General features: G+C 45.4%; 1 protein-coding gene across 1 annotated transcript; it reads right to left on the bottom strand.

Annotated features, from left to right (window-relative positions):
• Positions 1–14,720: 14,720 nt before the first annotated feature.
• Positions 14,721–115,759, bottom strand: sntb1 (syntrophin, basic 1). The gene is made up of 8 exons (XM_080193939.1): positions 115,299–115,759; positions 109,193–109,412; positions 48,022–48,247; positions 42,239–42,446; positions 34,219–34,361; positions 25,782–25,978; positions 17,908–18,098; positions 14,721–16,076 (listed from the first exon to the last, which is right to left on the bottom strand). Exons 1-8 carry the CDS (start codon positions 115,587–115,589, stop codon positions 15,984–15,986), a joined length of 1,569 nt encoding a protein of 522 aa, XP_080050065.1. The 5' UTR covers positions 115,590–115,759; the 3' UTR covers positions 14,721–15,983.
• Positions 115,760–131,123: the final 15,364 nt, after the last annotated feature.

Below are 131,123 nucleotides of genomic sequence, written 5' to 3'. Positions count from 1 at the left end.
AACTTTACTTATAATCAAATTATCCCATAGCCCATATGTCTTTTCGGATGTGGAGATGCCAGCATTGGATGGGTGGCACAATAAGAAGTCTCAACAGCAGTTTAAAGTCCAGCAGGTTTTTTTGGTATCACGAGCTTTCAGAGCGCTGCCCCTTCATCAGGTGAGTGGAGAGTTGGGTTCACAAACAGGACATATATAGACGCAGACTCAATTACAAGATAATGGTTGGAATGCAAGTCTTTATAGGTACAGACAATGTGAGTGGAGAGAGGGGTAAACACAGGTTAAAGAGGTGTGAATTGTCTCAAGCCAGGCCAACTCATAGGATTTTGCAAGCCCAAGCCAAATAGTGGGGGTTACATGTAGTATGACATGAACCCAAGATCCTGGCTGAGGCTATCTTCAGGTGTGCAGAACTTGGCTATCAGTTTCTGCACAGTGATTCTGCGTTGTGTGTCTTGAAGCCTGCCTTGCAGAATGCTTACCCAAAGGTCAGAAGCTGAATGCCCTTGACTGCTGAAGTGTTCCCCAACAGGAAGGGAACTCCTGCCTGGCAATTGTCAAGCTAAAAAACAGGTTTTTTTTATCATTGTACTTGATAGGCAAGAGTATTACCTGTGGATTATTTGTTTAAACTTTATAAATAGATATTTTTAACGTGTTAATTCATTGGAGAAAATGCTGGAAAATCTCAGCAGGTTGGGCAACATCTGTATGGAGAGAAAAGAGCTGACGTTTCAAGTCCAGATGACCCTAACACAAGTGGAAGCTCAGACCCATAGAAATGAGTCATGTAACTTAATGTTGTGTTCGCTTATATATATTTTAAATTAAATTCTTGGTATCAGTGCACAATTGATGTGCTGCAGAGAAGGGATTCCATGTATACAGTTAGTAAAATAATTCTAAATCTCTTCATTGCTGTTGGACATTTCCTGCAACCTATGGTATTAACATCCTTACTTTGATTACAGAGCTTGTACTAGACTTCATTCCACCTTAACCTTGTAGTAATACCTATAGTTTATGCCAATGCTGCTTTCCTATTGGCTTTTAGTGGGATTGCCGCGTGTGGATTTTGTGAAGCTTTCCAGTGTGCATGATTGTCTACATTCAGTAGCTAGGAAAACTAAGAATTACTGGTCTACTGATTTTTGTGAATTGAGTGAATATATTAGAGTTAATATTGACTGCGTGACCTTGCTCCTCTGTAAGTACGCTGTAAAAGTGCCTTTTGTTGTATTGTGAAATCGTAACAGGGAAGGAGGAGAAAGAAAGGGAATTTATACACTGAACAGGGATCAGAATAGTTAGGGAGGTTCTGAGTTTTTTATCATGGTGCTTATTATGTAAATGAGATCTGAAGGCACTTGTGGAAATCACCTGTGGATTATTGCTCAAACTTTATAAATAAATTTTTTTTACAGGTCTAACAGGTTATGGAAAGCTTTTTGAGACATGGGAGATTGTTGACCAGTTTTTAAGGGGAGTTTACTTGAGCAAGCCCATGATGTCTGAAGGCTCTGAAACCCTGGTAGATGGAAAGAAGGAGGAGTAACCAATGGAGACAGAGTGGAATTTACAGGGAGCGATGTCAGTCTTGGAATCCTAGAGTGATTACAGAATTAGTAGAAGCAGTTTGGCCTTTTGAGGTGAATTGGCTCTCTGCAAGAGCAATTTAGCTATTCCCGGTGGGACTAGTTCTGGAGGAGGTGGTTCTGGGGTTAAGACCGTGTAGAGATGTGTGGGTGAGGGTTTTTGAAGTTAATGCATGTGAGGTGGGAAACTGGTCAAAGAGCTATAATGGGGTGAAGGAAAATTAGAAAGGGATATGGTATCAGAGTTGAAGTTCTAGATGTATTGAAGAGAACATAAGAAATAGGAGCAGGAGTAGGCCATCTAGCCCTTCGAGCCTGCCCCGCCATTCAATAAGATCATGGCTGATCTGAAGTGGCTCAGTTCCACTTTCCCGCTTTCTCCCCATAACCCTTAATCCCCTTGCCTACCAAAAACCTATCCACCCGCGTCTTAAATATATTTAGCGAGGTAGCCTCCACCACTTCAACGGGCAGAGATTCACCACCCTTTGAGTGAAGAAGTTCCTCCTCAACTCTGTTCTAAACTGCAACCCCCCCCCCCCCACTTATCTTGAGGCTGTGCCCTCTAGTCCTGCTGTCCTTTCTGAGCGGGAAGAACCTCTCTACCTCTACCCTATCCATCACTTTCATCATCTTATACATCTCAATGAGACCCCCCTCATCCTTCTAAACTCTAATGAGTACAAGCCCAGTCTATTCAGCCTCTCCTCATAGCTCAACCCCCTCAACTCCAGTATCAGCCTAGTGAACCTCCTCTGCACTCCCTCCAAGGCCAAAATATCCTTGCGCAAGTGCGGCGACCAAAACTGCACACAGTACTCCAGCTGCAGCCTCACCAGTGCCCTGTACAGTTGCAGCAAGTCCTCCCTACTTTTATATTCAATCCCTCTCGCTGTGAAGGCCAGCATCCCATTTGCCTTCCTGACCACCTGCTGCACCTGTAGGCTGGGTTTTTGCGACTCATGCACAAGGACCCCGAGGTCCCTCTGCACCATAGCATGCTGCAGCTTTTTGCCCTGTAAGTAGTAGTCCTTCCTACTATTATTCCTACCAAAGTGGATAACCTCACACTTGCCAACATTGTATTCCATCTGCCAGGTCCTCGCCCACTCGCTCAGCCTATCTAGATCCCTCTGCAGACTTTCCACACCCTCCGCACAATTTGCTGTTCCACTTTGTGTCATCGGCAAATTTCGACACCTTACACTCGGCTCCCTCCTCCAGATCATCTATATAAATGGTAAATAGCTGAGGCCCCAGCGCCGATCCCTGGGGCACTCCACTAGTCACCAACCGCCAATCCGAATAGCACCCATTGACACCCACTCTCTGCCTCCTATTTGACAGCCAATCCCCTATCCACGCTAACACCTTACCCCCAACTCCTTGCCCCCTAACCTTCTGTAACAACCTTTTGTGCGGCACCTTATCAAACGCCTTCTGAAAATCGAGAAACACCACATCCACTGGTTCCCCTCTGTCCACCGCACTAGATACATCCTCATAGAATTCCAATAAATTCGTCAGACACGACTTCCCCTTAGCGAATCCGTGCTGCGTCTGCTCTATCAAACAATTCTTCTCAAGATGCCTCACTATTTTCTCTTTGATTACAGATTCAAGCATTACGGATTCAAGAGTATGAATGATGCAAGGCTATGGAAAAAGTGTTGGTGGGATCAACCCATGGCAGCAACTAAGGTATGCACCCACAAAGGAGTAGCTTTCATTTTGGCCTTTCATTGTTCTGTTGTTGCAGCATTCTGAGTAAAAAGAACATTTTTAATTTTTTTTAATAATTGAGTGCTCACATCACTGTTATCCAATGAAAGAACAAAGTCATACTTAGCTTGAGAAAGTTAAAATTAGCAGAATGGCTTATCAAGATTTAAGTAATCTAGGAATCCTTATGTAAAAAATTAGACCCAAAATAAGAACAGTCAATACAGAGTTCCCAGATATTCCTTTCATGAGCAATCATTTTATTCACCAAAGTGCTGCAAATTAAATAGTTTTCCCATTTGATGTTTATTGCCAGTATTCACACAGGCAATTGCAGCATAGATTTCCCTCGACACTGTGTCACCAATGTGTCTTCACCCACCAGCTCATGAAAGATTCCTAATTATACATCTGTATCTCAATCTTCCTACACCAGACATCATTATAGGCTCTGTTAAGTGAGGCTACTAGTTTACTACAGGATTAGTAAGCAGGACCCTTCTGATTTCAGCGTCTGGTCCCTGTTTCACTCAGAACCTTTATGGTTTGTTCAGATGGGAGATTTACTTCTGATCAGTGTAGACTGTGCTGCAACACAGGCCTGGAAATGAAAGCACGCTTTAATATATAGTATCACCCAACTCCCTCGTTTGATTGTAGCTTTAGTTAAACAGCACTAAAGAAAAAAATGTACCCCACAAACAGGAAATACTGGGTAGACAGACATGAGGAGGAACTTCTTCAGCCAGAGAATGGTGAATCATGGAACTTTTTGCCACACAAGGCTATGGAGGCCAGGTCATTGAGTGTCTTTAAGACAGAGATAGATAGGTTTTTGATCAATAAGGGGACCAGGGGTTATGGGGAAAAGGCAGGAGAATGGGAATGAGTAAAATATCAACCATGATTGAATGGCAGAGCAGACTCGATGGGCCAAGTGGCCTAATTCTGCTCCTATGTCTTATTTCCCAATCAGAATTAAAGCAAGGCCCCAGGTTGGATTTATTTTAAGATATTTTTCATTATATTCATTGTTCCACCTGCCTCTGTGTCCCTCGCTCGTTTTGCTTCAGCTTTGTAACTGTGCAGCTTAATGCATGTCCAGCTAACACAGCACAGAAACTGAAGAGCTTTGAATACTCTAACAGGCCCCAGGAAAGTGGGTGGTACAGTGATTAGCTAATCTAATCTGGCCCTGGGTGACTGTGTGGAGTTTGCACATTCTCCCTGTGTCTGCGTGGGTTTCCTCCGGGTGCTCTGGTTTCCTCCCACATTCCAAGCGTGTGGGTTAGGTGGATTGGCCATGCTAAATTGCCCCTTATTGTCAGGGGAACTAGCTAGGGTAAATGCATGGGGTTATGGGGATAGGACCTGGGTGGGATTGTGGGTGGTGCAGGCTCAACGGGCCAAATGGCCACCTTCTGTACTATAGGGATTCTATGATTCTCTGAAAGCTGACAGCTGAAAATATTGTCCAGCTGAAATCAGCCCTAAATAAAGACATTGCTTTAAGGTCTAACAGGTTATGAAAAGCTTTTTGAGACATGGGAGGTTGTTGACCAGTTTTTAAGGGGAGTTTACTTCCATCAGGAAAAAAAATACCCCCTGGCCTCACCTCACATCCTATCCCCAGCTGAACTTTGGATCTTTGTGTGGCTACGTGAGTCCCACAGAGTACTGTCCAGATAGACAGCACCGAAAGGGAGGCGCCTGTACTCCCTGTCCCCAGACTGCTGATTTGACTCAGTGACACAGGAGAGTCCATTTGTCCCACAGGACAGTGCTGTCCACAAGGACCAGTAAAAAGTCTGACAACACCAGGTTTTAGTCCAACCTATTTATTTGATAATATTCTCACAAGCTTTCGAGGGGACAGCCTCTTCGTCAGGTGAATGGAGAGTTTCACCTGACGAAGAGGCTGTCCCCTCGAAAGCTTGTGAGAATATTATCAAATAAATAGGTTGGACTAAAACCTGGTGTTGTCAGACTTTTTACTGTGTTTACGCCAGCCCAACGCCGGCATACCCACATCACAAGGACCAGCTCAGAATGGGGATGGAGGCAGACACCCAACTTTCCCCCAGCAGTGGTGATCAGCACATCAGGACCAGCACAGCACTACGGCAGGATGCTGATACACTCGCTCTGAAGCATCTGGCGATCTAAGAACTGCTTCATACATATCACTCATTAGCAATCAAGTTTGACACCAACATAACTGCCTGTTGGCGTGATGCAAGATTGAAAGGCCTGACTGGGCACCGGTGGACACGTTTGTGCCACCTGTCAGTGGCAGAGTGACCCACCACTAGGAGAATTGAAACTGGATTTATACTGGCAGGTTTCTGACTTTCTGCCTCTTACCAGATTCTCCACACTCGCCCACTACCAAGGACGGGTTAGGAGAATTCTATCGATAGAGTGGGAGGGAGCTATTGTGGAGTACAAACATTGCACAGACCAAATGGGCCAAGTGGCCTGTTTCTGTGCTGGGAATTCAATTCCTGTGAGATGACAACCATGGATGTCACATTGTACAAATTCCATCTCATGGCCATGAGAAACATGATTTATAGACTCACTGTGGCACAGAAGTAGGCCACTCGGCCCATTGAGCCTATGCCCACACTGGGCAATCCAATCAGTTCCAATGTTCCCATGCTGTGTCCCTGCATGTTTATTTTGCTCAGCTGTCCATTTAATTTCCTTTTGAAATCATTCATTGTCTTGGATTCTGCTGCCCACACAGGTTTAATTGATGAACCTGTCACTCAGGCTCACTTGGGCTGATGTACTGTCACTTTGGGCCTATATTGTCCAACAGATATTGTTTAAAAGAAGTCTCAGGACTTTGTGAACATGGAAATGGCATGTACCCTAATACCTGCTCAGAAAGAGGATTGATGACAATTAATTGGCTCATTAATTTCCTCTGGGCATCTTCTTAATTACTTTCTTAATTATTTTCATCATCTTAATTATTTTCTCTGACTCCAAAATCTGACCCGTTGTGTGTGTGCTATATGTAGTATTCTGTCTGCCTTATTCCTGTTCCCCCACTCTCACTGATCCCCTACTCTGCCTATCTGCTGCCTCTTTGATCACTTACAACATTGCCAATGCTGTTCCAGCAGGTTGCAATGGGACAAAGATTGACTTCTTGTTATTGCAAAACCAATAGCATTGGCCTTGTATCACTGCAAACTTTCACTCTGGGAGTTTGCCTTTAACTGACCTGCATCTTAGGAAAGAGTAACTGGCCTCTGTTGTGTTGCCAAAGGCAATGTTTGAAAAATAAATAGATCAAACAGTGATTAAGGTTTGGAAAGATTGCTGATTTTATTGGCTTGCGATGATGTTTAATGTCTTTCCTTTACATTGCCGACTGCCCCCAAACCACAAGCCCATTCCCAAAGTTTAGTGAAATCTTAAAGCAATGTTAACCTTCAACAAGTTACTGAGGAACTTGCAGTTTCACCTTGAATCATTAGAATTCAAACTAAGCAAAAATCCTGTTTCTATACTGGACTCTTTTTATTTAAAGTGATTCTTTCAAAGGAATTGGGCAACGTATCCTTCCCTCTGGTTAGGTGTATTGGCCATGCTAAATTATCCCTCCGTGTACCATTTGATTTATTATTGTCACATGTATTAACGTACAGTTAAAAAAATTGTTTCTTGTGTGCTATACATACAAAGCATACCATTCATAGAGAAGGAAATGAATGAATGCAGAATGTAGTACAAAGAACAAAGAACAACACAGCACGGGAAACAGGCCCTTCGGCCCAACGAGCCCGCGCCGCCGTCCTACTATCTCAGTGACCTATTCATGATTTTAGTCTACGTCTAACGTGCGAGGATCAGGGAGGTCCAATTTAGGGACAATTTTAGTACCCAATCAATCAGCCTAAAAGCACATCTTTGGGGGATGTGGGAGGAAACCGGAGCACCCGGAGGAAACCCACGCAACCACGGGGAGAACGTGCAAACTCCCACAGACACAGGCCCAAATCCATGTGTCCGCACAGCAACAGAGATAGTCTCTGAGCTGTCATGTTGCCCTCGAGATGGTCCAGTTTAAGCACACTAACGACATGAAGCAATAGGCAACTCCCGAAGCAACATCCAAGAGCAGCCCACTACAACCTGCCGCCTGCATGCCCCTTGCTGGACTTAAATGCCTGTGGAGACAAAAAAATTCATTATTAAACAGGCAAAGACTAACATTCCTGAGGCAAAATGTATTCCCAAGCCTACAATGTTCAGTAAGGCCTACTATATCCCCCTATATGTAGCCCGCTCATATGGCTGTCTAAGTGACTCTTAAACAACCCTAGTGTGCCTGCTTCCACCACCTTACTTGGCAGTGCATTCCACACCCCCACTACCCTTTGCGTGAAAAACTGCCCTCTAATATTTGTCTTATACCTAGCCCCCCTCACCCTAAGCCCGTGACCCCTCGTTCTATCCATTTCTTGTAGCGGAAAAAGCTTACCACCATTTACTCTATCTATCCCCTTCATAATCTTATAAACCTCTATTAGATCCCCCCTCAGCCGACGTCTCTCAAGGGAAAACAGCCCAAGTTCATCCAATCTTTCCTCGTAAGACAGCCCTTCCATACCAGGCAACATCCTGGTAAATCTCCTCTGCACTCTCTCCAGGATCTCTACATCCTTCCGGTAGTACGGCGACCAGTGTTACAGTCATAGCTAGGATGTAGAGAAAGACCAACTTAATGCTAGGTAGGTCCGTTCAAAAATCTGATGGCAGCAGGGAAGAAGTTGTTCTTGAGTCGGTTGGTATGTGACCTCAGATTTTTGTATCTTTTTCCCCACAGAAGAAGGCAGAAGAGAGCAAGTCCAGGGTGCGTGGGGTCCTTAATTATGTTGGCTGCTTTTCTGAGGCAATGGGAAGTGTAGACAGAATCAATGGATGGGAGGCTGATTTGAGTGATGGACTGGGCTTTGTTCAAAACCCTTTGTAGTTTCTTGTGGTCTTGGACAGAGTGGGAGCCATACCAAACTGTGATATATCCAGAAAGTATGCTTTCTATGGTGCATCTGTAAAAGTTGGAGAGAGTCATAACAGACACGCCAAATTTCCTCAGTCTCCTGAGAGAGTAGAGGCGTTGGTGAACTTTCCTAACTATAGTGTCAGCATGGAGGGACCAGGAAAGGTTGTTGGTGTTCTGGACATCTAAAAACCTGAAGCGTTGGACCATTTCTACTTCATCCTCATTGATGTAAACTGAGGAATGTTTTCTACTATACTTCCTGAAGTCGATGAGTATCTCCTTTGAGACCTGAACAGGTGCGGAGTATGGCGACTAGGGGATTTTCACAGTAACTTCATTGCAGTGTTAACATAAGCCTACTTGTGTCACTAATAAATAAACTTTAAAACTCTTTATCATTGCTGACAAGATGATTCAATCTTTCCCAACTATCCACAAACACTGAAATCTAATATTTATACATCCAGATTCATTGGCACAAATAACCAGATACGGTCCCTGCGCATGTTTTTAAAATATATTACATATAACCTACAACACAGATGCAAACTTAAAAATCTGACCTAGGGTCAAGAGTCTTATCACAGGCTGAGAGAACGATAGAAATGATTTGCGGTATAGATTTGTGTGAAGAGTCAAAGGTAAAAGACATATTCTGATCTCTGATGAAGGGTCATCCAGATTCAAAATGTTGGCTCTGTTCTCTCCCCACAAATGCTGTCAGACCTGCTGCATTTCTTCAGCATTTTCTGTTTTTATTTGATTTCTGCATCCGCAGTATTTTGCCTTCATCTGGGTAAAAAAACATGTTTATAGTCTGCTAATAATTATTTGATTTATTGTCACATGTATTGGCATACAGTGAAAAGTATTGCCTCTTGCGCGCTACACAGACAAAACATACCATTCATATAGAGAAGGAGAGAGTGCAGAATGTAGTGTTACAGTCATAGCTAGGGTGTAGAGAAGATCAACTTAATGCAAGGTAAGTCCATTCAAAAGTCTGACAGCAGCAGGGGTGGAGCTGTTCTTGAGTCAGTTGATATGTGACCTCAGGCTTTTGTATCTTTTCCCAAAGGAAGAAGGTGGAAGAGAGAATGTTTGGGGTGCATGGGGTCCTTAATTATGCTGGTTGCTTTGTCGAGATAGCAGGAAGTGTAGACAGAGACACTGAATGGGACACTGGGCTGCGTGATGGACTGGGCTAAAATATAAAATTAAATTTAGCACTCGCACAGTCAAAACAAACTATATAAATTTTGCAGAATAATTGATGCTGTTTCAGTAATGTTACTGGTGTCCATTGTGCTGCAGATGGAATACTGTGCTTGAGCTTGACTTAGAGAGTTGCAGACAAAGTTCTGACAGAGGAGTTAGCTCATTAATAAAGTTATTTAAAAATAGTTGAAATCTTCAAGATCACAATCTTCACTCAGCAGTACGTAAATGAATGCAAAGTTAGTTTCCAGCTCTTTGAATACTTGAAAATTTGCCAATACTTTTTTTTAACTCATCTGATTGTACACAACTTGAATGTAGCTAAAGAATGCCTTTTGTCAAAACTTCTCATCTTTCACTCATCAGGACAATGGCAAGAATACTAGTGTTTGACGGGTTGGGGTGGCACATACTCATGATTGTCCTGATGAGATGCAAGAGAAAAACCTTCAACTAAATGGGCCTGATTTTACCCTTGCGTTGTGCCGGTTTTCAGGCGCAAAAACTTGGAAAAGTCATGCCGGGGGGGCGAGTAGCGTGAGCTGTGCCTGCTTCCATGCCAGTTCCCACTTTAGCAAGGCTCAAAAATGGCTGCGATTGAGACCACGCCCTAAAAGGGCATAACAACCATTTAAATGTATTTGTCTGTCTTTAAATTGACTTAATGAGCTGCACATCCAACCTTACTAGTACTTCCCCCTTTACCACCACATTCTCCCATCCAGATTTGACACAATACACACATACTCCATATAAGTCCAATTTGGGCGCCCCAGTTAGTGAGGAGGTAAGTATGTAGCATCCGATGGCTCTCTGCTTGAGATTTGGGGTGAAATGGGGGGGGAAGGGCCCATGATCAGTCTGGCTGGTAGGGCTGTGGAGGGATAAGGGGATCAGTAATGTTATGTGGGATGAGGCAATGTCTGTGGAGGCCAAGGAGAGGCAATAGCTGGCTTGGGAACTGATCGTTGTGCAGGCAGAGCGTGTATGAGGGTGCCTGAGAACGGGTCTAAAAGTTGGATCCGAAACACTCCCAGATTCAAGTCCGCCCAGCACTTAGAATCCAAATGGTAAACTAGGACCCACTGTCTTCAGCATAACCACCCTTTGTTAGTTATCAAGATAACATTGAAACATAGAAGATCGGAGCAGGAGGAGGCCATTTAGCCCTCTGAGCCTGCTCCCCCATTCATCACAATCATGGCTGATCATCCAACTCAATAGCCTAGTCCTGCTTTCTCCCCATAACCTTTGACCCTATTCACCCCAAGTGCTATATCCAGCCACCTTGCGAATACATTTGATGTTTTGGCATCAACTACTTCCTGTGGTAATGAATTCCACAGGCTCACTACTCTTTGGGTGAAGAAATGTCTCCTCATCTCTGTCCTAAATGCTCTACCCTGAATCCTCAGACTGTGACCGCTGGTTCTGGACTCCCCAGCCATCGGGAATATCCTCCCTGCATCTGTCCTGTTAGAATTTTATAAATCTCTGAGATCCCTCCTCATTTGTCTGAAACAAATACTAACCTAGTTAATCTCTCCTCATACATCAGTCCCACCATCCCTAGTAATATTGATGGACAGAATATTCCAGTTGCCTTGTCCAGCGTACAGAATGCTCTCACTGCCTTTAAACAGCTAAAATCTGTGGTTCCATAGCTATGGACAAAGGTGAAAAAGATGATTGTGCACAAGTTTAAAAATGTAATTCAGGGTGGAGGGGAGTTGTGGGGGGAGCTATACATTAAACAGTCTTTCTTCAGGAGCTTTTAATCCTCTTGGGCTTGTGTCTTACTGCACTGTTTCAAGTGAAGGTTACAGTTGAAAATGATGGCTGGCATTCTCTGTCCTCTCACGCCCTACTATTGCTGCCAGTGAGAACTTGGCACTCAGCCAAATCTGCACTCACTGCAGCAGGACTGGAGAATCTCAGCCGTGGGCGAGGCTGGAGAATCCAGTTTGTCATGAGTGCAGTACTTCATGCTGGGGCCGACAGGGTGGCACAGTGGTTAGCACTGCTGCCTTCCAGTGCCAGAGACCTGGGTTCGGTTTCCCGGCTTTGTAACTGTGGAGTTTGCACGTTCTCCTCGAGTCTGCATGGGTTTCCTCCAGGTGTGCTGGTTTCCCCCCAGTCTGAAAGACATGCTGGTTAGATGCATTAGCCATGCTAAATTCTCCCTCAGTGTACCCAACCAAGTTCCGGAGTGCACCGACTGTGGGATTTTCAGACTAACTTCTTTGCAGTGTTAATGTAAACCTACTTGTGATACTAATAAACAAACTTTAGGCGGCACGGTGGCAGAATGGTTAGCTCTGCTGCCTCATAGTGCCAGGGACCCACGTTCGATTCCCGTCTTGGTTGTCTGTCCTTGTGGACAGACACCCATTGGCCGGAATCTACATGTCTGTGTGGGTTCCCTCTGGGTGCTCCAGTTTCCCCTCTCAGTCCAAAGATGTGTGGGTTACGCCATGCTAAATTGCCCCGTAGTTTGAGGTACTAGCTGGGTAATGGAGTTATGGGGATGGGGCCTGGGTGGGATTGTGGTCGGTGCCTCTCGATGGACAGAATGGCCTCCTTCTGCACTGTAGGATTCTATGAGAGAGAAATGCCCCTTTGAGGGGAAAAAAAAACACATCTTTGGTTACCTATCATATATCCTTTAGTGGTTCAGCATCAAGTCGTGTTTTATAATGTTCCTGTGAAACATCTTCAGATGTTTTGCTCTGTTAAAGGTGCTTGCATTTTGTTATCTGTGCCTCTCATTGCATGAGTGAAGGAAGATGGGCTGAATGGACTTGCTGTTTTGTGCTTATCTTGTGATCTTCTGCTATTTAAAGAGACAGAGGGCAGAATTTTACTGTCACATCCACTGAGGTTCATACGATTCCTTCTGAGGCCAATGGAGAATGCCATTCTCTGAGCCTCGTGCTCCCCTGGAATCAGGGCAGGTGTGCCTGTAAAATTCTGGCCAGAGGCTCAATGTGAGTGCAGCGCAGAATATCTGAGGAAGTAAATGCATTGTTTATGATGGTGGTAGAACATCACTCCAGTTGCAAGACACTTTAACATTAAAATAACTCAATAATATGCAATACCTTTGATCATCCAACTTTTTAATATCTTGTCTATATATTTCATGTGTTAATATACAGTAGTGGACAGTTAACAACTTAAAATGTGTTAAATTATATTTAATCCATTGGACTGTACTATATTCTCTTTAGTAACAATATTGTCCATCTTGTCCTGGAAATACATCTGAAATATTGTACTCATTATTCTGTAGTTGATACATTTTGAAGACAGTTAGATCCAAGGCCTGCTATAAACCATGTTGATTCCACTATTCGGTACATTGGCCGGAATCTACCACCTTGCCCGCCATGGAATCTGAGCGGGCGAGGGTCGGACGGTGGAAATCGCTGTTAGCCTCAGATGGGAATTTCCGGGCTTGCTCGAGCGAGGTAGTAAAATCCCGCCCATTTTCAACCAGGGTCTTTTCCTTCACACCCACCTTTCCTGTATCCAGAATGTCGTGAGAAGGCTTAACATGGAACAGTTAGTTTGCTAATGCATAAGCTTCTATGCAACACATTATAGATTTTTGTAAAGAGATAGCTGACCCCTGCTAACATATCAGGAATTTATTCTATCTGTGACTGTTAAAACTAACCTGGGTTTAAGGGGCGGCACAGTGGTTAGCACTACTGCCTCACACTGCAATGGACCCGGGTTTGCTTCATGGCTTGGGTCACTACCTGCGTGGAGTTTGCACGTTGTCCCCATGTTTGCATGGGTTTCCTCTGAGTGCTCTGATTTCCTCCCACTGTCTGAAAGCCATGCTGATTAGGTTGATTGGCCATGTTACATTGCCCTGTAGAGTTAGGGAGTTAGCTATGGTAAATACGTGGATTTATGGGGATGGGGCCTGGGTGGGATTGTTGTTGGTGCAGATTAATGGGCCGAATGGCCTCCTCCTTCACTGCAGGGATTCTATGAATTCACTAGGCTAATCTTCATTCAGCTGAATAAGTTCACACACTACCAAGTCCAGACCGACGTTTAGAACTTGTGGCTGCTGGGAAGATATTTGTCTCAATATTTTGGAGTCTGGGTGGATGGGTGGGTGGGAGAAAGGAAGGGGGGGGGGGAAAAAGAAAAGGAAGGGGGGGGGGGAAAAAAAGAAAGGAGGGGGGGAAACAGGGGGAAGGGGAACCACACAAGAATTCTAAATGATGGGTTGCCCTGCAAAGGCAGTGACAGTCCTGCTTTCTTAAAAATAAAATCAGATCAGTTGGCAGAAAGTAAGTGTGGGCATCATTGATGGCAGGTCTCCTGTGAAACTACAGGGATGATGAACCCACCACTTGGAGTCACATTCTCTCCCCCTTCCCAATCCTCGCAGGGAAAGGCAGCCACATTTTGAACTTGTATGCCATCAGAAAATGTCTCATTCATACAAAAAAATGTTTTGTACAGACATTGTGGAGTAAACACAGGACAGCAGCATTTTTGTAAAAACTGCACCAGCTTTTTGGACACTGTGCGCGTCTCCTCACAAATAAAACTTCAATTGGGAAGAGACAGAGAGAGCAGCAAGTCTCTGCCTCTTGATAATGACGCTGCAAAGCTGCACCCTCTCATTACCTCTTGTTTCCTTTCTTCTGTGTGAATGCACAGGGACAATCTTTATTCTGTTTCAACCTCAGTAACTAAACGTACCAAATTATCCAAACTCCTCCATCATAACCAGGGGACGGTGGGGCACCCATTCTGAGCACTCAGGTGGCTTTTGAAATGACAAGTGCCTGCAAATCCTAATGGCTTCCTATCTAAATAAGGGATCCTTTTCTTTTGGTTAGAACAGTTCCTGGCCAGGTACAGCACTGGAAACAGGCCCTTCGGCGCATCACCCCTGACAGTAGATTGGCTAAGGGAAACAAAATCAAGCATGGACAAGGAAGGGACCCCTTTCCCACCCAAAGTAATACCAAATAAACCTGCTCGGCTTTAACCTGACATTGTGAGATTTCTTACTGTGCCCACCCCAGTCCAACGCTGACATCTCCACATCATGGCCACCCAGTGCAGATAGTTGGAATTGATAACTCATGCTTCAGCTACCTCCCCTTCCCCTCCCCCTATCCCTTGCCCCCTACCATCCTCTACCCCCAGCCGCTGCCCTGTATTCTTTGCTTAGCATTACAGATATCAGGTTGACCTGGTCTGGTCATTGGCCAACCCATTTTACCAGCAAGAATCCAGCAAATGTGATGGATGATTGGAGCTAAGGTTTAGGGTAAGATTTCAAATTACTAAAAGGAAAGGCTCACATTCACTTTGCTTTGCTTCCAGGACCTCAAGACTTCATAAAGTGGTTTGCAACCAATGAGGCACTTCCTGAAGTGTGGTCACTGCTGCGAAGTAGGAATGTGGAAGCCCTCATGCGCAGAAAGGGAGGGAGCTCCCACACATAGCAACATCAGCAGATAATCTAGGTATTTTTTAGTGATGTTGGTTAAAGGATAGAAATTGGCCTGTTTCTAATGAAAAAGCCAAACTGTTCCAAACGGAATTAGCTTCGCATGAGATGGCCCATTAACACAAACCAAGATTCAGCCAATACAAGACAAATGTCAAAACTTCCCAACAGCAATGTTGCATTATTAACCCAACTGCTTCCCTTTTTACCATCTGTAGAATGATGATGAAGCTTCAATATGTTTTTTTTTGTTGTTGTTTAAACGTACTTATAATGTGATTTAAAGTGAGCTTTCATTCATTTATACATATTTATAAAAATTAATTGACTGCATTGTGCAACGATCTGGAAAATTCTCAGAGGGCTTCCTTGTATTATACAACAGGCAAGCAGGAATCACCAACAGTATTGCTGTAAAATTTTTTTTAAGTCTTTGAATTTTGTGGAAAAGATATTAAGATTTTCCATACAGACGATGATTGTAAAAATTATTAGACATCTCACAGCATCACAAAGGAAAGTTTCTTGGTAGAAACAGATCGAGTCTTCCTGAAAAAAAGGCAAAGGTAATTGAAGTTTTTCATCTTGCACTCACCAGGACATGTGCAAAGGACATTCTTTGAAATTTGGCATTCTTGCACTTGTCCTGATGAGTGCAAGATGAAAAGCTTCCATAGCACATGCCTTTTTTCCACCAATACTCAAAGCAAACGTTATAAAAGCAGTGAGGTGTCAAGTTTGCTTCGAAATGTTACAATTTTTTTCTCTATTCCATTAAATAAACTATTTGTCTGATTCTATTGAAGATTAAATATTCCCTTCCATATGGCGACATTCCCACCTTCCCTCCTCTTCCCTGGCAGGTTGATTGTGCAGCAGTTCTGTACAACGACGCCCTCACCAAGAAGAGTTTCTTCACTGTGCAAGTCTCTCCAGCTCAGGCGAGCAAACCAAGTCGTGCAATCTTGGCTGAGAGGAAGGAATGGATGATGAAAACAATCGGTTTTGGACACGAGTGAAGATCCAGTTGCTGGATGAAAGGGAACAAGAGATCAGGCTTTAGAACAGAACAACCCTCAAAAGTTTTTTTTCTTATGCATTTGTGTTTTGAAATTAAACCTCTTGAGCTTTTGCACCAATAGTTAATCATGCTCAATAATACCAGATACAGATTGCATGACTGCTTTGCGGACACCTCTACTCGGGCCATTAGCATGACCCCCGAGCTTCTGGCTGTTTGCAATTTTATATTGCCTGATAGAGGTTTACAAGATTGTGAGTGGCATGGACAGAATGGATAGGGCAGAAAAGTCAAGTACAAGGGGACATAGGCATGTGGGGAAAAGTTCAGAGGAAATGTGTGAGGCAAGTTTTTTTTTACACAGAGGGTGGTAAATGTCTGGAACATGCTGCTCAGGGATGTGGTGGGGGTAGATACGATAGTGGCATTTATGGGGCATCTAGACAAATACATGAATAGGATGGGAATGGAAGGATATGGACTCCGTAAGTGCATATGATTTTAGTTTAGGCAGGCAGCATGAACATCACGATCTTGGAGGGCCAAAGGGCCTGTTCGTGTGCTGTACTTTTCTTTGTTCTCGCCACCTTTCTCTCACACTCGCATCTCTAATCTTCGCCTGCTACAGTGTTCCAGTGAAACTCAACGCAAACTCAAGGAACTGCACCTCATCTTTCAATTAGATATTTTGCAGCCTTCTCGACTCGACTCAACACTGAGTTCAATCATTTTAGACTATGCACTCTGTCTCCATTTTTATTCTTTTTTGCCATTCTTCATCTGGTTTTTCATGCTTTTGCTTTTGGACAGAGCTGGTGATTATCCTCCCGGACAGTTTAAGGACGGCACGGTGGCATGCACACTTTTGGACGCTAACAGGCAATATAGCATGGCCAACTCACCTACTCACGCATCTTTAGACATTAAGGGGCAATTTAGCATGGCCAATCCATCTAACCTACACACCTTTGGACACTCAGGAACAATTTCCCGTGGCCAATCCACCTAACCTACACATGTCTGGACACTAAGATGCAATTTAGCATGACCAATCCACCTAACCTGCACATCTTTGGACAATAAGGGGCAATTTAGCATGGCCAATCCATCCAATCTGCACACTTTTGGACTGGTTTCATTTGCGAATGCTTATTTTCTAAGCAGCATTTTGTTCATTTGAACTCAAGTCAAAATGAGATTACTTTGGAACATCAATAAGAAAAAAAACAGGAATTACCCTTGAAATCCATGGATATGCATGTCATCTAGAGTTAAGCACCTTAGAGCAGGGTCTAGAGTTTATGGTAACTTCGGACTGATATTCATCATTGCCGTCCAGTCCAGGGGGCATAGATCAGCTAGATAGTCAACATCTTTTCCCAAAGATAGGGGAGTCTAAAACTAGAGGGCATAGGTTTATGGTGAGAGGGGAGAGATACAAAAGGATCCAGAAGGGCAATTTTTTTTTTACACAGAGTATCGTGAATGTCTGGAACAAGCTGCCAGGAATAGTAGTAAAGGCGGGTACAATTTTGTCTTTTAAAAAGCATTTAGACAATTATATGGGTAAGATGGGTATAGAGGAATATGGGCCAAATACGGGCAATTGGGACTAGTTTAGTCGTTAAAATAAAGGCGACATGGACAAGCTGAGCCAAAGGGCCTGTTTCCAAGCTGTAAATCTCTATTAGCCTATAATAGTTGGAAATGATGTGTGTGCAACGTGAGAGAGCCTGGATGTAGATTGGCATTCTCTGTAATGACCATGCACTTTTTGCTGCAATGCCTCAATCTCACTATATTCTTAAATATTAATCCAGAAACAAACATGTATACTTACAATTTCGCCATCTCTTCCACCAAAGTCTAGAAAGAGCATTCTCACCCCGTCATCCGAGGAGTTTTTTAATTTCTCAAAGGGATATTGCCAGATTAGCTTTGGCAAACTTCCTTCCTGCCCATCTTTCAAGATAGAAAATCCATTTGTATAGTGAATGGTCAGAAGACACTCCTGGGTCCTGTACGTACATGCTGGGAGAAGAAAAACAGAACAAGCTTTCAATCATTACATCCAAAAAAATCTTTGCCTGACAGTCCCTCGCAAACCAACAACCATTCAGTTCAGTTCTGGACTCAATACTTTAACTTGGTTTCTCTTCCCACAGATGCTGCCAGACCTGCAGAGACTTCCCAACAAGTTTTTATTTCAGCTCTCCGGTATCCGCAGTACTTTACTTCCATTTCAGAAAATGTGAGTGTCTGTCTGAGCATCAAGCTGCGGATGCGAACACCTTTGACTGTGATGCCACTGTAGTCAAATTGCCCAGCGACTGCACCCCAGTAGGGAGTCAACACAATCAGGATAGAAGGGTGGAGACAGGGGGAGGGGGTCAAAACCTCAGAAGGTTCATTGATCCCAGACATAAAAATGTAGACCTGAGTAACAGGGCAAATTCCTCACCTTCACCCGAGACTCATTTGGAATTCACAAAGAAAGGAACACTGCTTTGAAATTCCCTCATTTGGTATAATAATTAACACCAGAGATCTAACTGACAGTTTCATTATTGAGCAATTGGTTAATGTACTAACAGCGAGTGACAACATTTTGGAGGTTCAGGCTTCGAGAAGTTTCAGAATGGTTTTAATCCACACTCTCTCCCTCAGCACCGTGAATGCACAGGCCTCTGTAGGAACCTCTGTGACTTCTTTGCGACCTCAAGCATGTTTGATTACAGATTGACCAAGACACTTAGATTTCCAAAAGCACCAATTGCTTCACCTGATCCCACTTTCTGTCCCCAGTGGTGTTTTTAACCCAGTCTATCCTGTAGTCTCAGATCTCACCAACACACTCCAAAGTTTTAAACTTTATTTATTAGTGTCACAAGTAGGCTTACTTTAACACTGCAATGAAGTTACTGTGAAAATCCCCTAGCCGCCACAGTCCAGCACTTGTTTGGGTACACTGAGGGAGAATTTAGCATGGCCAATACACCTAACCAACAAATCTTTGGATTGTGGGAGGAAACTGGAGCACCTGGAGGAAACCCACACAGACACAGGCAGAACATATGGACTCCACACAGACAGTGACCCGAGGCTAAAATTGAGCCCGGGTCACTGGTGCCGTGAAGCAGCAGTGCTAACCCACTGTGTGACCGTGCCGCCCATCTTATCATGTGGTATATATACAATCACTTGAATCTATTTCACCGTTCCATTCAACCACATTGAATGATTAAATGCTGTCCTTACCCAGTCTGACATACATGTGACTCTCAATCCACAGCAATGTGGTTGACTATTAAAAACTCTCAGGGATGGAAGATAAATGCTGGCCCAGCCAGCGACATCCACATCCCATGAACAAATAAAAAAAAGTGTTTATAAGTGTCAGTAAAAAGATTTGGAACAGCATGCAGACACGGTGGCACAGTGGTTAGCACTGCTGCCTCACAGCGCCAGGGGCCTGAGTTCAATTCCGGCCTCGGGTATTTGTCTGTGTGGAATCTGCACATTCTCCCTGTGTCTGTGTGGGCTTTATAAAATGATACAATCCCTATGGTGCAGAAGGGGGCCATTCAGCCCATCAAGTCTGCACCGACAACAATCCCACCCAGGCGCTATTCCTGTAACCTCACATATTTATCCTGCTAATCCCCCTGACACTAAGGGGCAATTTAGCACAGCCAACCAACCTAACCCAGGCATCTTTGGCCTGTGGGAGGAAACCAGAACACCTAGAGGAAACCCACGCAGACATGGGGAGAATGTGCAGCCTCCACACAGACTGTAACCCGGGGCCAGAATTGAACTCGGGTCCCTGGTGCTCTGAGGCAGCAGTGCTAACCACTGAGCCACCATGCCGCCTTTGTGTTCCGGTTTCCTCCTACACCCCAAAGATATGCAGGTTAGGTGGATTGGTCACAGTAAACTGCCCCTTAGTGCCCCTAGGTTAGGGAGCTAGTGGGGTAAATACATGAAATTACAGGGATAGAGCCTCTGTGGGATGCTCGGTCTGACAGTCAGTGCAGACTTGATGGGCCAAATGGCCTCCTTCTGTACCGTAGGGATTCTAGGATTCTGTATCTAATCTGTATCTTAACTCCTTTCATATCCTTACTGAAAAATCTATCAATCTCAGTTTCTGTACTCTCACTGAGATTGGCAAGCTGCCATCCATTCTACCCAGATATCTTTAGAAATGAAATGTAACCATGTCTATGAACATTAACAGGACACGCATGCCCATTTCACACCCCATAGATTGGCTCCTGTCGTATTCCTTTATTCTTTTTACAGACAAGTATCTATTTGACTGATCTTAAATATTGGCTCCTGCACTGGTCCAAGCTCTGCATTCAATATCACTCATACAACCTACACTCCTGCTGATCTGTTCCAGGAGGTTTTTAAACAGTGCAGTTATATTCCAGCTACGTATCTGGGCTGTGCAATAATGCAGCAAGGAGATTGAATTTTGCTACCATCCAAAGCCCAAATCTAACTTACTGACTAAGCAGCGCTCTGTGCGTGTTTGAGTGCACCTGCACACTTCCAGACTCCCGTGCGCTTAATTATTAATCTTTCAGTAGATCGATCAGAATCTGCCCCGACTCTTGACATTAAGAATGTTTGAAAGTTCCCTAGTTGTTCAATGGGCTTTTTTCCAGATAGAATTTACAACACAGGAGCAGGCCATTTGGCCCAACTGGTCTATGCTGGTGTTCATGTTCCACCCGAGGCTCCTCCGGTCCCCCTTTTCATTTCTCTATCCACACATCCTTGTATTCCTTCCTCCCTTGTCTTTATCCAACTTCCTCTTAAATTTATTGATACTATTCACTCCCTATGATAGTGAGTTCCGCATTCTGAGCACTCTCTGGGCAAATAAATTTCTCCCAAATTCCCTCTGAAATTATGACTGACTGTCTTACATTTCTTGTCCCTAGTCCTGGTCTCCCCAATTAGTAGAAACATCATCTTTAAATCTACCCTATTAAACCCTTCCAGAATTTTAAAGACCTCTACCAGGTCACCCCCTCACATTTCCCTTTTCCTGGAGGGAAGAAATCAATCTTTTTAGTTTTTCCTTATAGTTATAAACTCCCTTCAGCGTTTACAACTTCACCAGAGCCTCTTTAACCATTCTGTGAAACGTAGCCTTCCGTTGAGCTCCGTGCTCAGGGGAGGGGATGGCCTAGTGGCATTTTTGCTGGGCTATTAATCCAGAAACTCAGCTAATGTCCCAGGGTTCGAATTCCGCCATGGCAGAATTTGAATTCAATATAAAAAAATCTGGAATTAAGAATCTACTGATGACCATGAAACCATTGTCGAATGTTGGAAAAACCCATCTGGTTCACTAATTTCCTTTAGGGAAGGAAGTCTGCCGTCCTTACCCAGTCTGACCTACATGTGACTCCAGAACCACAGGAATGTGGTTGATTCTTAAAAATGCCCTCTGAAATGAGCTAGTGAACCACTCAGTTAGGGCTGGGAAATAAGTGCTGACCTACCCATTGACACCCACATCTCATGAACGAATAAAGAAAAAATTCTACAGTTAACTTTTTTTAAATTATACTTTCATGCACGCAGATATCACTGGTGAGGCCAGCATTTATTGCCTATCAGTAATTGCCATTGAGAAGGCATTATATGTAGTAAATGATCTGAAATTATTACACAGCAGAGTTAATTGGGCATTTATTTTTAATTTACACATTCTCAGGGTGAGGGTGACTCCGCGTATCCCTGGTGTTAAACAAGAATCACTGACAGGTGAAGACTGGGTTAGGGTGACAGGGCTCCTTCCCTCAGACACCTGAACACACAAATCTAGGTGGACACTCAGCTCAGCTCTGAGGGAGCACTGCACTGTTGCGGGGGAGCGGGGGTGCCATCCTCCAGATGAGACCTTAAATTAAAGCCCCCACCCTGGTATCTCAGGTGGATGTACAAGATCGCAGGGTACCATTTTGAGAGACAGCAGGGTGGCGCTCTCTTTCGTGTCCTAATCAATACTTATCCCTCAATCCACATACATAGAAACATAGAAGATAGGAGCAGGAGGAAGCCATTTGGCCCTTCAAGCTGGCTCCACCATTCATCACATTCATGGCTGATAATCCAACTCAATAGCCTAATCCTGCTTTCTCCCCATAACCTTTGATCCCATTCACCCCAAGTGCTATATCCAGCCGCCTCTTGAATACATTCAATGTTTTGGCATCAACTACTTCCTGTGATAATGAATTCCACAGGCTCACCACTCTATGGGTGAAGAAATGTCTCCTCATCTCCATCCTAAATGCTCTACCCTGAATCCTCAGACTGTGACCCCTGGTTCTGGACTCCCCCACCATCGGGAATATTCTCCCTGCATCTACCCTGTCTCGTCCTGTTAGAATTTTATAAGTGTCTGTGAGATCCCCCCTCATTCGCCTGAACTCCAGTAAAAACAATCCAAACCTAGTCAATCTCTCCTCATACACCAATTCCACCATCCCCAGAATCAGCTTGGTAAATCTTCGCTGCATTCCCTTGAGAGCAAGAACATCCTTCCTCAGAATAGGAGACTAAAACTGTACACAATACTCTAGCTGTGATGTAAATAAGCAGATCATGTTGTTGTTAACACGTTGCTGAATTTGGACTTTGCTGCGTATAATTTGGATGCTTTGTTCCCTATATTACAGCAGTGATTACACCATCAAAAATACTTTACTGGAGGTGAATGCTTTGCGACATGAATAATTAAGGACCCCAAGTATCCTGGACATTCTCTCTTCCAGCTTCTTCCTTTGGGAAAAAGATACAAAAGTCTCAGGTCATGTACCAACCGATTCAAGAACAGCTTCTTCCCTGCTGCTGTCAGGCTTTTGAATGGACCTATCTTGCACTAAGTTGATCTTTCTCTACACCCTAGCTACGACGGTAACATAACACTCTGCACTCTCTCCTTTCCTTCTCTATGAAAGGTATATTTTGTCTTATAGTGCGCAAGAAACAATACTTTTTACTGTATACTAATACATGTGACAATAATAAATCAAATCAAATTCTGATTTTGTGAAAGGCACTATATAAATGAAAGTCATTCTTTACTGAAAGGGCCATTAATTACCCTGTTGGGATTTATACAACATTCTGACAACTTTATGGTCACTTTTGCTGATTCCAACTCTTCACTTCCAGGTATTTTTATAAAAAAGTAAATTAGAAAACTCTCAAACGGTTATGGTAGTATCTGAACTTGTGCTGCCTGAATTATTAATCCAATGATCTAACTAGTTGGTTTGTGGTGAAAGAAGCATTATTTCAGCTAGAGGCACTTTCACTGTTGTTTTCGAACAAATATTGGGAGATTTAGCAAAATCACTCCTCCTGGTTCACAATGGTTACATTACTTTATTTTAAATGGATAAATCTTGTGGCATTAATACCAGAGGTGGTTGTGCTCAAGAAAGGATTTTCTTCCTTTGTTTTTTGGTCTCCCTTTCCCAGGTCTGAAAATTAAATCATTCCCTCGGATTTCCCCAACCATGAAGCTTAACCCCGAGTGTCAGAGCATGCTTGACTGCCCCATGTTAAATATTCACAATGTCTGAGTCAGAAGACTTGCTAATTCATGGGTAATTTGTATGACTATGACTCTACCACACTCATGCTGAAAAGAGACACACTGTCAAAGCTGTTTACCTTGAACTCATCAGGACAGATGTGAGAAAACCAAATTTCAAAGGGAACAATTATTTGCATGAGGAAAAGGATGCTGATTGATTGGTAGGTCAGCTCTGATTGGTCAAGACATTGCTATGGCAAATGCACCAGGAAGCTTTAGGTAGACAGGTTCTTGATTACTAAGGAGGTCAAGAGTTATGGGGAAAAGGCAGGAGAATGGGGATGAGAAAAATATCAGCTATGATTGAATGGCGGAGCAGACTTGATGGGCCGACTGGCCTAATTCTGCCCCTATGTCTTATGGTTTTATTGCCCCCATGCTTTTGTTTAAAGATGCAATGTCTGGATATGTTCCTTTTGCCTGCAGAATGCAGATCATTGCAAACGACTATATATAGCTTCTAGTGAGCAAAAATGAGCGACAATGGGAGTCACAGTGGTTAGCACTGCTGCCTCACAGCACCAGGATCCAGGTTTGATTCCTGTCTTGGGTGACTGTCTGTGCAGAGTTTGCACCTTGTCTCCTTGTCTGCGTGGGTTTCCTCTGGGTGCTCCAGTTTCCTCCCACAGTCTGAAAGATATGCTGGTTAGGTGCATTGGCCATGCTAAATTCTCCCTCAGTGTACCCGAACGGGAGCTGATCTTCACAGTAACTCAGTTGCAGTGTTAACGTAAGCCCACATGTGACACTAAGTGAAAAATTCAAGAAAAACCTTAGTGTGATTCTTTGCATAGTCAGGATTGTGCAGCAAGTGCTTCCCAATCACACAATCACATCTAACCTTTGACAGCAAGTTCTGCAAGTACGGGTTGGTTGGACATGATCAGCACTCTACCTATTATAGACAGACATGTGGATCAATATGATTTGCCAGTATGGCTAACTTCCTGGCATCACATTGGCATTAAAATTCATACACCACGTTACTCATTTGTGCGGCAGACACAATGGCTGGAATTTTTTTTAACTGTTCACACCAGTGGGATTTACCCGTCCCACTGCAGTGAACAGAGATTTATCTGGCTGCCAAATTCTCCATCTTCGCTACAGCGGGAGTGGGGAGTGAATGGGCAGTAAGGTTGTGCCCAAAGTCTTTTTAGCTTGATGGCAGCATCCTGTTAGTGGTGAGTACCACCCGTGTGGCTACTGCACTGTCGCAGCGTGATACCACTAGCTTCACCTGGTGCTCAAATGTTTGAGGTGTTTTTGCCCTTCCATCTTTTCTGAACAAACAGAAACATGGGACCACAGCACCCCGGTGCATTCACCATGGCAACATCTCAGCCAATTAGAGCCAATATACTAGCCATTCTCTGATGATTCGATGGTTAAACAAACATCCCCTTTTCTCACACAGTATTAACTGTTGTTCCCTTAGAAATTTGGCATTCTTATATCTTTCCTGATGAATATCTTTATCTCAGTCTGTGTGAATCACTAGGAAATGGCTTAGTGGTATTATCGCTAGACTGTTAACCCAGACACTCAACTAATGTTCTGGGGACCCGGGTTCGAATCCCGTCATAGGAGACAGTAGAATGTGAATTCAATAAAAAATATCTGGCATTAAGAATCTACTGATAACCCTGAAAGCATTGTCAATCATTGGAAAAACCCATCTGGTTCACTAATGTTCTTTTAGAGAAGGAAATCTGCCGTCCTTACCCTGTCTGGCCTACATGTGACTCCAGAGCCACAACAATGTGTTTGATTCTCAACTGTCCTCCAAGGGCAACTAGGGATGGACAATAAATGCTGGCCAGCCAATACTGCCCATGTCCTACGAATGAATAACAAAATGGGAATGGGATGAGTGAGGGGTGGCAGGCCGGGGGATGGGGGGGGGCGGAACAGGAGGAAGGAAATCGATTGGTTTAAATGCAGAATTCCATTGCTGACTCCCTTTGCAATTGTGTAATGAATTCATGAAAGTTTTCTTTACAGATATCGTGACGATTTAAGTGCACAGGACAGACAATGGAAGGCTTCTCCTTCCTATAATGCATATGATGTCGGTTACTCACTTGTTGTGATCTCTTTAGTTAGCTCGGTTGTTTTGTGGCAGCCCTGTACAATTTGCCTGGTCCAGTTGGACAGACTGGAGCTTGTCTCGACACGGAAGAGGTGCGTCTCGATGCCTTGGCGTGTTCCCGTGCGAGTAGCAAAAGACAATTCCATGCCTGGCTGCGGCGATTCTCTCCCCACACCAGAGTGAACCAATCTGCAGAATCAAACACACACACATCTAATAAGATCAGAATAGAAAAACATCTGAGAGTGAAGGAACTAACATCCATACATTCAATTCACAAGGAGTCTGACTTTTAACCTGCTTCACAGGGTTGGCTGTGGTCTTTTTTTTAATTACAAAAGAACAGAAGGAGGCCATTCAGCCTCTTGTGCCAGCTCCTATCCTTCTAGATGGGGGAGGTATGGGATAGGAAGATGCTGTTAAAGAAGTGAATTGCTGAAGCATCCAGTGAATAACTACAAAGTGATCATGGGCAGCACAGTGGTTAGCACTGCTGCCTCACAGCATCAGGGACCCAGGTTCGATTCCTGGCTTGGGTGACTGTCTGTGTGGAGTCTAAACATTCAAGTCTTTGAATCCCTACAGTGCAAAAGGAGGCCATTAGGCCCATCAAGTCTGCATCATCGATAAACTCAGCCAGGCCCTACTCTCGTAACCGCACATATTTACCCTATTAATCCCTTGACACTAAGGTCAATTTAGCTTCAGGTGCTCCAGTTTCCTCCCACACTCCAAAGATGTGTGGGTTAGGTTCATTAGCCATTGTAAATTGCCCTTTAGTGTCCTGGGAAGTGTAGGTTAGAAGGATTAGCAGGGTAAATTTGTGGGGTTACAGAAATAGGGCCTGGGTGGAATTCTTGTCAGTGCAGAGTCGATGGGCTGAATGGTCTCCTTCTGCACTGTAGGGATTCTATGAGAGAGAGAGCAGAATGTAGTGTTACAGTCATAGCTATGGTGCAGAGAATTCAAGCACTGTTAGAGAGTTCATAACAGAGTTTTAAAAGCATAGAATGAGGGCAAGAGATAGAATTAGGGGGTATGCTGGGGACAGCTCGCTAGGAGTGGCCAGACGCTACAGTATTTAATTAGCTGGAAAGCACTTCGAGCCATCCTGAGGTTGCGAAAGGCGCTATGTTGATGCAGTGTTGAAATTAAGATATTGTTGGAGCAGGAGCCAATGCAGATCAGCACATGGGGTTGGTGGGTGAAGGGGATTTGGGTTGTGGTTTTCTGGCCACGCTCCACCCAAGACTGGAAATTCCCAACCGAAGTCAACGGACCTCTGCATGGTCCACCAAATTTTCTGTCCCGTCTACCACGATTCCCATAGTGGACAGGTCAGGAAAATCATGGGCGGCACAGTGGCACAATGGTTAGCACTACTGCTTTACAGGTCTGGGTTCTATTCCCTGCTCAGGTCACTGTCTGTGTGAAGTTTGCATGTTCTCCCCATGTCTGTGTGGGTTTCCTCCAGGTGCTCCTGTTTCCTCCCACAGTCCAAATATGTACAGGTTAGGTTGATTGGCCGTGCTAAAATTGCCTCTTGGTGTCCCAGGATGTGTAGGTTAGAGGGATAGGGCTTGGGTGGAATTGCTGTCGATGCAGACTCAATGGGCTGAATGGCCTCTTTCTGCACTGTAGGGTTTCTATACATCAATGCATCTATATATCCCGCCCTTGGTGCAAGGCAGAGTTTGGAATGAGTTTACAGAGCGTGCAAGGTGGGTGAGATGGTCAGGCGAGTATTGGATTGCAGACAGCACATTTACAGATGAGGGTTTCAGCTGAAGATGGGCTTGAGACTGGGCGGGAGATGGTGATGTTACAGAGGTGTGATAAATAAAGCAGCTCTGTGCTTTGCAGTGTTACAGTTACATAAATCACAGACACAGGACTCATTCAGGACATTTTAATTGCATTTCAGGCCTCTGCCATGTAGATTAATTGGATGCTTGTAGACGTTTTGAACAGTGGGCAGTGAGCAAAGGAGTTGCTTATTGACTGTAGGGGGATAACAAGCTCGGGAAGCTCTGTTCTGGGATGAGTTTCACTGTTATCTCCACTGCTATTGCCGGTTGCAGATAAATGAACGACTTTCGAGTGTTTTTAACAGAATTTACTGGGAATCAGAACAGCCTGTGGTATTTACAGAACTTTCTCAATGTATCATAATGAGCAGATGTGAAGTTCATGACATTCAAAGGCTCGAGGCTGATTGCCGTTTATTTAAAGAGCAGCCAGTTTCATTTGCGGAAATACAAGAACCTCACACTGATGGAATGAAAAGTGGGACCTCTCACTCCCATAATCGATTTAACTTGGCAAATTCACAACACACCATATCCAACAGCATCCCAGAGACTAGGGAGAAAGTGAAATCTAAATCCACCAATCCACGGATTCTGGGATTCGGCAATGGAGTCTTTTTTCCATTCGGACAAATCCTGCTAATTTCACAGTCTGAACCATGTTTAGAAACTAAACGCACTCGCTGGTGCTTTGACCCATTACACATCTTATGGGAGCAATTAAGACATGAACCGTTTCCAAACCTCATCTCTTGGCAATTAGTATCTGGATATAAACATCAGAGGACAGTAGTTTAACAGTGCACGGATTTATTTGCTCAAGGCTGAGATCTATTTCTTAAGCTTTGCCCATTATTCATTGTCTTTTTTATCTGACTGATGTTGGGCGGGCGATACCATGCCAGACCCCTGCCCAATCCAGCCATGGCTCAGTAACACCTTGGGCTCCGAGTCAGAGAGTTCTGGATTTGAATTGCCCTCCAGAGAATTGAGTAGAAAAACAAAATATAGTGCTGAGCAGCTGGAGTCTCTAGGAGTTGAAAGTCTGGGTTACTCCAGCACACTGCTGTGTTTATGTGTGTGTGGCCCTGAAGAAAAAGTTTATTTTTTGGGGAGAAATTTGCTGTTTGGCTGACAGTCCAGCATCATCTGAATGGGCAATGTGTCTTTTTGCTTTCTGATTAGTGTAGGAAGGCAATGTGTCACAAGCTTGGATGTGTTGATCAATTACTGGCTGGAGCATGGGGGCAGGTTAGTGATCAGGTCTCCAGGAATGCACTTAATCACACTCAAAATGGATAGGACATTTCCAAAGTTTGGGATGGTGCATCATGGATATAATTTGATTTATCATTGTCACACATACAGTGAAAATTATTGTTCCTTCCCCTCAAAGCATACCATTCATAGAGTACATAGGAGGAGAGGAAAGGCGAGAATGCAGAATGTTATCAGATGTATTAGTGTACATTAGAGAAAAGTATGTTCTTGCACTACATAGACAAAGCATACCGTTTATAGAGAAGGAAAGGAGAGGGTGCAGAAAGTAGTATTATAGTCATAGCTAGGGTGTAGAGAAAGATCAACTTAACATGACGTATGTCCGTTCAAAAGTCTGATAGCAGCAGGGAAGAAGCTGTTCTTGAGTTGGTTGGTACGTGACCTCAGACTTTTGTATCTTTTTCCCGATGGAAGAAGGTGGAAGGGAGAACGTCCAGGATGTGTGGGGTCCTTAATTATGCTGGCTGCTTTGCCGAGACAGCGGGAAGTGTAGACAGAATCAATGGATGGGAGGCTGCGTTGCGTGATGGATTGGGCTACATTCACGACTTTTTGTAGATTCTTGCGGTCTTGGATGGAGCAGGAGCCATACCAAGCTGTGATACAACCAGAAAGAATGCTTTCTATGGTGCATCTGTAAAAGTTGGTGAGAGTTGTAGCTGACATGCCAAATTTCCTTAGTCTTCTGAGAAAGTTGAGGCATTGATGGGCTTCCTTAACTATAGCATCAGTATGGAGTGACTGGGACAGATTGTTGGTGATCTGAACACCCAGAAACTTGAAGCTCTCGATCTTCTCCATTTCAGCACCGTCAATGTAAAGGATGTATCGGTAATATCCGGCCTCCCAGGAACAGCATGAGACAAATAGCTGTTCCATTTGGGGCCTCCCACATGTTATGCTCCAAAGAGTGGGACTTGAACCCACAGCCGCCTGACTGACTCATGGGTGATGATGTTGGCGATGAGTTGAACCCAAAATCACAGACACAGCAGCATTCCTGCGAGGTTGCACTGAACAGGTCCAAACATTTTCAGCCCCTTTAAATCATCCACACTCCTTAATCCTCAAATCTCTGACTCAGGGCTGAAACCTTGTCTTACCATTTACCCAGCGCACCACAAGGTGGCGGTAGGCGCATCCCCCTGCTTCAAATATTAACCCACGAACAAATCAAGGCAGCTACTGAAGCTAATACAGATTCAGCTCACCTTTAGGAGAAGCAGCCTGAACAAGATAAAAATGCTTTCACAGTGATGTAACTACTGAAAAAGGAAGATATATTATCTAGTTGGGATTGTGTGTGGCTCAGAGGAGAACTTGCACTGACACCAGAGTGGGTTCTAAGTAAGGTCTGAAAAGGGGAAGGGAGTGACGTGGTTAAAGGGAGGAATTCCTGCGCTTAGGGCCCAGGCAGCTAATGACAGAACCTGGCAGGCGCTAAACCATCATCACCAGGCTGGAGTGTGGTTCTCAGCCTTTTGGCTGACATCAAGCATCAGATGAAGCCCAAGACTGGATTTGATTTGATTTGATTTATTATTGTCACATGTATTAACATACAGTGAAAAGTATTGTTTCTTGCGCACTATACAGACAAAGCGTACTGTTCATAGAGTAGGAAATGAGAGGGTGCAGAATGTAGTGTTACAGTCATAGCTAGGGTGTAGAGAAAGATCAACTCAATGCAAGGTAAGTCCATTCAAAAGTCTGATGACAGTGGGGAAGAAGCTGTTCTTGAGTCAGTTGATATGTGATCTCAGACTTTTCTATCTTTTGGGTGAGGTAAATGCTTTATCTCGTCAGCCTGGATTTTGTTTGTCTCTCTTGTGGGGACGATGAATTGGATTCAGTTTGAATTTGGTTTTTGGAGGAGGCAAGGGGATGGATTCGGGTTTTCCTGGTCTACTCTGAGCATTGGCTTTATAACTTAAAGCATTCTTTATCCTCTCCATTCTTAAAAAAGGAAGAAGGAGTGATGCACACAGGGCCAGATTCACAAGATTGGAGAGTTTGGAGGGCTGTTGCAGGGTTGGGAAGGTTATGGAGTAAGGAGAGGTGAGGCCACAGAGAGAATTAAATAAGAGGATTGGAATTTTCAAATGTGACTCCTGAAATATCATCTGTGGGTAGTGTACATTGCAACCTTTGTCTGAGTGTCACCACCACCTAGCGGTTCCTGCCCGAGTCACTCATCATCCTGACCTGGACATATATTGGCTGTTCATTCACTGTCGCGGAGTCAAAATCCTGGAACCGCCTCCCTAACAGCAGTGTGGGTGTACCTACCCCACATGGAGTGCAGCAGCTTCAAGAAGGCAGCTCACCACCACCTTCTCAAGGGCTGGCCTAGCCAGTGACACCCACATCACACAAAAAGAATAAAAAGAACTCTGGGCAAGGCAATCCCATTTCAGCAATGATTTATGGTTTGTAACCAGTGTCTCTGGGAGAGGGTCAGGACTATATTAACAAGAACACAATGTATTCACAGCAGTTCCATATGTCAGAGTGATGAACTACAGTGAACAATACAAACCTCAGATTCACTTTGATTCCAGATTGAATTCAACTGCTCCACACCCTTCCCTAAAGGGATGCAAATATTCAATCCAAGTCTGCACCCTTTCTATCTCAAGCAATAGGATATAAGGGGGTAGACATCATGTTTCAGCTAGACAAAGCCCCAGTTAGCCATAGGGAATCACCATGAGCAGTTCTGGGCAGCGCACCTTAGGAAGGATATGGATTTATTGGGAGTGCAGTGCTGATTTACCAGGATTCAATCAGGACTCCAAGGGTTATATTGTGAGGAGATTAAACAAACCAAGCTGCATTCTCTGCAGCTTAGAAAGGATAAGTGGCGAGTTAAGTAAAGTTTAAGGAAGTTTTTTTTAGGGGAGGCAGTGGTATAATGGTATTACTAATGCAGAGATTCAGGGTAATGCTCTGGGGACCTGGGTTCAAATCCCATCATAGCAGATATGAAGTTTGAATTCAATAAAAAGTCTGGAATTAATGACCATGAAACCATTGCCGATTGTTGGAAAAACGCATCTGGTTCACTAATGCCCTTTAGGGAAGGAAATCTGCCATCCTTATCGGGTCTGGCCTACATGTGACTCCATCTGACCTCTGAAATGGCCCAAGTAAGTGTGTTAGCTCAAGGGCAATTAGGGATGGGCAATAAATGCTGCATAAATCGCTTTCCCAATCTACCCTTTTTCCATTGGTTGGGAGGGGGGGTGGGGGGTACAGCCCAAAAATGAGAATGACACCTTTCAGAAGTGAAATTAGGAAACATGTAGGGTGGTAAAAGTTTCAAATTCTCTTCTGTCAAATGGCAATTGATAAATTGGTCCGTTGTTAATATCAAATCTGAGTGTGATAGATTTTTGTTAGCCAGAGATATCGAGGAATATGGAGTAAATGTGGATAAATGGGATTAGGTAACAGACCATCACCCAGCCATGATCTCACTTGATGGCGGAACAGGTTTGTGGGGTTAAATGGTCTCCTCTTCTTCCTAAATTCCTTGGTTTGTTGTTGAGATGGATAATCCTGCTTCAGATGCAGAGAAGAAGGTACAGATGACTGATGTAAAGAACGTAAGAAATATTTGTCAAACTCTCTGATTAATTGACTCCCCTAAAAAAAAACTTCCTTAAACTTTAATTAAATTGCCACTTATCCTTTCTAAGCTGCAGAGAATGCAGCTTGGTTTGTTTAATCTCCTCACAATATAACCCTTGGAGTCCTGATTGAATCCTGGTAAATCAGCACTGCACTCCCAATAAATCCATATCCTTCCTAAAGTTGCTGATTAATTATCATATAGTGATTTTTAAAATTGTTCTTGGGATTTGGGCAGTGTCGCTCAGACCAACATTTACTGCCTTTCTTTAACTGCCCTTGAGAAAGTGGTCATGGGCCACTTCAGTCCATAAGGTGTAGGTACTCCCACAGGGCTGTTAGGGAAGGTGTTCGGACAGTGAAGGAAGTGATATATTTTCAAATCACAGAATCACAGAATTCCTACAGTGCAGAGGCGGCCATTCGGCCCATCGAGTCCACACCAATCACAATCCCACCCAGGCCCTATCACCATAATCCCAGGTATTTACCCTTGCTAGTCCCCCTGACACTAAGAGGCAATTTAGCATGGCCAATCCGCCTAACCCATATTTCAGACTGTGGGAGGAAACCCACGCAGACATGGGAGGACATGCAGACACGGAGAGAACATGCAGACTCCACACAGACAGCGACTCAAGCCGGGAATCGAATCCGGGTCCCGGCGCTATGAGGCAGCAACGCTAACCAATGTGCCACCATGCCACAAGTTAGGATGGTGAATGACTTGGAAAGGAACCTCCAAGCAGTGGTATTCCCATCCAAGTACTCTCCTGATTTTTCCTTAGTTGGGTGAGTTGCTGCAGTGCATCTTGTAGATGGTAGATTGAAGTTTAAGAAGTTTTGTTTTAGGAGACATAGTGGTATAGTCACTGGACTAGCAATCACAAGACCCAGGGTAATGCTCTGGGGACTCGGGTTCGAATCCCACCACGGCAGATGGTGAAATATGAATTCAGAAAAAAAAATTATGATGACCATCTACAAGGCACAAGTCAGGAGTGTGATGAAATACTCTCAACTTGCCTGGATGGGTGTAGCTCCAACAACACTCAAGAAGCTTGCCTGCTACTGTGGTGGAGGGAATGAACATTTAAGGTGGCGGATGTGATGCCAATCAAGTGGGCTGCTTTGCCCTGGATGGTATTGAGCTTCTTGAGGGTTTAGGAGCTGCACTCATCCAGGGAAGTGGGGAGTATTCCATCACACTCCTGACTTGTGCCTTCTAGAGGGTCATCATTACACTTCTACCGAATTCATATTTCACCATCTACCATGGTGGGATTCGAACCCGGGTCCCCATAACATTACCCTGGGCCTCTGGATTAATAGTCCAGTGACAACATCATTATTTCACTGTCTCTCCTTAAACAAAGCTTCTTAAACTTCAGTTAAATTACCCCTTTTCCTTTCTAAGCTGCAGAGAATACAGCCTTGACTTGTTCAACCTCCTCACGATATTACCTTTGAAGTCCCAATAGAATTCTGGTAAATCTATGCTGCACTCCCTCCCAGGCCAATATCCCCACATCCTTCTTAAGGCATGCTTTGGGGAGTCAGGAGATGAATTACTGCAGAATTCCCAGCCTCTGGCCTGCTCTTGTATGGCTCATGAACGAAGAAAACGCCATTATTGAAAACAACATCAAGATTCTCCTGGTAAACTGGAGTCTGTAATAGAAGACGGAGTTTGTGGCTTCTCCTTACCTGGTAGCAAGCAGTGGATGGGTGTGAGCTGGGCTGAACCAGGATTCTTTCATGCGAGGCATGCTGGGATATAATACCATATCCTTTTCGGTGAGTACAACCAGCACGGGCTTCCATTGCTGCTTCCCATTCTGCCCCAGTGTCTGGATCGGGAGAGAAATGGACAATGTTAAGGAGTGACCAATCCCATCTCACTGAAGCAACAACAACGAAAAGGGATTAGTTTAGATTAGTGGGTCATTGTTTTTAACTGGTCGGCGCAACATTGTGGGCCGAAGGGCCTGTTCTGCGCTGTTATGTTCTATGTTCTATGTTCTAACTCACATTTATAAGAACTAGGAGCAGGAGTCAGCCATCTGGCCCCTTGAGCCTGCTCCATCATTCAATAAATCATGGCTGATCTTGTTCGTGGACTCAGCTCCACTTACCCACCTGCTCACCATAACCCTTAATTCCTTTACCGTTCAAAAATTTATCTATTCTTTCCCTAACAGCATTCAATGAGGTAGCCTCAACTGCTTCACTGGGCAGGGAATTCCACAGATTCACAACTCTGTGTGAAGAAGTCCCTCTTCAACTCAGTCCTAAATCTGCTATGCCCCCTAGTTCTAGTTTCACCCACCAGTGGAAACAACTTCCCTGCTTCTATCATATCTATTCCCTTCATAAAGCTGCCTTATACAGTGCTGCCTTCAGAGGCCTCCACCACCTCCAGACATCCCAAAGCATGTTACAGCCAATGCAGCGCTTTTCGAAAGCGTGGCAAACATTAAGTTGTCCCAGGGCACTCTGGGAGACAAATAAATTCAGGAACAAAAAAAAATCGATTTCTCAGGACTTCCCAGAATGCTTTATAGCTAATGTTATATTCCTGAGGTGCAGCCATTGTTGTAACATTGGTAACCGAGCAGCCAATTTGTGCACAGCAAGATCCCTCTACAATAATGACTAGATCATTTGATTTTCTGATGTCGATTAAAGTGTAAATATTGGCCGGGACATCTGGGAGAACTGTCCCGCTCTCTTTTAAAATCTTAGTCATGAGATCCACCCAAGAGGGCAGGTGGGCCCTCAGTTTAGCATCTCATCTGAAACATGGCATCACCAGCCATGCAGCACTCGCTCAGTGCTGCACTTCAAATGATTCTATGCTCCCTTCACAGCTCCTTGAAAGTGGAGTCACAGATGGACAGAATGGTGAAGGCGGCATTCTGCATGATTGGTTTCATTGGTTAGAACATTGAATACAGGAATTGGGGTGTCTCGTTGTAGTTGTACAAGACATTGTTAAAGCCACACTTGGAATACTGTGGTCTATAGGTCTATAAAATAATGAGGGGCATAGATCAGCTAGATAGTCAATATCTTTTCCCAAAGGGAGGGGAGTCTAAAACGAGAGGGCACAGGTTTAAGGTGAGAGGGAAGAGACACAAAAGGGTCCAGAGAGGCAATTTTCTTTTTTACACAAGAGATGGTGACCATCCGGAATGAACTGCCAGAGGTAGTAATAGAGGCAGGTACAATTTTGTCTTTTAAAAAACGTTTAAACAATTACATGGATATAGAGGGATATGAGCCAAACGCGGGCAATTGGGACTGGCTTAATGGTTTAAAAAAGGGCGGTGTGGACAAGTTGGGCGTTTCCATGCTGTAAACCTCTATGACTCTATCAAAATTTTGAATACACTCTGCAGAACTTGCCAAGTTGAAAAACCGTTTAGATTTTAATCTTCTTCCAATTCTTGGGTGAATGGACAACTAATTAGACAGAAACAAATGAGTATCCTCCAGCCAACTGCAGTCTGCATTGATTTCTTTCCGAATATCTCCTCTGAATGTTAATTACCCTGTCTGCGCTCCAATACACACACACCAGCAGAGAGATGTGGGAGTCTCCTAACAACAACATGTTCAGTAACTTCTTTTTAAGCAGTGGTCGTTGGGATGGGGTGGGGCACATCCAGGAAATTTGGGAATGTCATCTGGAGTGGTAGCAATTGGGCAGTTCACTCCTTTTGCGAGGCATGTTAGTTACAAATTTTCCAGATGCACCATAGAAAGCATTCTTTCTGGTTGTATCACAGCTTGGTATGGCTCCTGCTCTGCCCAAGGCTGCGAGAAACTACAAAGGATCACGATCGAAGCCCAGTCCATCACTCAAACCAGCCTCCCATCCATTGACTCAGTCTACACTTCCTGCTGCCTCGGGAAAGCATAATTAAGGACCACACGCACTCCAGACATTCTCTCTTCCACTTCTTCCATCGGGAAAAAGATACAAAAGTCTGAGGTCACATATCAACCGACACAAGAATAGCTTCTTCCCTGCTGCTGTCAGACTTTTTGGCTCAGATTTTATGACCTTGCTCGACTGTGGGGCAGGCGTGCTGGTACAATTCCAGCATTTGAACGGACCTACTATATATTAAGCTGATCTTTCTTTACACCCTAGCTGTGACTGTAACACTACGTTCTGCACTCTCTCCTTTCCTTCTCTATGAACGGTATGCTTTGTCTGTATAGCACGCAAGAAACAATACTTTTCACTGTATGTTAATACATGTGACAATACTAAATCAAATCAATTTAATCAATTCAATTCACACCCCGATGCCAGGGCTAGAGATGTGAGAACACTTCTTTATTCTTTCATGGGATGTGGCGTCACCAGGCTGGGACCGCATTTGTTGCCAATCCCTAATTTATCCTTAGAGTGAGTGGCTTCCTAGGTCATTTCAGAGGGCAGTCGAGAGTCAACCACCTAGCTTGGCTCTGGAGTCACTGTAGGCCAGACTGGGTAAGGATGGCAGATTTCCTTTCCTAAAGGACATTAGTGAACCAGATGTATTTTTACAACAATCAACAATGGTTTCATGGTCATCACGGACTAGCTTTCAATTCCAGATTTATCGACTGGATTTAAATTCCAGCAGCTGCCGTAGTGGGTTTTGAACCCGTGTCCTCCAGGGTTTTAGCCTGGGTCTTTGAACATCGAAATTACCACTAGCCCCCTGAGTTCTTCAGATTCTTTGACAGGTTTGTAAATATTTGAGACTATAATCTAACCATGTCAGTGGCAGGAACATTAATATCAAAGGGTCTCTCTCTTCATTCTATTACCGAATGAGGAAGGAACGCGAAAGGGAATCACTCAACCAAGCCTCAAATCATAAAACCTCAGAGAAAAGTGCCATCACTACCTCAGAAAGTTCATTGTGAGCTGGGCCAATCAAGGCCCCATTGAATTAAAGGACCACGCTTCAGAAAATGTGGCTTATAATTGATGAATAATTGCAGGAAGACTGGTCAGAGACAACTTAAAAAAAAGTAAGCTTTAAATAAATAGCTGACAAAAATTAAATCTGGAACTTGCAATTTTCTCGTCCTGAGGGAGAACCTCGCTCATTGGGAGCTGAGTTTGGAGTTTTCAATATATCGAATTTGGGGCATTCCTGATTTCCTGAAAATGATGAGTGGGATTCTCCGGTTGTGTCTGTGGAGGGACCCATTGCGAGCGAGAATGGAGAATTTGGCGTTCTAGTCCAAACTCCAGCTGGGAAGAAGGGTGGAAGATTTTGGCCACTATCTGGGAAATCGGACGTCTACTCTCTTTTCCTTTGACGAAGAGACTTTGATCCACAAGCAGATTTCGGGGCTAACTTTTCTCTCTTTCTCCTCCAGAGGAAGGAAGCTGTAATGATGTTAGTTTAATTAGAAGCCAATATTTACACTGTTCTTCAGCCTTTGAACTTAGAACATAGGAAAGGCTATCATTGGCTAATTACATATCTGGGGAAATCAAGTCTGCTGAGTAACCTTCAGTGTGCGTGCTTTGTGATCCAAAGTGCAGGCACCTCACAGCATCAAGCAATGCAAAAGGAGGCAATTTGGCCCACTGTGACTGTGCCAGCCCTTTGGAAGCCCCACTCACCTGTTTTTTGATCCCTCCATAGCCTTGCAATATGTTTCTTTTTCAAATATTTGTCCAATTCCCACGCACCCCAGACATACCCTCTTCCATTGGGGAAAAAATACAAAAGTCTCAGCTCGTGCACCAACTGACTCAAGAACAGCTTCTTCCCTGCTGCTGTCAGACTTTTGAATGGATCTACCTAGCACTAAGTTGATCTTTCTCTATACCCTAGCCAAGACTGTAACACTATATTCTCCACCCTGTCTTTTCCTTCTCCCCAAAGTATATAGAATTCCCACAGTGCAAAAGGAGGCATTCAGCCCATCGAGTCTGTACCGGCAATAATCCCACTTAGGCCCTAACCCCATAATCCAATGTGTACCCCATTAATCCCTTCAACCTATGCATCCCAACACTAAGGGGCAGTTTAGCATGGCCAACGCAGCTAACCCGCATATCTTTGGACTGCGGGAGGAAACCACACTATGAATGTACTCTGTGAAGTACTCTATGAATGGTATGCTTTGTCTGTCTAGCGTGCAGGAAACAATACTTTTCACTGCATCCCAATAATAAATCAAATCAAAGGTTCTCTTGTGAAAGTTCCTGTTGAATCTGTTTCCATCGCCCTTTCAGACCACAACAACTCGCTGGGTAAAAGAATTATTTTTTCCCACAGATGAAATTTCATGCACGCTCTGAAGATAAATATTTCCTTTGGACCTTCTGAGAGTGATAATCATTTTCTGTTGAGGATATTCAGAATGCAACTCAGGATTTTATTTGGAGCTACAGTAACATGTTGTTAGCCAACCATAAGTACTTTTCACACCGCTGCTGGCTTTCCCGCTGCAGGAAAGGATGTCCCGAAGCATGGTACATTGGGGAGACCATGCAGACGCTACGACAGCGGATGAACGGACACCGCTTGACAATCACCAGGCAAGACTGTTCTCTTCCTGTTGGTGAACACTTCAGCGGTCATGGGCATTCGGCCTCTGACCTTCGGGTAAGCGTTCTCTAAGGTGGCCTTCACAACACATGACAGCACAGAGACGCTGAGCTGAGACTGATAGCTAAGTTCCGCACACATGAGGACGGTCTCAACCGGGATCTTGGGTTCATGTCGCACTATTTGTAACGCCCATGACTTGCCCAGGCTTGCAACATCTCACTTACTGTCCTGTCTGGAGACAATACATATCTCTTTTACCTATGCTTAATGCTATCTCCACTCACACTGCCTGCACCTTGATTAGCTGTAAAGACCCACATTCTAATCAGTATTCTGTAAACTGAGTATGTGTCTTTATATGCTCTGTGATCAGAACTCCCCACTCACCTGACAAAGGGGCAGCGCTCCAAAAGCTAGTGGTGTTTGCTACCAAATAAACCTGGTGGACTTTAACCAGTTGTTGTGAGACTTCTGACTGTGTTTACCCCACACTGGCAACTCCACATCATTTCTCAAGCTTTCCAGGGAGGCGAATAGGAACATTTAATTCAAGGAGGCTGTCCTCTGGACAAGGACAAGGCTGAACAGCCAGCTTTCTGCTTCACCAGAATCAATTCATTTTCCCCAGGAGATCTGGGATGAGTTAATCATGAGGCCCTGAAAGAAAGCTTTTAAACCGTGGCTGGCAACTCTGAGCTTGAAGAAACACTAGCAACAATAACCGTGTATTTATCAATCCCATTAAGAATACTGCTCTCTGTTCTGCATCCGAATAAGAAGCCATTCAGGCAGCTTTAGAAGTAAAAGGTGATTCTGCATTTGTACCCTGGAGTTCAATAGAAGCCAATTACCCTCTTTGATGGATGGTAACAGTCCCTCCAAAAACAACAGTAAGTTAATTCCCCATTATTCCCGGCAGGAGGCCAATGGCCTACAAGATATTACTGCAAACTGCCAACGTGGGCTAGTTCCTGTCACTCCATTGTGCTTCCTACACTTGCTTTTGTTTTTTCCAAGGTATATGATAAATGGTGCTGCAGGGTCCCTCCAAATTACTAAACCTTCCCAACGCCAACGGTGTCCAAAGCATAAGGGGCGACAATCTACAGTCGTCACTAAGAAACCCAGTGAACGTATGGAGGAACTTTGCTCAGAGTGAGGAGAATGTAGAACTCGGTGGTTTAGATGCAGTTTGGATAGATGTCACTTTGAGCCCAAATGCAAAGCTGCTTTTAACAGAAAGGATATAAAAGGGCTGGATTTCCACCGCACACAGCTCTTCATCAAATCCCTACACTGCAGAAGCAGGCCATTTGGCCCATCGAGTCTGCGCTAGCTCTATGAAAAAGCATCCCATCCAGGCCCTGTCTTTGTAACCCCACATATTTACCCTGCTAATCCCCCTAACATACACATCTTGGACACTTAAGGGGCCATTTAGCACAGCTAATCATACAATCCCTACAGCGCAGAAGGAGGTCGTTCAGCTCATTTAGTTTGTACCGACCACAATCCCACTCAGGCCCTATCCCCGTAACCCATGTATTTACCCTGTCAATCCCCCTGATACTCGCATGGCCAATCAACCTAATCCCCCTAACCTATATGCCTTGGGACACTAAGGGGCAATTTAGTGTGGCCAATCCACATAACCAGCACATCTTTGGACTTGGGAGGAAACTGGAGACACAGGGAGAATGTGCAAACTCTACAAAGACAGTGGCCCAAGCCGGGAATCAAGCAAGCCCTGGCACTGTGAGGCGGCAGTGCTAAGTACTGTGCCACTATGCCATCCCAATTTCTGCTAGATCGAGAGATGGGTGCATTTCCAACATGGCTGGTTCCACTGCCAGGGTAGGCATCTCTGAGCCCCCGCAGTTTTCTGCGGGGTTGGGACTGGTTCTGAAGGACCCACCTCTCAGGCGAGTTGTGAACAATAGCCTCGATCTGGGAACCTTTTGAGAGGGAAGTTCAGAAGGTTTTACCACGTGCACATCTTGTTTCTCTCCCCACAGACACTGCCAGACGCTGAGCATTTCCAGACTTTTCTATTTTTATTTCAGATTTCCAGCAATTCCAGTATTTTGCTTTTATCACACTGTATTTATACAACGCCTGCATTCTTATCAAAACAAATTGTCTCAAAATCGCTCTTCCCAAAAGTGAACTAAAACCAAATTTGACCCCTCGGCACTTTATAGCTCATGATGCGGTTCTGAGGTGGAGTCCCTGTTGTAATGTTTGTGCACAGCAGGATCCCACAGTAGCATTAGAGTCATAGAAGTTTACAGCATGGAAGCTGGCCCTTTGGCTCAACTCATCCATGCCGCCTTTTTTTTTTATCCACTAAGCCAGTCTCAATTGCCTGCATTTGGCCCATAACCCTCTATACCATCATACGCATGTAACTGTCTAAATGCTTTGTAAAGCCAAAATTGTACCCGTCTCTACTACTACCTCTGGCAGCTTGTTCCAGACACTCACCACCCTCTGTGTGAAAAAAAATGCCCCTCTGACCCTTTTCTACCTCTCCCCCTCACCTTAAACCTATGCCATCTAGTTTTAGACTCCCCTACCTTTGGGGAAAAGATATTGACTATCTAGCTGATCTGTGCCCTTCATTATTTTATAGGCCTCTTTAAGATCATCCCTCAGCCTCCTACGCTCCAGAGACTAAGTCCCATCAGACAACCTGCTTTTGTGTTGACTCGGACACCTGGAAAACTACTCTTCAGAACAGTGGCTTAGGGACGATCGATACCCATCGGGAAGATTTAATGTCTTATCTGTAAGGTGGGAATGGCTACCAATGACATTACGCTACCTCACGTGTACCAATCAGCAACGTGTTGGAGACAAGCGCTTACAAAAGTACCCTCCCTTTAATCGTTACTACCGGAAAAATTAGCAATATTTTTGCTGGAAGGATTAATCAAAATGTGCATCTTAATAAATGATGGTGAGCTTCAGAAAGTGCAACCTCTATTCATACAACTCCGAAAATAATCTTGCAGTGACTGGGTAAGTGACTCTTCAGGAAGCAGCTCATTCTGGAAACTTCTGGAGTATTTTCACAGTAAGCTGTAATTCCACTCCTCCCCACCCCACAGCAAGGAACGGAAGGATAGAAGAAGCATTTGGCCCACTCTTACCTTCTCTGCCAGCCAGCCTATATGCCGTATCTCTCGACACCCAGCTATCCCCGTCCTCCCCAGCTGATCTTTGACCTCCGCGATGACCTTGGTTGTCAGGGTGTTGACATTGGCCTGAATGGTGTTGAACCAGGCTTGGGCGGTGCTGGGGTCCTTACACCGCAGGACAACCGTGTGCTTGCAGTCAGGGGAATGCAGCTCAAACTGCCTGAAGGAAACAGCAATGGAGTCAGGTCAGCATTCACCAATCAGCAAACTCTTTACCATTCTGAGCAGCGATGCTCATTCTCTCACTGTGTTCACATGGGAACCCTGGGAACAGCCCAATCTGTAACCGAGAAACCTCAACTGCCTCCTGCATTCCACACCCTTAGAATCACAGAAACATAGCAACAGGAGGAGGCTATTCAGCCCCTCAAGCCTGTTCCGTCATTCAATGAGATAATGGCTGATCATAGAAGAATCATAGAATCCCTACAGTGCAGAAAGAGGCGATTCGGCCCATCGAGTCCACACCGACTATAATCCCACCCAGACCCTAAGCCTGTAATCCCACATATTTACCCCGCTACTCCACTTAATCTATGCATCCCCGGAGACTGAGGGGCAATTTAGCATGGCCAATGTACCTAACCCACACATCTTTACACTGTGGGAGGAAAACGGAGCACCCGGAGAAAACCCATGCAGACACAGGGAGAATGTGCAAATTCCACACAGACAGTGACCCATGCCAGGAATCGAACCTGGGTCCCTGGCGCTGTGAGGCAGCAGTGCTACCCACTGTGCTGTCCAACTCTGTCTTTGCCCCATTACCTTTCTTACCCTCGCTTAACATAAATAGAGCCGGTGTGCTTCATAGTGTTAGGGATCGGGGTTCAATTCCCGGCTTGGCTCACTATCTGTGCAGAGTCTGTATGAGTGTCCGCATGGGTTTCCTCCGGGTGCTCCAGTTTCCTCCCACGGCTCCAAAGACGTGTTGGTTAGGTGCACCGGCCATGCTAAATTCTCCCTCAGTGTACCCAAACAGATGCCGGAGTGTGGCAACTAAGGGATTTTCACAGTAACTTCATTGCAGTGTTAATGTGGCACTCATAAATAACCTAAAAAAAATTAAATTTTGAAATTGATGGATTTAAAAGGAACAGTGTCAATTGTGATTTGTGGAGGAGAGTTCCAAACTTTGATCATCCTGATTCTCTACAACCAATTACAACAAGCGGGAGATTTGCCCTGGTCACAGGGGCTTTTACCTTTTGTTTTTTAAGAAATTATTTAATGGGCTGTGAAAGTGGCTGGCCCATCCCTAATTACCCCCTGAGAAGGGGGTGATGAGCTGCCTTCTAAAACTGCTGCAGTCCCTGAGGTGCAGATACACCCCCAGTGCTGTTAGGGAAGGAGTTCCAGGATTTTGATCCAGTGACAGTGAAGGAATAGCCGACATATTTCCGAGTCAGGATGGCGAGTGGCTCGGAGGGGAACTGGCAGGTAATGGTGTTCCCAGGTATCTGCTGCCCTTGTCCTCCTAGATGGCAGAGGGTGTTGGTTTGGAAGGTGATCTCTGGGCCTCTATGCTGCAGTTACATGCTTGGTGTTCCCTATCTATAAGTTGCAAAGACACACACAAGCAGTTGTGCTCGCCCTGTGACAGCCTCTGGGGCAGAGCGCGAGGGTAAGGGAGGGACTGTGAAATGTGTGGCAAAGACTGGGGCAAAAGCTGTCTAAAATGAAACTGAGGGCAGTTCGATGTTAATCCGCTACAGCAGGCAAGGGAGATGCATAGTTAAAATGATGGAAAAATGTTGCAACATAGGGGGCTCCAATGAGGGAGATCCTGTTCTGTTGCAAGAGTTGTGTGTGGTTTTAGTGATATTTCTAGAGCGACGCGGCCTGGAACACACAGACATCACGTGTAATGCTGAAATCCTATACCAGAGCCACAGTGTTCATTGGCAAAGCACAGCTTCCGGAGTGTGACTGAACAAGAGTAGCTGTTTAAAGTGAGTGACTCGTATCAAGCGGCATTATGAAGCTGTAAAGCTCAGGATGTACAAAGCCCAGGTTAAATTAGCATTGCTGGAATAAAAACAGAATGTGCTGTGAACTAAGAGAGAGTGAGAGTGCGTTAGTGGGTGCAATTTTCCCAAAAAGTGACAAAGTGTCATTCTGCTGGAGAAAACAGGCAGGATTCGCGTTGGCATGTCTGGCATGAATATTAACGTTTAATTTAAAGTTTATTAGTGTCACAAGTAGTCTTACATTAACACTGCAATGGAGTTACTGTGAAAATCCCCGAGTCGCCACACTCTGGTGCCTTTTCGGGTACACTGAGGGAGAATTTACCATGACCAATGCACCTAACCAGCATGTCTTTGGAGTGTGGAAGGACACTGGAGCACCTGGAGGAAACTCATGCAGACACGAGGAGAACGTGCAAACTTCACACAGACAGTGACTCAAGTCAGAAATCGAACCCGGGGTCCCTGGCACCATGAGGCAGCAGTGCTAACCACTGTGTATCTGATCACAACATTCCCACTTGCATTCATTTTTATGGGGGAGGAGGGGGTGGGTTTCACTCTGGTTTGGTGAGGGGTGGGACCAAGACACACCGGCAAGTGCGACTTCAAAGGGTGCCCTAGTCTCAGTGTGAAACTGAAGACCCCTACCATCCCCACGGACCTCCCCCCTCCCCCGACCACCCCGATCGATGGCATGTCCCTGCCCCTCTCCCAACAAACATAGATTACCAGCATCAGGGCTTGCGGGGCCCTCCCAATGGGAGTTCCTTCATGCTTTGCTCCCTTGGCATGGCCCTCTTATTATGGCTCCCTGCCAGCCACGCACCTGGCCACCAGGCTTCAATGGCCCTCAGGCAACCCCTCTCCCCATCATGACAGGTTTCCATTTGTGAGGATCAGTAGTGATCCACACCACGATCCCGCTGTCCCTTGGGTTGGAGAATCTCAGGAACAGTGAAAATCCAGCTGGAAAGTGACTATTTAAAGATGTTAATGTAGTTTGCGCCCTCACTAGGCAGGAACCAGATTATGGTAGGCCAGGTGGGGCCGCTGGAGTATCCTAAAGCGGGGGTCTCGCTGGGGCTAGACCACTCAACCATGATTCGCTGTCCCAGTGTGATCTGTGCGTGAGTGTAGGGGGCATGGGGGGGGGGGGGGGGTGGAGGCTGGGGAATCACCCCCAATATTACAGATCAATGACTGTAATTGGTTCTGACAAACAGGCAGCACATGACTCTTCCCACAGAAGACGGCTGGCCTGCTGAGTATTTCCAGCATCGTGTCTCCCCTCCTGATTTCTAGCACTGGATGGCAGCCAATTGTGGCAAAAGAAAGGGGGAAGCAGAAGAGTCCGAGAGAGCGGGAGACAGACACACAGAGAGAAAGGGATGAAAGAGAAAAGAGGACTTGCTCTTCTGTCTTGTCCTACACAACCTCAGGACTTTCCAAAGAGCTTAACAGCCAATGAAATATTTTCTGAAGATCAGTTACAGTCGGCACGTAGGAAACACAGCAGCCCGTTTTTGCACAGCAAGATCCCACCTACAGCAATGCAGATAATGACCAGATAATCTGTCTTTAATGACAGCTTAAAAGTTAAAAGTTTATTTTTAATAGTCACAGGTAGGTTTACATTAACACTACAATGAAGTTACTATGGAAGTCCCCTAGTTGCCACACTCTGTGCCTGTTTGGGTACACAGAGAGAGTTTAACATGGCCAAAGCACCTAATCCAATTCAAATGTCAGAAGAATCAGGAGCATAGACACACAGAGATCTGGGAGTACAGGTCCACAGAACCTTGAAAGTGGCAACACAGGTGGAAAAGGTGGTGAGAAAAGCATATGGCATGCTTGTATTCATTGGATGGGGCATCAAGTACAAAAGTTGGCAAATTATCGCATAGCTGTGTATGGTGTCGAAATTTGCTGATGACACCAAGATTGGTGGAACGGCAAATCGCGCGGAGGGTGTGGAGAGTCTGCAGAAGGATCTAGATAGGCTGGGCGAATGGGCCAGGAACTGGCAAATGGAATTTAATGTTGGCAAGTGCGAGGTGGTCCACTTTGGTAGGAATAATGGTAGGAAGGACTATTACTTACGTGGCAAAAAACTGCAGCAGGCGACGGTGCAGAGGGACCTCGGGGTCCTTGTGCATGAGTTGCAAAAACCCAGCCTGCAGGTGCAGCAGGTGGTCAGGAAGGCGAATGGGATGCTGGCCTTCATAGCGAGGGGGATTGAATATAAAAGTAGGGAGGTCTTGCTGCTGCTGCATAGGGCATTGGTGAGGCCACAGCTGGAGTACTGTGTGCAGTTCTGATCGCCGCACTTATGCAAGGATATTTTGGCCTTGGAGGGAGTGCAGAGGAGGTTTACTAGGCTGATACCGGAGTTGAGGGGGTTGAGCTATGAGGAGAGGCTGAATAAACTAGGCTTGTACTCGTTAGAGTTTAGAAGAATGAGGGGAGATCTTATTGAGACATATAAGATGATGAATGGGATGGATAGGATAGAGGTGGAGAGACTCTTCCCGCTCAGAAAGGACAGTAGGACTAGGGGGCACAGCCTCAAGATAAAGGGGGGGCGGTTTAGAACGGAGTTGAGGAGGAACTTCTTCACTCAAAGGGTGGTGAATCTCTGGAATTCTCTGCCCGTTGAAGTGGTGGAGGCTGCCTCGCTAAATATTTTTAAGACGCGGGTTGATGGGTTTCTGATAAGCGAGGGGATTAAAGGTTATGGGGAGAGGGCGGGAATGTGGAACTGAGCCATGACAGATCAGCCATGATCTTATTGAATGGCGGGGCAGGCTTGAAGGGCTAGATGGCCTACTCCTGCTCCTATTTCTTATGTTCTTATGTTCCTATGTTCTTAGCTGTATAAAACATTGGTTAGCCAACAGTTGGAGTGCTGTGTCCAATTCTGGTTGCCACATTACCAGAAGGACATGGAGGCTTTGGAGGGAGTGCAGAAAAGGTTTATTAGGATGTTGCCTGGTATGGAGGGTATTAGCTATGAGGAGAGATTGAATAAACCGGGATTGTTCTCCCTAGAAAGATGGAGGCTGAGGGACAGCCTGATAAAAGATTATAAAATTATGAGGGGTATACATAGGGTGAACAGTTGGAAGCTTTTTCCCAGGGCAGAAATGACAATTACAAGGGGGCACAAGTTCAAGATAAGAGGGGGAAGATTCAGTGGAGATGTGAGGGGGAAGTTTTTTTACACAGAGGGTAGTGGGGGCCTGGACTGCACTGCCAAGTGAGGTGGTTGAGGCAGATACATTAGCCACATTTAAGACTTATCTTGATAGGCATATGAACAAACAGGGAATAGAAGGAATCAAGTGGTTGGTCTAAATAGGACGTGATTGGCGCAGGTTTGAAAGGCTGAAGGCCTGTTCCTGTGCTGTACTGTTTTCTGTTCTTGGTCTTTGTTCCAAGGATAAACGTTGGCCAGGAGACCAGGGAGAATGTTCTAGAGCCATTTAATCTGTGAGGGCAGTTGGGTCCTGTGTTTAACATCTCCACAAGAGAGAAGATTTGAGCCTGTAGTGCTATCCCTGGAGCATTTCCCTTGCCCACTCTGATAGAATATAAAACTGTAGCTCCTTTAGTGAAACCCGACCACCTTGAGCACCTTCTCAATTACATTACTATTCCCATCAGTGGAAGTAAGTTTAGTTATAGACTCCTTAAAGGATATTTGTGCCAAGTCTTGGCCTGTTTGCAAAGGCTAATTAAAGAGAAAGGAAGTAAGGTTACCTGTTTTCTGGGTCGGGGGTGCTGAAACTTCGCGTGACGTAACACATCTTCAGCGGGATGCTCTTCCAGTCTTTGGAGTCACTGGCGAGTGAGAACGGAGGGGTGGAGGGAGATTCTGTGGCCACAGAACCCAACCTGGGGGACTCTGGAGGGAGAGTTTCCCATCCGAGTTCAGAGACCGGAGAGGTCTTCTTGATGTAAGGCGTGGCTTCTCTCATATATTTCACTAAAAAGGAGGGAAAACACAATAACTGGGTAAAGAGAGGGAATTTGACATTATTGTTCCAGTTTTAGAAACCCATTTTCAAATCAAGCTGTCCCAGCTGTGAGGAGACTGAGCAGGTTCGTTCTCTATCCTCTGGGAGCCACTGGGACAGAAACCAAGTGTTACTTCTTGCTGTGTGCTAGAACACAGGGATTGGAAATTGGAATAGCGACTCAGACAAAGCGTGTTCATTTATCATCACCATGGACTTGCAATAAAACAGAGTCAACCCGGGACCGAGAGAGCTCGGAACTGGTTTGAGGGCAATGGCAGAACATTTGGTGAGAATGGCACCGGGCATGCCATAGTGATGGGCACACAGTTCGACCACTCAGCTGTCGGCCTGCTCGCAGCACCTTCATCCCCGAGTCAGAAGGTTATGGCTTCAAATCCCACTCCAGTACAGGAGCACAAAAAGCCAGGCAGAGACTTCCAGTGCAGTACCGAGGGAGTGCTGCACTGTCAGAGGGTCAGTACTGAGGGAGTGCTGCACCGTCAGAGGGTCAGTACTGAGGGAGGGCCGCACTGTCAGAGGGTCAGTACTGAGGGAGTGCCGCACCGTCAGAGGGTCAGTACTGAGGGAGTGCTGCACCATCAGAGGGTCAGTACTGAGGGAGTGCCGCACCGTCAGAGGGTCAGTGCTGAGGGAGTGGTGCACAGCCAGTGGTGCAATTTTTGGCTGCGATGTAAAACTAAGGATCTGTGAGCTTTTTCAGGCCAACATAAAAGATCCCATGGCGTTACTTCAGGGAAATGATCCCAGGTGTCAGGGCCACAATCCCCTGAACTAACATCTCAAAAAACGTAGATTATTGGCCATTTTCGTATTGCTGTTTGTGGAGTCTTGCTCTGTACAAGTTAGCTGCTGTACTTCTTACAATACCACAATCCACAATGCCTAAGCTTCTAAAGTATTTATTGAGCTGTAAAGAGCGTTGGTATACATCTACTACCTACAGTGGTTAGCACTGCTGCCTCACAGCGGCAGGGACCCGGGTTCAATTCCAGCATTGGGTGACTTTCTCCACTGAGTGAAGTTTCCACATTCTCCCCTTGCCTGCGTGGCTTTCCTCTGGGTGCTCTGGTTTCCTCCCACAGTCTGAAACTGTGCAGGTTAGATGGACTGGCCATGCTCAATGCACAGGGCTATGGGGATAGGGTGGGTTAGGCATGGATGAGATGCCTATTTGGAGAGTTGATGCAGACTCAATGGGCCGAATGGCCTCTTCTGCACTGTAAGGATTCTATGGTACTCCTCCAAATTTATATCAAATAGGTGTTTCTCAACGATTAGAATTGCCATTTACATTCTGCCCCATCACATCAGCTGTCTGAAGTACACAATTAATTATTTTTGCTCGGAAACTACTAGTGTTGCGCTGGGAAAAAAAAAATCACTGGGGTTTCCCCTAAACTTGCTGCATCTCCGCCACTGCGAGGAGTGTGCTGTAAACTCTTGTTTATGCAGATAAATAGGGACAAATGTCGGAAATGTAAGTGTGTCAGAAAGGGAGCAATCTCGAGGGAATTAGTAAACTCAACCGCAATCCCATAACACAAGAAAACATCTTTAAAACGGTTGTACCACATGAGGATTGGGAGTGTCGAGGCAAGTAAACAGTGGCTGGGGGACCCCCCGCATATTTCACAGCTACTCTCTGCTGACTGAGCAATCAAGTGGATCCCAGATCACTGTGATTAAACATCATGGCAAATAGTCACAGGGAACTATTCAGCAAAAACAACTTGCATTTGGAAAGTGTCTGGAATACTGTATCTATAATGACTTCAATCAGGCTATTGAGGTTGGCTTATTGGAGTACGAACTCCCTAATTAAAGAGTCAATTGATGGGTCAACTGACTCAAGCTTCTTCCCTGTTGCTGTCAGACTTTTGAATGGACTTACCTTGCATTGAGTTGATCTTTCTCTGCACCCTAGCTATGAATGGAACACTACATTCTGCACTCTCTCCTTTCCTTCTCTATGAATGGTATGCTGGATAGCGCGCAAGAAACAATACTTTTCACTGCATACTAATATTTGTGACAATACTAAATCAAATCAATCAGGGAGTCTTTTCCTTGTATTTAGCTGGGAGTGTCAGTTCCTCTGGCACTTCTGAAGGTAGACTGCTGACTGTGAGCACTCTATACTGCTATTGGGATTGTAAATAAAGAGATTTTGGTGAAGGGACTTCTGCCTCTGAAGATTTATTACAGTGTTGCATTGTGAAACAAATTGCAGCAGGAACATTATTGAACCAAAGCTGGCACCAAGCTATGAGGGAATATTGGAATGGGTGACCAAAGTCAAAGAAATAGGGTTTGAAGGCTTTTCATAAAGAATGAGCGAGACAGAGAGAGAGAGAGAGAGAGAGAGGGAGAGACAGCACGCGAGAGAGATGGAAGGAATCCCAGAGATAAGATCCAGGCAACTTACATTTCCGTAAAGTGCAACAGGTGACAGGCTCTCACAACCTGTTAGAACCAAAATTGGAGCAATGCAGAGACCTCAAAAGGTTATCGGACTGGAGGAAATTATAGAGATTATCCTCTCCAGTGTGTGATAAGAAAGAGAAAAGGAGACAGTGACATGGAATGTGTCTTGTATCAGGTCCTGGTGACTGTATTCTCATTATAGTATGTGACTGATGTCCTTCCAGTTTGTGCTTCATTAATCACAAGCTGATCCCCCTGCTGACTCCTGTGTCACTGATGAAACTTTATCTGGTCAGCTTTCCGTTACAGTTCAGCTTTTGAAATCGTGTATGAGCTGCCAGAGTTAAAATAAAGTAAGTGAGAAACCAACTCCGGTTGAAGCATTGCATGTGGGAACCAGCCCTGGATCACAGCCGAGAAACCTCACCATGCAACAGGAAACTCGCATTCCACACAAAAATAATAACCTTCTTCCTTATCTTCCATTTTCATCTCCCTTCTCTTGGTGCTGTAGTGTTGTTCCGTGTGGGTGTATATGTTAAAAACCACCAACATGTACACACACACACACACACACACACACACACACACACATTCACAGACATACACACACAGTAACACACAGGCACACAGACACTGCATGCACACAGACACAGGTATGCACACAGACATGAGCAGACAGGCACACAAGCACACAGACATATACGCACACATACACAGACACTCTTGGTCATTCAGTGACAGAGAGAATAGTCTCTGGTTAACCTAAAATGAATTGTGAAGCTCACAAGTAACGATCTGACTGGGATCTACTGACATGGGGCGAAATGGGGATTGAATTTGGAACTGCGCAGGACCCCACAAAGTACACACAAAGCACATGCAGAGCACACACCGAGCACACGCAGAGCTGTGTAAAATCCACGAGCAGGGAGAAAGATGTCTTTGAAAAGTTTACTTCTATAGGATGACCTCAAAGTGTTGGTGTTCTGATAAAAGTGAAACTTGCTCAAAGCTTTCTGAATGACCTTGGGTTATTGCAGTGTTCCAGACAATTGCAAAAGTCTCCCTTCAATAATTCTGGATAATTGCCAAGCAAACGAAAGATGAGAACTTGCTACACTCAATGTAACTTGCTGTGACTGTAGACAGGTTACATAAGAACACACAAAATGGGAGCCAGTGAGGCCACTTGGCTCATTGAGTCTGTTCCATCAGTCAATAGGTTCAGGGCAGATCTGACTGTGGCTTCAAATCCACTCTTCAGCCTGTTCCCTAGAATCCTGGATTCCTCAAACATCCCTCTAACTCAACCTCAAATATACTCAATGTCTCAGCCTCGTAGGGTAGAAAATTCCAGAGAAAACCAACCCTCAGTGAAGAGATTCCCCCTCATTGTCACGTTAAATGGGTGAGCTCTTTATTCTGAAACAATGCTTCAAGGCTCAATTCCCCCTGGAGGGGAAACTTCCTCCTGTTTGCTCAAAGATCCACAGATCAAGATTCACATTCACAGTCCCTCGAAAACCCACCGCAGGAGCTAGTGACCCTGAGTGGACGTCACCTTCACACTGAGGGGCAACTGACAACAATAATGACAATGACCCAGTTAACACAACCCCCACCCCCACCCCACCCATCTCCCTGTCAGAATCATTTATGTTTCAATAAGATCACCTCTCATGTTTCCTAAACTTCGAGTACCAACCTCTTCAAACTTTCCTCATAAGATGGCCCCTTCATCCCACGAATCAGCACAGTGAATCTTCTCTAAACTGAATACGAGGATATCTCTTCTTGGTGGCATGGTGGCACAGTGGTTAGCATTGCTGCCTCACAGCGCCAGGGACCCAGGTTTAATTCCAGCCTCGGCTGACTGTCTGTGCGGAGTCTGCATGTTCCTCCCATGTCTGCATGGGTTTCCTCCAGGTGCTCCAGTCTCCTCCCATGCTCCAAAGATGTGCGGGTTAGGTGGATTGGCTATGCTAAATTGCCCCCAAGTGTCAAGGGTATTAGCAGGTAAATATATGTGATTACTGGGATTGGGCCTGGGTGGGAATGTGGTCAGTGCTGACTCTATGGGCTGAATGGCCTCTTTCTGCACTGTAGGGATTCTATGAATAGGGAAACTGTAATTCTGTACAAACAGCTAAATGCATTCACATAATGTCGTGTACCTTTGTAGCAAGAATTTATTCCTTTTACATTCTACCTCCTTTTCAATAAGGGACAACATACCATTTGCGTTCCTAATCGCTTGCTGTACCTCCTTTCCTTCCTATCTTTTTAAAATATTGAATATTTTTGCATATTCTGTTCCCAGCATCGGTCACTTTGCAACCACATGTCTCGAATGGCAGTGTTCCCAGACTGATATGTTTCTGTCAGTTTGCTTACTTTGCCCTTTCAGTTAAAGAGTTACGAATTTTGTCCTTTTACCATTCCTCTCCACTCTGACCCTATTTGTCGATATGTTCTGTTTGTGACACAACTCCCTCTTTCCCCATACCACTGCTGGTGATCTTTGAACGTTGACCTCTTTCTCTGAAGCCAGCCTTTGAGCCACGTACTGAGCTTTCTAATCTTATTTACTCTATGCCAAATTGATTGTGATCCGGCTGATAGTCCAGGGTTGTTAAATATAGTGGCTGTGTTTTATTTTGAAAGCCTCAGCAGACCCTCTTTATTAGACTGGCCCCTGGCACCAACATGGACCACAGAAACTGGATCCTTCCCTCCCACTACGGGTTCTTCTCCAGCCCTGAGGAGATGGCCTTAACCATGGCACCAGGCAGGCAACATGTGTTCATGTCCTCGACCTTGGAGCACTGTGTCTAGCTCCCTAACTTGTACCCCCATCTCCAACTAACATTCCTTTCCACTTGAATGTTCCTCTGCACCATCCTCCCTGCTCTGGTCCATATGAGCTGCAAGAACGTCAAACCTGTTGGGCAATTACAAGGGCTAAGGTTCCTCCAGTGCTACCTTCTGGGCCACCGTGTCTGCCTTGCTCATAGTCGCACCCTCGAGTTCCTGGCTTAAACTGATGAGGCATGTGCCTGCCTCCTGGAAACACGTCCGGACATTTTCCCCCTTCCCTGATGTGTTGCCGAGTCTGTAGGCACTCACTGCAGATGTAGATAACACTGCTGTCCTCCAGTTTGTGTGAGATTGTTACAGACAAATTAGGAGTAGGCCAGCCGGTTCCCCCTCCCCGCCAAGCCTGCTCTGCCATTCAATGAGATCATGACTGATCTGATTGTAACCCCAATGCCACATTCCTGCTGACCCCCCAATAAGCTTTCACCCCCTCGTTAATCAAGAATCTATCTAGCTCTGCCTCAAATATATTCAAAGATTCTGCCTTTTGAGGCACAGTGTTCCAGACGACCTGCTGAAAGAAAAAATATTCTCATCTCTGCCTCATATGGGCAACTCTTTAGTCTTAAACGGTGACCCCTAGTTCTAGATTCTTTGACAAGAAGAAACATCCTCTCCACTTCCACCCTGTCATAGAATCCCTACAGTGCAGGAGTCCATTTGGCCCATTGACCACAATTCCGCCCAGGCTCTATCTCCATAACCCCATGTATTTACCCTAGCCACTCCCCCGGCAGTAGGGTCAATTTATCATGGCCAATCAACCTAACCCACACATCTTGGCAGGAAACTGGAGCACCCAGAGGAAACCCACGCAGACGCGGGGAAAATATGCAAACTCCATACAGACAGTGACCCATGTCGGGAATTGAACCTGGGTCCCTGACGCTGTGAGGCAGCAGTGCTAACCGCTGTGCCGCCATGCTGCCCCAATACTGTCAATACCCCTTGGGATCTTATATGTTTCGATTAAGTTGCCTCTTACTTTTCTAAACTCCAGCAGATACAAGCCCAGCCTGTCCAGCCTCTCCTCATGCTGCTCTGAGTGTAAGTATATATTGTGGCCCCTTACTGATTTATTCTGCTCACTGTGATATTTCCCGTAGAGAGAAAAAGACACAAAGTAAAACGTTGCTCCTTCAAATCTATTGAATATTAATCTTCCATTGCTCACTAAATTCACTTTCCCAAGGCAGATAAAGACTCTGAGAAAATATTCTGCTGACTGGCTGGCACTGCTAATCACATTTCACTCTCCCTGTATTTATTCTCAGACAGTGTGAAAAGCCATTGCAAATGCTTAGTTAGATTGGCAGTGGGAGTTTTTACTGTGAAGGTCAGGGTGTGGAGCGTACAAAAGTCACAAGAAATGCCGGGAGTGAAATTAGTAACAAATTGTGAAATAAAACACTGTGACTCTCAGCTGGGAACAGGCTGCAGGAACGGGTGATAACTCCTCACAGTCTGGGGTTTCTGCACAGCACCTTGCGCAGGGCACACAATCACACGTGTACACACACACACATATACAGGAACTGCTGCACTAGTCCCATGACCGGAAAATCCCACCCGAGGTCAATGAACCTTTGCATGCTCTTGTCCCGCCCACCAGGATTCCCGTGGTGTGCAGAATGGGGAAATTCCACTAACAGTCTGTCTCTCACACATACACATTCACTCAGACACACTCACACATTCACTCACACACACACACAGACGCATACACACACGCACACACATACTCACACACAGACACATACACACATATACATAGACACAGGCAGCAAGGTATAAATAATGGAAGATATAGTTCCACATTTGTTAGGGTTGCCAACTCTCCAGGATTGGCCTGGAGTCTGCAGGAATTGAAGATGAATTTCTATCACAGCGGTGTGCCACCCTGAAGAAAATCATCCAGACGTTAAAATAGAAATTGCTTTTTTGAATCATTTTCTTCGAACATTTCTTTTTACTGGATGTAAAAATATTGAAATTGGGGAAAAAAAGGCTGTCAGGATGACAGTCCAGCATTATCTGAAGGCCATGCTTCATGGAGATCGATGTGTTGGCCAGTGGGACTAAGGGCTGGAGCATGGGGGGGAAGTCATGTGATGGAACCTCCAGGAATACTGTAATCATAGTTGGAAACCCTAACAATTGTCCGCGGCTCAAATCCCAGTGCAGCAGTTTGTGTGGAATGATTGTTGAGTTAGCTTCTTCAGTCTGAACTTATGCAATGACTGTTTCCAAAGCGAACTTTCCACTTTCACCCAAAGCCTGAGCTGCTGTTTTCACCATTAGCTTCAGTCCTGGCTTTCATTCTCTGCTTTACTCTGCTGCCTACTCTATCTTCATCAGCTCCCTGCAACTGACAAAACCAGGCTGATTAACCACTAGTCCCTTCCCTGCAATGGGGAGGATCAGTCTGTCTCTGAGACAGAGAAATGCCAGTTTGGAGGGGATGGAGGGAGATTAAAAGTCAGCGAGCGTGGGAGAGTGCAGTTCCATTCGACCAGAGGGGGAAAGCAATCTCCATCAGCCAGGGTCCCTGTTCCAAGATGTTACTGAATAATTGTCACCAGCAAAGATAGATGAGGACTAGGACCCCTGGACAATGCAAAATAACTGACATTCTCTCCACTTGGACACGGAAGAGTCATCCCAGAGGGATTTTGTACACCCAGGCTGCTTCCCGTGCGGTTGCCAATGCCAACTGGATGTCACATGACCTCCCACTTTGAACAGGCTCCACTCCCCCATGCTCCCTGCCCCCCTCCCAACCCTCACATAGGACGTCCACATGCTCATCCTCCTCAGAGCCCACCTCTCCACTCCAATTGGAAAAGGAGCACAATCTTCAATATTAACAATGGCTTACTAGTGCAGAAATTAAATACTGTCAAAAAGAGACATGCTGCTGAAGTTTTTTGTCTTGCACTCATCAGGACAAACACAAGGATGCCAAATTTCAAACGATCACAAGTTATGTGACAGGAAGATAGGGTGTGATTTGGGCTGACAAGATTGCTTTCTCCATGGCAATGCTCAGCCACTGCTGAGCTACAGACTCTCAAAGCTCCCAGGAAATTGAAAAATATCTCATGGCTTGGGCGTGTTTTAAAGAAGGGGGATGGGATTTTAGGGCCTCGCTTGCCCCCAAATTGTAAAATCCCCCCCGAAGCCAACAGACCTTTCCATGGTCAGCCCCTCACCCGCTCCAGTTCCTGTGGTGGGCGAGACAGTAAAAGTCTGAGACAGTCTGGGTCTCAATGAGTGAATGTTTATCACTTCTAGCAAGTGTAAATAAGCTTGGTTATCAGTTTTGGTGATTATCTTAACTTGACTGTTGTAGCACACTCAGGATTATTCATAAAGTGTAGCCCAATCCTAGAATCACACTTTCCTTTGGGTTTTGCAAACAGGGGCTAGTCAAATGAATATTTTAATTCATTCATGGGACATGGGCATTGCTGGCTAGCCAGTATTCATTGTCCATCCCTATTTGCCCTTGGAGGACAGTTGAGAGTCAACCACATTTCTGTGGCTCTGGAGTCACATGTAGGCCAGATCGAGTAAAGACGGCAGATTCAAATGAAGCAAATGTTTACTGTGCACAATGGAAGTGCCATGGGGCAGCAGGTTTGGACACACACTAATGAAAATGTATTTCTTATGGAAACTGACGAAGACATTAGCAAGAGCGAAACCTTTTCTGATCAAGGATACGTTGTTGCTCCCTTTGAAATTTGGTATGCTTGCATTTGCCCTGATGAGGGCAGGATAAAAAAAACTTTGACAGAATGTCTCTTTACATTTGTTCTGTGCTATTTACAAAATATTGTGACCATGTATTAAGAAGCATCATCAAAATGGTAAGAGATACATCCAGCTCAGGGGTTCATTGCAGGCCTTCTAATGATATTTCAGCTGACTCAGGATATGGATCTGTTAGCGGTGAACAATTAGCTGATTTACTGCTTTGTAGTTCCTACATTTTAATGATTAATTGCAATTTCATAAATTTAGAGTTTATAAGGATTTCTGGACAATTAAAACCTCGAATTATAGGAAATGCCAAGTAGAAAATTCATGAAGCATTTTACAAGTACAGTTTTGGCTCTTTCCAAGGGTCTTGTAGAATCTTGACTAAGGGTGGCTTGTCTTATGTGGATAGGTTAAGCTTGTAACTGGGAGTTTAGAAGAGACAGGCGACTTAGAACAAAAGAGAACAAAGAACAGGACAGCACAGGAACAGGCCCATTGGCCCACCAAGCCTGCGCCAGATGACCTTTTCTAAACAAAGACCTTTTGTCTCTACATTGTCTGTATCTCTCTATTCCCTGTGTATTCATGTATCTGTCAAGATGCCTCTTAAACTGTTATTGTGCCTGCTTCTACCACCTCCTCTGGCAGCGCATTTCAGGCACTGAACACCTTCTGTGTAAACAACCTGCCTCTCACATCTCCTTTAAACTTTTACCTTAAATCTCGGTTCTTAGTTGAAACAGACAAGATCTTGAGAGGTATTGGTAGATTGATTGATATCCCTGTAACAACACAAGATGCTTCCTCTTGTGGGAGAATCTAGAACTAGGTGTCACTGTTTAAAAATAAGGAATCAGTCATTTAAGACAGAGACGAGGAGATATTCTTTGAGTCTTTGGAACTCTCTTCCTCAAAAGGCACTGGAAGCAGAGTGTTTGAGGCAAAGCAGGATTGATTCCTGATTAACAAGGGGGTGAAAGGTTATTGGGGGGTTGGATGGGAATGTGGAGTCGAAGTTGCAAACAGATGAGCCATGATCTTATTGAATGGCGGGATAGGCTTGAGAGGCTGAGTGGCCTACTCCTGCTCCTAATTGGTAGGTTTGTACTTATTTGTGGAAACTTCAAATAGATGTTGCAAGGAAAATCTGTCAAGTTCACGATTTTAAAACAAGTGTAAAGCACCAAGATCTTCTTGAGGATAGTTTTGTGCGCCAATGTTTTCTGAAGCTAGTTCAGCCAAACTGGAGTCTCTCAATCCCTTGTATATTGAGTGAAAGAACCCAGGGCTGTTAGAATGTAACTGGTGATAACATTGGATCTGTTGTAATGTGATCAAAGGTAACAAGCTGTAAGGGTCAGCTGACCCAGTAAACCAGGTAACCAATGACAGAATGATGTGATGATCAGCTGGCTTAGTATAAATAAGAACATGTTGAGAATTGTTGAATGACTTGGAATGGCCCAGGGTGAGGCCTCAAGTGTTGGAGTAATGAAGTTTCTTTATTAAACCTTTCCTTTGCTTTGTAAGTTTTGTTATATTTTTATTGTCTACATTGGAAGAACAAGAGCTAATATCAATACAGTAGAGAAGGTAAAGGGGAAATTTAACAGAAGGGGCAACTGAGGAGAAACAGTTTCTACTGGCAGGAGGGTTGGTAATCAGAGAGAGACTGACTGAAGATAAGAGTGAGAGGGGAGATAAAGAGAATTAGATTCTCCATAGAGCGAGTTATAGCTGGAACACATTGCCAGAAAGGAAACAGATTCAATAGTGACTTTCAGAACAGAATTGGACAAATACTTGTAGGGGAAAATGTTGCAGGGCCCTGGAGTAAATGCAAGGGAATGGGACCATTTGGATAGATTTTTTTAAAGAGTTGACACAATATGTTGAATGACCTTGTCTTGTGCTCATTGATTGAAATGAAACGGGTTGAATGTGATCAGATAATGAAGGTAAATAGACTGATTATAATATTCAAATAATCCACCCACTCCCTGCAAGTTGATTAGTTACCCACCTCCTGTTAAAAGCACAAGGGGGTTGGCTCAAGGCCAAGTTGGATTTTCCTGTTTTGGAATTTCATAGAATAGAATAGAATGGCATAGAACCCCTACAATACAAAAGGAGGCTATTCAGCCCATTGAGTCTGCACCGACCACAATCTCATCCAGGCCCTATCCCTGTAACCCCATGTATTTACCTCGCTAATCCCCCTGATACCAAGGGTTAATTTAACATGCCCAATTCACCTAACCTGCACATCTTTGGAGTGTAGGAAGAAATTCACACAGACGCGGGGAGAACGTGCAAACTGTACACAGACCCGTGGCAAGGAATCAAAACTGGGTCCCTGACGCTGTGAGGCAGTGGTGCTAACCACTGTGCTGCCATGCCATTCAGCTTCTCAACATCTCACGATGTGGGGGAGGAATTAAAACCTTACATGTCCTAGTTATCTTTGGAGCAGAAACAGGAAAAGTTTGGGGAACTGTTGGGAATACAGGTAGACATTTACAGACAATTTCATGATTCTGGAGCCAGAGTTATGGACCTTGAGCAGTTAATATTGAGGCTGATTTCCAAACACCTAGAAGAAGAGTTTCTTTAAAAGATTTTCACAGCACTGACTCTTGAGGCTGCAGCAGGATGGTGGAACATAGACGCTATACCCAGCTGCTTTGTCTTGCTGTGAACCTGCAAAAACTTGATTAATACGCAGTCAGGACCATTTTTCGGTGAGCTACAAAGTCATTGTGCAGCACCAGTGAACATATGAACTGGCATTTACAAATGATACTCCCTCTGCCTTTGATCAGGCTCCCCACAGTCACAAACAAGCTGCTAAATGTTGTTACATTTACAGACAGTGACTACGAGATATGGCAGGCCATTGCACAGAAATTCCAATTCCCCCATTACTGTATAGGGATGGGTTCAAAATAGTATAAATCCACATAGCACCGAGGGAGGCCATTCAGGCCAACACACCTTTGTTTAAAAACAGCTGCAGAGAAAAGCCTGGGAACTACAGGCCAGTGAGCCTCACATCTGTAGTGGGTAAATTGTTGGAAGGTATTTTGAGAGACAGGACCTACAGGCATTTAGAAACTCAAAAACTGATTAGGGACAATCAGCATGAGTTTGAGTGGAAAATCATGTCTCACAAATTTGATTGAGTTTTTTGAAGGGGTAACCAAGGCGGCAGATGAGGGCAGTGCAGTTGATGTTGTCTACATGGACTTTAGCAAGGCCTTTGACAGGGTACCTCATGGTAGATTGTTGCATAAATCTCACAGGATCCAGGGTGAGGTATCTAAATGGATACAAAATTGGCTTCTTGACAGAAGCAGACAGTGGTTGTAGAGGGTTGATTCTCAAACTGGAGGCCTGTCACCAGCAGTGTGTGTCAGGGATCAATGCTGGGCCCACTGTTATTTGTCATTTATATTAAATGATTTGGATGAGAATATAAGAGGCATGGTTAGTAAGTCTGCAGATGACACCAAGATTGGTGACACAGTGGACAGTGAAGAAAGTTATCTCCGATAGCAATGGGATCTTGATCAATTGGGCCAGTGGGCTGATGAATGGCAGATGGAGTTTAATTTAGACAAATGCGTGGTGATGCATTTTGGTAGACTGAACCAGGGCAGGACTTACTCAGTTAATGATAGGGCACTGGCGAGAGTTACAGAACAAAGATCTAGGGCTACATGTTCATAGTTCCTTGAAAGTGGAGTCACAGGTGGATAGTGGTGAAGAAGGCATTCGGCATGCTTGATTTCATCGGTCAGAACATTGAATACAGGAGTTGGGACGTCTTGTTGAAGTTGTAGAATACATTGGTAAGGCTACATTTGGAATACTGTGTGCAATTCTGGTCACCCTACTATAGAAAGGATACTATTAAACTAGAAAAGATTTACTAGGCTGCTACCGGGACTTGATGGATTGAGTTATAAGGAGAGGCTAGATAGACTGGGACTTTTTCTCTGTAGGAGGCTGAGAGGTGATCATAGAGATCAACAAAATAATGAGGGGCATTGACAAGGTAGATAGTCAATATCTTTTCTCAAAAGTAGGGGAGTCTAAAACTAGAGGGCATAGGTTTAAGGTGAGAGGGGAGAGATACAGAAGTGTCCAGAGGGGCAATTTTTTTCCACACAGAGGGTGGTGAATGTCTGGAATAAGCTGCCAGAGGTAGTAGTAGAGGTGGGTACAATTTGGTCTTTTAAAAAGCATTTAAATAGTTAGATGGGTACAATGGATATAGAGGGATATGGGCCAAATGCGGGCAATTGGGATTAGCTTAGGAGTTTCAAAAAAGAAAGGACAGCATAGCCAAGTTGGGCCAAAGGGCCTGTTTCCAAGCTGTAAACCTCTATGACTCTATGCTAGTCCTGGCCCTTTGAGCAAGCTATCCAATTACTAGTATCCCTGCTATCTCCCCAAATTCTGGCAAATTTTACCTTTGCAAGTAGTTATTCTCTCTGGAGTTCCTGTTGAATCTGCTCCCATACTGCCCTTTCTAACTCATAACTCACTACAGTGAAAAATAAATTCATCGCCCCTCTGATTCTTTGGCCAATTATCTTAAATCCCTGTTTTTCTGGTCAGGTGATTTTTCACAGTAACTTCATTGCCATGTTACTATAGGTCTACTTGTGACACTAATAAATAAAATCAATCCTCAACTTATCCTGTCATCGGAAACAGCTTCTCCTTATTTACTCTATCAAAAGCCTTCAAGATTTTGAACACCTCTTACTAAATCCTCCCTCAACCTCCCCTGCTCCAAAGGAGGACATTCCTGCTTCTCTCACCTCTCGACATGACTGAGACTGAGAAGGACTCCATGGGTAGAGTGATCTTGGAGCACCGTTTGTGTAAGTCCACCAACAGATATTTGCGTACCTCATGGAGATATTTGGAAGATTAAAGTGTGACCTCTTCATCCAGCTCCAGGAACACTTTGGATTCTGGGAAATAAAGATTTGTTTTCGTCTTCTCTTGTGAGTGATGGTTGAGAATTGGAGTTTGGAAGAAGAGGGTGTGATCTTATTGAAACAAATAAGATTCTGAGGGAGTTTTGACAGGAGATAAGAACTAGGAGCAGGAGTAGGCCATCTGGCCCCTTGTGCCCGCTCTGCCATTCAATAAGATCATGGCTGATCTTTTCGTGGACTCAGCTTCACTTACCCACCCGCTCACCATATCCCTTAATTCCTTTACTGTTCAAAAATTTATCTATCCTTGCCTTAAAAACATTCAATGAGGTAGCGTCAACTGCTTCACTGGACAGGGAATTCCACAGATTCACAACCCTTTGTGCGAAGAAGTTCCTCCTCAACTCAGTCCTAAATCTGCTCCCCCTTATTGAGGCCATGATTGAGGGTGGATGCTAAGGGGAGGTTTCCCCTCGTGGGGGATCTAGAATCAGGGGGCACAGTTTCAAAATAAGGAGTCTCCCACTGAAGATAGGAATGGGAACGTTAATCTCCCAGAGGATTGTTAGTCTTTAGGATTCCCTTCCACAGAGAGAGGTGGAGACTGTCTCATTGGATATATTCAAGGTTGAGTTAGACAATTATTGGTTAACAAGGGAGACTTGAAAGTACCCAAAAACTACCATCAGATCAGCCATGGCCTTATTAAATGGTGGAGGGGCTGAATGGCCTAGTCCTGCTCCAAATTCTTTTGCTCTTAATGTTTCAGTGCCCAACAAACAACTCAGGAGAGAGGAAACAATAGTAGAATTAAAAATTGTTCTTTTTGCCATTTTCTTTCAATACTTTTGTCAATTAGTGATAACAATATTGGAAATGGGTGGGGGAGAGGGTTTGATTGGATGATTCCTAACCATCCAATCAGGCAATGTTGACCCAGTTTCCTCTCCAATCACTCTGGGGAGATGGGGCTCCACCAGGGTGGACACATTGGGCGGCCAATGGCCATTGGGGGGGGAGGGGTTGTGGGTGTTGGTCAATTGAGGTCATGTGAACAGGGATAGGTTCCAATCAGAGCTGGTGCTCCTTGTTACCATCTGTTGAGCATAAGAGGATCTCGGTGGGAATCCCAACATATCTAACAACTTGCCCCAACTCATTGAGAGAGATGACTGTTTAATGTGGAATATAACACGTGAAGCTCACTGTAAACGTAGGTCATCATTACTTATGGGGCAAAATTGTACACAGAAACTAGAAGCAGCAGGAGGCTATTGGCCCTTCGAGTTTGCTCCGCCATTCATCTTGATCACGGCTGATCATCAAATTCAGTATCCTGATTCCCCCCTTCCCCCCATATCCCTCGATCCCTTTAGCCCCAAGAGCTATATCTAATTTCTTCTTGAAACCACACAACATTTTAGCCTCAACTACATTCTGTAGTAGTGAATTCCGCATATTCACCACCCCCGGGTGAAGAAATTTCTCCTCACCTCAGTCCTAAAAGGTTTACCCTTTATCCTCAAACTATGACCCCTAGTTCTCGACTCCCCCAGCATCAGGAACATTCTTTCTGAATCTACCCTGTTTAACCTTGTTAGAATTTTGTAAATTTCTATGAGATCCTCTTCCACTCTTCTAAACTCCAGTGAATATAATCCTAACTGACTTACTCTCTCCTCATATGACAGACCCACCATCCCAGGAACCATCTCTGGGTTCCCCATTCATTGAAATGGGGGCAATTACATTTTGGAATCGAGAAAGCGGGCAGGAATTTCCGGTCTTGTTCGAGTCAAAGTGACATTTTTGTTGTCCGTCCCTTGCCCGCTCCAATTCCATGGCGGGTGGGGCAGTGGGATTCCAGAAACTGAAGCAATGTCTTTATTATGGGATGCCCATATTGTGCAGAAGATTCAATTTATTAAAGAAAGACAGTATTACATTTATATAGCACCTTTCACAATCTCTAGATGTCCCTACGCTCTATAGAAATGTAGTGGTATTGTCATGGACTAGTAATCCAGGGTAATGCAACACGCCCAGGGTCAATGATGCACACTTGAGGGGATGGGGGCAGGGGAGGTGGGAAAAGGCTATTGAATTGGATTATCTTCCCTGATTGTAATGACTAGTGGAGCTCAAAGGGCTGAATGCCCTCCTCCTGCACCTATTTTCTATGAGAGGTTGCAAAGCTGGGCTAACACATGGGTGGGTAAGGAGAATTCTTTTACCCTTGGGGGGTGGGGTGGGGGTGATGCTGGTTGGGTTTAGGTGTTTCCAGGGGAATCTAGGGCAAGGGATCTTAACATTAAAATCAGAGGCAGGCCATTCAGAAGGGACATTTCAGAACACTTCTTCATCCAAAGGGCACTGGGAGTATGGAACTCTCTCCCACAAAAAGACACTAATTTGGTTAAAGGTTTTAAATTGATAAGATTTGTGCTGGACTAATGGACATGAAGCCAAGCCAGGTGGGTGGAGTTACACAAATTGGCCACAGTTGCAATGAATCGTGGAACAAGCCTGAGGGGCTGAATGGCCTCTTCCACTTGTTCCTACATTCCACTCCGAGCAAAGTGGGTGATGAGTCGGACATTCTCCTGGTTTATCTGCGGCATCACTGACCTCGGAATCTGGAGGATGGGGAAGGCCAGCGGGACACCGTTAGAGTTTAGAAGAATGAGGGGAGATCTCATTGAGACGTATAAGATGATGAATGAGATGGATAGGATAGAGGTGGAGAGACTCTTCCCGCTCAGAAAGGATAGTAGGACTAGGGGGCACAGCCTCAAGATAAAGGGGGGGATGTTTAGAACAGAGTTGAGGAGGAACTTCATCACTCAAAGGGTGGTGAATCTCTGGAATTCTCTGCCCGTTGAAGTGGTGGAGGCTGCCTCGCTAAATATTTTTAAGACGCGGGTTGATGGGTTTTTGATAAGAGAGGGGATTAAGGGTTATGGGGAGAGGGCGGGAATGTGGAACTGAGCCACGACAGATCAGCCATGATCTTATTGAATGGCGGGGCAGGCTCGAAGGGCTAGTTGGCCTACTCCTGCTCCTATTTCTTATGTTCTTATGACACTGAGGTCAGACTGGGGACTAATGCTGTGTGAGTAATGAGCTGAGGACAAGGTCAGAACTGGATCCGACAGCGTGGGTGTGGGTGTAGGTGTGTGCTCAAAATGCCTGGCATTATTTGCTGTGTGCATTTGTTCGGTGGAGAATGGAAACTTGGGAAAGGTCATGAAGGATTGTTGATATTTGTGGAATGATAACAGGATGTGAACAAATACTCAGCTACCTGAAAGGTTATAGCAGGCAACAGTGAACTACAGAACTCTTATTTGACTGCCAAGAGAGGGATTAAACGCTGGAAGAAATGTCTATTGTTACCTTGTGTGTGGGTCATTGGCTTATCCGAAAATCTTTTGAAAACGTACTTAGCCTGGGAATGGTCTGACAGTCAAGCTATAGGAGTGCGCAGGACGGAGTCAAATTCAAGAGCAGAGCTTCAGATTCAGGGTGGCATGGTGGCACAATAGTTAGCACTGCTGCTTCACAGCGCCAGGGTCCCAGGTTCAATTCCAGCCTCAGGTCACTGTCTGTATGGAGTTTGGGCATTCTCTCTGTCTGTGTGGGTTTCCTCCCACACTCCAAAAGCTGTGCGGTTCAGGTGGATTGGCCATGCTAAATTGCCTCTTAGTATCGAGGGGACTAGTTGGATAAATGCATAGGGTTATGGGATAGGGCCTGGGTGGGAATGTGGTCAGTGCAGACTCGATGGACCGAATGGCCTTCTCCTGCACTGGAGGAATTCTATGATTCTAGATGTGGGAGGAGCACTGGGAGTGGGATGATTACGGAGCAAACGTTAGAAATACTCAGGTCAGGCAGCATGTGTGGCCTAATGAACCAGAATTAATCGGAATGAACCTCGATGCAAGCTCGAGAAACAACATCTTATCTTTCAATTAGCACCTTACAGTACACAAGACTCAACACAGAGCTCAACAATTGCAGACAATAATCACCACTCCTATTTTTTTTTTAGCAGTTGGTATTGTTTCTAACTTTGACATTTCCAGCTCCTCTGAACAGCTCTTGTGACGTAATGGGGTTAGCGGCCCCGCTCCGGGTTCGAGTCCCACCCCAGGAGTTGATGGCCAGGGAAGGTGTGTTTATAACGTGGCCAAACAGGTTGAGTGTGTATAATAGCCACGAGGCACAACAACAACAACAACAACAACTCGGCAGGTGAGAGTCAAATGGAGTAATTGACTGTAAAACAAGTTGTATACAGAGCAGAACGATTAACATTTTTGTTATTTCCAACTGCCCCGGCTCCAGCTGAGGTACGGCTCACTTCCGGATCCACTCGCTCCACTGCGATTGGCCCAGGTTCACGCGCTCCTGTGTTAGGTCTATCGGACCACATGACCTGCGATCAACCCCTCCCCCCCCCCCCCCAAAGGGGCCATGCTACCACAATGTGTTAACCTCTCTCCCACCCATTTCCCCCACCTTTATCTATCACAGCTTACCCTCTGATTTCAGCTTCTCTGCTGTTTGGTCAGTCACACCTTCTATTCTCTCGATAGGCTGCCATTAGCAGCCTTTCCCCTAGTTTCTGTGGCTATGCCTCATCTTTCATTCCCTCCCCCTGCAGTATAAATATCTCCCACTTTCTCTGCCTTTTAGCTTTGAGAAAGGGTCATCTGGACTGAAACGTCAGCTATCTTCCCTCCTTACAAATAATGCCAGACCTGCTAAGATTTTCCAGCATTTTTGCTTTTGGTTAAATTCCAACAGATGTATTTGGAATCACAAGCTCACCTTGTGAAGGAGCAGCGCTCCAAAAGCTCGTGATTCCAAATAAACCTGTTGGACTTTAACCTGGTGTTGAGAGATTTCTTGTTGTGACCATTTGGAAGGACAAGGGCAGCAGATACCTGGCAACACCACCCAGCTAGAGGTTCCCCTCCAAGTCACACACCATCCTGACTTGGAAATATAATCGACTGTTCCTTCACTGTCACTGGGTCAAACTCATAGGACTGCCTTCCTCACAACACTGCGGGTGTATCTACACCATAGCGGCTGCAGCGGGTTCAAGAAGGCAGCAAACCACCACCTTTCTTGAGGGCGATAAGGCCAATAAATACTGGCCTGGTCAGCGACATCCACAGCCTATTAAAAATAATTTTTTAAAAACCCAGCTGCTAGTTTATTAGAGTGTGGGTGGACAGGGTTAAAAATAACTGGTCAGTCAAACTGCTAAAAAGGGCCAATCACATGCTCTGTGCACTGGTTCCTGTTGACAACGCAACGCTGAGGTCTCCTCACTTTGGGGAATTTGTAAATGGGCCATATTGGTCTCTTTGTGACAAAGCGGCCTCACACTGATCTCTCTGTGCTGCTGTGGAAATAAAAAAGGAAACCACTGTGAAACAGGCCGATACTAAATACTGGAACAGCTTTCCCTTCAAAAGCTATCACGATCAGTTACACTGGGAGACTCCAAACTGTCACAAAGAAACTCTTTTTAACTGGAGTTCAATGCAAGTGAACTATTGGTCTCTAGAAAGCTGAGCTTGGCAAGAAGAGCGTCTGACTGATTTTAATTTCCTTCCCTCGTACTAAATTGCTCACAGCACCGAGGTTTCCCCACCCTGTCCTGATTATAACTACACTGAGATTTCCGAAACTGTTCGATGGCCTTTCCTCCATCCGTTCCCCTCCTGTTCTGCAGTCAGTGACCCCAAAGTGGGAGGCAGCTCCCCATTACATTGTCAAATAGCTTTAGCATCCCTCCTTGAGCCTTGCCCGATAGACAACGTACTATTCAACTGTGAAGGCAGCAAATGTGAGGTACCTGCTGAAAACCTCCGGCCTCACCCGGGAACCAGGGTTCTCCGGCCTCGCCCGGGGGGGGGGGGGGGGGGGTTAAATCGGGCCTCGCCCAGGGGGCCAGGGTTCTCAGGCCTCGCCCGGGGGCGCTTAGCCAATGTAGGGAACGCAGCAAACAAACAATTTGTGCACAGCAAGATCCCACAGGCGGCCATGCAAGAATAATCTTGAGGGTTAACGATAGGCCTGGATGCCAAGGGGAATTCTCCTGCTTCTTTCTGAAGGTGCCTCGCGACCTTCCACAAGCACCTCAGAAGATAGACAGGGCCTTGGTTTGATATCCTGTCTGAAGGATGGCATCTCTGACAGTGTAGCACTCCCTCTGCTCTGCGCCAGAAGAGTCAGCCTAGATTTCAGTGTCCACGTCCCCAAAGTGGGATTTGAACCCACAACATTATTAGCTCAGCAGTTGGAGTGTTACCACTCTGACAGAGCAAGACCAGGACTAAGGTAAGCTGCTGTTACTCCCATTGGCTCCTTCCCCAGTGAATGGTTCTATATGGAAAGATGCTTTTAAATAAATATAAATATAATTTTAATACCGAGATGATTCTAACTTTTTTTTGACGGTAAAGGTGGAAACAGTAGGACAGGAGTACAAATTTGCTTTCAAAATGCAACCATTTTTGGTACCGGTGAACCCATGTTCACATTAGACTCGGATTGGCAAAATTCAAGTCAGCAAAGCCTGTCCACAAGGCAGAAGTCAGGAGTGTGATGGAACACTTGCCTGGATGGATGCAGCTCCAACAACACTCAAGAAGCTCAACATCATCCAGGACAAAGCAGCCCTGCTTGACTGGCATCCCATCCACAAACATCCATTCTCTCCACCACCAACGCTCAGTGGAAGCAGTGTGTACTATCCACAAGATGCACTGCAGCAATTCACCAAATATCCTTAGACAACACCTTCCAAACCCACCCACTTCCATCTAGAAGGACAAGGGCAGCAGATTGCTAGGAACACCACCACCTGCAAGTTCCCCTCCAAATCACTCACCATCCTGACTTGGAAATATATCACTGTTCCTTCACACTCACCGGGTCAAAATCCTGGAATTCCCTCCCTCATGGCATTGTGGGTCAACCCACAGATCATGGACTGTAGTGATTCGAGAAGGCAGCTCACCACCACGTTCTCAAGGACAAATAGAGATGGGCAATAAATGATGAACTAGCCAGCGACGCCCATGTCCCACAAATGAATTTAAAAACAATTACCAGCAATTCGCAAAAGAGCCAGAGGGGGAGAACTTTTTATTAGCACAGTGAGCTGTTGCGATTTGCGATGCGCTGCCTGGAGGGGCGGTGGAAACAGATCCAATCGGAACTTTTAAAGGGAATTTGGGTAAAAACTCGAAGGGGGAACATTCACCCGCTTTGTGGAAAGAGCAGGCTGAGTGGAACCAATCGGATAGCTCTTTCAAAGGGGCAGCACAGGCACAATGGGTAGATTGGCCTCTACCTGTGGGGTTTGTGCCAGAATAACATGTCCCCCTGCTTGATCGAGTGCAATGAACTTTCTAGAACGTGTGGGGTTCAACTGGAGCGTCTGAACGGAAGTCTTGTTTGAATCAGCCAGCTGAGGAACTGTGCCTGCTTTCTTGTAAGGTGCTCCGATAATAATGCAAGGCCTGCGTGGTTATCTACACTAATTATAAAAGTGACACATGCTGCCAGGACTTGGAGATTTTGAGCACCAATATCAAACCAGCTGTCCACTGTAAGTATCTGTAAGCTGTGCAAGGGTGGCACAGTAGTTAGCACTGCTGTCTTACAGCACCAGGGACCCGGGTTCAATTCCCAGCTTTGGTCACTGTTTGTTCTGCATGTTCTCCCCGTGTCTGTGTAGGTTTCCTCCAGGTGCTCCGATTTCCTTCCACAGTCAGAAGATGTGCAGGTCAGGTGGATTGGTCATGCTAAGTTGCCCATTAGTGTCAGGGGGATTAGCTAGGGTAAATGCTTGGGGTAATAGGGATAGGGCCTGGGTGGGATTGTGGTCAGTGCAGACCCAATGGACTGAATGGCCTCATTCTGCACTGTAGTGCAGCCGCTGTGGTGTGATAATCGGTGGTACGATATTACAAAGTCAGGTACAGGAAGAAAACCATTCGGCCCAACTGGTCCATACAAGCATTTATGTTCCACACAGGCATCTTCTAACCCTCTATTGACTCAGCCCATCAACAATGACAATATTTCTATTCCTTTCTCCCCTGTGTTGATCTAACTTCCTCTTAAGTATATTTATACTCTTCACCTCAACCACTCGCTGCGGGACTGAGTTCCACATTCTCACCACTCTGTAGCTAAAGAAGTTTCTCCTGAATTCCCCAGTTGATTTATTATTGACCATCTTTATATTTGTGGCCACTGGTCTACTTCCATCCTTTCAAACCTTTTCATAATTTTAAAACATCTTGATTTTTCCATCAGCCTGGACATTTCCAGGGAAAAAAAAAATACTTTCATCTTTCCTGACAGGTACCCTATCGATCATTTTGGAAATGACTACACTGAGATTGAGAATTTTGCTTTTTCAGTAAAGGGACTATGGAACAGGTAAATGGAGCTGAGATGATCAACCATGATCCAATGGTGGAACTGGATTGAGGGGCTGAATGGCCTCCTCCTATTTTGTATGCTCCTACTTGCATGTTGGTGATTATAATATATTGGTTGCATTTTGGTTTTTCTTTTGTTTCACCTCATTAGCATAATCATGAAGTGATGTGTATAAAACACTACTTTATCGTAAATCATAGAATCCCTACAGTACAGGAAGAGGCCATTCAGCCCTTCGCTTCCACACCAACAACAATCCCTCCCCATTCCTGTAACCGCACGTATTTATCCTGACACTAAGATGCAATTTAGCTTGGTCAACCAATCTAATCCACACATCTTTGGATTGTGGGAGGAACCCCATGCAGACAAGAGGAGTGTGTGCAAACTCCACACAGACAATGGCCCAAGCCAGGAATCAGACCAGTATCCCTGGCGCTGTGGGGCAGCAGTGCTAACCACTGTGCCACCTGGTTTATGTAGGATAGGCCTTTGCTGATCAGAGATGCTATTTTAGATGTTAATTCACCACTTGTACATTGTCACAAAATGAGGGGAACCTCTTGGAGGTACCAAATCAGATCAGATCAGTAACCTTCCCCAATTCCACAATTACAGCCATGGAATTTCGTCTGTGTCCCTTTTGTGTGTCTTATTTGTCTTTATGGAAAGATCATTCCTTGCTGGAGCAGGCACATCACCAAAGTTCTGCTGCAAAGCATCATTTTTACTAGTTGTAGTTGCAGAACTAAGAACAAAGTTGGGTCATGGCTAAGTTTCAGACACAGCAGCTTGTTATGTTATACTGGTGATCAAGGGCAGCACGGTGGCACAGTGGTTAGCACTGCTGCCTCACAGCGCTAGGGATCTGGGTTCGATTCCTGGTTTGGGTCACTGTCTGTGTGGAGTTTGCATGTTCTCCCCATGTCTGTGTGGGTTTCCTCCAGGTGCTCTGGTTTCTTCCCACAGTCTGAAAGATGTGCTGGTTAGGGTGCATTGGCCATGCAAAATTCTCCCTCAGTGTATCCGAACAGGTGCTGGAGTGTGGTGACCTGGGGATTTTCACAGTAATTTCATTGCAGTGTTAATGTAAGCCTACTTGTCACACTAATAAATAAACTTTAAAAATCATTATAACAATGTGTGCATATTTTCCCAAAAACCAGAAAATCCTGCCCCAGGTCAATGGCCCTTTCCATGTTCCGCTTCTCGCCCGTTCCAATTCCCGTGGCGAATAGAATGGGAAAATTCACCCTAGCATGTCCCACAATGAGTAAGACTTGCAAAGAATCGAGACTCCCAGGAAACTCACTGAAACATTCAGCTCGTTCCAGGGATGAATTTTATTTATTATTTCACGGGAAGTATGCGTCCCAGCATGGATTGTCCATCTCAGAGGGCATTATGCCAGTAACCAGCCGGATATTTCAGTGAGCTTCCTGGGAGTCTCAGTTCTTTTACATATCATACCCACTGTGAATTCTGGAAGAACGGAATGTCCTGCGGCATCAGAGAGTAGCATCGATCAGAAGGTCGTGGCTTCAGGTCCCAGCCCAGACACCACTGGCACCCAATCCAGGATGATGCTCCCTGTGTCAGTGCTGAGGGAATGCTGCACTGGTGGGAGTGCCCTCATTCAGACACTGTATGAGACCGAAGCCCTACTCTGCCCTCTCTAACAGATCCCGAGGCATTCCTTCAAAGTGATGTGGAACTCAAGGAACAGCGTTTCCGAAAACCTGTGGGTTTACTACCAAATAAACTGGTTGGACTTTAACCTGGTGTCATGAGGCTTCTTACTGTATTCCTTCGAAGAACAGGAGGGGAACTGTACCTGGTCTCCCGGTCAATATTTACCCCTCTGGTCATTAGAAACATTTGCTGTTTGAGGGAACTTGCTGTGCACAAATTGGCTGCTGCATTTCCTACATTACCTGGAATCACAGAATCCCTACAGCGCAGAAGAGGCCGTTCGGCCCATCAAATCTGCACCGACTCTCTGACAGAGTATCTTATGCAGGTGCATTTATCATGGTTAATCCACCTAACCTGCACATCTTTGGACACTAAGGGGCAATTTTGCATAGCTAATCCACTTAACCTGCACATCTTTGGAGTGTGGGAGAACACTGGAGCACCGAGAGGAAACCCACACAGACATGGGGAGAACATGCAAACTCCACACAGACAGTGACCCAAAGCCAGAATTGAACCGGGTCCCTGGTGCTGTGAGGCAGCAGTGCTAACCACTGTGCCACCGTGCCACCCCACTTATAAAAAGTACCCTAATGGCTGTAAAGTGATTTGGCACATCCCAAGGAGCTGCCAGGTGTGTTAGAAATTTATAAAGAAACTAGCAATGTTTCCTGATGATATTTTGATGTAAAAATTCAGCTAATTAAGTGGGTGGATTTCCAGAGTTGATCTGAAGCAAGTTCTTTCTTTACAGAATGCTCGTAGCTTTCTGATCTGAACGAGGTTTAAGCAGAGCCAATTGCCTTTCTTAGTCAGCACATTCAGTACTCTGCAAAAGATTGATTGCAAATGCACCTTGTCCCTTCCTGGGTCACTGCATCTTACCTGAACCCAGACATTCCAGCAAGGCTGGGTCAAGAAGCAAGAACACTCAGGAATTTCTCATTTCCAAGCCAAAAATCCCAATTGTTTTTGTAAAATATTATTACAAACTGCACTACAGTGATCAGCTAACTTTGAAGGAGAAGGTTAGCAGACACACAAATTCATCTCCGAGTCACACACCATCCAGACTTGGAAATATATCGCTGTTCCTTCACAGTCGCTGAGTTAAAATCCTGGAACTCCCTCCCCAACAGCACTGTGGGTGTAAAGTTCATTTATTAGTGTCACAAATATGCTTCATTAACACTGCAATGAAGTTATTGTGAAAATCCTCCAGTTGCAATAATCCGGCATCTGTTTGGACACACTGAGGGAGAATTTAACATGGCCAATGCACCGAACTAGCACGTCTTTTGACTGTGGGAGGAAATCAGAGCACGCGAAGGAAACCCGCACAGACACAGGGAGAATGTGCAGATTCTGCACAGACCGCGACCTGAGCTGGGAATCGAACCTGGGTCCCTGGCACTGCGAGGTAGCAGTGCTAACCACTGTGCCACCATGCCATACCACCTACCCCATGTGGATCAAGAAAGCAGCTCACCGCCACCTTCTGAAGGGATGGGCATTAAATGTCGACCTAGCCAACAACACCCAGATTCCATCAGCGAATGTTAAAAGTAACATTCACAGCAACAGCGGGAAGTCCTTCAACCTTCTGAGAAATGCAAGGATAAATACTGTGATGCCCTCACAATGCGCTAGCCCCACTGGTGGAGCATGCTGGAAACCATAGGCCGTGTACCAGACATCTCAATGCATGCAATGGATGCTTCTGATAGCCAGCACTCCCAAGTATCAAATTTTTCACTGGAAACCTTCAGGACCAATATCGATGGAAAATTCGTGAAGTGTTTCAGCAGCAAAATCTCACTCCATGGGTGGAATGTAGTGGAGCCCACTGTTAGAATGTAACCGGGTGATAACATTGGATCTGCTGTAATGTGACCAATGTTAACAAGCTGTAAGAGTCACCTGATACAGTAAACAGTGTAACCAATGATAGAATGATGTGATGATCAGCTGACTCAGTCTAAATTAGAACATGTTAGGAATTGTGGGGAATTTGGAAAGGCCTAGGGTGAGGCCTCAAGTGTTGGAGTAATGAAGTTTCTTTATTAAACTTGACTTATAAATTGGAGTAAGTTTGGTTATATTTTTATTGTCTACACTGGAAGAGTACTTTCTGGATGAACAGCCACTGGTATATGTATGGCGCTGGTGGGGAGGGGAGTCAGGGGAATCAGATGGGGATGCCCACATAAACTCCCAGCATCGGAGAAACTGCTCCTAATTAAATTGGACATAGGAGGACCCGATGCAGGAAACTGTCTGTCAGTGGCAAGGTGTCAATTAGGCTCATTAAGGAGTCACTTGAGAACAACTAATTTAGTGGTGGTTTAATGGTTCTTCTCTGTCTCTTAACAAACCTCATCAGGTTTGCTGGAGGCTTTGTGGTGCATCCTTGTCGGGCACTCGATGCCCAATTGATGGACCCAATGTCCAGAAGGGAGGGAATCAGGGGGAGGTTGTTCTTAAGTTCATAAGATGTAAGAGCAGATTTAGGCCATTCGGCCCATCGAGTCTGCTCTGTCATTCGATCGTGGCTGGTATGCTGCTCATCCTGGGTACAATTTTGTCTTTCAAAAAGCATTTAGACAGTTACATGCGTAAGATGGGTATAGAAGGATAATGGGCCAAATGCGGGCAATTGGGACTAGCTTAGGGGTTTTAAAAAAAAAAGAGCGGCATGAACTCTTAGGCTGAAGAGCCTGTCTCCATGCTGTAAACCTCTAGGACTGTAACTATATCCTCATTTTCCCGCCTCCTGCCAATAACCCTTCAACCCATTACCAATTAAAAATCTGTCTAACTCCTCCTTAAATTTACTCCCTGTCCCAGCATCCACTGCACTTTGGGGTTGTTGCTCTTGTCTCTCACATTAACACCCCCCTCACTTGATCATGTGATCCTCTCCTTGCCCACACACCTAGGATCCGAGGTCCCAGTGCCATTCCTCAGGCTGTGCCTTGGAGCATTATGGTCACTGGTAGCAATGGAGAATTACCGGCGACTATTGGGGGTAGGATTTACCCCCTCCTACCCACCTGGGGAAGGGGGCATGTTTGATTGTGTGGAAGGTCCAATGTTGACCAATTAATTGGGTCAGGATACTTTAATTTAAGTTTATTTATTAGCGTTACAAGTAGGCTTACATTAACACTGGCATGAAATTACTGTGAAAATCCCCTAGTCGCCACACTCTGGTGCCTGTTCGGGTACACCGAGAGAGAACTTAGCATAGTCAATGCACCTAACCAACACATCTTTCAGACTGTGGAGGAAACTGGAGCACCCAGAGGAACCCCATGCATACACAGGGAGAATGTTCAAACTTCACACAGACAGTGACCCAGCTGGGAATTGAACCCAGGTTCCTGGCAGTCTGACAGCAGTGCTAACCACTGTCTCACCATGCTGCTAAAACTAAAAGCTCAACCCCACATTCCTGTCTACCCCTGATAACCAAACACACACACACACACACACACACACACACACACACACAAACGTTATGGCACTGAGATAGCTCTCTCAGATGGAAGTAAACGATTACACGGAACTACTGGAGTTCTCCCGAGTATCCTGACCAATATTTACTCCTTAACCCCGGTCACGACAACAGATTAATTGGCCGTCATCACACATGCAACACCATCATCTGCAAGTTCCCTTCCAAGTCACTCATCATCCTGATTTGGAAATACATCGGCCATTCCTTCTGTGTTGCTGGGTCAAAATCCTGGAACTTCCGTCCTAACAGCACTGTGGGTGTACCGACATCACATGGACTGCAGTGATTCAAGAAGGCAGCTCACCACCACCTTCTGAAAGGAAAACTGAGGAGGGGTAATAAATGCTGGCCTTACTAGCAATGCCCACATCCCGTGAACAATTGTTTAAATAAGCTCTGGTTTAAACTCTCATTCCACATAACTGAGCAGAAATCTAATCCGACACACCCACTTTCAGGTGAAATACTGACTTTCAGGTGAAATGTTAAACTGAGACCTTGCTTGCAATCGGACAAGGAAAGACCCCAAACAATATTTTGAAGAGTAAGGTCGTTTCTCTCCCACTGCTGCCGCCCCTCCCCGCCACCCCCCACCCCTCACATCCCCCCGGGGTCCTGGCCATATTTATACCTCAACTTGTGGTCATTATTGCCTTGCTGCTTGTGGGATCTTGCTGTGCTGGAATTGGCTGTCGTGTTTCCGACGCTTTGCAGTAGACTCACTTTCACAAAGTGATTCATTGATTACGAAGGACTCTGTGACATCCCAAGGTTGCAAATGCAGGGCATTTCTAGCTTTCCAATACTTGCCGACATACTAATGTCCTCAATATCCCCACAAAGGACAAAGAAAATATGCAAAATGGAGAGAACAGAATGGCTGAACCATCACTGCTCAAAGTCCAGCTTTGTGAACAAGTAGGTGCTTAACATAAATACCCAGTCACTTTTTTGTTCACAATCAAGGAAAACTGTGAGAACAGGGACACAGTTTGCGCTGATATTCCTCATCTTGTACAGTCAGCAATATTGTCCCAGGAACAGTCACCATCACTTAGAAAATTCAACTTGTTGGGAATGCAGTACAGTAGATCCAATCGGGAATTCAGGAGCAAGAAGCCTGAAGGCACAGCCAGCAGTGATGGAGCAAAGGAACTTGATGCATGTAAGAAGCAGAATTGAAGGTGAACAGAGATTATTGTCACTGGACTAGCAATCCACAGACCCAGGGTAAAGTTTTGGGGACCCGAGTTCGAATCCCACCACGGCAGATGATGGAATTTGACTTCAATAAAAATCCGGAATTAAGAATCTACTGATGACCATGAAACAATTGTCAGTTGTAATAAAAATCTATCCAGTTCACTAATGTGTTTTAGGGAAGGAAATCCGCCTTCCTTAACTAGTCTGGCCTACATGTGAATCCAAATCTTTAAATCTTAACTGCCTTCTGAAATAGTTTAGCAAACCACTCAGTGTATTAAAGTTACAAAGTCAATAAAAATCTAAATTTATATTCATACTTCACACTCCCTGACACTGTATTGATAGTGTTCAGGATAATAGAAGAGTCTAGACAGGTATAATGGAACGCATGTCTTAATGTGACAGAGTTATTAAACTAATTTTTTTTCAACGTGACATTGAATAATTAGTTCACTTGAAGAATTCAATTGTTCAGATTTTTGTCAACTTGCCAAGTCTTTGCCAATTATGGGCACAGGGTGGCGGATGAGAAAGGGGACCTAGTGGTAGGGGATGGGGATATGGCTAAGGTCTTGAATAACTTTTTTGTTTCTGTCTTCACGGAGGAGGACGTGAATAATTTGCCGGGTGTTAGCGATGGAAAGGTGGTAGGACTGGAGGGTCTTAATGACATTACTGTTACTAGAGAGGTGGTGCGCGACAGACTGGAGGGGCTGATTGTGGACAAGTCCCCAGGACCGGATGGAATGCATCCGAGGGTTCTGAAAGAAATGGCGGAGGTGATAGTGGATGCCTTGGTGGTTATTTTCCAGACGTCGCTGGATTCCGGGGAAGTGCCGGAGGATTGGAAAACGGCTAATGTTACGCCGTTGTTTAAGAAGGGTGCCAGGCAAAAGGCGGGGAATTACAGGCCGGTTAGTTTAACGTCTGTGGTAGGTAAAATGTTAGAATCCGTCATTAAGGAGGAAATTGCGAGGCATCTTGAAGGGAATTGCTTGATAGGGCAGACGCAACACGGTTTCATTAAAGGGAAGTCGTGTCTGACAAATTTACTGGAGTTCTATGAGGATGTGTCTAGGGCGGTGGATAGAGGAGAGCCGGTGGATGTGGTCTTTCTGGATTTTCAGAAGGCGATTGATAAGGTACCTCACAAGAGGTTACTGCAGAAGGTCAGAGGACATGGAGTTGGGGGTAGGGTGTTAGCGTGGATAGAGGATTGGTTGTCAAATAGGAGGCAGAGAGTGGGGGTCAATGGGTGCTATTCGGATTGGCGGATGGTGACTAGTGGGGTGCCCCAGGGGTCGGTGCTGGGGCCTCAGCTATTTACCATTTATATAGATGATCTGGAGGAGGGAACCGAGTGTAGGGTGTCGAAATTTGCTGATGACACCAAGATTGGGGGAAAGGCAAATTGTGCGGAGGGTGTGGAGAGTCTGCAGAAGGATCTAGATAGGCTGGGCGAATGGGCCAGGAAATGGCAAATGGAATTTAATGTTGGCAAGTGTGAGGTGGTCCACTTTGGTAGGAAGAATGGTAGGAAGGACTATTACTTACGTGGCGAAAAACTGCAGCAGGCGACGGTGCAGAGGGACCTCGGGGTCCTTGTGCATGAGTCGCAAAAACCCAGCCTGCAGGTGCAGCAGGTGGTCAGGAAGGCGAATGGGATGCTGGCCTTCATAGCGAGGGGGATTGAATATAAAAGTAGGGAGGTCTTGCTGCAGCTGTATAGGGCATTGGTGAGGCCGCAGCTGGAGTACTGTGTGCAGTTTTGGGCGCCGCACCTGCGCAAGGATATTTTGGCCTTGGAGGGAGTGCAGAGGAGGTTTACTAGGCTGATACCGGAGTTGAGGGGGTTGAGCTATGAGGAGAGGCTGAATAAACTAGGCTTGTACTCGTTAGAGTTTAGAAGAATGAGGGGAGATCTCATTGAGACGTATAAGATGATGAATGGGATGGATAGGATAGAGGTGGAAAGACTCTTCCCGCTCAAAAAAGACAGTAGGACTAGGGGGCACAGCCTCAAGATAAAGGGGGGGCAGTTCAGAACGGAGTTGAGGAGGAACTTCTTCACTCAAAGGGTGGTGAATCTCTGGAATTCTCTGCCCGTTGAAGTGGTGGAGGCTGCCTCGCTAAATATTTTTAAGACGCGGGTTGATGGGTTTTTGATAAGAGAGGGGATTAAGGGTTATGGGGAGAGGGCGGGAAAGTGGAACTGAGCCACGACAGATCAGCCATGATCTTATTGAATGGCGGGGCAGGCTCGAAGGGCCAGATGGCCTACTCCTGCTCCTATTTCTTATGTTCTTATGTTCTTAAGTGGTTAGCACTGCTGCTTCACAGCGCCAGAGACTCTGGTTTGATTCCCAACTTGGCTCACTGTCTATATGGAGTCTTCACATTCTCCCCATGTTTGCATGGGTTTCCTCCAAGTACTGGTTAAGTGCATTGGCCATGCTAAATTCTCCCTCAGTGTAACTGAACAGGCACTGGAGTGTGGCGACTGGTGGATTTTTGCAGTAATTTCACTGCAGTGTTAATGTAAACCTACTTGTGACACTAATAAACAAACTTTAAACTTGAACTTGGCTGATGTCTTCCTTAAATTATATTGTATTCTGAGGTTTATTTGCTCTCAGATCCGGCAATCCAGGACAAACTAGTGAGTGTGCCTTGGCTTCACTCCAGCAGTGTACCAGAGTTTCAAACTCCACACAATGTTTTCCACTGCTTCATACTCACTTGCAACATCACTATGTAAAATTAGCAAGTTCAGACCAATCTCAAAAAAATTGGGGGCGGTTTTGTGCTCGACACTCCTGCTTACTTGGAGTTAGCTGTGGCCTGGTGGGTAGCACTCCTGTCTGAGTGCGAATGTTGGGGGTTCAAATCCCACTCCAGAAACCCAAGTACAAAATTAAAGCTGACATTGCCCAGTGCAGCATTGAAAGAGTGCTGCACTATTGGATCTGCTGTCTTTCAGGATGAGGCATTAAACCAAGGCCCCATTCCAGGCAAGTGCAGAAGATCACATTATATTTTATTCGTTTGTTTGTGGGACATGGGCGTCGCTGGCTGGCCAGCATTTATTGCCCATCCCTAGTTGCCCTTAGAGAGCAGTTGAGAGCCAACCACATTGCTGTGATTCTGGAGTCACATGTAGGCCAGACTGGGTAAGGACGACAGATTTCCTTCTCTAAAGAACATTAGTGAACCAGATGGGTTTTTCTGACAATTGACAATGGTTTCATGGTCATCAGTAAATCCTTAATTCTAGATTTTTTAAAAATGAATTCAAATTTCACTGCCATGGCAGAATTCGAACCCGGTCCCCAGAACATTAGCTATGTTTCTGGATTAATAGTCTACCAATACCACTAGTAGGCTGTCACCTCCCCAGGAGGAGAGTTGTACCTGGTGCCCTGGCCAAAATTTATCCCTCAACCAACATCCTTAAAACTGATTATCTGGTCATTATCACATTGCTGCTTGCGCAGAAATTTGGGTGCCACGTTTCCTGCATCGCGACAGTAAAAATACTTCACTGGCTGCAGGGTATCTCGAGGTTGTGAGCGGCGTTATATAAACGCAAATTTGTATCTTATTTTTGGAGGAAATGCCTCAAGTTTATTTCAAGTCGAATCCACGCAGTTTCCCTCACTCAAGGCAGGATTCAGAAACAGATCCCGAGTAAAGTGCCAGAGGGGGGAGGTAGCAAATCAGTTAGTCTGCCAAACATGCTGCACTGAAATAAGTCACAGGCAAGCCCCAGCACGCTCGGCTGGGCTGACACCAGCTGTCAAAGCCAAGGCTATATCTACAATTTTCCCAGGACTCCAGAATCCTCTGGAATCAGGAAGAGCGCAAACCTGCAGTAACTCAGACACGCATTTAATAAGCAGACCTGTTAGTCGAATCACCCCGCAGCCGTAGTAACATCCCTGGCACCGTTCAGCACAGGTTTCATGCCACATCACCACAAAACAGGTCCAGGCGGAGCCTGTAGGTACCTGTCTCTCTCTGTTAACCACTAGCATTATAAGTGACAGAGCTGGCAAGGTTTGTTTGCAAAGCGTGCCAATGATTCTTCTAGGTTGGGTTCCACTCCAGCCCACTGTAGCAATCTTCAGTAATCGGCTTCCACACCACCCCCCCCCCCCCCACCCCCGCAACAAATTCCCGATTTCAGGGACTTTTCTTTTCAGCCGAGGTAAATCTGTGTGCATGGGGATTTCAGCCTCTCTCCTGGAATGTGCCGGTTAGCCACATTTTAACATGAAGCTGTTCAGAATCGGAGCTGAAATAAGACTGATTTCCTGATTCCAGACTCCCTGCATGTTAATAAATAGCAGTGAAACCTTGAATGGCAAAGTTTCCAGCTGGAAACTTCCAGTACAGGTTACAGGATCCGAAGAAATAGGGGAGGAGAGAAGGCTGATAGAGCTTGCTCCGCAATTCTCTTAGATCCAGGCTTATCAGGTTGTGGCTTTAATCCCATCTTCTCAGAGAGAGAGACAGTGAACAACTTTGTCTGAAGTTAAAGGGGCAGGCAGAGAAGATAGGGAAAGAATGTAGCCCAGTCCATCACGCAAACCAGCCTCCCACCCTCCAATCCATTGACACTGTCTATACTTCCCACTGCCTCGGAAAAGCAGCCAGCATAATTAAGGACACCACAGACCCCGGACATTCTCTCTTCTACCTTCTTCCGTTGGGAAAAAGATACAAAAGTCTGAGGTCACATACCAACCGGCTCAAGAACAGCTTCTTTCCTGCTGTTGTCAGACTTTTGAATGGACTTACCTTGCATTAAGTTGATCTTTCTCTACACCCCAGCTATGACTGTAACACTACATTCTGTACCCTCATGTTTGCATCTCTATGAACGGTATGCTTTGTCTGTATAGCATGCAAGAAACAAAACTTTTCATTGTATACTAATACATGTGACAATAATAAATCAAATCAAAGTCAAGAACAGAGGACTTCAAGCATTCATCAGGAGAAACATAAGCAAAAAGGTGTCCTCTAAACAAGCCTTTTTCGAAGGAAGTCCAATGTCTTTGTTATACATGGCAGCTTAATTGGTCTCAGAAGCAAATAAATCCTGAAATAGATTGTCCTAGATTGCAGAAAACAACCAAAGAAGTTTATTTATTTATTAATCATAAATAAGGCTTACACTAACACTGCAATGAAGTTACTGTGAAATTCCCCTAGTCGCCACACTTTGGCACTGTTCGGGTCAATGCACCCAACCAGCACGTCTTTCAGAAGGTGAGCGTGTACCTGGAAGAAACCCCCCGTAGATACGGGGATAACATGCAAACTCCACACAGACAGTGACCCAAGCAGGGAATCGAACCCGGGTCCCTGGCGCTGTGAAGCAGCAGTGCTAATCACTGTGCCACCATGCTGCCCATTGGCTCTCATTATGAGAGTGTGGATGGACAACCAAGATTGGAAACACTTAATTGTCTTGGTCAAATGGTGACTGGGCAGACATGTCAATGACACACCCATTAATCTCCAGAGTGATGAGCACAAATCTAGACTGGCGCTCCAGTGTTGCACTGAGGGTATGCAGCAGTGTTGAAGTGCCTTCTCGCAGACCAAAACTTCCTCAGGTGAGTCTAAATTGGCACTGTTTCAAAGAGAGCAGAGCAACTCTCCCTCTGGGGTCCTGGCCAATATTCATCTCCCAATCAACATGACAAAAGCAGGTGATCTGGTCAGTAGGTTACCGTTGTTTCTGGGAGATTGTTGTGTATAAAGTGATTCGACTGAGTAGACTGGGACTACACTCACTGGAATTCAGAAGAGGGGATCTTATAGAAACATAAGATTGTGAAGGAAATAGATAAAATAGAAGTAGGGAAGTTTTTTTCCACTGGCAGGTGAAGCTAGAACTGGGGGGACATAACCTCAAAATAAGGGGAAACAGATTTAGGACTGAGTTGAGGAGGAACTTCTTCACACAAAGGGTTGTGAATCTGTGGAATACCCTGCCCAGTGAAGCAGTTAAGCCTACCTCATTAAATGTTTTTAAGGCAAGGATAGATACATTTTTGAACAGTAAAGGAATTAAGGTTTATGGTGAGCGGGTGGGCAAGTGGAGCTGGATCCGCAAAAAGATCAGCCATGATCTTACTGAGTGGCGGAGCAGGCTCGAGGGGTCAGATGGCCTATTCCTGCTCCTAGTTCCAGTGTTCTTATGATTGCTGCATATCCCTGCATTACAACTGTATTCAGAAGCATTGAATTGACTATAAAACGCTTTATAAACCTATGCTGTGAAGGGTGCTATATAAATTCGTGATGTTTCTTTCCTTCTGTAGGTCATTGGTCAGTTCTGGTGCCCAAAGGGAATAGGTGGCTCAGGCGATTGTTGTCCTTCTCATTATCTGTTTGCTCTCAGTGAGGAACATTCAGTATCTGTCACACGTTCATCTGAGGCTGAAATTTTAGCTTTTGTGAAAAACCTATTCTTAATCCCTGTGATTTTGGAACCAAATTCCTTCAGATTCACATGGCTCAATTGTACAGCTACATTAAAAGAGCAAAGGAGGGAAACTAGTTCTTTCAATGGGCCAGCACAGACAGAATGGGCTGAGTAGCCTCCTTCTGTGCTGTTTGACTCTGAGTCCAGGATGTCAAGTTCCTTTTAACTATCCATCAATGTCCACGGCTGGTGGTGAAGTATCTTCAGTCATCATCAATGATCAACCTGTGGAGGCTGATCAATTCAAAATTCTCACTCTTTTTATTTAATCCACTCCGTTGCCTCTTCCCTCCCTCCCTCTGTCACCTTCTCCACTGTGAAAAGCCTCCCATCTCCACTCTCCTCTGATCCGGGCCCCTTGAGGATCCCTGATTTTAGTTGCTCCATCATTGGCAGCTGTACCTTCAGCTGTATGGCCCCTTGGACCTGGAATTCCTTTCCTAAACCTCTCCAACTCACTATTCTCTTCCCTCTAAGATGCGGCACAGTGGTTAGCACTGCTGCCTCACAGGACCCAAGTTCAATTCCGGCCTTGGGTGTCTGTCTGTGCAGAGTTTGCATGTTTTTCCTGTGTCAGTGTGGGTTTGCTCCGGGTGCTCTGGTTTCTTCCCACAGTCCAAAGATGTGCAGGTAAGGTGGACTGGCAATGCTAAATTGCTCCTTAGTGTCAGGAAGACTAGCTAGGGTTACAGGGATCTGAATAAATGAATTCTTGCCCAGGATCCTTCTTGAAAGTGTTGAGTTTCCTTTTCCAATCCGAGCCTCTGATTTGAACATGACTGACGTGGAGGAAGCCCATGCAGACACGGGGAGTACATGCAGTCTGTGCACAGACAGTGCATGGGTACAGGGATTGTTGGTGGGGCAAGCTCAATGGGTTGAATAGCCTCCTTTTGCACTGCAGGGACTCTATGCTCTTGAAATTGCACCTCTTTGGCCATGTGTTCATCCACTCCAATATCTACTAAAGTGACTCAGCGTCAGGTTGTGTTCATTGAGTGTCCCATTAAGCGCCTTGTGTTGGATGGTGCTATATAAATGCAAGTCATTACTCTAGCTGAATTAAGAACCTTCAGTACGTGCAAGCTGAGCTGTGCCCGACGACTTTCAAATGCTGTGTTTGAGTTCCGTTTGGTCTGAGAAAGAAAAGATTTAAGATGTCCTGAGAATACTGGTTTGCTGCTAAAGAAATTTGGAATTCAGATCACCTTCACTCAGAAGTTCAGCAAAGCTCTCCAACTGTGAATGCATTTAATTGTCTCCCTCATTCAGTAAGAAAGATCTTAAGATTGCTTCATATAACCTTTTGCACTCTGTCTGCCATTGCCAAGATGGTATTAAAATATCGGAAAGGGTTTTGGAGGCACTGTAAAGAGCGACAGAAATGACAGCAGAACTGAGAGGTCGCAACTTTTGGAGAAGGCTGGAGATATTGTTTGTGGCTCTCTCCTGCAGAGCAGTGAAGATCAAAGGCTGACTGAGCAACCCATTAAATACTGAAAAGGTCTTGTGTAGAGATGACATCGCAGGTGAGACATTTATGGCACTGCATTCTGGTAAGATAGTCATTAGGGAATTCAGGAGAGGGGGAGGCAAAGGCCTAGTGGTATTATCGTTAGACTATTAATCCAGAAACTGAGATAATGTTTTGGGTATCCGGGTTCGAATCCTGCCACGGCAGATGGTGCAATTTGAATTCAACAAAAAATATCTGGAGTTAAGAATCTACTAATGACCATGAAACCATTGTCAATTGTTGGAAAAATCCATCTGGTTCACTAATGCCCCTTAGGGAAGGAAATCTGCTGTCCTTACCCGGTCTGGCCTACATGTGACTCCAGAGCCACAGCAACATGATTGACTCTCAACTGCCCTCTGGGCAACTAGGGATGGGCAATAAATGCTGGCCAGCCAGCGATGCCATGAATGAATAAGATAAAGAGTGGTGAGAGTGTGGAACTCGCTGCCATGGAGAGCAGTTGAGGAGAATAGCAGGGATACATTTTAAGGGGAAGATGGTTAAAGGATAAACTTTATCTTTAAACTTAAGGATTAGATGAGAAGAGGTGGGAGGAGGCAGTGTGGAGCACCTTAAGTTTATTTATTAGTTACAAGTAGACTTACATTAACACTGCAATGAAGTTACTGTGAAAATCCCCTAGTTGCCACACTCCAGCGCCTGTTTGGGTACACTGAGGGAGAATTTAGCATGGCCAATGCACCTAACTAGCATATCTTTCTTTTACAGTCAATTTTTACAGATGAACAACTGAAAGCATTTATTCTGGATGTATCATAGCTTGGTATGGCTCCTGCTCTGCCCAAGACTGCAAGAAACTACTAAATGTTGTGAATGTAGCCCAATCCAATACACAAACCAACCTCCCATCCATTGATTCTGTCTACAATTCCCACTGCCTTGGAAAAGCAGCCAGCATAATTGAGCACACAAGCACCGCGGACATTCTCTCTTCCACCTTCTTCCATCAGGAAAAAGATACAAAAGTCTGAGTCACGTACCAACCGACTCAGGAACAGTTTCTTCCCTGCTGCTGTCAGACTTTTGAATGGATCTACCTTGAGCTTTCTCTACACCCTAGTTATGACTGTAACAATACATTCTGCACTGTCTCCTTTCCTTCTCTATGAACGGTATGTTTTGTCTGTATCATGCACAAGAAACAATACTGTATACTAATATATGTGACAATAATAAAGCAACTCAAAAGTCTTTCGGATGGTAGGAGGAAACTGGAGCACCTGGAGGAAACCGGAGCACCTGGAGGAAACCCACACAGTTATGGGGAGAACATGCAGACTCTGCACAGACAGTGACCCAAGCCGGGAATCAAACCTGGGTCCCTGGTGCTGTGAGACAGCACTGCTAACCACTGTGCCACCTAGCATTAACACTAGCATAGGCCTGTCAGGCCAAATGGCCTGTTCTTGAGTTCCAAACTCTATATTCTCTGACAAGTTAAAGTTAACTGAGGCTATGATAGTTCATGTTGACGAAGCAGATCAAAGTTCGAGTCTCACGTTGCTTAATCGGATGGTAAGAGCACAGTTTGGTATGGGGAAAACTGGAAGTGTACTTAAAACTGCACGTTTCCTCCACTGCATTGCCACTGCACTGAAATGTCACCACAGGATTAGCATGGCCACTGAACATCAAAACAAAGAGCGGTGTGAACCCCCCCACACAGGGAGCTTAGGAAAGCACTGTGCCATAAACTGACACAAAGCCACACAAGGAATGATTGAAAAAGCCCTTAGTTACAACAAGAGACACAGGCTTCTGAGTCAGCAAAGAGAGGGGCTTCGCAAGGCCAGCAGAACTCATTAACTCTAGTCAGCCGTCACAATAGAATGTTGTCCTCTTCCCAATTTAAAGAGGGCGGAAATCATTGCTCTGCCCACTAGCTAGCTCACTGTCACAGCATTCCGATTCACACAAATCAGCATCACTGTTCACATCTAGTCCCCAGTGGCTGCAGTGAATTTCTGATCTGATTTATTATTGTCACATGTATGAACATAGTGAAAAGTATTGTTAATTGCACACTATACAGACAAAACACACTGTTCATACTGAAGGAAAGGAGAGTGCAGAATGTAGTGTTACAGTCATAGCTAGGGTGTAGCAAAAAGGTCAACAATGTGAGGTAAATCCATTCAAATCTATTCAAAAGTCTGATGGCAACAGGGAAGCTGTTCTCGAGTTGGTTAGTACTTGACCTCAGACATTTGTATCTTTTTCCTGATGGAAGAAAAAACGTCTGGGCCACATGGAGTCCTTAATTATGTCGGCTGCTTTGGCGAGGCAGTGGGAAGTGTAGACAGAGTCAATGGATGGGAGGCTAGTTTGTGTGATGGATTGGGCTACATTCACGACCTTTTGTAGTTCCTTGTAGTCTTGGGCAGAGCAGGAGCCATACCAAGCTGTGATACAACCAGAAAGAGTGCTTTCCACAGTGCCTCTGTAAGAGTTGGCGACAGTCGTAGCTGACATGCCAAATTTCCTTAGTCTCCTGGGAAAGTAAATTTACTTAGTCTTCTGAGAAATGAAATTGGGAAATCAAAATGGGAAACTCAATTGCTGCAGCTTACATGAACTGTACAGCAAAAACCAAGTTAATCAGTTCACCTTCTGCCGCTCTGGTAGTCAGACGTTACAATGGTAATGGAGTTATTGATTAATCTCAGTAAACCAACAACAGATGGAGGAGATGTGCACTCCCACCCCAGTGGAAGGGTTTGGGAAATCCTAAGCGTAAAGTTACCTGTTCCTTCTCAAGTAGCCTAGACTCCACCTGCCCTCCCAAGATTAAAAGATTGCATGCCGCCCATTCATAGTTGGTGGAGGGGGGGTGCAGGCTGGGGGTAAAGGCAGAGTAGTTCACCCAAATGTCCTGGCCAATGGTCATTCCTCAATCAACATCAGTGAGAAAAACAGATGGTCAGGTGATTATTACATCACTGCCTGTGGGATCTTGCTGTAGAATCATAGAATAGAATCCCTACGGTGCAGATGGTGGCCATTCAGCCCCTCAAGTCTGCACCGACTGCAATCCCATCCAGAAACTTCACTTATTTACCCTACTAACCCCCTGATAATTAGCAATTTATCACGGCCAATCAACCTAACCCACACATTTTTGGACTGTGGGGGGAAAACGGAACACCGGAGGAAACGCACGCAGAGATGGGGGAGAACTCTACGTAGACAGTGACAAGAATTGAACCCGAGTCCCTGGCACTGTGAGGTATCAGAGTTAACCTCACAGGGACCTGGCCTGGTACACAAATTGCCACCACTTCTGTGAATTACAACTGTGACTACTTACACTTCACAAACTACCTCATTTGCTGCAAGTGCATTAGAATGCCCTGAGGTTGTGAAAGGTGCTATATAAATGCAAGTATTTCTTAAAAATTGATATTTTACATACAAAGCATGTATTCTTTTTAAAGATTTATATCAACACAAACAACTTTTCATGGTTGCAAGGACATGTCATTTATTTAAAACGGTTCCCACCCTGGCTGTAACCATAGATACCATTTGGGACAAATAATGCAAGTCGTCTGACAAAGTGCCTGTTCAGAATAATCCCGATCCCTTCCCACAGATCAAATAGACAATCTCACCCAATGTGAAAAACAAACAGAACACTTCACAAACACAGAACGTGCTTCTTTCAGTGACTGAATTGTCTCATGTCGAAGCAATTCAATTAGCCTGAGGACCCGGTCAAAGTACACAAGTATTGACAGGGGCACGAACCATCAATAGGATTTGAGAAGGAAAGAACTTGCACCTCTCGTGACCTTTGAGGACGTCTCAAAGAGCTTTATAGCTAATAAGGGCCTCTTCTGTAACATAGGCAATGTGCAGCAAACTATGGCACAGCAAGATCCCACTAACCAGATAACCTGTCCTTTATTGATATTTACTGAGGGATCAATGTTGGCCAGGGCACCAGGGGGAACTTCTCTGCTCTTCTTCAAAATGGCATCTCACATCTGAAAGATGACATCCTTGACCAGTGCCACGCTCCCTCAAGGGCCGCACTCCCGCAGGGTGGCACTCTCTCCAGGGCCGTGCTCCCTCGAGGGCTGTGTTGGGAAGACAGTCTCAATTTTGTGTTCAAGTTTCTTGTCCGGGATTTGAACTCACAAACAGCCAAACTGAAAGAGCCAACTGCGCCTTGGCTCGATCTGAATGAGCTGAGGTGCAAGCTGCCCAGATGTAAAGCACTGTCTATCATAGCCACAATGAAATTCTTCCAAAGATGTGCAGATTAGGTGGACTGGCCGTGGTAAATGCATGGGGTTACGGGGTGAGCCTGGGTAAGATGCTCTTTCAGAGAATCGGTACAGACTCGATGGGCCGAATGGCTTCCTTCTGCATTGTAGGGATTCTATGTCAAATCCTACCCACTACGCATCGGAACTTGAAAATTCCACCTGTATTCATTTGATAAATCAACTCTAAATCATACTGAAAAATTATTACAGCAGCTGCAGTATTTCACTAGAGTAAAGAAGATAAATTCTCCCATTCTTTCCACGGTTGGCTCATCCTGTAGCTGCTAAAACTCCTAATGTGGAGAACCATCAGTGTGAACACAATGTCTGAAAACAGAAATCCTGTCCTGGTTCCCCCTTCCAACGCTATAGATAAGAAATTCCACCAATGTCTCTACTTTCTCAGAAGACTAAGGAAATTTGGCATGTCAACTATGACTCTCACCAACTTTTACAGGCGCACCATAGAAAACATTCTTTCTGGTTGTATCACAGCTTGGTATGGCTCCTGCTCTGCCCAAGACTGCAAGAAACTACAGAAGGTCGTGAATGTAGCCCAATTCATCACACAAACCAGCCTCCCGTCCATTGACTCTGTCTACACTACCTGCTGCCTTGGCAAAGCAGCCAGCATAATTAAGGACCCCATGGACCCAGGACATTCTCTCTTCCACCTTCTTCCGTCAGGAAAAAGATACAAAAGTCTGAGGTTACAAACCTCAGGAACAGCTTCTTCCCTGCTGCCATCAGACTTTTGAATGGACTGACCTTGCAATAAGTTGATCTTTCTCTACACCCAAATTATGCTTGTAACACTACATTCTGCACCCTCTCTTCTCTTTCCCTATGAATGGTATGCTTTATCAATATAGCATGCAAGAAACAATACTTTTCACTGTACACTAATACACGTGACAATAATAAATCAAATCAAATTAAAATTGGTTGCCGCAGATCTGCCTGAACCTCTGTTAGTGATTATCCCTCAGAGAGCAATAGACCCTTGGGATGGAAAATACACTTGCAGGCCTATGGAGTTACAGCAGAGGAATGGGGCTGATGGGATTGCTCTACAGAGAGCCATCATGGAGTTGATGGGCTGACTGGTTTCTCCCCGAGCCATAATGGTCCTATGGCTCCTTTTTATACTGATCCTGGCCACTGCAAAGCATTTTGCTTCTCCCAGTGTAAGGGAAAGGGTTACAACTGGAACATTACAGTTGACAGTGGACAGTAAAGAGTCATTGGCTGGTGTATCCATTCCGACCCTTGTTTTTTTTTACTCTCTCCAAGGAAGAGGGCATCTGGATCCCTCAGCATTCTTGAGCATGCCAAAGTCTAAAAATAGCAGTCACCACATCTGCACAACATCTGTCCAAACACAACTGGAACTGCTTCAGCACGCACCAGAAACAAGAAGAACGGCCACTTCTGAGCAGCTCTCCACAAAGGGATCATGAACTCCCAGTTCCCTTTTTTAAACCCACCCCTCGCGCATTCCATGCTGCAGCAGCCTGGTATTTATGTCATCCAGAGGCCTGGACTAATGGCTCCAGAGTCACAAGTTCAAATCCCACCAGCAGGCAACTGGGAGAATTTAAATCCCATGAATTCAATAAACGCTGAATTGACCAAAAAGCTAGCCTCAGTGAACAGGAATTTTTTTATTATTCATTCATGGGACATGGCATCGCTGGCTGGCCAGCATTTATTGCTCGAGGGCAGCTGGGAGTCACATGTAGGCCAGACCAGGTAAGGACATCAGTGAACCAGAAGGGTTTTTCTGACAATCTTTTTACAGTCATCAGTAGATTCTTAATTCCAGACGTTTTCTTAATTTAATTCAAATTCCACAATTTGCCATGGCGGGATTCAAACCCAGGTCCCCAGAACATCAGTCGAGTTACTGGTTGGACAGTCTGGCGATAATACCACAAGGCCATCACCTCCCCAGAAATTGTTGTGAAAAGAACCCATTCTGGCTGGGGCAGGCCGATGCTGGACTCCAGATGGGATGCTTGCACACACTTCATACCCTTCCTGACTGCAGGAGAAGGGCTCAAACTGCTTTTCAGCCAATGAAGCACTTTGTAAAAGAGGAAACACATAGCGGCTAGTTTGTGCACAGCAAGATCCCATCACCAACGATGTGGACATCAGTTTTGTTTTTTGGGAGGTGTTGAATGAGGGATAAAGATCAGCCGCCCCAGGGCGAGAGGTGATAATCACCTCCTCTCGTTTAAAATTGTCCTGTGGGATCTTTAGTGTCTGCCCGAGAGGGCAGACGGGGCCTGGGTTTGATGTCCCTCACCCACAGAGATGCAGGTTAGGTGGATTGGCCATGCTAAATTGCCCTTAGCGTCCAAAGATGTGTAGGCTAGGTGGATTGACCACACTAAATTGCGTTGCCCGCTACAGAAAAGATCATGGAAAGGTCTGTTGGCCTTGGGCAGGATTTTTTGGTTTTAGGGCGAGTGAGGCCAGAATATCCTGCCTTTAGTGTCCAAAGGTGTGCAGGTTAGCATGGTAAATACATGGGGTTATGAGATAGGGCCTGGGTAAGATGCTCTGTTGGAGAGTCAGTACAGACTCAATGGGCTGAACGGCCTCCTTCTGCACTGTGGAGATTCTGTCTGGAATCTGTCTCGGGAGTGTGCAAAATGACAGAAAAGCTTCAGGAATTCTGTTGCCGCACAGAGGTCAACTCCCAGAAAAACAGCTTCTTCACTGCAGCTTCCTGTTCTCTGTGATGATCCAGCCATTTGGCTCAGTTCAGACAGAGGACTAATGTCTCAATTCTGCTTCCGATATTCCAGCTACTCCAATCCTCCCGGGAAAAATGTCACAGATCGGAAAAGCAGAGCTGTGTTTCTGTAGCACCTGTCACAACCGCAGGAAGTCCCAACAGGTGGTGACAGCCAATGATGTGCTTTACTGCAGTGTGGCCATTGTTGAAATGCAGGGAAAGAGCGGCAGTCAGTTTCTACACAGCAAGATCCCACACAATGAGATAACAAGCAGAAAATCTGATTCCTACTGCCCAGGACATCAGTGATAACATCTTTGAAACTGCAGCTACGGGAACATTCTATGCCCACTCATGAGGGGGTGGGTTTAAATGCCTCATCACGCCCGACAGTGCAGCACTCCCTCAGTACCGCACTGGAGTGTTAGCCTCGGCTGTCTCCAACGTGGACTCAACAACTCGTAACCTGACGGAATCCCTATAGTGCAGAAGCCAGCCATTCGGCCCATCGAGTCTGCACCAACCACAATCCCATCCAGGCCCTATCCCCATAACCCCATGCATTTACCCAACCTGATCCTACAGAACTTTGCCAGTGGTTCCCTTTAATCTATTGGCAATTTTAGAGGGAAGTCATCTCAATTGAACGAATGGCTCAACCTGAGGCCCCTTGTTATAAAGAGGTCCAGGCAGCGGGCGCCTGACGTGTCCATACCACCCGACTGTCTGTCCCTCTACCGCAGCTACACCCGTGGCCGGGTCTCCCTGGAGAAGGGGTGTGGGGTGTGTGAGGGCACTGATGAAACCTTCCACGCTCGCTGGGGACAGCAGGGGCTGGCGTGTACTATCTTCCCTTTTAATCACATTTGATGTTTTAAGTGACAGGATACTGCGAGGCCTGGATAGAGTGGATGTGGAGAGGACGTTTCCACTAGTAGGAAAATCTAGAACCAGAGGGCACAACCTCAGGTTAAAGGGACGATCCTTTAAAACAGAGATGAGAAGGAATTTCTTCAGCCAGAAAGTGGTGAATCTGTAGAATTCTTTGCTGCAGAAAGCTGTGGAGGCCAGGTCATTGAGTGTCTTTAAGACAGAGATAAACAGGTTCTAGATTAATAAGGGGATTAGGGGTTATGGAGAAAAGGCAGGAGAACAGGGGTGAGAAAAATATCAGCCATGATTGAATGGTGAAGCAGACTCAGTGGGCTGAATGGCCTAATTCTGCTCCTGCCTTATGGTCTAAGTTTCCTTTTTGCTTTGTCTTTTGGTCTGGGGGACTCCCATTCTTTTTGGGGAGCTGCCCCTTTTAATTTGTCCCTCAGTTAATTTGATTTAGTTTAATTGTTCTGTCAAAAAGAAGCCCTTGGAATCACGCTGGGAACTGAACTCCCCCCTATTCTCCCCAAACCCCCTCCCCCAGGGTAAAAATTCATCTTCCTACCCAGGGAGTAACAAATTAGCTGCTGGCCACAATCACTGCCCGATTTCCAATCTCTGCCCCTTATGTGGAGATGCCAGCATTGGACTGGGGTAAGCACAGTCTTCCCTCTTGTACAGGAGCTGCCAACAGCGTCTGACACCCTGTAACCACACGGAGACTGGAAAAGTGGAATGCAGGCAAGCACGTAAACTATGTCAGATAGCTAAAGGAAAAATGCCTCGCCAGATGTGGCAGACCTGAACTAGGTCAGATTAAAATCTAAACGTGACTGAAGGAACGAGAGAGGCACTGAATGAGTATGGGAAAGTATGGGAAAATATAAAAAGAGTGACACACAGTGTGTGGCGGTGAGATTACTAAGCACAGCAAACAGAACATGACTCAAACTGCTGCCTCCTGAGCTACGCTGCAGGCAATGAAATTAAAGACAAACATCAGCACGAAACTCAACGTAAATGGTGCTGATCCCAATCGGAACAGGCTACAACCTCCACATCTGTTTGTATCTTTACTGACCGCTATCCTGACCAGTGCTGGAAGGCATAGTGATCCGGAATTGCATAACTCCCAGCAAGGAGCCAACTCGCTGATCGACACGAGCAAGTGCTTCATATCCGGAAGGAATCGCAGGGCTGCAGTATGTTCAGAACCACAGAGACAAGAGGTTTGTCACATTTCACAGCTATCATAGGCACAGGAGCACAGAATGGTTACAGAGCTGAGAGAGGCCATCCAGCCCATCACATCAGTACTGGCTCTTTGGAGGAGCAATTTACCAAGTTACATTCCTCTTGTCTTCTCCCCATAACCCTGCACATTCATCCTTTCCAAATAATGATCCAATTCCCTGTTGAAAGTCTTGATTGAATCTGTCTCCACCACACTCTCAGACAGTCCATTCCAGATTCTAACCACTCGCTGTGTGAATCCATGTCCACCACACTCTCAGATGGTGCATTCCAGATCCTAACCACTCACTGTGTGAATCTGTCTCCAACAGACTGTGTGAACACGTTTCTCCTTATGTCTCCATTGCTTCTTCTACCAATCACCTTAAGTAAGCATCCTCTGGTACTCAGTCCTTCCCTCACTACTCTGTCCAGATTCCTTGTGATTCTGAATATCCCCATCAAATCTTTTCACTCGAATCCCAGCGGAGGGGCAAGGGTTGGAACTGGCATTGAAACATAGAAGATAGGAGCAGGAGGAGGCCATTTGGCCCTTCAAACCTGCTCCACCATTCAAAATGATCATGGCCTAATCCTGCTTTATCCCCATAAGCTTTGATCCCATTCACCCCAAGTTCTATATCCAGCTGCCTCTTGAATACATTCAATGTTTTGGCATCAACTACTTCCTGTGGTAATGAATTCCACAGGCTCACCACTCTTTGGGTAAAAAAAATGTTTCCTTACCTCCATCCTAAATTGTCTGCTCTGAATCCTCAGACTGTGATCTCTGGTTCTGGACTCCCCCACCATCGGGAACATCCTCCCTGCACCTACCCTACCTAGACCTGTTAGAATTTTATAAGTCTCTATGAGATCCCCTTTCATTTGTCTGAACTCCAGCGAAAACAATTCTAACCTAGCCAATCTCTCCTCGTACATCAGTCCTGCCATCCCCAAAATCAGCCTCGTAAACCTTGGCTGCACTCCCTAGAGAGCAAGAACATCCTCAGAAAAGGCATTACTTCATTCCTCCCATTTCTAACTCAATGTCAGTCAGACAGGAGAGAGAACAAGTGATGGATGGGGACTGTTTAGGCCTCTATTCAAGGTGCAAGGCTCTCAGACTGCCCTGTGGGGTGAGGGAGGTGCAGCAGGATTGGAAAGAGGAAATAGTTAAGAACAAGAAACTGTTAAAAGTGAATAGCTGACCAGGTAGTTTATTTTACCTCGTGCCATTTGCCGTTTTTTTATCTTTGCCTGTTAGAACATCAAATTTTTGGACTTTCTGACTGGGTGCAACATCAACATGAACGTCATTCACACAACAGGGACTTGCACAACTTCTGTCCTGTTGCCGAGAATATGTAATGAGCTCCAGATAACTGGAGTGGCATTCAGGACACCCACACAATGTTCGCTCTGGGAAGCTGGGTTACTGCAGAGAAACCGCATGATTTTTGTTACAGCTTGCTACTTTCTTTATCACATTCTCCGGGTCAGATGTAATACTGCAGTATCAGTGCTTGGATTGTAGGAATGATGGCTTGGAAAACTTGGATCCCAACTTATTTGCAAGATTTTTTTATATTCCCAGAGAAGTTGGGATTGTTTTCTTCAGAGGAGAGCGGATTTGAGGGAAAATTTAATGGAGGCTTCCAAAATGATGAAGGTTTTTGATCGAGTGTGAATATGGAAAATCCGTATCCTGTGGCAGAGGGGTGGGATAGTTAGTGGAAGGCATAGATTTAAGCTGATTTACAAGAGATTCCGAGGGGAGAGGAGAACACGCTTTATCTACTGGGACTAACCGTGACTACTTTCTCAATGACATACAAACAGAAAATATTGGAAACACTGAGCAGGTCAGGCAGCATCTGAGGAGATGAAACATAGGCCGGAATTCTATTGCCCCGCTCGCCACGGGAATCGGACCTCGGGTGGGATTTTCTGGTCTTGGGTCAAACAAGGCTGTAAAATCCCGGGTGTAATGTTTCAGCTCCTGACCCATCCTCTTCCTGGTCAGTGTTGGGATTTTATCTGGTTTGCTTCTGTCTTTCTCACAGGAACAGAAGGAGGCCATTCAGCCCCTTGATCCTGACCAGCCATTCAATGGGATCATGGCCAATGTGTGACCTAACTCCAAACATCTCACATCCCTTAATACCTGTGATAACTTTAAATCAGGCAATTGAGGTGGGCCTGTTAGAATATAAACTCCCTGATTAAAGACCAATTTGAGGGAGCCTCTCTTGCTTTGTACATAACCAGGCGTGTCAGTTCCTCAGAGCGTCGACTGCTCACTGAAAGTACTCTGTGTGCTGTTGTCAGACTTGTAAATAAAGGGATTTTGGTGAAAGGACTCCGAGGGCTTATTACAATACCTTAATCTATCTCAACTGTAAAAATGAACAGTTGATCTAGGATCAATTATTATTTGTGGAAGAGTTCCAAAGCTCCCCCCATCCAGTGTGTGAAGAGGTTTCCCTATTTTCACAGTGTTCAGGAGAGGAGCTGGTTGCCAGCTGGATGGGACTGTCTCTAACCATCATGTCTCAAGCATTGTAACTGTATGCAACACACTACACGGACCCCGCATCTCTTTTTCTGTCTGCTTTTCATACCACCATTTATCTGAGACTGTTCAATGTTTCAGGGTTTGCTGTGTAAAGGTCAATCAGAGCGTTCTCTGTAGATTCAACCTGTGACTGGCCTTTATGGTAAAGGGGGGACTCGAGGCAGATACTGAATTCTGACCTGCTATCCAAGAACCAGTGAATTCTCAAGCTGGAATAAAGGTTCTATTGTAAAGCCTCACCAATCTGTGACTACAATCACACCCTTATCTCAGTTCACTGAACTCAATGCATTTTGCCAAGAGCGGGACTATAATTCTATATAGCAGTATTGTTTTACAGTCCAAAGTCCACTTCTCACTTTTCAACTTGCTAATCCGGTTGTTTAACTACTTCCCAATTCCTATCTGTTTAAAAAGCTCGCAGTCTGCTATTTAAACCAAAGTTCCTTTTGATTATAAACAGGACTGTCCAGTGGTAGGATGTGGAGTCCATGAAAGATGAGTTTCAGACAAAAGCTGAGCTATCAGCTATAGCGGAGCCTGTTTACTGATCACAGACCCAGGATCACATTGCTCAGATATTCCTTGGATAAAAGCAAATTAATGCAGACACTGGAATCTGAAACCAAAAGAGAAAATGCTGGAAAACCTCAGCAGGTCTGGCAGCATCTGTAAGGAGAGAAAACAGCTGACGTTTCAAGTCCAGATGACCCTTTGTCAGCTCTTTTCTCTCCTTACAGATGCTGCCAGACCTGCTGAGATTTTCCAGCATTTTCTCTTTTGGGCTCAGCTATTCCCATTGTCCACAATGCCACTAATGGAAGAAGACAGGTGGTTTCAGTGGGCAGAGTGGGAATGTCACTGGACCTAGTAACTTCTGGTTAATGTTCTGGGGGGCATGGGTTCAAATCTCACCAACTGACAGAATTTAAAATCAATTAATAAATGAAACAAGTCCCCATTGACAGGGTGTTTCAGGATTTCCCCCCTACACCAATGTAAAGGCATGATGGAGCATAAATTGGGAGAATGTTCGTAAGGCCATAAGACATAGGAGCAAAATTAGGCCACTCGGCCCATCCAGTCTGCCCTGCCATTCAATAATGGCTGATATTTTTCTCATCCCCATTTTCCTGCCTTTCCCCCATAACCCCTGATCCCCTTATTAATCAAGCACCTATCCATCTCTGTCTTAAAGACACTCAATGACCTGGCATCCACAGCCTTCTGTGGCAGAGTTCCACAGACTCACCATGCTCTGGCTGAAGAAATTCCTCCTCATCTCTGTGCCTTCTGGTTCTAGTTTTTCCTACTAGTGGAAACATCTTCTCCATGTCCACTCTATCCAGGCTTTGCAGTTTCCTGCAAGTTTCAATAAGACCCCCCCTCATTCTTCTAAACTCCAATGAGTACAGACCCAGGATCCTCAACCGTTCTTCATACGACAAACTCTTCATTCCAGGGATCATTCTTGTGAACCTCCTCTGGACCCTTTCCAGGGCCAGCATATTCTTCCTTAGATATGGGGCTCACAATACTCCAAATGGGGTCTGACCAGAGCCTTATACAGCCTCAGGAGTACGTCCTTGCTCTTGTATTCTAGCCCTCTCGACATGAATGCTAACATTGCATTTGCTTTCTTAACTGCCAACTGAACCTGCACATTAACCTTAAGTTAACGTGCAGGTCACTGAAGTCACTTCATTGTCATTTCAGCGTAAATGTCACTAAAGTCTAAGTCAAGGTGAAAGATTCACTAGAGGAAAATGAATCTGGGATTGGGAATCAGTTAAGAAGTACAATGTACTTGGCACTAAAGTTTAACAGTAATCATTTGCTGAACAGCTCTGGGTGGGGCAAGGGCAGTGTAGTTGGATTATCGTTGGACTAGCAACCCAGGGGGCCAGCTGAATGTTTTGAGGACATGGATTCAAATCCCACAATGGCAGCAAGTGGGATTTAAATTCAATTCATAAAGAGTCCACCGTATAAAATGAGTCACAGCAACAGTGACCATGAAACCATTGTCAATGGTGGTAAATGTCCACACAATTCACCAATAGCCTTACCCTGTCTGGCCTACACTTGACTTCAGACCCACAGTAATGAGATTGACTAACGTCACTGTCTTTGTGAAATTTGCACATTGTCCCTGTGTCTGTGTGGGTTTCCCCTCACACTCCAAAGATTTGTCGGTTAGGTGGATTGGCCATACTAAACTGACCCTTAGTGTCAGGAGGACTAGCTAGGATAAATTTATGGGGATAGGGCCAGGGTGAGATTGTGGTCGGTGCAGACTCAAATGGGCCAAATAGCCCTGTTCTGCACTGTAGGGTTCTATGATTCTAGGGGGCAGCACCGTGGTACAGTGGTTAGCACTGCTGTCTCAGTGCCAGGAACCCGGGTTCAATTCCCGGCTTGGGTCATTGTGCAAACTCCACGCAGACATTCTCTGCACGTCTGTCTGGGTTCCTCCGGGTGCTCCGGTTTCCTCCCACAATCCAAAAATGTGGGGGTTGGTTCATTGGCTAAGCTAAATTGACCCTTAGTGTTAGGGGGATTAGTCAGGTAAATGTGTGGGGTTACGGGCATACAGCGTGGGTGCAGGCTTGATGGGCCCAATGGCCTTCTTCTGCACTATAGGTATTCTATGACTCTTAACTGTCTTCAGAAGGCCACTCAGTTCAAGGGTGATTGGACTTGACTGGGTCTTGGCATTGTGAACTGTCGCACTGGGTCAGAGTGTTGTGGGTTCAGGTTCGCACTCCCGAGGACTCCAGCCGACAGGTAATACAGAACCTTCTCCATTTTGGTGGGTCACAAGACACGGTTTCCGATAAACTGATGGGGAGGTTTGATATCTTCCGGAATGATCTTTAAGCTTCCCAGGAGCAGTTCTGCTGTCCTCCTGGGAGTGTCCTGCTGTGACTCAGTTCTGAGTGGACCGGTTACTCCGGGGATCTGATGGCAGCTGGATGAGCAGCATGTCCCACCCAGGGGAGCTAGTTTAGATCGATTAGCGCCTGGATACTGGGCAGATTGGCTTTGGGGAGGATGCTGCTGTTGGACTGTCTTTCTTGCTGCTGGATTTGGAGGATCTTGTGCAGAATCTGCCGATAATCCTTCTCCAGTGCTTAGAGGATCCTGTTGTGGATAGACCAAGTCCCTGTGACCAATAGGAGGGGATCCCTGCTGCCCAGTGACCCATGTTCTTAGCCTGGGGTTTGAGATCCTGGTCTGCAAATACTCTTTTCCCCAGTTGGTCGAAGAATGAGCTAGCACCTCGAAGATGACACTGTAGAATCCGTACAGTGCAGAAAGAGGCCATTTGGCCCATCAGCTCTGTACCACCTCTCCAAAACAGCATCCCTCCCAGGCCTTCCCACCCATCCTATCCTTTCGGAGTGTGGGAGGAAATCAGAGCACCTGGAGGAAACCCACACAGACATGGGGAGAACATGCAGACTCCAAATAGGCAATGTGGGAATCGAACCCAGGTCCCTGGCACTGTGCAACCCCACCCCCATCACCTATGATGAATTTCATCATCTTTTTCTGCCTTCATCCAGAAAAGCTCCCAAGCTATGGAAAGCGATTACATTTCCCGGGATCTCTTCAACGGTCATAATCGACAGGGGAAAGTGCTGGAAGCTGGTTGAAAAAGAAACTTCAATTTCCAGGTGTCCAGTGAAAAGCCCATTTTCCCATTTGCTTTGGAGAAGCAATGGACAGTGGGCAGGATTCTCCGACCTCCCCTCAATGGCAGGAAGTGGCATGCCACTCACTGGTGGTGGCAACCTCTGGTGTGAGGGTGTGTGAGCGTGAGAGAGACAATAAGAGACAGAGTGAGAGAGAGCACGTGAGATGGATAGAGGGTGTGTGAATGCAAGAGAAACCATGAGAGTGAGAGTGAGAAAGGAGGGAGGGAATATGAAAGGGAGGGAGTATGAGAGGGAGGGAGGGTGTGTGAGAGAGAGGGGGGAGAGAGAGAAAGAGAGAGAGAGAGAGAGGAGGAAGTGTAGAGGGAGGGAGAGAAACAGAGTGCAAGAGAGAGTGAGCATGTTGTGAGGGAAAGTCTGAGTCAGACAGTGTGTGGGAGAAAGAAAGTGTGTGAGATGGAGAGAGAGAGACAGTCTTCCTCCCGTATCTAACCAGTCTAAACTCTGGCGCCTTATTCTGATCTTTCCAACAGATAGAAGTTGATGGTCAACATTCCAATGTATCTTTCTCCTTATATGGTCTTTTCCTCTTTAACTGAAACAGATGCATTGCTTGAATTTTCAGAAGGGTTTTCTGTTTGTCATTTTGTAGTAGCGGGCCCCTTTAAGAATCATGTGACCTGATCACCCAAGGAGCGTGGAGATCTCGGTGCGCAGGTCCCTGTGGACAGAGTGGATCGGAGTGCTGGAAATGAGAATATTATGAAAGTACTCTGCGTATGTGTGTGTGTAAATAAACCATTATAGTTCTTTCAATACTAACTGGCAGTCGCCAATCCTTGCAATTACTACATATTTACAGTGTTACAGAATAACGGGCCTTGCTTCCTGTGCTGACTCTGAACAAGCTATCCAGTTAGCTCACACCCCTAGCAAGACAAATTTCAGCCGTTTATACAATTCCCTTTTGAAAGTTCCCATTGAATCAGCCGCTGCCAGATCACCAATCAGCTCCTTATCTCCCCACAACTCCACCCCATTCTTTCGCAAATTACCTTAAAAATCAGTATCCTCTTGTTACTCCCACGAGTGGAAACAATTTCTCTTGAACTCAGTTTGGGTTCCACCAGCTCTCCTGATCTCATTACAGCTTTGGTTCAAACATGGACACGGCACAGTGGTTAGCACTGCTGCCTCACAGCAGCAAGAGACTGGGTTCAATTCCTGGCTTGGGTAGCTGTCTTTATGGTGTTTGCACATTCTCCCCGTGTTTGCGTGGGTGTCCTCTAGGTGCTCTGGTTTCCCCACCCCCAGTCTAAAGATGTGCAGGTTAGGTAGATTGGACATGCTTAATTAATTAATGTCGCGAGATGTGGTAGGTTAGAGGGATTAGAAGGGTAACTAAGCGGGGATAGGGCCTAGGTGGGATTGTGGTTGATGCAGACTCGATGGGCCGAATGGCCCTGTTCTGCACTGTAGTGTTTCTATGATTCCATGGACAAAAGAGCTGAACTCTAGAGATGAGACGAGTGATTGCCCTTGACAGCAAGGCAGCATGCGACTGGGTGTGGCATCAAGGAGCCTGAGCAAAACTGGGATAACCAAAGAGGGACACAGATAACTGGCAAAAGAAGCAGAAGAGAATTAGATTCACTTCACACCAGTTACTATGATCTGGGAAGTGCTGACTAGAAGGACAATGGAAGCAGATCCAACAGGAATTTCCAAAAAGTAAATTAAATGCTAGATGGGGGAAAGTCTTGCAAGGCCAGGGAGAAAGAGCGAGTCAGTCTGATTAATGGAGTGGGTCTTTACAGAGGAAGCACAGGTATTATGGTCTCCTTTGGTGCTGTGTGTTTTGAGAGATTACGTTGGGGATGTGTCTCATTTCATTTCGTTTCCACACTGAGACTGATTCCTCAATTAACCATCATATCTTCAAATTGGGAAATGGGGTGACATTTAAATATTGCTGACAGCTGGTGCCATTTGTTAATCACAGTCAAAGGCCATGAGGGCTCCGTGTAGCTGCAATAATCTTTTTTTGGACAAAGAAGCAGGACTCATTAGATCACAGGGTTTGAGTGGCAGTAATAAAAGGAAGGTAACTTTCCCTTTAAACCCTGCCCCTTTAAAATAAAATCTCACCATGGATTCAGCTTAAAGAGACGCTGTTATTGGGCAGTCACGCTCCTTTTGCACAGTTTGCAAACAACATAAAATGAACATGCAATCTTAGGTCTGGAGAATGGCCTGCACTGAGAGAGGCCAATTGGCTGTTTGTAGGTGTGCCAGCTTTTTGAAAGGGCTATCTGATTAGCCCACTCACCTCCCCTTGGCCCATCACCCTGCTCGTTCATAGAAGCCCTACAGTGCAGAAGGAGGCTATTTGGCCTATCAAGCCTGCATGGACAACAATTCCACCCAGGCCCTATTCCTGTATCCCCATGTCTTTACCCTGCTAATTCCCCTGGCACTAAGGGGCAATTTAGCATGGCTAATCAACTTAACCTGTACATCCTTGGATTGTGGATGATACGATGGCACAGTGGTTAGCACTGCTGCCTCACAGCGCCAGGAACCTGGGTTTGATTCCCGTGACTGTCTATGCAGTGTTTGTATGTTCTCCCTGTGTCTGTGTGGGTTTCCTCTGGGTGCTCCGATTTCCTTCCACAGTCCAAAGATGTGCGGGTTATGTGGATTGGCTGTGCTAAATTGCCCCTTAGTGTCAGGGGGATGAGCTACAGTAAATGCATGGGGTTATGAGGATAGGGCCCGGGTGGGATTATGGTTGGTACAGACTCGATGGGCCGAATGGCCTCCTTCTGCACTGTAGGCATTCTATGGTGACAATGGAAGGTGACTTGTCCACCTTCTCCCATCACAATTCAACAAACCCAACCTTTAGAATAAGTGCCGCACCTCTCCTGAATGGATGGCACAAGATGATTCACAACAGACAGTTGCTAATGGTATCATTAGGAGGCTGATGGAGAGGGAGCCTCCTCACACTGGTCAGGCCTGTTAGATGGCTATCGCTGATATAGAATGGATTTAACACACTCAAGGAAGGGATGGACATTTCACTGGGCTAACGTCACTGGAAGATATCTGCTTACTTTCCTTCCTTTCTGAAAATGATCTCCTGGCAGCCATTCAAATACTCATAGTGACATTATGTGTTTTTAAAAAGGCAGCACTCGGAAGTGTTACATTGAACCACTGCCTCTTTTAGCACAGAAGGAGGCCATTTGGTCCATCATGCCTGTGCCAGCTCTTTGAAAGCACAATTCAATTCAACTCACACCAATTATCTTCTGACACCTCCTCTGGAAAATGCTTCAATCATCCCTTCAGGAAGTGCATTCCAGGTCATAACATCTCCTGTGCAAAAACATTTCTCCTCATTTCCCCTCTGGAACTTTTGCCAATTATTTGAAGTCCGGGAGTTCTGGTAGGGCCGGAGGAAACAGCTTCTCTCTGCTTGATATGAGAGCTTCCCATTCCAGTAGCAAACGTTCAGACAGTACGGAAAGTGGCAAAAGAAACAGCGGAATCTGGGATTGGGCCAAAGACTGAAGTGGACAAAACCTGTGAATGCTGCTGCTGGTGGTGACGGTGCCTGTGGTGATGGGAAGGTAGCCCAAAAAACCCCTCAATCTCCGCTGCCAATAGAATGCGAGTGAGCGTGACTAAGAGATATAGAGAGAGTGCATGTGAGAGAAAAAGAGAGAGGGCTCGAGCCCGTGCGAGAAAGCACGTGAACGTGTGCAAGGGAGAGAGAGAGAGCGAGTGTGTGTGTGTGAGAGAGAGCGAGTGTATGAAAGGAAAAGCACAGTGTTAACGGGACAGCAAGCAAGCAAGCACGCACCAAAAGCACAACCTGTTTCTCAATCAGTTTGTTCAGTAGATGTAGTGGGTGGAACGTGACAAGCCCATCAGCCCCCCGCAACCCTGGTCAAAGTCAATGGAGTTTTGAATATCACCGTGTTCATCATTCCCTGTCCCCCCGTTGCAATGGGCTGTCAGCGATTCTTGTTTGAAATAATGTAACAAATAGGCAGCAGTTACCCTGACTCAATCCCAATTCATCATTGGGCTGCTTCCCAGCCATGGCTCAATGGATAACACTCCATCTCTGACACAGAAGATTGCAGGAATAACAATGCAATATCAAGATTTGAGTATGGAATCTAGACTGGCACCGTCAGTGCCGTGCTGATAGAGTGCTGCACTGTCAGAGGTGCCGTCTTTCAGACAACATATTGAATCAAGGCTTCCTCTGCCCTTTCAGGCAGATAAAAGAGATCTGACGACACGATTTGACATGCAGTAAGTAAAGCTCTTCGTGCCTTCGCTGAATTAATCACAAAGTAAAGACTTTCTACATTTCCAAAGTCACAACAGTAACTTCAGTAAAGTACCTCACTGGTTATAAAGCACTTTGGGATGTCCCGTGCTTATAAAAGATGCTTTAAAAATGCAAATTCTTTCTTTATACATAAGAGAGCCAAAGGTTGCTAGAAAGGTAAGATAGTCACCAAAAAATTTATTCGGGAATTCAGGAGAAACTTCTTTACCTAGAGTGGTGAGAATATGGAACTCACTCCCACAGCAAATGGTTAAGGTGTATAATATTGATACATTTAAGAGTTACTTTTTATTCATGCTCAGCATGTGATTGCCACTGGTTCAGCCAGCATTTATTGCCCATCCCTAATTGCGTCTCAAGAAGGCAGTGGGGAGCTGGAATTCTCTGCCCGTTGAAGTGGTGGAGGCTACCTCGCTAAATCTATTTAAAATGCAGTTAGATAGGTTTTTGGTAGGCAAGGGGATTAAGGGTTATGGGGAGAAAGCGGGAAAGTGGAACTCAGCCACTTCAGATCAGCCATGATCTTATTGAATGGCGGGGCAGGCTCGAAGGGCTAGATGGCCCACTCCTGCTCCTATTTCTTATGCTCTTATGTTCCTTCTTGATCTGCTGCAGTCCCTGGGGTGTTAGGGAGAGAGTTCCAGGATTTTGGCCCAATGAAAGTGAAGGAATGGCAATAATTTTCAAATCAGGATGGTGAGTTGCTTGGAGGAGAACTTAAAAGTTTATTTATGAGTGTCACAAGTAGGCTTACATTAACACCACAGTAAATTTACTGTGAAAATCCCCTAGTCGCCACACTCCAGTGCCTGTTCAGGTACACTGAGGGAGAATTTAGCACAGCCAATGCACCTAACCAGCACAACTTTCAGACTGTGGGAGGAAACCACAGCACCCAGAGAAAACCCACGCAGACATGGGGATTATGTGCAGACTCCGCACAGACAGTGAGCCATGCCGGGAATTGAACCTGGGCCCCTCGCACTGTGAGGCAGCAGTGCTAACCAATGTGCTACCGTGCCATCCAACTTGCATAAACAGTTAAGGGAGAAAGGAATAGAAGGGGTGGGTGGAGGGTCTGATGGAGGGAGGATTATCCACCTGACAAGTGACCCCTGATGCTGCCTGACCTGCTGAGTATTTCCAGTGTCTGCAGTGTTTTGTTTTAAGCAGGATGGGGAGGAGGCTTGTGTTGAACATGAACATCCAGAGCAGTTGGTTTCAGTGGCCTGTCTGTCTCTGTGCTGTAAAGTCTGTGTGATTTACCACTGTTACTTTATTCACAAGTCTGCTGTTGGTTAATCTACAATGGTTAACACCAAGAGTACTTTCACTAAAAGGATTAATGTTCAAAATATCCACTGAGTGATGTGATGGAATCTGCTGATATCGGTTTTGGATACTGGCAATATCAGCTTACAACAGGCGGAAGTATTAATTAAAAGCACGAGTATTGTTTGGGTAACTCTAAATTAAATCTCTCTCCCTGGCTATTTGCCTTGACAAAATGCAGTGTCATGAAGTACAGAACCCTTTAAAGAGCCAGCTTTCCCTCACTACAAACAACCAAAATTTCATATCAGTCAATCAATACTTTTATTTATGTGGATTCATTCACAACCTCCAGTGTCCTAAAGCACTTTACCAAAGTTTTAAAGTTGATTTATTAGTGGCATAAATAGCTTTACATTGACACTGCAATGAAGTTACTGTGGAAATCCCCTAGGCACCTGTTCACTGAGGGAGAATTAAGCACGGCCAATGCACGTAACCTTCACATCTTTCAGACTGTGGGACGAAACTGGAATGCCCAGAGGAAACCTACACAGACACGTGGAGAGCGTGCAGACTCCACACAGACAGTAACCCAAGCTGGGAATCAAACCCGGGTCCCTGGTGCTGTGAGGCAGCAGTGCTAACCACTGCGCCATTGTTACTAAGCATTGCTTCTAAAAGTACAGTCACGAACCAAAATGTGCACAGCAAGATCCCACAAACAGCAACGAGATTATGGTAATCAACTAGAAGGGTCTTGGAAGTCACATCGACTCAAAATGTTAGCTCTGTTTCTCTCTCCACAGGCGCTGCCAAACCTGCTGAGTTTTCTCCAGCGTTTCTTGTTTTTAATTTCAGATTTCCAGTGGTATTTTGCTTTTAACTCGATTTCTGTGCTGACGTTGATTTGCAGAATAAACACTGGCCTCATTAACAACCTGTTTCAGGTATTACTAGTCAGGGAAACAGGTAGAAGCACGTGCTTTGTCTGCCCCATGTGCCAGCAGCCACAGAAAGTGTCTCAGTGATAATCATCGCACTGCGTCTTACTCACAAGAAACATTCCAAAAAGTTGCTGAAGTCAACAAAACTCTGGATTTGAACCTCCAGTTAGTCAACCATAACAAGTTTCAGTATAATGTGTACATGACACTGCATGCAAAACACAGGAACTGGTGCACAAAGGAGTATACAACACCTTAACAAATTAACTATCATTATAGTTTGTCTTCAAATAAACTGACACAACAACTGTGAGATTGAAGCTAAAGTCTAACTAACATGGACATATGAACCAGACTCACTTGTTTAGCATTGTCCAGATAAACTACTATTTTTGAACTATTAGAATTTTACTGCACATTATTAACCAGTGTTCAATGGTGGGCAGTAATGTCTAGCATTTATTCAAAGAGATTCCTCTATGTTGCTCTGTGCTTGGGGTAAGGGAACAAAAACTAAAATACTCTCACCCTCCTGTAGCTGGGCAGACTATACACTCAACTGAGTGCAGAGGTCATGGGTTCAAGTCCCACTCCAAAGGCTTGAGCATAAAATCCAGGCTGACATTCCCAGTCTCCAAGTGAGGGGGTGCTGCACCGCCAGGGGGTGAGGGCCGAGTGCCAAGGGGGTGCCGTACCGCCAGAGGGCGAGGGCTGAGCGCCAAGGGGGTGCCGCACTGCCAAAGGGCGAGGGCCGAGGGGGTGCCGCACCGCCAAAGGGCGAGGGCCGTACCGTCAGCGGTGCTGTTTTTAGGCTGAAGAGAATGTAAAAATCCTCACAATGCTGAAAAAAGAGAGTGGGTGCGTTACTCCACTGTCTCCTAAACAATATTCAGCCCTGAAACAACTTCACAAAAACAGATTAATGTGGTCATTCTCTCATTTCCGCCTGCAGGAACTTGCTGTGTAAAAGTTGGCTGCTCTGTTCCAATACTTCATTCACCGTACAGAGCTTTGTGATACCCTGTGACTGAAAAACGCTACATCAATGCAAATCTTACTCTATCAGGCATTCTACAATGCATCTGGGTGCAGTGAAATTTGGCATGTCAGCTACGACTCTCACCAACTTTTGCAGATCCACCATAGAAAACATTCTTTCTGGTTATATCAAAGCTTGGTATGGCTCCTGCTCTGTCCAAGACTGCAAGGAACTACAAAAGGTCATGAATGTAGCCCAATTCATCACGTAATCCAGCCTCCCATCCACTGACTCTGTCTACACTTCCTGCTACCTTGGCAAAGCAGCCAACATAATTCAGGACCCCACACACTCCAGACATTCTCTCTTCCATCTTCTTCTGTCAGGAAAGATACAGAAGTCTAAGGTTATGTACCAAACAACTCAAGAACATTTTCCTCTCTGCTGCCATCAGACTTTTGAATGGACTTACCTTGCATAAAGCTGATCTTTCTCTAGACCTTAGCAACGACTGTAACATACAAACTGCACTCTCTCCTTTCCTTCTCTATGAACGGTATGCTTTGTCTGTATAGTGTGTAAAAAACAAGACTTTTCACTGTACACTAATACACGTGACAATAATAAATCAAATCAAATGGTGATCCAGGTGGGGCGTTTGCTAAACCTCATTGTAAATAGCTGTCCCCACTAACGGAGAGGGCAGTACTGAATCCGTTCAACCACTCCGACAGACTTTCCATTAATATCTTCCACATGTCAGGAGTCAATACAAAACAAACCTCAAAACTTGCACCAATGATATTTCATTATTTGGAACAACAACATGATAGTTCACTTCACAAATAATTAATGGTGAAGACTTAAGCAGAGATTTTTAAAATGTGAATAAGACACACCTCCACAAATATGATCTCACTGTCAATTTGGGACAAATTAAAGAAACATTGCCTCAGACTGGGCCAGATACTGCTCAGAATGAGGAACTGCCAACTCACCCTCCAGGAGGACCTCTTTCCCAGCTCTCTTCAGCACTTGCACTGCCTCATCGTGCGTCGCATCTCTCAGATCCACTGAATTCACTGACAAGATGGCATCGCCCACATATAGAGCCTCGGTCTTGTCGGCTGCCAGACCTTTAAAGATCTTCGAGATCAGGATTGGCATCTTATTCTCCTTGCCTCCCTTGATGCTGATTCCCAGGCCCCCGACCTCTTGCTTGAAGAGAAAAAAAAAGAGATGGTGTTACTTTGGTGATCAGGGAAGATCGCAGTGGCGCTCTCCCTAACAGTGCAGCCCTCCAATCCCTGGAATTCCACAGCGCTCCAGCATACTTCTGCACGTATCCCACTCCAGCTCAACCCTGTGTGGGTTCAAATCCCATCCCAGCGGCCCAAGTGCACGATCTAGACTGACATGGACGCACTGAGAGAGTGCTGCACTGTCAGTGGTGTTAAACCAAACCCACTTCGACACTTGTTTTTAGCCCTTGCACTTTGGATTTATATAGCACCTTTAAATGTAGCAAAACTTTCCAAGGTGCTTCACTGGAACAATTATTCATGGATGATGTGGGGAGCTGGTGGCATAGAGGCAATGTCACTCGATTAGTAAACCAGAGACCTGGAGTCCCTGGTTCAAATCCCATCATGGTAGATGGTGAAATTTGAATTCAATAAAAATCTGGAATTAAAAACCTGATGATGACCATGAAACCATTGTCAAATGTTGTAAAAACCTATCTGATTCACTAATGCCCTTTAAAAGGGCAGCATGTGGCACAGTGGTTAGCACTGCTGCCTCACAGTGCCAGGGCCCAGCTCAATTTCAGCCTCAGGTCACTGTCTGTGCGGTGTCTGCATGTTCTCCCCATGTCTGCATGGGTTTCCTCCAGGTGCTCCAGTTTCCTCCCACAGTCCAAAGATGTGCAGGTTGGGTGGATTGGCCATACTAAATTGCCCTTAGTGTCTGCAGATGTGCAAGTTAGGTGGATTGGCTATGTTAAATTGCCCCTTCGTGTACAAAGATGGAAGGTTAGATGTAATAGCCATGGAAAGTGTCTGGGGTTACGGGGTTAGGGCAGAGGGGAGGGCCTGGGTGGGATTCTCTCTTTTGGAGAATTAGTACAGACTCAATGGGCCAAATGGCCTCTTTCTGTACTGTAAGAGTTCAATGATTTGCCATCCAGTCACACACGGCAGTAATAGGGACTGCTGCGCCCAAACCTGGCCAAAGAAGTAGGTTTTTAAAAGAGCGTTTTAGAGGAGGAAAGAGGAACAGAGAGATTTATAGAGGAAATCAATTAGGGTTCTGAGAACTTAAGGCACACCAGTGGTGGAGAAATTGTACAGATACACAAGTGTCTCAAAGTGGGGGAGCCTGGAGGTGCAGTGTGATAGTAGGGCTGGAGGAGGTCATAGAGAAATGGCTGAGAGGCCAGGGAGCTATTGTTGTGTGATAGAGTACAGCAGGACAGTGGAACATTGGCAACAGATGCTGCTCCTTCAACTCAATTCTTGAAAATCTTTTCCAAAAACGCAGTGTATTATGGTTTTGCTATGTGGCTGCAGGAAGAGCATTAATTGAGGTTGTCTCTGATGTTTGGTTATTCCAGATAACATAAAACCCTCAGAGACCAAGAACAAATAAGCCTCGTTGGCCCCTGAATCGACATTGGCGCACGTTGGAAGTAATGTACTTCTCAGTGCTTTCAATTCAAAATGTACAACGTCTTTGGAAAATACACTAATGTGCACCCAAACTCTTAAAGCATTAAGTGCAGACTTGTAGGAGTCACCAGCACACCAGGATTTCATCAACTAGTCTGAAAGAAAACAAGGGGATCCAATGTAGATTCATCAGAAAGGTCTCAGGGTTACAATACGAAAACAGATTAGATTGATATTCCTTGGAATAGAGTGGTCTGATGGAGGTGTTTACCATGATTGGTCAGATAAACACAGAAATTTTACAGGAGGCCATTCAGTCCACTGTAACTGTACTAGCCCAAAAAAAGAACTATTCAGTCTAATCCCTCTTCCATCTCCTGGTCTGCAGCCTTATAGGTTCTCTCTGCTAACCAAAGTAGGGGCTGAATCCTCCTTTTCATAGAATTCCTGCAATGCAGGAGGCAGCCATTTTGCCCATCGAGTCTGCACTAACTCTCCCGAGAGAGCATCTTACCCAAACCCAACACCCCCAGTCCCATTTCCTTACCCCCAAGCATTTACCCCACTAATCCCCCTAATCTACCTAATCTTTGGATACTAAGAGGCAATTTTAGCATGGCCAATCAACCTAACCTACACATGTTTGGACTGTGGGAGGAAACTGGAGCATCCAGAGGAAACCCATGCAGACATGGAAGAATGTGCAACTTCCACACAAACAGTGACCCGGAATCAAACCTTGGTGCCTGGCACTGTGAGGCAGCAGAACTAGCCACTGTGCCACCGTGCTGCCCACTTCTCCTTTAGTGTATTAAAATAACAAATAAGAAATTCTGCAAGTGTACATATGCATGAAATTAAAGGGGCAGAATTTTCCAGCTGTGCGGGCTCCAAGACCGGAAAATCCTGCAAGATGTTAATGGACCTTTGCATGGTGCGTGTCCTGCCCGCTATGGTTCCTGTGGCAGGCAAGGTGCATTCTACCCAGAGACTTGTAAGAAGGCCTTTACATTGACCAGAATGTGGTTAATGCAGCTCTCTGGCTGTCTAATTTTAAAATGGAAGTTACCGTGCTGTCAAAAATTCTCCTATCTAAAGTCCTGATGCTGATCTTTGAAAAAAAAACAAGTTTGGATCTATCCAGAATGGATAATAAAGGAATTACCATCTGTAACTTTAGCCCTCATTTTATCTGTCTCTTCTTGCTGCGAGAGGGTATTAAAATAATTACCACTTGCTCCAGTCCCATTTCCTGTCCTCTGAGTCCTGACAACTTGTAGCAGGGTCCTCTGTAAACTGCTGACAGGGTCTGATGTTATCGATTGGATCTGCACTGTAACCCTGGAGTCCAAGTGGGGAGTGTTGACCTCCCCCCTCCCTCCTAGGGTTATAAAGGAGGTGGCCAGGGAAATAGTGGATGTGTTCATTGCCATCTTCCAGAATTCTGTAGATTCTGGAACAGACCAGTCAGACTGGAGGGTGATAAGAATGACCCCACTGTTTATAAAAGAGAGGGAGAGAGGAAACAGGGAATTACAGAGCAGTTAGCCTGACATCAGTAGTAGGGAAAATGCTAGAGTCTATTATAAAGGATGTGATAACAGTACATTTACAAAGTATCAACTGAATTAGACAAAGTTAATTTGGATTTATCAAAGGGAAACTATGTTTGTCAAGCCTATTGGAGTTTTTTTAAAGGACATATCCATTCCACTAGTTCATAGAATCCATTGAATCCCTACAGTGCAGAAGGAGGTCATTCGGCCCATCGGGTCTGCACCTACCACAATCCCACCCAGGCCCCAGTCCCACAACCCCACATATTTACCCTGCTAATCCTCCTGACACTAGGGTCAATTTAGCCTAACCCACACGTCTTTGGAGTGTGGGAGGAAACCAGAGCACCCAGAGGAAACCCACACAGACAAGGGGAGAACGTGCAAACTCCACACAGCTCCACCCAAACTGCACATAGTTAAGGTTAAACCAGTGGTACAGTGTATTTGGCTTTTCAGAAAGCTTTTGATAAAGTTCTACATCAGAGGTTAACGTGCAAAATTAAAGCAGATGGATTTGGCGGTAATACATTGGCATAGATTGAGAATTGATGAGCAGATAGGAAACAGAGAGTAGGAATAAGTGGGTCTTTTTCAAAGTGGCAGGCAGTGACTAATAAGGTCCTGCAGAGAACAGTGCTCGGGCCCCAGCTATTCACAATATATATCAATTATTTGGTTAAGGGAACCAGAAGTAACTGGTCATTACTGGGTCCCCCCCCACCACTCTGTCAGCCCTGTAAAGGTGAAGCCTTTTAATAGGGCCCAGTGAATGTATAATCACAAATCAGGCCTTATCTGTACACAAGTTCCTCCTCACACTTAAAACCAGAAGCCACCATTGATTTGCTCAGAGTAGTCTGTGATTGGACATTATGTGAACTACTGTAACTTCCTTTACAATCACCGCCTCCTTGAGACTAAGAGCAGGAATCAGTTAGTGCTGAGATAAATCACAGAACTATTTGTAATAATACAGCCAGAAAATTCTTTCACAGTGTTTGATCGAATTAAAAATTAACAAATTCACTTCCTTGGTAATCATTGAGATATGGCAGGGAGGGGCTGTACATGTTTTCCAACTTTCTTTCCTATATCAGGGTTAGTGAGTGGCTAATGGAGGAAAACGAGGGTTTAATTGGGCTTCTAGTCTCATTTATCAGTGTCATAAGTAGGCTTACATTAACACTGCAATGAAGTTACTGTGAAAATCCCCTAGTTACCACACTCTGGCGCCTGGTCGGGTACACTGAGGGAGAATGTGCAAACTCCAGCGCGTCTTTCAGACTGTGGGAGGAAACTGGAGAACCCGAAGGAAACCCATGCAGACATAGGGAGAATGTGCAAACTCCACACAATGACCCAAACCGGCAATCAAACTCAGGTCCCTGGCATTGTAAGGCAGCAGTGCTAACCATTGTGCCACCATGCTATCCACTTTTATGCTAACATAAGGGTTAATCCCAATTCCATCTGAGGAAAGGCCATGGTGCAGCTAGTAAAACAAACCACTGCACTCTGCTATGGATTGGTATGTACTCACCAAGGGCCTGACTCAAGAAGAAATGTTGCATTAAGTTGATCTTTCTCTACACCCTAGCTATGACTGTAACACTACATTCTGCACTCTCTCCTTTCCTTCTCTATGAACGGTATGTTTTGTCTGTATGGCACGCAAGAAACAATACTTTTCTCAGTATGTTAATACATGTCACAATAATAAATCAAATCAAAGCTGAAACCCAAAGGCCAGGAGTTGCAATCTGGTTGAACAATAATTCAGATTTCAGTTTTGAAAAAATAATCTGGCTGGGAAAGTTGTCGAGAGGTTGGGTTATTATAAAAAAAAACCCAACAGGTTCACCAATGCCCCTTCTGGGAAGGATCTGGTTTGGGAACCTGCCATTCCTTATACTCACCCCCACCAACTACACACACACCTGGACTACAGGTGACTCCAGTTCCACACTCAACTCCCTCTGAAGTTCAAGAATGTTGCTCATTGTCACCTTAAAGGGGCAAGGATTTTTTTTAAAAAAAATCAACCAACAGGCAAACCTTCCTATGTTATAGAGGATTGACGATGTTAGTTGTTGAAGCTAGTGTGAATGACCTTGGACGTTACAGGCGCTCTATCAAGGCAAGTGGACTTATCAATAGGTGTGTGGAGGTGTCGGTTCTAAGCGGGGGTGATCATCCGGCACGCCAAGGGTTAACTATCCGAATTGGATTTCCAAATACTGGGACACTTGTTTAGCTTCGCCAGAGACAGTCATTACTCTGCACTCGCTAAATAAACCAGAGAGAAAACACCTGAACTAACAACAAGCGCAGAAATCAGGCTGCCAATTCAACCCCGGGCAGAGAATAAAAGGTCAGGAGGGGGAAGCAAAGTGGCAGTAAATGCAAAAATCACTGTCAGGAATGCGGAAAGGCTTCTAATCTGTCCAACCCCACTTCTAATTTGCTTTAACAAGTGCTATCTTTAAAAAGGATCTATCCAAGGCCAAAACCTCTTGATTTTTAATGCAATGGGAACTTGTGCTCTGTTCAAACACTGAAGACTGTAAAGGGGAGATACAAGTCAGATATTCAGTGGAAAAATCACTGGGACAGGAAGTTTCAGAGTGACAAATGAAAAATCTGCAGTAATGGCGTGTGGAGTTTGTACCCCTCCCGGATTGACCCTGGGATAGAGAGAGAGTGACAACTCTTATGAAATGCAGCACGAAATTTACACGCACACACAACTTGCTGCTGGCTACACTAAACAACTGGCTACATCAACGTGTTAAAAGTTTTTACTAAGTAACCGTGGAAAGAAACTGACACACACACACACACAGTTCCAAACTCTGCTACATTGCTGACAGTAGTACCTTGATCACCCGGACGCTTCTCTTCTTGTTGCTGATGGTGTCCGGGACGTGTTCAGGGATCCCGCTGCCTTTGGGACTGCGGGTTCCAGGCTGGGGGCTCCGGGACAGCAGCTGGGGGGATGCCTCCGAGCCCCCTCCATTGGTAACCCCGTTCCAGGCGGCCGTGTGGCCGGGCTGTTCGCAGCTCAGGATCAGGTTGTCCTGGTTCAGGGTGGCTAACACACGGTGCCAACTGTCCCTGACCAAGACCTCCAGCAGCCCACTCCTCTGTACCCTGCCCACTAACGCCATCTTTGTCACATTCTTAAGATACCAAATGTCCCGAAGTTTCAAAAGTCTCCCAGAGACTGCAGCAGCATTAGAGAAAGAGAGAGCTGGTTCCTGTGTGTGTGTCTCTCTCTCTCTGCCCTAATGCCAACACATTCTTCTGCTCAATTTGTGTTCGGGGTGGAGCTAAAAGGGACAAGTTAGACAACAAATAAAGGGATATTCTCCACCCACTTTCTGATGTGTGCTGGAGGGAGTGGGTGTGGAGTACACCCCCTGTGGACGACAGGGGACAATCTCCAACTCTGCTTTTAAAGTCTGGAACTACTGGTGTGAAATTCCAATATGAAATTAACGCAGCAAATCCCTGAAATTACTGCGAGTTTGAGAGGGATACACTGTTGCACTTACTTCTCCAACAGTTGTGTCCAGAGTACTCAACCCCAACCCCACCCCCACCCACTCTAGTGACCGGGGCACCTCCCGCTCCTCCTGCGTCCAGGACACTCACTCCCACCCCCACTCCCCGCATCTCCAGAGTCCAGGATATTGAACCTCCGCCACTCCAATGTCCAGGACGCTCATTCCCCCCCCCCACACCCCGCCCCTTCAGTGTCCGGGACACCCCCCCCCCCCCCCCCCCCATCCCCTGCCCCTCCAGTGTCCAGGACACTCACCCCCCAACCCCACCCCCCACTCCTCCAGTGTCCAAGACACTTACGCTCTCAACCCCTACCTCTCTAGTGCCAAGGACACTCACCCCCCCCCCCCCCCCCCGCCTCTCCAGTGTCCAGGACACTCACACAGCCCCCACACCACACCCCTCCACTGTCTAGGATACTCACCTCCCCACTCCCCGTCCCCCACCCCTCCAGTGTCCAGAACCCTCACCCCCCCACCCCTCCTGTGACAAGGACACTCACCACCCCTCCATCCCTCACCCCTTCAGTATCCAGGACACTCACCCCTCCCCGCCCCTCCTGTGTCCAGCATACTTATGCCCCAGCCCCATCCCTGCAGTGTCCAGGGTTGCGAATGAAGCCCTGTCCACCCTCCAAGCAGCCTCCCATCCATTGATTCTGTCTACACTTCCCGCTGCCTCGGAAAAGCAGCCAGCATAATCAAGGATCCCCACACACCCCAGACACACTCTCTTCCTTCATTGGGAACATAAGAACTAGGAGCAGGAGTAGGTCATCAACAAGATCATGGCTGATCATTCTGTGGACTCAGCTCCACTTACCCACCCGCTCACCATAACCCTTAATCCCTTTACTGTTCAAAAATGTATCTATCCTTGCCTCAACTGCTTCACTGGGCAGGGAATTCCACAGATTCACAACCCTTTGTGTGAAAAAGTCCCTCCTCAACTCAGTCCTAAATCTGCTTCTCCTTATTTTGAGGCTATGCCCCCTAGTTCTAGTTTCACCCGCAGAGGAAACAACTTCCCTGCTCCTATTTTATCCATTCCTTTCATAATCTTTTATGTTTCTATAAGATCTCCCCTCATTCTTCTGAATTCCAATGAGTATAGTCCCAGTCTACTCAATCCCTCCTCATAAGCCAACCCTCTCAATCCTGGAATCAACCTAGTGAATCTCCTCTGCACCCCCTCCAGTGCCAGTATATCCTTTCTCAAGTAAGGAGATCAAAACTGTACACATTACTCCAGGTGTGGCCTCACCAGCATCTTATACAGCTGCAACATAACCTTGCTGTTTTTAAACTCCATCCCTCTAGCAATGAAGGACAAAATTCCATTTGTCTTCTTAATTACCTACTGAACCTGCAAACCAGCTTTGTGATTCATACACAGCGGCATGCTGCAATTTTTTATTATTTAAATAATAGTCCATTTTGGTGTTATTCCTACAAAAATGGATGACCTCACATTTACCAACATTGTACTCCATCTGCCAGGCCCTTGCCCACTCACTTAGACTATCTATACCCCTTTGCAAACTTTCAGTGTCTGCTGCACACTTTGCTCTGCCACTCATCTCAGTGTCATCTGTGAATTTTGAAACATTACACTTGGCCCCCAACTCCAAATCATCTACATAAATCGTAAACAATTGAGGTGCCAATGCTGATCCCCGAGTCACACCACTAGTCACTGATTGCCAACCAGAAAAACACACGTTCACCCCCCAAAAGCCTGAGGCCACATACCAACTGACTCAAAACCATCTTCTCCTGTGCTGTCATCAGACTTTTGAATGGACCTACCATATATTAAGTTAATATTTCTCTACACCTTAGCTATGATGGGCAGCACGGTAGCACAGTAGTTAGCACTGCTGCCTCACAGTTCCAGGGACCCAGGTTCGATTACCGGGTTGGGCCACTGTCTGCGCAAAGACTACAAATTCTCCCTGTGTCTGCGCGGGTTTCCTCCGGATGCTACAGTTTCCTCCCACAGTCTGAAAGACATGCTGGTTAGTGCATTGGCTGTAACCGTACCAGCGCCAGAGTGTGGCGACTAGGGGATTTTCACAGTAACTTCATTGCAGTGTCAATGCAAGCCTACTTGTGACTCTAATAAATAAACGTTTAACTGACTGCAACACTATATTCTGCACTGTCTCCTTTCCTTCTTCCCATATGTACTCTATGAACAGTATGCTTTGTCTGTATGGTGTGCATGAAACAATATCCTAACGCATGTGACAATAATAAATCAAATCAAATCACAAACTTTTACAGATGCACCATAGAAAACAATCATTCTGGATTTATCACAGCTTGGGATGGTTCCTGCTCTGCCCAAGTCTGCAAGGAACTACAAAAGGTCGTGAATGTAGCCCAGTCCATCACACAAACCAGCCTCCCTCCATTGACTCTGTCTACACCTCCCGCTGCCTCGGCAAAGCAGCCAGCATAATTAAGGACCCCATACTCCCCAGAGATTCTCTCTTCCACCTTCTTCCGTCAGGAAAAAGATACAAAAGTCTGAGGTCATGTACCAATCGACTCAAGAACGGCTTCTTCCCTGCTGCTGTCAGACTTTTGAATGGACCGACCTTGCATTAAGTTGATCTTTCTCTACACCCTAGCTGTGACTGTAACAACTACATTCCGCACTCTCTCCTTCTCTGAGTGATATGCTTTGTCTGTATAGCACACAAGAAACAATACTTTTCACTGTATGTTAGTGCATGTGACAATAATAAATCAAGTCAAAAAGTATACTCAAACCTCCTCAATCCTCCCCCCCCCCCCCCACCCAGTGTCCAGGACACTGAAGCCCCCTCAATGGTGCAATAGAATATACTAACTCTAAAATACCCCACACAGCAGTAAGGATAGGATGAATTGAAAATTCTCGACAGGTCTGGCAGCATCAACAGGATAGAGGGAAACAGAAGTAACGTTTCCCAGACTTCTCAGAACACAGTAGGGGAAGGAATGTTAGGTGCTGTCGAAAGAGGTGCCCCTTTAACCCTGCTCACCAATATAAACTTGCATTGAAAGGGCAAATTGAAACTCCACTTTAAATCAATTCTCTCCTGTACTTCATCCAAGAGCAGGCTGGGATCCCTAAAGTGGATGCAAATGATTGTTTTAAAAAAGCTATCTGAAAGTGCACAATTCTGTGTTCTGTCCTTTGCAGTGAATCAGTCCCTAACACAAAAACAATTAAAAAAACACATTCCCTAGAAAAGCAGAGAGTTATTTGACAAGGAACAGTTTTTTTAAATATAAAAGCAGGTTCCCGATTGTACATGCTGCCCACAACAGCAAGAGAAATTATCACAGCAAGTTGGAGAATTTGTGTTGCCCACAGTGTTTGGGTGGTTCTATGGAGGAAATGGCGACACCCAGTGGCTTAAGGAGAGAGTGCGCCTGTACGGGGGGCTGCAGAGACCAATGAAGAACAGGACTTGAGATGGTGGGGAGGTTTAGGAGGGTTTTTGGGGTAGCGGGGTAGGCAAAATGTGGAGAAGGAAGCAGTGTTGGTCTTACTGACCACCCTGGTGTGTTCGACCACATCTGATAGATCACATCTAAGGACTGGCATGGTGACACAGTGTTTAGCATTGCTGGCTCACAGTGCCAGGGAACTCGGTTCGATTCCAAGCTTAGGTTACTGTCAGTGCGGAGCCTGCACATTCTCTGCATCAGTTTCCTCCCACAGTCAGAAAGACATGCTGGATAGGTGCATTGGCCATGCTAAATTCTCCCTCAGTGTACCCGAACAGGTGCCGGAGTGTGGTGACTAGGGGATTTTCACTGTAACTTCATTGCAGTGTTAATATAAGCCTACTTGTGACTCTAATAAATATATTTTACTGATGCCAACAGTAGCGAATGTTGAGATGTCCATTTGAGTTGGACTCCAACAGACATCCTGACAGGAGTTGGCTGGAAAATTGAACCCTCCAATAGGGCTATTTGTGTTGACCAGAACTCTTCACCATCCTCTCTTACACCGAGCTCAGTGCTGGAGATTTGGTCTGAGCACATGTTACTGACCCAGTTTTTACAAAGGGCCCGAACTTCCGAGCTCCCCACTGTTGGATTTGGGGAAATACAACAGATGTTCCAGGAATCCCTATTGGAATTCCCAGGTAAACACTTGCATAGCAATTTCCCAGAAGCCTACCCTTCCTCTGGGCTATCACCCAGAAATGTGATTTAAATCTCAAATTCCAAATGTTTCCAACAGGATTACACCAATAGTTACTCCAAAAAGCTTAGCAGATTTAAAACTTCTCCTAACACCTGGGTCAGTACTGTAAACTCACAGACACCCAAAGCCCTGAACCCCTGGGAAAATCCCCACACCCCTCAACTCCTGGGAAAATCCCCACACCCCTGAATCCCCCAGGAAATCCCCACCCCCCTGAATCCCAGGGATACTCCCCACCCCCACCCCCCAAATCCCCTGGGGATACTCCCCACCCCCCTGAATCCCTCCGGGGCCGGGGACATTCTCAACCCCCTAAACCCCCAGGGACACTCCCCATTCCCCCTAAACCCTTGGGGACAGACCCCACACTCCTGAACCCCCCCCCGGTGTTTCTTACTCCCCCCACCCCAAGCACCCATCACCCCCTCACAGTATTCCCTACCCTTAACGCCTCCCCCTGAGACTTCCCCACCCCCGACCCCCTACCGGCACAGTGCTCCCCTCACCCCCACCTGCAGGCCTGATTCTCATCCCAAACCCAAACTCTCCAACCTGGCTGGACTCCCCCACCCCTGACCTGATCTGCTCCCCTGGCCCAGCTGGACCACCCACCTAGTTCCCACACCACTGACCTGGCTGGACCTCCCTCACGCCTCCATCCCCTGTGATGTGGCTGCCCTCCTTTTGTCGCCCCTCTATGGATGGTTGCACTGATGGGATGTTTACAGTTGGTGGCCATCGGCCAGGCACTAACTGCTGACTGGAGGAAGTGGGGCCGTGGTGTCCAATTGTGGAGACTGAATATTCAGAGGGATATGAATGCTTTTCAGAGGGTGCAGAATAGGGTCATGAGAATGCTTCCTGGAATGAAGGGCTCCAGTTAGGAGAGACGGGAGAAGCTAGGTTGTTTCTCCTTAGGGGAGAGCGGACTTGGGGGGAGGGAGGTTTGATAGTGATCAAAATCATGAGTGGAGATAACACATAGAAAGAAGCTGCTCCCATTGGTGGAAGAGTCACAAACCAGAGGGCACAAACCTAACTTTTACAGATGCATCATAAAGGGCATTCTTCCTGGTTGTATCACAGCTTGGTATGGCTCCTGCTCTGCCCAAGACTTCAAGGAACTGCAAAGGATCATGAATGTAGCCCAATCCATCACACAAACCAGCCTCCCACCCATTGATTCTGTCTATACTTCCCACTGCCTCGGCAAAGCAGCCAGCATAATTAAGGACCCCCCACACCCCGGACATTCTCTCTTCCACCTTTTTCCGTCGGGAAAAAGATACGAAAGTCGGAGGTCATGAGCCATCTGACTCGAGAACAGACTTCTGAATGGACTTACCTTGCATTCAGCATTCAGTTGATCTTTCTCTACATCTTCGCTATGACAGTAACACTACATTCTGCACCCTCTCCTTTCCTTCTCTATGAACAGTATGCTTTGGCTGTAGAGCACACAAGAAACAATACTTCTCACTGTTTGCTAATACATGTGACAATAATAAATCAAATCAAATCAAATCAAAAGGAAGGAACATCATGAGGAAAACACTTCTTCATAGTGAGTAGTGAGGATCTGTCTGTGGAGACAGAGACATTCACAGCTTTTAAAAGGGAATTGGATAATTAATTGAAGAGAAAGATTTGCATGGCCATGGGGAAAGAACAAGGAATTGGGGCTAACTTGAGATGGTCTTGCAGCGAGCTATTACCAATAGGATGGGCTGAATGGCCTCCTTCGATGGTGCGACCATTGTATGATTAAAGTGAAATGTTCTGAATTCCCCTTTCTGTGACCTCTGTCCGGTTTCTGGTCCAGCTCCCGATTCAATCCCTACCCCCAATTCCCTCGACTCTTTGATGTGCTACATCACTTCAACATGTTTCAGTTCTCCAATCCTAACTGCCTCTTCTTCAATATGGATGTCCAATCCCTTTACACTTCTATTCTACACATCCCCTCAACCCCAGGAGGGTGTGAAGGTTTTTTACTCTTTCCTTGAACAGAGGTCCAACCAGTCCCCTCTCCATCCCCACTTTCCTCTGCCTGGCTGAACTTGTTCCCATTCTGAACAATTTCACCTTCGTGGCCGCTCACTCCCTCCAAATAAAAGGCATTGCCCAGATTACCATTATGGGAAGGCAGTGGTGTAGTAGTATTGTCACGAGACTAGCAATCCAGGGTAATTAATGCTCTGGGAATCCGGGTCCGAATCCCACCACGGCAGGCGTCGAAATCTGAATTCAGTAAAAATCTGGAATCTAATGATGACATGAAACCATTGTCGATTGTCATAAAAACCCATCTGCCTTTTAGGGAAGGAAATCTGTCATCCTTACCTGGTCTGGCCTATATGTGACTCTAGAGTCACAGCAATGTGATTGACTCTTAACTGTCCTCTGAAGTGGTCTAGCAAACCACTCAGTTCAAGGGCCATTAGGGATGAGCAACAAATGTTGCCCCAGAAAGTGATGCCCCATGTCCCACGAATGAATAAGAACAAAAAAATGTGCTTGTCTTGTTAGGGGGGACATCTCTGCTCTGTCTCAGGCCATTCCCTCAATGATCATTGATGTCATTTCCGTCCCTTGCAACAAACTGGAAATTTTCACCAACCAATTTTCCTCGCTTTCTCACAGTCCATTTCCAATTCCGCCCTTCCCTTTCCTAACTTTCCTGTCTCCATTTCAAGGTTGGCCATCAATCAAAATCCACAATAAGCTCACTGACTCCCTGGGTAACCTTGACAACATTTTCTCCCAGTCCACTGTCTGCAAGGACTCTGTTCCAGTTACTCGCTCTGTTTACACCTCTCCCCAGACACATCTTTTGTTTCTTGACTTTGTCCCGTTTTCATCTCCTTTCATTTTGCACCATCAATCCTGTTGTCATTTAATCACTCCTGCCTTCCCCCACCACAGCCTTTCCCTCTTGTTCTCTCCCTGTCTCCAACTCCCTGTTTTCATTTCAGATTTACAGTTTCTGTTCACTGTGGCTCAGTGTGTTGCTGTCTTGTCTTGAAATTAGCAGGTTGTGGTTTTGGGTCTGACTCTGGAGACTTGGGTGTAAGAATGTAGGTTGACACTGCCAGTGTGGTACGGAGGGAGTGCTGCATTGTCAGAGGTGCTGACCATTAAGTTGAATGCCTGGCCAACATTTCCAATGGGTGTCAAAAGTCTCCCTGCGCTAATCTGAAAAAAGGCAGGGCAATTCTCTCCTGGTTTACTGGCCAACATCTATCCTTCAGAAAACATTACTGAAACAAATCATCTGACCGTTGTGACATTGCTGCCTGTGGGATCTTGCTGTGCACAAATTGACAGTTGAATTTCTTGCATTGCAATAGTGACTACAATGCAAAAAGGACTTCATTGGCTGTGAGGCATTGTGGGATGTCCAGAGGTCATTAAAAATTATATATAGATGCAAGTCTTCCTTTTTCATCATATAGAAGGAAGCCCTTCATCCCATCATGCTTGCAGTACAATGGCGGCACAGTGGTTAGCACTGCCTCATGGCACCAGGGACCAAAGTTCGATTCCTGGCTTGGGTCACTGTCTGTGGGGAATCTACATGTCAGCATGAGTTCCCTGTGGGTTTCCTCCCAAAGTCTGAAAGACATGCTGGTTAGGTGCACCGGTCACGCTAAATTCTCCCTCAGTACAACCCAAACAGGCGCTGGAGTGTGGTGAATAGGGGAGTTTCACATTGCAGTGTTAATGTAAGCCTACTTGTGACTAATAAACAAACTTTAAAAAAAATTTTAAAAAGCTAAAGGCTAAATGCATCAATAAATAAAAATCTCTGAGATGATTCAAGGGACAATTCCATTGCACAAGTGTCTGTAAAAGAGAATATAATATTAAAGTAAGCACTTGTTCCTGGAAAGAGGTGCTTAATTAACCCAAATATCCAGTTCTGCCCCCAAAGCCCGGCAAATTTATATTATACCATTTTCCTGATAAGATTGTCTTTTACCATGTGAAGGCACACAGTGAGGGCAGGTTGTTCTTACCACCTTACAGAATTGTCATATTGTGATGAAAAGGAATTGTAGCTCAGGTTCTGCTCAATGTCCAGCGTCAGAGCTCACACAAATGTTCAGATAAAAATCAAGATCCCTGCACCAATTCTCCAAGGTGAGTTCAAATGCCATTAGTCTGGCAAACATCTTGCAGACATTTTACTGGTGTTACTGTCCTTGTCTGTAGAAATATTTCAAAACAATACTTCAACCCAAATGGGCTTGAGGAAATCATTTCAAAAGCAGCCTGGGGAAGGAGCATGTGGGAGGAGGGTTAAATGGGTAGCTCCTTCAGAGAGTGTGTACAGATACAGATAATGGGCTGAATGACTTACTTCTGTGCTGCAGATGTCCCTGATTTCATAACAGTTCATTATGATGCCCAGATAAAGACAGGAGCATGCACTTCCAGGCAGTTGTCTTCAGAACTAATATTAAAGTTGTACATTCTGTCGGTATTTACAGTGGTTAGCACTGCTACCTCACAGTGCCAGGGGCCTGGGTTCGATTCCTGGCTTGGGTCACTGTCTGTGTGGAGTTTGTACATTGTCCCCGTGTCTGCGTGGGTTTCCTCCCACAGTCTGAAAGATGTGCTGGTTAGGGTGCAATAGCCATGTTAAATTCTCCCTCAGTGTACCCGAACAGGTGTTGGAGTGTGGCGACTAGGGGATTTTCACAGTAACTTCATTGCAGTGTTAATGTTAGCCTGCTGTGACTAATAAATAAACTAAACTAAAAAAACTTTTTACTGTGTTTGATTTCTGTAGATAGTTGCACAGAAACAAGGACAGCAGTTGAGGAAGTAGAGATAGTTGGTTTAGGGTAGCGTATGTCTGCACTGTGTTGAGGTGCTACAGCTGGCTTCACCAAGCTATCCACATAAAAGCTGATAAAACCCCAGGTCCAATGCTGGAAAATGCTGGAAAATCTCAGCCTGACAGCATCTATGGAGAGAGAGTAGAGCCAGTGTTTTGAGTCTGGATGACTCTTTGTCAGAGCTCCGTATTCTCTCTCCACAGATCCTGTCAGACCTGCTGGGATTTTCCAGCATTTTCTGTTTTTGTTTCAGATTCCAGATCTGCAGTACTTTGCTTTTATAAAACCCCAGGACCTGATAATCTACATCCCAGGGTATCACTCAAGGAGGGTATCACTCAAGAACAGCTCCTTCCCTGCTGCTGTCAAACTTTTGAATGGACTTACCTTGCATTAAGTTGATCTTTCTCTGCACCCTAGCTATAACTGTAACATCACATTCTGTACTCTCTCCTTTCCTTCTCTGTGGACGGTTTGCTTTGTCTGTATAGCCCGCAAGAAACAATGCTTTTCACTGTAAGCTAATACATAATAAATCAACTCAAATCAAAAGGAGGTGGTCATGGAAACAATGGATGTGTTGATTGTCATCTTCCAAAATTCTGTAGATTCTGGAACAGTCCCAGCAGATTGGGGGGTGGAAACCCACCATTGAAAAAAGGGAGGGAGAAAATAGGGAATTACAGACCATAGAACCATAGAAGATCGGAGCAGGAGGAGGCCATTTGGCCCTTCAAGCCTGCTCCGCCATTCATCACGATCATGACTGATCGTCCAACTCAACAGCCTAATCCTGCTTTCTCCCCATAACCTTTGATCCCATTCACCCCAAGTGCTACATCTACCTGCCTCTTGAATACATTCATTGTTTTGGCATCAACTACTTCCTGTGGTAATGAATTCCACAGGCTCACCACTCCCTGGGTGAAGAAATGTCTCCTCACCTCCGCCCTAAATGGTCTACCCCGAATCCTCAGACTGTGAGCTGTGGTTCCGGACTCCCCCACCATCGAGAACACTTAGTCTAAGATCAGTAGGGAGAATGCTGGAGTCTATTATAAAAGATGCAATAACAGGACATTTAGAAAATATCAACGGAGTTAGACAAAGTCAATTTGGATTTATCAAAGGGAAATCATATTTGTCAAACCTATTGGAGATTTGGCTTTTCAGAAAGCTTCAGGAGAAGTTCTATATAAGAGGTTAGTGTGCAAAGTTAAAGCACATGGGATTGGGGTAATGTTGGCATGGATTGAGAATTGGTTAGCAGACAGGAAACAGAGAGTAAGAATAAATGTTTTTTTCCAAGTGGCAGGCAGTGAGTAGTGGGTCCCACAGGGATCAGTGCTTGGGCCTCAGCAATATATTTGAGTGATTTGGAGGAGGGAATCAAAAGTAATATTTCCAAGTTTGCTGATGACACAAAACCTGGTGTGAACATGAGCAATGAGGAAGATGTTAAGAGGCTTCACAGTGATTTAAGAACAAAGAAAATTACAGCACAGGAACAGGCCCTTCGGCCCTCCAAGCCTGTACTGAACATGCTGCCCGACTGAATTAAAATGCCCTATCCTTCCGGGGAGCATATCTCTCTATTCCCATCCTATTCATGTATTTGTCAAGACGCCCCTTAAAAGCCACTATTGTATCTGCTTCCGCTACCTCCCCTAGCAGTGAGTTCCAGGCACCCATCAACCTCTGTGTAAAAAACTTGCCTCATGCATCTCCTTTAAATCTTGCCCCTCGCATCTTAAATCTATGCCCCCTAGTAATTGACTCTTACACCCTGGGAAAAAGTTTCTGACTATCCACTCTGTCCATGCCCCTCATAATCTTGTAGACTTCTATCAGGTCTCCCCTCAACCTCCGTCGCTCCAGTGAGATCAAACCAAGTTTCTCCAACCTCTCCTCATAGCTAATGCCCTCCATATCAGGCAACATCCTGGTAAATCTTTTCTGTACCCTGTCCAAAGCCTCCACATCCTTCTGGTAGTGTGGCGACCAGAATTGAACACTATATTCCAACTATGCAGCCTAACTAAGGTTCTATAAAGCTGCAACATGATTTGCCAATTTTTAAACGCAGTGCTCCAGCCAATGAAGGCAAGCATGCCATATGCCTTCTTAACTACCTTCTCCACCTGTGTTGTCACTTTCAGTGATCTGTGTACCTGTACACCCAGATCCCTCTGCCTATCAATACTCTTAAGGGTTCTGCCATTTACTGTGTATTTTCTCTCTGTATTAGACCTTCCAAAATGCATTACCACACATTTGTCCAGATTAAACTTCATCTGTCATCTCTCAGCCCAAGTCTCCAATTGATCTATATTCTGCTGCATTCTCTGATGACCCTCATCACTACCCACAAATACACCAACCTTTGTTTAGTCTGCAAACTTACTAATCAAATGAGTTACATTTTCCTCCAAATCATTTATATATATCACAAATAGCAAATGTCCCAGCACTGATCCCTGAGGAACACCACTTGTCACAGCCCTCCATTCAGAAACGCATCCTTCCAGTGTTACCCACTGTCTGTTATGACTGAGCCAGTTCTGATCATAGATCATATAATCCTGTAGTGCAGAAGAGGCCATTCAGCCCATCGAGCCTGCACCAACTGCAATTCCACCCAGGCTTTATTTCCATAAACCTATGTATTTACCCTAGCTAGTCCCCCTGATACTAAGGAGCAATTGAACATGGCCAATTGCAGACAAGTTGAGTGAGTTAATACATGGCAGATGCAGTATAACGTGGGTAAACGTGAAGTTATCCACTTGGGATGGAGAAACAGATTCATAGAATCATAGAACCCTTACAGTGCAGAAGGAGGCAGTTCAGCCCATAGAGTGCTCACCAATTCTCTGACAGAGTATGTTACCCAAGCTCTCTAACTTATCCTATCACTGTAACCCCACACATTTACCATGGCTAAATTTTAAATAATAAACCATCTAATCTACAGATCTTGGGACACAAAGAGCAATTTAGCATGGCCAATCTACATAACTCGCACATCTTTGGACTGTGGGAGGAAACCGGAGCATCTGGAGGAAACGCATGCAGACATGGGAGAACATGCAAACTTCACAGACAATCACCCAAGGCTGGAATTGAACCCGGATCCCTGGCACTGTGAGACAGCAGTGCTAAACATTGTGCCACCTTGCTGCCCTGAATGGCAGAGTATTATTTAAATAGTGGTTGGGAAATGTTGATGTACAAAGGGTGCTAGGTGTCCTTGTACACCAGTCACTGAAAGCAAACATGCAGGTACAGCAAGCAGTTAGGAAGATAAATGGTCTGTTGGCCTTCATTGAAAGAGGGCTTGAGTACAGGAGCAAGGATGCCTTACAGCAGCTCTACAGAGCCTTGGTGAGACCACATCTGGAGCACTATGTGAAGTTTAGGTCTCCTCATCTAAGATATGATGTGTTTGCTAAAGAGAGCAAGAGCAGCAAAGGTTCACCAGACTATTCCTGGGATGGTGAGATTGTCATATGAGAAGAGAATTTGGATTAACCAGGCCTGTATTCACTGGAATTTAGAGGAATGAGAAGGGTTCTCATTGAAACGTATAAAATTCTGACAGACTTGATGCAGGGATGTTGTGTCCTCTGGCTGGAGGATAGGGGGTACGTCTAGAACAAGGGGTCATAGTCTCAAGATATGGTGTCGAACATTTAGGACTGAGATCAGCAGAAACTTCTTCACTCAGAGGGTGATGAACCTATGGACTTTTCTACCACAGAAGGCCATTGAGGCCAAAATACTGAATATATTTAAGAAGGAAATAGATAGATTTCTAAACTCTAAAGATTTCAAGGGGTGTGGGGAGCGCACAGGAGTCTGGCGCTGAGATAAAGGATCAGCAATGATTATGTTGAATGATGGGGCAGGCTTGATGGGCTGAATGGCCCATTCCTGCCCTGGTTTTCTAAAGTTGAAGTATGAAGATTGGAACATCGGAGCACCCATCGAGCCTGCTCTGCCATTCAATATGATCATGGCTGGTCATCCAGCCTTTTTCTCACACTCCCCCATATCCCTTTGTCCATCGATATTTGGAAATCTGTTAATCTCTGCTTTAAATGTATTCAATGGCTCAACTTCCACAGTCTGGGGGACAGAATTCCAACGATTCACAACCCTCAATAAAGAAATTTCTCTTCATCTCAATCCTAAGTGGTTTCCCCCTTATTTTGAAATTGTGTCTCCTGGTGCTGGACTTCCCAGCCAGGGGAGACATCTAACCGACATCTCCCCTGTCTATACCTTTAAGTATTTTGTAGGTTTGATGAGATCACCTCCCATTCTTCAAAACTTTAGAGAATCCAGTTGCAGTTTCCCCAGTCTCTATTCGTGTAACAGTTCCACCCAGAGGAAACCCATGCAGACATGGAGAGAATGTACAATCTCCACACAGACAGTCAGTCAATGCAGGAATCAAACCCAGGTCCCTGGCACTGTGAGGCAACAATAGTAACAACAGTGCCACCATGCTGCCCTAGGGGAGGCAGTGGCATTGTGGTATTATCGCTGGACTGGCAATCCAGAGACTCAGGACAATACTCTTGGGGATCTGGTTTCGAATCCCACCACAGCAGATGGTCAAATTTGAATTCAGTAATAATCTGAAATTAAAAGTCTACTGATGGCCATGAAACCATTGTCGATTGTTGGATAAACCCATCTAGTTCACTGGTGTCCTTTAGGAAAGGAAATTTGCCATCCTTACCCTGGTCTGGCCTACATGTGATTCTAGACCCATAGCAATATAGTCGACGTTCAAGTGCCCTCAGGAATGGAGAATAAATGCTGGCCCAGCCAGCGATGCCCACATCCCATGAATGAATAAAAACAGAGCTGCATTTATTTAGAGACTTTGACACATTGTGAAACATAGAAGGATCACCGGCGGGTGAGTAAACAAAGTTTGACCCTCTGCCACACAGGGTGCTCTTTGGACAGGTGACCAAAGGTTTGGTCAAAGAGATAGGGGTCAGAGGAGGAGCGAGAGATTAGAACACATTTCAGAGTTTAGTGACTTGGCAGCTACAGGTTTTCAGACTGTGAAGATGGGGACATATTAAAGAATCATTCTCAGGTTTTGAAGATATATCCAGTTCTGCAAAAGAGAATGTTTGTGCAAAGACTGTCAGAATTCTGCCCGCAAGGCAGAGCAATAAGATAAGAGACTGTAATCCACAGAACTCAAAACTGACAGCTTCATGAAAGGGTTTTTTGCCAGCCATACTGTAATCATTTCGCTTAATATCAGTATTACTTCAGCAGTGGAGTGAGGGGAATGAACACCCCAGGCAAGAAATGTTCACCAGGTCCAAACAAAACCGTTTTATTATACTTCTTGCTGTGAACCTGCTCAATGTCTTCCTCAATGAAGGTGCTTTGGATAAGTCTTTGTTTCCCATGGCCCAGTCTTGTAGCTCTTTGGACTCTACAGTTGTGTGAGTGAGTCTCCACTTTACAGAGAATAGTGTCTTGGGCAGGCTGTATGGATCAGGGATCTGTACAGTCAACCCCATGGTGCTGTCTGCCTTGAGCAGAAGATACAAACATAAGCAGTAGGAGTAAGAGTTGGCCATTCGGCCCTTGAGCCTGCTCTGCCGTCCAGGACCACGGCTGACCTTCTACCTCAATCCCCCCCTTCCTATCCTCACCGCACATCCCTTTGTTTCCATCTCACCAGGGAGTGAGTGGCAGATGCACAACTCTCAGGGGTTCATGTTTCATAGAATCCTACAATACAGAAGAAGACCATTCAGCCCATCGACTCTACACTGACCACATTCCCACAACCCCACATATTTACGCTGCTAATCCCCCTGACATTAAGGGTCAATTTAGCGTGGCCAATCAACCTAACCCGCACATCTTTGGACTGTAAGAGAAAACTAGAGGAAACCCATGCAGACATGGAAAGAATGTGCAAACTCCGCACAGGCAGTGCCTGAGCTGGGAATTGAACCCTGGTCCCTGGTACTGTGAGACAGTAGTGCTAACCATTATGCCACCACTGCTCACAGGTCTGATACTCCAATTTCTTTATTC

Source organism: Carcharhinus amblyrhynchos, chromosome 8 (assembly GCF_965287045.1).
Source record: "Carcharhinus amblyrhynchos chromosome 8, sCarAmb.v2.hapA, whole genome shotgun sequence".
NCBI lineage: Eukaryota > Metazoa > Chordata > Chondrichthyes > Carcharhiniformes > Carcharhinidae > Carcharhinus > Carcharhinus amblyrhynchos.
The sequence above is the reverse complement of the archived record's forward strand: the minus strand, read 5'-3'. Positions and strand labels throughout refer to the sequence as shown.

Excerpts from the sequence above, each read along its gene's own strand:
- sntb1 (XM_080193939.1), bottom strand. The coding sequence starts at position 115,589 with ATGGCGTTAGTGGGCAGGGTACAGAGGAGTGGGCTGCTGGAGGTCTTG. Across the intron at positions 34,362-42,238 it reads TAGGCTGGCTGGCAGAGAAG|ACACTGGGGCAGAATGGGAA; the intron begins GTAAGAGTGGGC and ends CTCCCGATCCAG. Across the intron at positions 18,099-25,781 it reads AACTAAAGAGATCACAACAA|CATGTACGTACAGGACCCAG; the intron begins GTGAGTAACCGA and ends TTCTTCTCCCAG.